The sequence below is a fragment of the Cavia porcellus genome, unplaced genomic scaffold (genome assembly GCF_034190915.1).
Source record: "Cavia porcellus strain 051 isolate PalLab524CR breed Dunkin Hartley unplaced genomic scaffold, mCavPor4.1 scaffold_15, whole genome shotgun sequence".
Taxonomy (NCBI): domain Eukaryota; kingdom Metazoa; phylum Chordata; class Mammalia; order Rodentia; family Caviidae; genus Cavia; species Cavia porcellus.
Window position 1 is genome coordinate 33734337 of NW_026947498.1, and position 144179 is coordinate 33878515.

Here is a 144179-nt window from a genome sequence, read left to right on the forward strand (position 1 = left end):
TGAAAATGTGAAATTACTGCTTTTGTTTGTTTTTGTCTTATTGAAATAGGGTTTTATTATGCAGTTCAGGCTGGCCTTGGACTCTGTAGCCCAGGCTGTCCTCAAATTCACAATAATCCTCTTGCCTCAGCCTCCTAAGTGCTAGGATTACAGGCATGAACCACCAATGCCAACTAAAATGTGAAATTATTCAAAGTTGAAAATGACAGTTTCATTTGTGCTATCATCTTGCCCATTAAGCAAGAAGGCAAGACAAGGTTGAACTGAGATACCTCTCCCCATAAAGGAAAGGACATCAGCCTAGAAAAGGAGGTTGTATTCTAGTTTAGGAGAAAAAAAAAAAAAAACCCTTCTGTCATAATTGAAGAAAATTATATAAAATTAAAATGAGAGTAACAGTCTGTGGTTATTGGGTGATGAAGAAATCAGGTACAAAAGACACTTTTGAATGAAAAGGCAGTTCTTTCACTGTGATTTTAATAAAAGTACTAAGATTTTGAGACCTTCTTGTATATGGTATATGGTACAAGCAATTACTTCACTATATATGGTGAAATGACAACACTGAAGTTTACTGCAAGCCTGAAAGATGAGAGTAAATTAAATATACTTTCCTGCTTTATAAGTACTGAGCTTTTGTAATTTGAAAGTGGCTCTGAATCATTTTTCTCTGTGAAATGATCTTATCATCATCAGTTGTTATATGACCACATACTCCACACATGTGATGAACCACTGCGTCCATGTCTTTGGTGCTCAAGCTATTTTTTTAACCTTCAGAATTACCTGAAGTAGCCAGGTGTATAATCTGCTGGCAATCAATCCACATTTCTGAATGAAATGAGTTCCTGGGTCCTCATCTTATTGGTTTTATATTGTCCTCTATTGATTTTTACTTTGAGATATAAAGAAAATAAAATACATCCCTAGAAACCGTCTAGATTCCATTTTATTTTATGTCCACTTTAGCAATAATCTTTTATCTCCTTGAATTTGTACCCTTCTTTCATTCCTAATGGTTCAGTGGTTTAGGTAGCTCAAAAGAGATACATGTTAGTTTCCACTCCCAGTTTAACAAAGCAGTTTCATATTCTTTAATAAAACCATTCCTTCCTTTGAAACTGAGACCTTTAGCAAAATAATATTCTATCTTTTATAACAGTAAAAAAATTAAAGTGGAGTTTTTGTTGAAAAATCTCACAAAAACACACTGTGAACAAAATATGTGCCTATGGTATATATATAAAGCTCTGTGGAGAAACATGTAAATCTGTTAGTTGTTGATGGAACATCAAACTAGGGAAGTTACATAGCATGAGCTGTCTTTATGGTTTACAGCTTAAGCAGTACACAGATTTGAATACATCTTGACCATGGTTTCATCAATAAGGTCTGCCATATTCAAAAGGCTGGCAGAGAAACTGACAGCTCACCAAGACAATGAATCTGCACTACATTACATGTTTACTGGTTAGTGTAAAGTGCTAGAAAATAAATGCTTTCACTAACAAATGAGAAATATGTTGGTATTTCTGCTGGTCTCAGGTATGATTTACAGAGATTCTTGAAAATCACCTGGTTCTATATAACTTTGCAGGTAGAGTGCAGACATCATGTAAAGACCTTTTCTGTATGCGATACTTAGTCCAATTGAAGCAGCTACCAATGGTGAATAAAATGAGCATACAGGGCCATCATCAGGTTCACAGAATAGTGAGGTGTGTTATTTACTGTGCTAATCTGTTCTCTGTAGCTAAATATACACTCTGGATAATTATTAAGAATAGAGATTGTTTTAGGTTCTTTTCTCATTGCTAAGACAAAATACCTGACACCCAAAACTAGGAGAAGAAAAGTTTATTTGGCTCACAGTTTGTAGAGGTTTCAATTCATAGTCAGGTGTCTTCAAGGCAGGGTGGCATGGCAGAAGAGCTTCAAACATGAAAAAGAGTTTGTATTGGTTTGTTTCTAGATATTCTCACAAAGCTTCCTTCAGTTTTAGATGGGGCTTTTACAGAGGTAAATGAATTTAGAGTGTGTGATTGATTCAGGGTTCAATGCTAAGATTAAGGGTGGGTGACTTCTATATCAGTTCACTGATGGCATTGGCACAATCTTAATCCCGGTAGACTGGATACAATATAAGGCACAGAAAGAGGCTGGTCTCTCTTTTCTATTTTTTTCATTGTTTTTACTGTCTTACACCACCATGAACTGTTTTCCCTCTGCAGTGTGCCACCCTGGCCTGGAGTCAGTCAATTATGGACTGAAACCTTGACAAACTGTGTACTAAATAAACCTTGCCTCCTTGTCTCAGTAATGAGAGAAAAGTAACTAAGACACAGTTCATAGAAAGTAGAAAGTCAAGCAAAGGATGACCACAGTTCTTTCTATCCTTTATATTTTATCCAGATTAGTTGGGGTGGATAGAACTCACACCCTTAATGCTCATGCTCTTGATTCTAGAACTATACCATGAATCAATTCCAGCATCGCACATACTAGATTCAGCCATCTCTGAAAAAAGCCCCATCTAAACTGCATAAAGCTTTGGGGGGGGGGAATCAAGACACAAACCTTAACAGAGATTTATTTAGCTTGTGGTTCTGATGATTAGGAATTTGATGAGCACAGACAATACCTGGTAAGGGCCTTCTAGCTGTGTCAAAAAACTTCACTTGACTTTATTAGCACTATCATGGCCACCTTGATATCCTGAATGTGTTCCAAACATTTACATTTGTGGTCATTCAGAAGTGTGTGTCCCAGATCTGGTGAATAATGTAGAAAAGACACACTGCAAGAGTTTTATGAGCCTGCTTTTCCAGTGAACCGCACGTGGTAGCATCATTCACTGGATTGTTGTCATTTTTGTTACTGTTTTGTTGGTTGGATGATTTTGTTTTCTTTGAGACAAAGTCTCACTATATAGTTCAGGCTGGCCTTGAACTCACTATGTAGTCCAGGATGACCTCAAACTCACAGGGATACTCCTGACTGCTGGGATAACAGGCATGCATCACCACACCTGGCTCAAAACAGTCATGAAAGATGACTTCCAAAACTGCTTTAGAAAGTGAGAACAATGAGATGAGTAAATTCTAAGCAAAGCATATTTTGAGGGGGATTGGTACGTCCTCAAGTAACTTGCAAATAAAACACCAGACGTATCATACAAAATGATCAAATGGTAACAGAGTGTTTTACAATTAAATAGATAATGCTCCGATTGTTACTATTGTTCTCTCTCTGTCTCTCTCTCTGTCTCTCTCTCTGTCTCTCTCTGTCTCTCTCTCTCTCTCTCTCTCTCTCTCTCTCTCTCTCTCTCTCTCTTTCTCTCTCTTAGTACCAGAGATCAAACTCATGATCTCACTGCTGAGCTAAATCCCTTGCAAATACCACTGTCATAACATACACCATGAGTAAAATAAATCCAAGAACTCTTTGGTACTTAGTACCTGGCTATTGATCTGGCTGAAAATAAATGTTCACTCTGTCCTTTTCTATAACAATCTCTGTGTCTTTTACAGTAATACATGTTTTTAAATGAAAGCACACACACCATGTTTTGCAATCCTCCTTTGTAGATGTGCTGCCTTCTAGGTTTTGTGTTTAAAAGCTATGTGTTATGGAGTAACATGATTGTGATTCTGTAACTGCATGGATGGCAATACCAGAAAAAGGAAGACACACAGGGAAGGCAAATAGACCTCTACAATGTATAGCTATTTCTATAAAAACAGATTTTGCTCAGCAAGAGTTTCTTCTCATTCTGGTAGATACATTTGATTATTTTTAGCAACTTTACTTTCACATTAGAAAAAAATAATTCCTATATATCTTGAGGAGGTTTATTTTCATGGCCAGAACCTGAATTTTCTTGAATTTATTTCCTATTTACTCCTTAAAACATAGTTACTTCCTAATCACTGAAGGTATTGTTATTTCACCTGATTTAATTAGTATTAATTTGTAGGCTAATAAAGTGTTTTGTAGAATGTTCTGACCATGATCCTGAGGACTCCGGTGTGACCATCAAGAAAGTTCAAATGGCCCTAAGACATACCTTTTATAACATACTTATCCTCACAATACTGACATCCCTAACAAGAATATGTGAACTTTTCATGTCAATCTTTTCTAATTATCACAGAAAATGAGGGAGCATTTATTTTTACCCAGGTCAATAATCATGAATTAAGTGCCAAAAACTCCTAGAATTTATTTTATTCAGGATGTATGCCAAGAGCAGCAGTAATATTTGAAGAAATACCTATTTAATTTTAAGACAGTCCACAGACATTTGATCACTACTCATTATCCATTTGGTGGTCTCCCACCCCCAGGTTAGTTGTAGATGACCTAGCAATTGTTATTCTATATCCTTTAATGTTTTGGAAGGGAAGCAGATATTTACAGGTGTCCCTAGATTGAAGTTTTGCTTTTGATCTACTATGTAGGCAAATATGATGTTCTAAGGGATAATTTTTAATCTTTCTTAACATGATGGATAATCATGGATATTCAAAGGTACTTATCATGGGAGAATAATCAAAGATTGGATCTATGGGTCCAATAGGCCCACTTGGAGATAGACTTATATTTAGAACAAAAATAAGCCAACAATTTAATCTCCTGTAAATCATTATTTTATTTAAAGACCTCTAAGGAATTGGTATCAAATGAGAATCCATATCTGGAATTTTCCTTTTCTTTAGTGTGGTCCCAAGCAAAATCATAATATAATTCTTCAAGGTATATCTTGATTGCTTTTCTTTTGTTGCTGGGACAAAATATCTGACATCCAAAATTAGGAAAGGAAAGGTTTATTTAGCTCACTGTTTGTGGAGTTTTCAGTCCATAATCAGCTAGCTCCAAGGCAGGGAGATGTGGCACTGGGACAACACTTTAAGGCAGCAGCCAGAGCTAAAAGGGCTAAAAGGAACATGTCTCTTCTCCTTTCTTATACTGTACACAGGCCACTCCGGGCAGGTGTAGCACTCACAAAATCTCTGTGCCTCCTTTTACACAGTATGAGAATATTTACAAAAGATCCTGGTTCCTGATGAGTCTCTCAGTTAAAACTTCTAAACTCAAGTTGCCACAATTTATCAACCATAACAATTCATCCCTTATCAACTAGGCAACCAGACATATTCCTTTAATCCAACCTCTAAATACAAAGGTATGCTTATTCTTTTTTTTTTTTTTTTTTTTTTTTTTTTGTATTTTTACCGGTACCAGGGATTGAACTCACGACCACAGGCTTGCAAGGCAGGCGCTTATGCCGCTGAGCTAAATCCCCAACCCCGGTATGCTTATTCTTAACATTTTGCAACTTGAAAATTATGACACAGTTTATTAATTCTTAAGAACCAGCATTAAGTCTATCAACACTGTATTACATTATAAATGTAACTTTCTCTCCCTGAGTCCCCAAAGAATAGTAGGTATCTCTATACAAAAGGCATTTGGTCCATCTGCAAGAGTTGCCAAAGTCCTAACAGATTCAACAGTGTTGAGTTTAAGTCCCAAGTCTCCCCTGAGATGCAAGACAAAACTTAGCTGCAAGCTCCTATACAAATGAAAGTGGAGTTAAACACTTCCAACATGCAATGGCATAAGGTAAACATGTTCATTCTGAAAGTTACAAACAGGGAGATACAGAGGATTTGGACCAAAACAAGTCCAAATCCAGCAGGGCAAATGTGAAGCTCTATAGTTGTTGAGGCAAATTGTGAACTCCAAAGCACTTGTATGGTTCCACCCATATGGCACTTCTAGTGGTTACAGATCCCATGACTTTTCCTTTAGGCTGGCTTTGCTCTCTCCTTGCAGCTTTTCTTTGATTATCCATGCTCCTGACTTTTCCAAACTGCTGGGGTCTCCACTGCATCTTTGGCTTCATAATCACCGTGTCACACACTGCTCTCCTAGGGATACAATCCTGGCCTCCCAGGCCTTCTGAAATCAGGGTGGAATCTGCCTTAACTTCAGAACTCTTACATTCTAAACCTAACATCAGCACCACGTGGATGATGCTAAGGTGTACTGCTAGCTGGAGCAGTAGCCAGATTTTCTTCTCTCTTGGCTGTAGGGGGTTGATTCCCTGAACTGCTGGGCATTATGGACCTGATTATGAGGTACAAGTTTTTTATGCACCCACCATTCTAGATCCTCTTGGAGCCTCTGCCACCATTTTGGAGTGTGGTGCTCTGTGGCTTTCTCCTCCAAATAAAGCCTTTCACAGTTGCAGTTTTGGAGCTACAAAGCATGGGGACCCTCTGCTTTCCATGATGCCCGCAGGTGTCTTTTTCATTTCTCTGTCCCTTCTCAGTAATTGAGGTCTCAGCTCTATCTTAACAGTCCACAACTTCCTTAGAGCTTCCTTTTTGGTCAAACTCACAACATTGTAAATCATTCTATTGTCTCTTTGCTCTTGATTCACAACATAAATCTAGCAAAACTCCCCCAACAATAGACACGCCACCACCTCAACATTAGATTGCCTTGAAATTTCTTCTGTCAGAATAATTAGTTGGCTGCCCTTAATCTTACTCCCAGGAAGTCTCTGGACATGAGCAAAATGTAAACAAACTTTCTGCCAAGGCATAACATTCATTATCTGGAGTCCAACAACCAATGCAGTCCTTCTTCCCAGAAGAAACCTCCAAACCCGGTCTTTACTGGTTTTCTGGTCTTCTAAGCTCTGAACAGAATCTCCCATACAAAGCAGCCTAAATTGTTCCAGGGCTACTCCTTCAGACAACGTCTCCAAACCTTTCTAAACTCTTCCCACAAACCATTCCCAAAGGCTTTCTAACCACGTGGTCAGGTATAGTCACAGCAACAACTCCACTCTTCTGGTACCAAATTGTGTCTTGGTTATTTTTCTGTTGTTACTGAGACAAAATACTCAACACCAAAAATTAGGAAAGGAAAGGTATATTTAGTTCACTGTTTGTGGAGGTTTCAGTCCATAATCAGCTGGCTCCAAGGCAGGGTGGAATGGCACTAGAGCAACACTTCAAGACAGCAGCCAGAGCAAGAAAGGAGGAAAAAGACTCCTCCCTTCCCTTATGTTTACCCCTCCCCATCGAGGGCAGCTGTAGTACTCCCAAAATCTCTTTGCCTTCTTGCATCCAAAGAGGATATTTACAAAATAAGGGTCCTGGATCCCTGCTGAGTCTCAGTTAAACTTCTAAACTTCTCAAGTTGATACAATGTATCAACAAATAACATTGTCTAGGATTTACTCTTTCTTTAGTACAGTTCCAAGCAAAATCATAATATAATTCTTCAGGGTATTATGGGAGGAAGATTTGTAGTCTGGACACACGATGGTGTCACAGGTCCTTTTGTGAGAAGACTTGCTCTCCTCTCCAAATTGGTTAGGAATATGTGTTATGTTGGTTAGAGGATTTTTTGTGAGAGCTCATGTCTTCAGGTGGCAATGATTTGAATACTCTTTAGGTCAATGTATTTCCTGCATATAAATCAGTTGGTATTTCATAAAATTTAATTTTTTCTTCCTAAGACCCAGTAATCAATTGTTTCTGGCCCTTTATATCTTAATCCACTATGCTTTTACAGCCTGCTATCGAAATTGAACCATTCTGATGTGTGAAGTTTCAACAGTACCACCTGGCCCCCTCCATTCTGGAGTCCTTCAGTTCTGATTAAAATCACGTAGACCACCTTTGCATGCAACTCCTACCAGTGTCTCCAACTCGCTAGTGAACACCAAGTCAGTAAGACTGATGCTAGTTCCCTCATCAAGTATTTCTCAATGCCCCAGGGATGGGAGTGTTTCTGTTAGTTCCAGGGAACACTGTCAGATGAAGAAAAAGCACAGTAATTTTCTTCTAACATTACAAAATTTATGTCTATTAGATTCCTTCTTCAAATAATTACAAGAAAGTTTTGCTGTCTTGACCTCATTAAACACAGCCTTTGTGGATAGAATTCATGTTTTTGTCAGCCGACCAAACAAGTAGGTAGAACCATACAGCAAATTACGTTGTACATTAAGTCCTGCATCCAACAGATACATCAACCTAATTTTTACTGCATCTCCTTAGCCTAGTATACCAGGATCCATTCGTGTATGTGATCTGAAGATTCCAAAGGATAAATATGAACCAGTTATTGTAGTGTCTGTGGTATATATGCTACCTACTCCCAGGATAAACAGTGTTTATCTATTGGTTTTCATGGAATATTAATATGGTTTTGGATAAAGAGGCAGTGGAGTATTGTATGGGTAGAAAAAAATGGGGGATTATTTTAATCAGAAACAAATTTTGATATTTGATTAGCAAATTCCTTTCATGATGAGGTTTTCTATTTTTATCTGATATCAAGATATATATCTGTCTTCACTGCTTTCACATTAACATAACATTAAATAGAGCACAATTTTGGCTAAGTTATCTGAATGTGACCTACTTGCTTCCAGAAATCTTTAGTGCTGAACTTTACTGATGCCTGCCCAGTGTCTATAATGGATTTAAAAACATGCTGTGGCGACGTTCTCTGGTTACTAGCTGTGATTTGAGATAACAATTAAAAGCCTTTAGTTTACTTTTTTTTTCCTGAAGCCTTTCAGTGCTGTCTCAACTGTCTACAACTTCTATGAGTTAGAAATCGTATGACTGCTATAACAGTAGATTAGGTTCCTATAGCCTTGAAAATAGAGGCATTTGTGATGCTACTGTGTACCACAGATTATTAAAATTTCTCTTTCTGCCTGCAAGCAAGTCATTCCTACCATCATGCTTTAGATGTAAAGACATCTATGCCACAATCCTTTCTTGAGGCTTTACTCCTGGGGTAATTTATATAGGCAAATTTATCTTTCACTTTGAAACCATAAATACAACTTATTTTGAATTTTTGAAAGGGCAAGGTCAATGCAGGAGATGGATTACACATTGACAGAAGAGCTAATGAGATGATGGGGAAACTAGAGATTAACAACACAAGGATTCCACTACCAGCCATGGGATGCAGATGAGGAGAAGCAGTATTAAGGGAGCCTGGAAGCCAGGTTACCTTGCAGTAGTTAGGAATGGGACAGGAGCTAAGCTCACAGAGGAGTCAACCTATGCAGGACTCTGATGCTTCTAGAGATAACGACAGAAGCTAAGTGTAAGCAAAGAATCCTAGCTTTTTTATATTCCTTGCACTTTCACTCTCTCTGTCCAGCCAGTGCCAGGAATCAGTCCTTCTGTGACACAGCCTGGAACACTAGGAGGTCCAGCCGGTGTTCAAACAGCCCCTCAAGCTACAGAGAAGTGAACATAGCTGCCTTCTCCAGAAGACTCCTCCTTCTCCTCAGTGTAGAGTACTTTGGTCTCACTACTCAAGCACCCTGGTGGAGGATATCGGGCTGGAGATACTCTCTATACGTGATGAAGCAAGCTATCAGTGGAAATGAAAATGGATGAAGTATGCCTTTGGACACATGACAGGGACAAAGTACTTGAGGAGAAGTAGACATTACTTAAGAGAAATAAAATATGGTTAATATTCCAACATTATTGATGTAAGAGAATGTGAGAGATTCAAACTTATGGAACAGTCTGCCCAAGGCAATTGAGGGCATTTTTAGAGCACAGTGACCACATCCATTTACCACCAGATCCAGCTCACCAGATGGCATCAGGAGCAGAAGTAAATGTTTTAGAACTGTTGGATGCATTGTTTTTCATGATGAAAGTGTGAATGATTGTAAGTCATTACATATAATTTGGACACAAAGAATTTAAGTAGTTAGCAAGTGCTAAAAAAGAAACCTCAAACTAATAGTTTCTCAGTGGAAGCTACACAAACAAATGTGGATTGTGACAATTAAGCTGGATACATCATAAGGAAAAATCAAAAGTTTTGTAATAGGGGAAGAGGTAAAGAGTAGCGGATGAGGTGAATAACCTGTTAGGCCCTTACAGATGCATCTGTGACTTTGTCTACTTTGTTGCATATAATTAGTAATAGGAATGCTATAAATGGTTCCCCATTTCTATTTTCCAACATTGAGTAATTTGAACCAGCATGTGGGATACATGGAATGAACAAAACATCTAAATTACACACAGGTTTGAGTATTGGCTAGCTGAAGGATAAACTGAGTTAAAAATACAAGCTCCAGGATGTCAGATCCCTAAGGAAATCATGTTGTGCTTCATTTTTAGCTATTTTTCTCTCTTTTTCAAATTACATAAATACCAATGGCATTTATTGCAAAGTGATTCTTTGGAATTTTTGTTTTGTTCCACTCTGCACAACATTATCATTATTGAATTTTTATAGTGTGCTCTACCATAAACATCTAAAGAAGTTGTCAAATAATCTTTTCCAATTAAGTTATTCTTTCCAAGTTATTCTAGCTCCAGGAAAATATTAATTATGATGTTTAAATATGAGATGGTACTATATTTAAAGAAAATTGATGTATGATCGCAGAACTTTTACAAGTAGACATAGCAATTCTCCAATATTGTTGTCCCTATTTTATAGATTAGGAAACACAAGGAAATGCAGTAATTTTTTCCAGAAGCACACAGAATACTAGTAACACAATTAAGTTGAGAATGCGTTTATTTTTCAAGTAGTCTAGAGTATATTCTTTTAGGAATGCTTCACTGTTTAGTAAGACCTCATCACTTTCAGCTTGTGCTAATAGGTTTGGTTCACTATCATACATACCTGCAAACACCAAGCCGCTTTATTTTTAAAAAGAAAACGAAACTTCTTTACCCCTTGGCTAACTTTTTCCTGTCCTTAGCTTCATGTTATTTACACATAAATTCTTCAGTTCAGAATCATCTTATGAGCTGTTTTTTCCTGGTTTAACTACATAAAATTCCTTCCAGTACTTTTGAGTTTTCTCTTTTGCCTCCTTTTAACCTGAAGCCTCTCTAAATTTTACTAGTTTCATACTTACTTTGTTATCTATGACTGTTCAGTTTAATGTAGTAATGCAACAGAGGAACCAGAAATTAAAAATGTAAAATCAGAAACCAATGCTCATGTAAGTAGAATTTCCTTTTTCACCACAAGGGACATATTTTAGTGGTAGTGTACAGGCAGATTCTCCAGGAGGCTAAAAGGGCCAAAGCTTCAAGCCTCAACCTCTCAAGTGCACATATACCTTCCAAGGCCTTGGAGCCTTGTCATAAGGTGTAGACTCAAGTTCACACGTTTTTGTCATTCCTTAAAAATGAGCTGTTTAACCGCCATCATATAAGAGTTGTCTCTCACTTCTATCTCTTTTCCATAACACATTCCTCTCATTAAATGACATAGATAAAACTTAAGAAAGAGAGACAGCGTTGTGCTGATGGATACATGGAGTTTGCCTGTGTGTGTGTGTGTGTGTGTGTGTGTGTGTGTGTGTATGTGTGTTTGTATTATTCTTAAGTGCATCATTCATGACTAAATATCACATCATAGTGTGTGAGTGGAATTTACGAATAAGTCACTCTTCTGTTTCTGTTTCAAAAGTCCTTGAGATTGTACAACCATATGAACACATCCCATTAGTATTCTATCAACAAACATAATAGGATGATGAAAAGGTAACAAGTTAGAAATGTGCAGAGAATTAAAACTAGTTGTTGGAAGAGTAACTCGATATATCATATATGAGTCTTGAGCAGAAAATTCATAAAAATCTGTATTTTTCCAAATTTTGTCTTCTGTGAAATTAGCTTTTCAAAATTTATCAGTTATGATTTCATATACTAAATATTCACTTTCACACACTATTTAGCACTCATATTGTATTTGTTTCCTTAAAAGGTCACCTTCTCAACTTTTGTAATTTTCCAAAATTAACCCTCAGAGGCTTTCAGACACACAGAGCAGAGCTTACTGCAGCAGCCAAGGATTAGCGGGAAGGGACTGGAAAGGCCCATTAGGATAAAATAAGTGGAAGTTCTAGGACATACAATTAGAAGATCAGCCTTACCTATGCTGAATTCTGTCAATATGTAAAAGGGGGTAGTGTGGAGCCAGGACACATGGACAAGTTCAGAAGACTTTCAGCCCCAGAATCCAGCAGAAATCAAGGCACAGTGGTACCATCAGAGTAATATTTCCATAAAAAGTTGTATGTATAAGATTCATGATTCTTTATGCATGCTGGCTGATAGGCAGGTGGCTTCAAGTCGCACATGTATCTTACCAAAATTTCCAAAAGGGAAAAATTAAACACTCGTATGATTTGTAATGTTACCTCATGAGTTAAAATCACTACTGTGTTTTACTTGCATTGATATTGATAGAGCATACAACTGCCTGTGGAAAGATTAAGTGGAGAGAAAAAATTGTTACACACATGCTAGGGATAGGGAGATTACTTCTGTTCTAATTTCATGGCATTTGGAAAAAGAAGAAAATGAAAATTATCTTTCTCTTTCATAAATTTATATTAATCTGATTTAAAGAGCAAACATTGACAATTTTCAAATTAATCAATGTCATGGCTTCATATTTTAAATGATCTGTTATTTAGTGCAGAATGAGAGTTTGTTTGCAGTATAAGCAATTTAAAAGCCATTAAAAGCCAGGCTTCTGGTTACCCAAAATAAAACCTTTGTAGCTTTGCTTGACTTCTATCTTATATGTGAATATGAGCAAACAGAAAGCATTAAAAATTAATTAATAGATGGAAAACCATACGGTACAATGGAAAAGATATGACCTTACAATTTATGCAGACTTAGTATTCAATCCTGATTTCCTTTAGGCAGTCATTTAAAATGTCTGCATCTCATATCTATAATAACAAATAAGGGAACTCAATTTGGAAATTTCTGCTCAGGACTCTATGATACGACTTTTCTGAACTTCTGTGTTTCTCTGCTTAATGAATTGGGGCTAAAGTAGGTGATATATAAAATCCTATGCCCCCTAGGAAGCCTATGATGTCTAGTATTGAACAGGCATTTATAAATTGTCCCATTCAATCTACATTTCTATCCTATAATACAGGCATTGCCATTGCAGTTTCTTTTCTTTATTTTGATGAGAAAATGTACCCTTATTCATGTCAAACAACAGGGAAGTAGAGCAAAAGATTTAACCAACTTTTCTTGCAGCCCTGTAGTTTTTGAAAGAGAAGCCCCTAGTTAATATAATCATATTTAAATGATTTATTCCATTGCATCTAGTTACACTTAGCATGTGCAAAATGAAAATATTTCAAAATATTTTCTTCAATTATAAAAAGTAAAATCAGGATTGAAATAAATTTTTGTTATGTTATTAATAAACAAGGCAAAAACTCATCACTTAACTAGATTAGAGACTGACAGCTTCAGATGAAGAATAAAATGTCAACACAACACAAGTTCCAGCCCATTTTCTTCCAGCCCATTTTCTGTATTTTAATGAGTCTTGGGTTAACCGTGGTAAAAAATAATCATAAGCCTTCAGACCAGAAGAATATGTTAAAAGAATCAATCCTGCAGCTCCAAATCGGAAATAATGCCTACAATTTCAATCTGTCCTAACATTGAAATAAAAAGGCCATCATTCTTTCTGAATATCTCAGTACCTTACCCTTTCCGGGCATTTGTACTTCCTCCTACGGAGTTATTTCATTTATTCTAGCCTGCTAAGACATTATTAGCCTTTACTCACAGCAAATATATTCGTGTATGACACCAGCAAGAACTTTGGGACGCTGTGGTTCTCTTGAGATTCTTGTTCAGCTAAAGTTAGTTTTGAACCTGACTCTGTCACTTGTGGTTGAGTATAATTAGCAAGCAGTTAATTAATGACTTCCTTGATTACCCAAATGAGATTAATTAAAAGAGAAGCAATAGTATTTACTCAGTGAAAAATGAATTACATCTCTTTTAATTCTTTTAACTCTACGAAGTAGCTTTTAGTTCCTTCATTTTACAGATGATCACAGTTAGATTTAAAGAAGTTAAACTGTCCAAGAAAGTATAGTATCGCTAAAACTCAAGTCTACATCTTGCTATTACTAACACTTTACTGAATAAGACTATACACAAGCTGCCACTTGTGAAAATTACTTGCAATAAATTCATGTAATGCTCAGGGTATACAGTGGACTTCAGTGTTATTTTTCACCTCTGTGCTAACATAGTAATATTTGTTTTTCCCATTTAGATTTTCTATTTCATTTGATTTTCACAGGCAGGAAAGTTTCTTTCATTTGATGGAATGAAAGAAATATGGACTAAATTATATCAGCAGATACCACTGGATGTGTTCCTAGGATCTGGACTTCTGTGCTTTGCATTTGTCACCTTTTCTGCTCCAAACTCTCAACCTGTCAAAAATTCTTTAAGAGGAGACTTTGATTTTTAATTTCTCTTCAGTCCCCCTTCTGGGTTCTGATGAGGAATGCATTAGACTTATTTTTATAAATAGATGAGTGTCTTTATGTTATAGATCCTGATAAGAACCTTAAGTGTTTATTCTGTGATCCCTGCGATCATGATGGGTGGAAGGCCACTCACAACAGGACTTTCTTGCCTTTCACAGTGACAAACCTTAATGGAATCTGGCCTGCAGCATGCTGGGGCTGTATGAGACTGGTGTCAAAGCAAGTCCAAGCAAGTTCCCTGAAGTGTAGTCTTTACAGCATTGGGTAACTCAGAAACATTCCTCCAAGACACCACCCACCTTTTCCAGAGGGAATCTAACGAAATGATTCTCTTCTAATGGCATAGTGGGGGGGCGGTGTTAAGTTCAGACTCTCAGAGAAAATTATGAAAGAGTGAGTGGGTGGAGACAAGTGAAAGGGAATGAAAAGAGATGGAAAAATAAATCTATCACTGCCACCAAAATATTCTGCTCAACATGCGAGAGTACACCCTACAGCTGTTAGCACTGTTCAACATATTTTGCATATTTACATATAACAAGTATTTCCAAACAGCCTTGTGTTTATTTAAAGTCCCCCACAGAGATGTCTGTTAAAGCTAAAACTGTTACTGTAGAAAGCTGTTTTCTTGAAGTTTGCTAAATTGTTTGTAAAATTTCCTCTCTCTCTCCCTCTCCCTCTCCCTCTGCTCTCCCTCTGTCTCTGTCGCTGTCTCTGTCTGTATCTCTCTCTCTCTCTCTCTCTGTCTCTCTCTCTCTCTCTCTCTCTCTCTCTCTCTCTGTGGGTGTGTTTGTGGGTGTATTTGTCTGTGTGTGTGATGTAGGCTGAGCAGAAGAGCTATTGTTATGAAGTACACTACAGAAAAATCTGGACTAATTCTGCTTTCCAGGCAGCATTCAAAACCTATGTTCTAAGACAAGGAACGCCTTGTTAGATGAAGCTAACTTTAAAAAAAAAAAAAAATGGTTCAACAAAAAAGAGAAACAGAGAATATCACCTAGTGGCTAATACTGAAGTTTAAAAAAAATGGGATTTTTTTCTCTTTGGCACTGGGAATCAAACTCATGACTTTGCACTTGCCATGTAGACGATTATGCCACTGAGCTAAATCCCTGGCCCTCAAAATGGGGTTTTCATAATTGCTATTAACTCTAAGCTTCAAGTTAGAAGCACTTTGCCCCAACTTTATTGAGACATAATTGGCAAATGAAAGTTGCATATATTCATTGTATATGAGATAATTAACATGACACATACACATTAGGTAATGATTTTTGTAATCAACTGAATTAATACCTTCATCACCAAAAGTATTTGCTTATGAGAACAATGATAATAGTGGATAGATTTCTCATGTAACCACTTTGTTTGAAACTATAAAATTCCACAAAATCACACATAGTTGATAAGACTATAGAACTATTAAGAGAAGGGATATGATACTTTAATACTGTATTTTCCTTTTAGCAAGATCCAAAAGAAAGGGAAAAGTAACGTGCTTAAAGAGGAATAGATTTTGTATATTTTGGCAAGATACTTCCAAAACTTTGTCGTTATATTGGCTGTCTGCAAGCACTCTCTTACACAAGTGCAAACCAAAGGTCAATGCCACTGTTCTTCATTCAACTATAGCCAAACTTGGTATGGAAAGTACAATTGTGCTTGAGAGTATCTCCAATAAATTATTTTCCAATAAAAATCAGTTTATTTATTGATTGACAGCATTGCATAGGATGGAAATCTACTAAACACTAAATCCATCAATAAATGTTTGCTTTCTGTAAGTTTTTTTTACTGGTTAAGTTAGAGCAGCTGGAATGCTTCAATCTAGACAGAAGTAGTAATGCTTTACCATGACAATGTGGTCATTTCTTGCTATTTAGTCAAATATGTATGGGCAGGTCAAATGAAATGTTTGGGGATTTACAGCATCACAGGATGTACATGTGTTCCACAAAAAGGAAGCAAACAATTAGATGGTAGTTGGTTGTCCCCAGAGAAAACGCACTTCAGCCTGGAAGATTGTGCACTACATGACCTGCTCTGCACCCTACTGAGTGCCTGGCTTGTGAAAGTACCACATAATCCCCCTGGATTCCAACCCATCTTAATAACTATGTGATGCATTTGAAGTAACAAGACTTTCATTCATTCACAGATAAGTGAATAAAGATGAACTCCCACACCAATGCCCATGCAAATATTGTCTTTCTAGTTACAAATACTAAATCCTATATATAATGCTGATAAGAATCATTAAAGTTGATTAATAAGCTTAATGAGTAGAATAACGTTCCCCTATTGATTTTCATGGCAATGCTTAGAACCAGTAAACATTATGTTTTACATGGAAATGGGAAGTTTGCAGATAAGTAATTGAGGATTATGACCTAATGAGATTATCCTGAATTATATACTCGGTGTAATCACAAGGGGCCTTCGGTTTGGAAGGAAAAAGCAGGAGAGGGTGAGAGTGATGCTATGTGAAAAGGACTTGATGCAATTAATGGCTTTGATGATGAAACAAAAGGCCATGACGGGAGGACTCCACTGGATCAGAAGGAAACAGATTTTCCCTGGGAACATCCAGACAGAATGCAGCCTACACTTTACCAGGGATCGAACTCACAACCTCTCACTTATACTGCTGAGCTAAATCCGCAGCCCCCAGCCTACACTTTATAGCCCAGAAAAACAAAACTTCTTTAAATGTCTGACCTCCCAGAATGGTAAAATTAGCTTGTGTTATTTTAAGCAATTATATTTCTAGTATTTTTTTTTGCAGCAGCCATAAAGAAATCTCATATAATAATCTAGTATAAATATGACAGACGGATAAGATGGCTATGGCAAATCATTTCACCTGTCATGCTGGAGGGTATCCTTATTTAAATACTGATTTCTCACTTTTATATTTTAATATTACAGGTTCATTTAATAAGAAAAGAAAGGGCTCATGTAGGACATACATCTATCCTCTTTCAAAATACAAGCTCCTGGAATACTTTTCTGGGGAACTTCTTCAATGTCAATGAATTGCATAAAAGTTTTTGTTTTTGTTTTTTTAGGTAGTACTTACTATAGCAAGATCTGTGTCAATGAATATAAAAACCATACATCTTTTCAAAAAGGTCAAGTGATCATCTTTTAGGCACTATATTAACAACTTCTCTGTGATGGTAAATTGCTATAATCCCTACACTCTGTCAGTCTGAGGCAAGAGAATCACAAGCTGGGGGTCAGATTCGGGTAATGTAATGGCTAAAGATCTCCTTCCTGCCTCAAAATAAGGAAAAGGCTGTGAATATAGCTCAGCATGAGGACACTGGCTTCAAACACACACACATACACACACACACACACACACACACACACACACAGAGGCACACAAACTCAAGATACTTGTTATTTTGTAATTGATAAACCATTTCACTTGCTATTACATTATAAATATTTGTCACATAGTCCCCCTGCACTATAAAATGACTCCAAAAATTAACTTCATGATTTAAAAATCTTAGATAAACTTCTGAAAGATACTGCTACATTCTTAATGAGAAAATGAAAATATTTTATTTTATTCTCAAGAAATTCAGACAAAATCAAAATGCTACATTAAATATACACATTAATTCACATTATTTATTGAACAATTGAAGATGGTGACATTTGCTTTTATTACAAAGTGGTCCATCAGTTTGTGCCATCAGCACATAGTGGAGTCCTGCATTTAAAGAGTAAATAAGAGTTAAAGTCTCTACCCCAACTCCACAAAAAATGATTTTATAGTTATCTTATAAAACCAAAATTTTTATGAATGATATATATTTTTGTTAATTAAAATGGCAGTATAACTAAGATTAATTTCCCATTTCATAAATGTACAATAAGGTAACATAATTGTTTGCAAAACAAATTAATATCAAATTACATTATATTCCAGTGGTGTATGATGTTTCTGTGGTTGATTTTCAGTTTACTGGATCATGCGTCAAATGTGAAGTTTATTATCCTGTGTATTTTTTCCTTATGAAAGCATTGTACTTTATTTAGTTGTATAAAAAGCATACTGAATCCAATGTTTTCCTTAAAATATATGCTTTAAAATGATACAAATACTTGAAACCTTTCCTTATATATCCAGAAGAAAACATATGGAATAGTATTGCTAAATTAGATAGAATATGCAAAATTTTACATATTCTAAGCAATTAAATCAAGTGTGTAAATATTCATTTAACTTTTGTTCTGGTCACAGCATAGCAAAACATTTACATCACTTTCAGTATAAAGAGACACTAAAAAGATCACATTTAATGCTTATAACAAAAACTAATTAAAGAATTATGTAGTCTAAAAGAAATATTCTTAAGTCCAAATTTAATAGTCCAGAAATAAAAAGCTAATTAACGATGAACTTCCCTTCCCTAGAAGCTACCCTTCTTTATTTACCCATTGGGATTCATAAATTATCTTAACTATAGTAGAATTTCCTGGGATTGAATAAAGAGATTTTGATAAAATTTTTGTATCAAATTAAATTGACTGAAATGAGAAAAATATGTTAGTTCGATGCATTACTTGAAACCATAAAATATCTTTTAAGCAAATGAAAAAGCACAATGACAATAAGAAAGCCAAGATATTTTTACAACAGTGACGATCTCAACAGTTTGGAAATTCCCAGAAAGCATTAATAAGAAAAAAAAAAAATCCTAATGCAAAACTGGAACGTGTGTTCTGTGACCAACCAAGTTTGCTAAGTGATTAACATTTTGCAGCTATTAAGACAGAGGTTTCCTTGCATGATTCATGCATGACTCGAACACCAGCTATCATTTTTTACAGTTTACATACAGTTTTTGAACTAAAACCATAACCCAATATATTTAAAACCATTTTAATAGTAGTTTAATGCTTTGATAATAGATTTTGAAAATTCTTTAGCTTTTAAATATTTTTAGAGAATAAACTATAAATTTTCTCTCAAGGCTTACATTTCCTAAAAGATTTATCTTTTATCCTGCAGGGAAGGAAAAACAAAATGAAATTTTAAAAACAATCCTAGTGCCCTGGGTCCCGTACATTAAAATTGGAGACCGCTTTGATGTTTAGTTCCATAGATTCTGCAGTGCATCAGGTGGGAAGCTGATCCATCAGGATTCTAACTGCTATCAATACGCCTTTGTAACTGCAAGGCACGTGAATGCTTTCCATCTTCAATAACTGACACAGTGTCAACATCTGCTTCCAATAAAGTTGTTTCTTTATTCTCAAGCACAGTAAATCTGCTGACTGAGATTGGTTCCCCCCTCTTTTCATGCAAAAGATTTTCCACCCTATTTTGCAACTTTTCCTCCAAAGAAAGTTAGAGAAAAAAGATAACTTCAAAAGATATACTTTTACTTCAGGTGCCAAGGTATATATTACCAGATCCATAAACTTTGGCCATTTAATGACACTGGATACTTGAATTGAGAGACAGTATGCTTGAATTGAGAGACAGTAATACACATGTCTCTGGATGAATATATTTCTAACTGAAATATGTAAGAAAACTCTAAGTTGGGCTTACACATTCACAAAAAGATAATTTTCCTTCAAGAATGGCATAAAAGGTCAGAATAAATAAATTTAGAGCTGAACTCTCTCATCTAGTATGAGAATAATGTCTCTGGGATAATTTCTCACCATAAAACATTTGTGTATCTCTTTGATTGTTGCAGAAATGGGTATGGAAAAATGAAGAGAATGGGACATTCAGCAGCTCAAATGTAAAGATGTGTTCAACTCTCTCTCTCTCTCTTTCTCTCTCTCTCTCTCTCTCTCTCTCTCTCACACACACACACACACACACACACACACACACACACACGCACACACACACACACGTGATTTCTCAAATTCTTCAGCCTGTCTCTTAGGCATTATTATCCCATTTTACCCAAGAGGTAAATTCATGAAGTCTCAAATTGCACATTAAAATGTAGCTAATCCAGAATTCAGAGAAAGATTTCCATTCTCTTCACATCAATTTATTTTGTCTCCCTATAGATTTCCTAGTCAAATGTCGAGCACAAACACTCCACTTTGTAACTTCTTATTCTACTGTTCCTGTTGGGTTAATTCAGCAAACACTACTTGGAACACTCAATAAAGAACAGAATATAGTCTCTTAAAATGTAGTTTCTGATTTGCACTTTAAATTAGAAATACAGCATTAACCCAGATAGTAAACTCAAAAACTGATTCTGTCATATTCTTCAAGTTTTAGACTAGAAACGGACAGATGTTATTTGTGTAATATCCAGTAGTTTTTAGGGGCATCTTTCATGCTAGTGCCTAAACTTTTGTTGTTGTTGTTAAATGTTTCAAAGGTAAAAAAAAATCTGTTCCTCAATTATGTGCTACACATTGGTTATCAGCTTGTAAATCTGATAGTTTAGCCTAGTTTTCATTATGAAATACAAGTAACCTTAAAAAGAAAGAGAAAAGAAAAAAATTACCAGAGAAGGTAAAGAGAGTTTGGCTTTCTTAAAAAAACATACTGATTTTTAAAAAGTATTGATGCTTCTTGCAAATTAACAATGAAAGATCAACCATCCTGTTAAGGTTCTAGTTTGTTAACATTTACGTTGTTCTTTAGTTCCTGACAGCTGATTGCTGAAAGCATGAAATTTACTGTTAATGCACAGATCAGATCCTTAAAAGCTTAAGTGAGGTTTAATTTATAAAACAATCAATGGTTAAGTGGCATTAAATGAAGTTAGAAAGGTAAGCAGAAGCCTTCAGCAAAGCAATTTGGAAATTTCCAAGTTCAGCAGTATATCATTGATGTTGAAAGACTAGATCCAGAGGTTTATACAATTTCAAATATAAAGTAAATTCATATTATTAGACTAAATTACAACTCATGCTCTTTTGTGGCTCTGACAGTGCTGGTAATGTGGTAACAGGAATGACAGACAATCATAAAGCAATATACTTCATCTTTAATACTTAAAGTTTGATCCATATCTGGGCTTGATCTCAAAGCTCACTTACTAATCCTTCCTGTGTACAAAAGAACTCAGATTCTTCACTTCTCTGAGCACCCTAGAAGCAGGAAATATTTTGTTCATATGGACGAGGAAGAACAGAGAACAAAACCTAAATAAAGGCTGAAGCCACTACTGGTCACCTCTGTCTCTTTCAGTCCAGTTTGATGGAGAATAAGGAAAGAAGCTAAAAGTTAATATATTCTCTTCTCAACTGAGAAAACCCAATTGAACATTTGAATGGAGTATGACAGTGTTTTACCAGAAATTGCAATAAAAAAGTTAATAGATTCCAAGGGAAATGGAAGCCAATAATACCCAGTAAGATATTTTATGGGAATTATTGAATACTTGTTTTCAAATACTCAGGATAACTCTGGACAAAAATACATTTTATAAATTCATTAAATTCTGTTCTCCATTTATTTGGGAAAATTACCAAAAATTTATATTAAGTCAAATAATACAAAAATGTATGTGTTAAGTAAGTTACCCTTAGAAATTAAAGACTGTTGGTAAGTAAAAGATACCTTAAGTTTGAACCCCACGTTGTTAAATAATGTACATATTTTGTTTAAGAAATTCTAGTTAAGAAGAATCACAGAATAGACTGACAAAAATACAAGAGAAGATAGGGCTATAACTTGCAAGATGCAGCAAAAAAAAATAATGTATAAGATACAGCCAAGTAGAATACTTGAAAACTACCTGTGAACACTCTGCCTACTCATGTTGCTTGTTCATGTCTAATATTCTTGCCTATGAAGTGCACAATTAAAATTATAAAGCAGCATTTCACAGAACATTCTACTTTATGAGTGTGAAGAAAAAGGAGAGAAATTTGAGAAACTCACTTTATTCAAATCAAACAGCTATATTACACTAACTTTTTACATGACACATGCAGGTGAAAGAAGCAATGTATCTTATCAGTAAAGTCTTTAAACTATCAATTTAAACAACTTCATTTAAATCCTAAGGCTGTGTCAAGTTGAATCCTAAACTGTTAAGTTTTATCCCAACTTCAGTACTTGTGGTAGAAGTTTAAATGCCAGTACAAATTTTATTTTGACCTAAAATATGTTAAAGGATTAAAACAAGTAACACTAGATTTATAGCGAAACAGTGGAAGAAATAAAACTCCTTGCAAAATACTATGTTTAAAAAGTTACATGTACCATATATTATTTTTCATTTTACAATGATGAATGGCATTATCAGAAACAGCCTGGGCTTTGTTATGAGTCTAGTACCTTTCCAGATATTATTCCCTCAAATTCTACAGGAAAAGAAATCACTTTAAAAAGAAAAAAACCTTAACCTTGAAAGTTTTATAAGTGAATAATTACAAACGAGTAGAGTAAGCCACTGGCACTCACAGGTAGCATTATTAAACACATTTGTTTTTAAGTACAGTAGTTATATATAAACTCTGGTTCCATTTATCAAAGTTGGATGGACTAAAAAGAGAATTATGACACTCTAGGTAAATTTTAATCTCATTAAAGTTAATGCAAACTTTCACTGCAGCCTCCAAGTACTCGTTGGGAGAATCAAAGTAAAGAGATATTCTTTAGTGTGGCCCTTAAAATTTTCCCTTTCCAAGCTATCTATGTAAGTCAAAGCTAAGTAAGTGGTATTAATGGAAAAAACAACACTGAACTGATTCGCTATGGTATAGATAGCTACTTTCATAGAAAAGAGAAAATATCACACATTTGAGGTAACCTAGAAAGCACAGACATGAGCATATCACAGACCATTTAAAGATAAGCATTTTTAAACATGTTGCCAGTGCTTTTCTGAGAGCAAGTTCTTTAAACAGAACTCAACAATTTTCACAATATTAAAAAAAGTACATCCCTCAAAAATAGCCCATCAATGCTAAACCAAACTTTCTGTATTTCTACAAAAATAGATGCACATAGAGCTACAAAATTTTATTCCTGAAAGAATGAGCATTTCCATTTGTGGTTCATCTTTTCCTGACACGATGGCTGGTTCCAAAATAAAAATATAAAAATGTAAAAGGAAATAAAAATTAACCCATGTACTGGTAAAGCCAAAACATAAAAAAGAAAGTCATAGGTTGACAAAGGCTCAGATGAGGGGAAAAACCAACAAAATGCTTTTCTTCAATGACCAGGACCCACTTTGCTTTCTCCAGAAAAGTTCCAAAACCAGAGTCAACTGCCTGACATGTCCTCTTCATCTATGTCATGCGTGTCTCTTTTGCAGACTGGCAAATCCTAACAGCAAATGTTCCCTGTGGGTCCTTGGATTTAGGCTGCAACTTGACGTGCTAACACTGTTTCAGTACCATGGAGACTCCTTGCTCTTGTCGTGATGCTGTAGACCTAGAAAGGTGATAACAGGGAAAATGAAGAACATGAGTACAAATAGCACACAGAAATGTGTACAGCCTGCACTGGACATGGAAAAGACAACCCAAGCAACAGTGAGAAATGACCTACAATAGTTTCTAAGCAAACAAATGTGATTTTTAAAAGCCAACCAATGTATTAGTGAGAAAATCTATACTAGTAGAGTATGGCTTGACAGAAAAAAATTTATTATAATGTTTTATTTCTTGGAGTTTGAATAATAAAAATGATGTAATAAAATAAATGAAAACATTGATTTATAGCTTCCAAAGGACTTAACATTAGAAAAAGGACTTAGCCAGTCTTTGAGGCCTTTAGGCAGTGTTTTAATTAATATTTCAAATAATAGAGACTTCAATGAATGATGTCAACCATCATAAAGGTACTGTAAGTCAAAACATTACAAAAACATTTGTTGTTTTCTTAAAACATATTCCACAATTGGAATACAATAAATTCTGGAGACTGGTTAGACATAGTTAAAAGCAGAGCCCAGTATTGTCAGTAAGAGAGCTGATTCACAGCTGATAGCACAAACCTTTATTTCATTTACTAATTTATCTATTTTAACTCCCTCTTCCAGAGAAGATTTAGAATGACTCATATAAATCCACACTACACAGTAAGAAAATAAAATTGAAGTAAATTTTAAAATGGTGTTATGAAGATATGTGAACATCGATTAATTCCAATTCAGATCTAAATTTGAGAAGTTTATCAAGGAGTAAATTTAGGAAGCAGGACTCTAGTCTGAATCTAACACAGTCAATTATTAGTTTCTTAGTTGGGCAATTAGTGTACTGCCTGCAGTTCACACCTACATGGAGCCATTTCAGTTTTTTCTTCAAAGCTTTATTGAAATGTAACTGACAAGCACAACTGTGTATATTTAAAGAATGTAATGAGATGCTCTGATAGCCAGATTATAAAATACCACAATCATATTTACACATCCATCACCTGTTTTAATTTCCTTATTTTTATGTCTGAAGTACACAGTTAAGAAACATGAAGATACTCAATATGCTTAAGTCATTTACTTAAGCCAAATACTAAAATACAAAGTGAAATCTTTTAAGCGACAGTGGGTGTAAATGAGGTAGGATTGCCACTGTATGGGTGCACGGCTCTCAGGATGTCTTCTTAACCTTTCCTCTAAAAATGTTGTAAGTTTGGTCTGGAGATCAGAAGTTAAATAATTAAATGACCTATATAGTTTTAAATTTTTATTACTACTAAAATAAGATTTTTTTTGTCCCACAACTTGTCAAATAAATTTACCAAATCGTAAATTGTATCATTACAGAAACAGATATGATTAGTTGGGTCTTGCAAAATGACTGCAGACATTAATACAGCACACAAAGCAGTGTAAATGGCCAGGACGAATGAGGAGATCCAGAAGCACCTCCCAGCATTGATGTCCTAAGGACAGGCATTTCCCAAATGCCACAAAAATGGCCCTGCCTTAATTTTTTTTCTCTCTCAAGTGTACTGGTACAATATTATCTTTCTTTCTTTCTTCTTTTGTTTTGTTTTATTTGGGAACTTTTTGGAGGTTAAGAGTGTTTTACTGGAAAGAAGAAGAGTAAGTTTCCAGGAGGGGCTCTGAGTGGGTGGCCCTAGTATTATGTTTAGATGCAGAATCAACTCTTTTTCAATTTTGAAAGAAAAAGGGAGGATAAAAGAGAAGAGGGGAAGAAGAAGGAATCAGCAGATCTGGGTTGTATCAAGTCACTCTAGATTTACTTCACTTATTTTCAAATGATTTTGTGGTTAGAATAATTTGCAACCTGCCATAGTCTCTGTAGGGTGCCTCTTATAATCTAAACCACCTTTACTGACAATCTGCTGACTACATAAATATTTTTTTCATTTTTAAAATGTCTCATCTTCTGCATGATTCAGTATTTCCACACTTGAAGACTGCATCAATCCATAGAATGTCAGCACTGCAAGTCATGAATATTGTTGCAATCATCAAGTGGCTGGAGTGTCTTTTCTTCTTTTAAAATAGATGCAATCTGTACTTTGCTTTGCAATGATATACGACTCCTTAACAGTCAGCTTTGCCTTTTTCTATATCTTAAGTATTGCATTAAGAGAGCTCCAAATTTCTCATCCAGAATGACAAAAGCCTTTCTCTTATAAATTCATCTACTCATTTTTTGTCTATGTCAAGCATTACTGTCGGTGTAAACCTTAGAAAATCAATTTATCTATGGCCTGAAAGCTATTGAATGTCTCCTGCATCCCTGAGGGTTAGCTTTTATTAGTAATGGGGCATAAGTCAAGTCTTTTCTTTAATTACTGGGCATCGTCTCTATACATTCTAAAGTGAGCATAAATAGTGTGCAAAGAAGGAACAACCACAGACAAAACATTCTACTGCAACAGAAAAGCAGGACTACAACCTTTCTTGTTAAGATTATTTGTAAAGGTAATTCAGGAAATGTAAAGAGTCAACCAGTGCATTTAGTTTTCCCCGTGATCCTTAGGTGGGCTACATATAGATGCTTTCTGCAAATTTCTTTTCTAATAGAATCCAGTCTACTGCAAGTGTTACTCCCATTTAGGCTTTCTAATTTTAGCTTCTCGTTTTTCTAACTCCAACTCATTATAATACTGAGACTTTCCCACTAGCTGTCTAAAATCACCTATGTTTACTTTCTTTATGTTAGTAATTGTATTTTGGTTTTATTGTTTAGTCTGTGACATTTTCTACAGAAAAGAAGATAAACATCACAGAAATGACTGTGACACTTTCTTTCTTAACTGTCTGAATATGCCAGAAACTGTGTTATGTGTTTTATATAAAATCTTCACTTAGTGTTCCCAAACATCGAAGAAAAAATATTTCCAAATGAGAATACTGAAATTGAGAGACATTAGCCAACTATTAAGCAGGAGAGGTCAGGAGTCAACCACAACATATGCTTACCTCTATGGTCTACGTTGGCTATAGGCTGTGGTGCTGGTCCTTATATCACAACAAATCCTCTCTCAAAATCAATTCAAGGAAGCATAAACAGATTTTTATTATTCTTTTTACATTAGAGACAGAGAACTGATATCACAATTAACATTACAGTTTTAGTGATTTCTTACCAACTGTCTGACATTTTTTCTATGATACAATAAATGACTACACAAGTTTGCTATATTGTAGATGAGGCCCGAATCATACTAACTGATTTTTAATGCATATCTTTAATATAACCAGCCCCATCAGACTTTCTCAGCATCATGTTTAAAACAGAGGCTGGTCATGAGATGTTTATCAGAAACCAACCAAGGAACAGTCATGAAAATGTTGGCTTCAGAGTTTGAGTTTCATATTCAGTTATGAGAAAAGTCCGAGAGAAAAACGAAAACTCATAGACAACTTTGTTCACATCAATTCCAACATCAATGCCACATGATCACAAACAGAAAAAAAAAAAAAAAAAAAAAAAACCAACTCCAGACCCAAGAAAAGAAACAAGATAACAACTAGGAAAAAGAAAAGTCTTAGTCAAGGAATAATTTCTTTTCAAAACTAGATCAAGCTGACAGTTTTAACCTGAGAGGCTGCTAAACAAAGGCATAAACCAGCTTAGAAACAACAGAAATTTACTATCCCAAATCAGAAGGCTGTGAACTCGTACCATCGAGCTGCCAGCAGAATGCGTCTAGTGAGGGTTCGCACTTTGCTCCAAAAGAGAACGCTTTCTCAGAGTATCCTCATAAACTGGACGAAATCAGGGATTTCTCTTAGACCTCTATATAAATAAGAACACTAATTCCACTGCTGCGGGCTCTGTCCTGTTATCTAACCTTCTCCAGTGACTCCACTTTCTAATGCCACTATCTTAAGAGAGAGGCTTTCAACATATGAATTGCCGGGCTGTGAGAGGGGAGTACATACTTCCAAATCACAGCACTGACAACTATGCATCATTACTGGAAATCATGTTCTTGGTCATAGGAAAATCATACTCTGTTGAGATTTTAGGAAGCAGCAGCTATGTGGATTCTCCTCTTGCAAAAGGCTGTGGAAGCAGGGAAATACAATAGCAACAAGGTGCATCTAGACTTTCTCTCTTCCTAGCTTTGCCCAACTCCTAGGTGTTTTGTAAAGAGTTGGCACTGAGAGGTGGACCTGCCGGTATGGGCCATAGCTAAGTCAGCCACTCCACAGCAGAAGCATTCCCACAGAAGAGTATCTTTCACTGGGAAGTTGAACTCAGGCCAGATTTAAAGATACAACACTACACAGAGAATGCACAGAGAAACAGATGTGGGAAGGAGGTCCACTTGAAAATAGGATCAGAAATGAAATGACAGCACTACGAAATATCCACCTATTCACTGCCAAGTTTGGTGACAGAAATAGTATTTTAGAAATATAACGGCACCCTCAATGAGAGTATAAGGGAGAATTTGAGAAGGAATTTCACCACTAAATCTGCCAGGAGTGGGGTAGCATTGAGTTGGTAATTTCAATAACCAGGATAAATATGGTGAAGTTTTTCTATTGCATTATTTCTATTATTATTTAAAAACAACACATTAGGTAACAAAAAGTTACATTTGACACAGCTAAGTTTTAGGGACGATATGATGGCCTCAGTGACATCCTGCTTGAAAAAATGTGTTTTACTTCTAACAAATCTTAGTCATTTGACAAACACCATGGACCATAGTTCTTTAAGTTGAATATGCTTCCAATTATTTTTATTGCTGGAGATAAAAGAGGTAACCACAAAATGGGAAACATACTGTTGATAAAAAGAGAAGAGAAATAGGAACATAAAATCTGGAAGTGTGGGCAGAATATTTTATGATCTAAAAGTAAAGGAAACATTTAAATAAATAAACTTTTCATTTCACAGATTTAAATCTCTAGAAATCATTTAAGAATGCTTTATACTACATTGATAAGCTGTTAGCTTATTAAAAATTAACATTATGCTTCACCCATGCTTTAATAAAGTCAACTTAGTAAAAACAAATATAAGCTACTTTGTTTGATACTGTGCTAAAAATATTAAACTTGACCAACTCTTTGATAGTTAATATCAACACACAAATGTTCACAAAGACCTATAAGAGAAAGTTATACTATTTTCTATTACTTTATGAAACTACCATTGTAAATGGTCATACAGCTTCATTTGAAGCAATTGGCTTAAATACAAGTTAGAAATTTCTAAATCAGGTCTATGTAAACACAGTGTGTTACTACTGATCACTTAGGGGTAAAATATACAAGTAAGAGCTAGTCATTTTTAAAAGTGCAATTTCAGTTTAGGTGACTTTTAAACCAGATAATATTCAACCATCATAGAGAGCTTCATTTATTATTTTTAATACAAATTTTGTTGAATATCAAAACATCATTGAACTCTTATTTAAAAAGCTACATAGTCTTTGGCAAATAAAAGTTCTACATCATATATCCCATCATCAGACAATTTGCTGAACATATTTGAGGTCTATGTTCATACATGACTGTTTATACTGTCCTGCACCTTATTTCAGCAGCAGTATTATTTTGGAAAACTATTACTATTATCTTGAAAAACTATTTCATTTCAGTATGAACAGCTTGAGTGTGTCTTTTTTAGAAGGCTTCCCAACACTTATTCTTCAACATCCCATGACCTAGTTTCTATAAATGTGCATAATTTTCAGACACACGTATACAGGGGTGGCTATTTTAATAATTATAGATAAGTCTTGGAAAAAGTGTGTGACTATTGAATTTATATATTTAAATTAACTGTTTCTGTTTGCATTTCTTTAATTGCTGGTGAAGAGAGGCACTGGGTGATTATGTCATTCCTTTTTCTGTACTCAACTTTGGTCAATTTTTCTGCACTTTAAAAAGTAATTTCCTCATTGATTTTTAAGTATTTCTAGGCATACTAAGTATACATATATTTTTATATACTAGAAGAACTTGGTGATTTACCTTCAAATTTAATACACAAATAAGGGAAAATAATTTTTTTTTAAATCATCACAAATAAGATGCTTTCTTAAACGAGGGTAAAGACCTAATGCATGCATGCATGTATGTATGTATGTACGTGTGTATGTATGTATGTATTTGGCATCAGAGATCGAATTCATGACCTCATACTTTCCAGGCAGCCACTGTGCCACTGAGCCCAATGGCCCAAATGTATTTATTATGACACTTAAATTATAATTAATTATTTCAACCCTCACTAAAATAATGATAAAAGAAACCTAGTTATGGCAGCCTAACAACTTTAAGCAGAAGGAGATTTTTTCAACATATAGAAATATTTTGCTGTGGCACATCTAAAATGCATTTAAAACTCCACATTATAGAAGTGTGGGAAGCAATGTGCTGAAAACTGCCTAAACTTGTCAAAATGTCATTAATCTCATAATCAAAAGAGGAGCAGAAACGTAAAGCCCATTGAACCTGATGGTATTAGCAGATCATAATTTATTATGTTGTAAGAAGCACAGCACCTGCACACCTGAGGCAAACACTGCAGGTGACGAGCCCTACATCACCCAGGTGTTTCCCGCTGTCCTTGTCTCACCAGGCCCGGACAGCAAGCCACCTCAGCCACCTCAGTCTGTCTGCTTCTTAGAACCTTCCTCCCTCCAAAACCACTATCTCTGCTTTGGACCTCTAGTCTTTGCCTTTAGCAACATTCGCCTCCTCAGATGGAGCACTTTAAAATGGTCAGCTGGAAGGTAAACTGGTAAACACTTGATGCATCTTGATGCAGAATTGCAAAAGTGAACCAGTCATTTTAAATGCTAAATTTATGGGCAAATACAAATCACAGAATCAGGTAGTTTTAGATCATAGTGACAATTTATCAAGATCAAAATTTAAACAAACTGCATTGTGATTGCCATCTCTTGGGTGATTGCAGAATCTGGGGCTCATAAGATGCAGGGTGGAATTCTGACACTGCTTACCAAATGACAATCTCGATCTCCAGAACAGATTTAAAGAAACTCTAAAGACAGAGAAAAAGAGTAAAGGAAGAAAGCAATAGACAAGAGTGAAATGGAATACTCCCTGTAATTGCTTCTACAGACTTTCCCCAGAACAGAGGAGCAAGAAAAAAAATTGGATCACTTTTTGTAACTGAAACCACAAGTTATAATACTCTCAAGAGGCCTTAACTATCCAGACATCTGCTGAATAACAAATGCAGCCAAACATGCATCTTTAAAGAGGTTTCTAGGTTATCCAGTGACAGCTTTACAATTGAGAAAATAGATAATCCAACCAAAGGAAGAGCTAGTGGAGAGCCATGATTTACTTACAGAAACATAATTAGAACATAAGAGGAACACAACATTCACAAGAAATGTGGCACCTGGAAGTATAAATCATTTAAGGAATCTAAAATTTTAAAAACCTACTTCACATCTCTTCACCAAAGCAAAATAGATGAGAAACATTCTGTAAGAAGGAGATACACTGCGCCTATATCAAATCTTGTATTGATGTTGGGAAATTTTCTCTTTTATATGACATGAACACTACCTTGCTGTCTGGTATTTTCCAGAAGACTGTCAAGCCTAACAGACAAATGGAGTTTCAGTGATTAAGAAGATGCTAAGAATCACCTGATACAGCACAAGCAAAGCTTGCATGAAAATAAGCATTCAACACACGCCCGTGGTCACAAAATGAAGTTAAATCTCTAGTTTATCGTGCTGCATCCAAAAGAAAACCAGCATAGTTCCCCTCTCATCAGTTCTTTGGAAGAATTTTTTTTTTGTCATCCTTTAGCCAGGAATTCAGAACATGTTGGCCACAGACAACTGCGTGGAAACCTTATAATGTTGATAAATAGAACAATAAGTGAAAAGTTAGGCAAGCTGAAAAGTGAATAAAGAGTATCTGTAAGTTCCTCAGGTCATAAAAAAAAAATGCTTATACATAAACTTTGTAGCCTAATTGAAAGCTGATGCAAGGCTGTCTGGGAACACATTTTGCAACAGCTTTCTTCATTCAAGTTGTTTTAAATATTGCCCTACATAACATACGAGAAGAAGCACAGCATTTATGAAAAGACTGTATTATGATACAGTGCCTAAACCCTGAAACATGCTTGGTGTGGGTCTCCATTAAGGGTCACCCCAGGATTGCCTGAGAGTTTCTATAGCTTCCCTCCCTAGAAACCCATCAGTGTCTTGTAGGAAACTATACTATATTTGAAATAGTACTCAACTTTCAACCAAAGCTACTGGATGGCAATGCCTAGAAAAATCAAGAAGTCTCTAAATATAAATGGTAAGAAAGAAATGCCCATTACACTGATTTGATGTACATCTTGTGTACATGTGATGAAAGATCACACTACAGACCCAAAATATGCACTGTGTGATCAAAAAGCTTTAGTAAAAAAAAAAAATGGCATTGTTCATCATTGTAGTTATTGAGAAAACACTGAAGAAAGCATTACATGCTGGTCAATTTTATAAAAAATTCATGTAATAATGAGTTTTGAAACTCATTTTTAAAATTAACATTAAAATGGAAAATAGGTGAATAAAATTTCACAAGGTTTAGGGATTATTACATAGTTTCAGAGTTATTTTGAGTCGAATTCATTGCATAATTTTCTTGCTATTCATATGTAGTATTCTTTGGATTTATATTTACATAAGACATATTTATGTATTCTTGGTACATAAGCATAGTAGGATGGAGTCTATTTTTTAAAACTCTCACATACTATGTTGCAGTGCTATTGAAAAAGAAAGCTATATTAAAAAATCCTGAAGATGTAAGTACTAATAATCCCCCAAGTCTTACCACACATATATATGTATATATATACACAGTTTTTCATTTTTTATCCTATCTCTTCAATTGTATGCCCAGCTAACATAAAAACCACAATTTTAATTAAATAGCCAATGCCAGTAAATGCCACTATTTCGAAACTTGAATCCAGCAAATTTCATAGCCAATTTTCAAGGATAGAAACAAACCGTTAAACACATTCAAAGGTTGCTTATATATTATTCATGGTACTTTCCATCTCTGGTATGAAGTGAATTGTTTAAAATGCATCATATTTATTAAGGAACATGAAATTTCCATTTTGTATCACTTCTCACCACCTAGAAAACAACTGCATATAATGGCTTATTGGATTCCCGTAGCTGGATCATATCTAGAAGTATTATCTCCATTTATAGTTCAGAGTAAAGGAGAAATTAAGAGAGTATGGGAAGCGATCCCCATAATACAGCTAATAAATGATAATAAGCTCTTAGAATCTACTTTTGGTCCTCAATTTTTACAATACATATCGCTGGGTAAACATTTCTATATATCTGAAAAAATTAAAACTCCCTACATTGACCAACATTTTTAGGATTCCCTAGAAGAATGGGGAGAAGAGTTACTAACAAAATAGTCTCTCACTTTTCTCATTCTCCTTGTTTATCTCCATTTTGAGAACATCTTTATAGCTCAGTAAGTAATAGAGTGCTTGCTCAGTGTGCATGTAGCCCTGGGTTTGATTTGCAACACCACAAACAATAATGATAAAGTTAGTTCTTTTTCTCTCTTTCTATATACATATGTAATACATATTATATATATCACTGTACTATAGGTATATACTATAGATATATGTATATATGTCACTGCACTATACGTACTATATGTAGTTTACATATATAGTCATAGTATTATATATACTTATATGCATATATAGCTATGTATATATAGTTATAGTATTATATATATATATATATATATATATACACACACACATATAGTTTTTCTAAACTTCTTCCTTTTCCTTCTTTTCTCCTCGAACTCCTGTTAATGGTCCCAATACCTGCAGCTCCAATAGGAATTACAATTTGACTAGTTACATGTATATGTACACAACACGAAGACACAATTTTTTGGTGTCATCTTTGTTTTAAGGAGATACACATGTTTTCCTGCATCTTTTTTCTAGCCAGCTGTACCACATGGAACATTATTCAGTCAAAGATTCCTTTTGATCACAATCACTCAATTCTAGTCTTCTCTTTACCAACATTACTCATCAAACGTTTGTACATACACATCATCATATGCTGTCACATGCATTTATGTGAATCACAGGGACTTAGAGGGGCAAGGATGCTAGATCAAAATTTATGAGCATTTTTAATGTTAGTTCATTTTCCATGCTACTATTCTAAATTTCTGATCAGCCAATATATGGTTAATAGCATTTTCTGTTAATCAAGATGTTTTTAACAAGAATTCAAATTTACACATGGATGAGCATTTGTATCATTATGTAAATGCAGCCTAAAACATGCATAACCTGCTCAGGGGACTCCTGACCTTGCCCACCAAGCAGAAGGAAGATCTGTGAGGCAAATTCTCATGCTCTGGGTATCATGACATTCCGGCACCCTCCTATGGAGAAAGGCCCAGAGGAGAGCAAGTGCAGAATGTCCACATGCTCTGCAAAGGCAGGGAATTTCATTAAGGTCCTGCAGAATTCAGCCCTGGATACTTGAAACTGACAGCAGCACTCTGGAATTCATTTCTCTCCTCTGATTCACCATGAGTTACTTTTCATGCAAATCTCAATATCTGGCTGGGATCTCCTGGCACAAGCAGTCATCTCAAAGATGGTTTCTATTACCCTTCCTGTCACGAAATTGTCATTCTGGACATGTGCCCTATGGAACTAGCGCATTCAAGAGTGCATAAATATTTTAGTGTATTTTTGATGGTTTTTACACTCAGTGGAAAAATAAGTTCATAATATATACCAAAGGGAAGGAAAAAAGTTTTGTAGGAAGTAGAAGCAATTGGTCGCTGACTACTAGAATCATAATTGTTACCAAATCATAATAAACTATATGATAATAAAAACATCCAAATAAAATAGCTCTTTAGTTATAAACTTTCTGCCTAGCATTTTTCAGTCTGCAACTATCCCCTTGTGACTTTTTAATTACCTTAATTGGGATATTAGCCTTAATTTAATATGCAAAATTCTATATATCTTCATTGAACATAACTGCCACTGAAAATGTCATACAGTCCAAGAGCTGGCTTCTATTTAGAAATGTCATTTAATCTTTCTATCTACTGAGATCAAATATTTAGAAATAAGCTCCTATGACTTTTGTACTTCTAGTACCTTCAAAAGTCTCCTAATTATTTATAGAAATTACAAACACTGCAAAAAGGAAAGTTTCACTGAATACTGAAGTTTTCAGAATTCAGTTGTTTAATCTAGGCTCCAAGCAAAAAGATAAAGTGGAAAAGAGGGAAAATACTTTTAATAAAGCATCTACAAAAAAAAAAACCCACTAAAATATTTTTAACTTTGATGCCATCTCTTCTTGAATGGGAAAAAATTTCTCAGTTCCTTGATATTTTAATACTAATAATAGCATTTGTTAATGATTATTATGGCTCCCTGATAATTTCTCTCTGCATTTACAAAAGAAGCATTATGATGTCAATAAATATTTAAACATTTTAGGTTGTTTACTGTTGGTTTTCTTTAGTTCTTTTTGTAAATGTAGACATGATGAAACAAATTAGATTTTAAAAGTTATTGGAATGAAAAATCTATAAATACCACTATAAAATTTAAAATTAATAATTTTTAAAACTGCTTAATAAGGTTATTCTGAGAACTTATCTCAATCACAACCTTTTTGTTCTCATATGTGTCATCACAAAACTCATAAGCACGGATCTGAGAGTGATCCACACATGGTAAATTTATAGGCCATAAGGAAAAATCAAATAACACCTTGCTGATTATTTCTCTTTCTGGAGATAAACTGCCATTTACTACTGTCATGCATTAGCTACTTTAATTCTGATTTTTTTAAAAAAAATTATTGTGTTTAGGGGCTGGGGATTTAGCTCAGCGGCATAAGCGCCTGCCTTGAAGCACGCAGTCGTGCGTTCGATCCCTGGTGCCGATAAAAACGAAAAAGACAAAATAAATTATTGTGTTTAATAAAACAAAGGTACAGAGATTTCTAATGAAGGATTTCATTACAAAGCAACTTTAATTTATTGATCTTAACTAATGAAGGAATTTTGCCTATTTCTAAGTCAACGTTATAAAGCAATTTCTTTCTTTTGTTGCTGATTATCGGTACAGATGGCCTCATACATGCTAAGCACACACACCTGACCTAACTCCACCTCAACTTCACTAAGTAACAATTTTAAGCAGTGATAATTGCACCCTAAATCCCACTAGACTATAAGTTGCATCGTTTGTCAGTAAGGTTCCTTTCACAGAACTTTCAGATCACCAAATTTATACAAACCACAATCTTCCTTTTAAATTTTCTTTACTGAATAAAAGTTCATCAAACCGTATTGATTCCCTTATTATTATTTTACCAGTCACACAATGTCCATGAACGGGGCCAAAGAAATAGCTCAGTAGCAAGACACCTGCCTGGCAAAAGTAAGGTCCTGAGTTCAAGTCCCAAATTAAAAAAAAAAAAAAAAATGACCAAAAAAGCCCATGAAGAAAGTTGAAGAGATTTGTGTACTTCTAAATTCATCAGTAGTAACTGATCTCCCTATGTAATATCAAAATACAGAGCCTTAAAGAATTTTTCCGAGGTTTCTTAATAGGGTAATTCTACTCACAGATTGCAATGCTAGTCCCACTGACAAAAAGTCTCTTGATAAATAAATCAGTTTATGCCTGATAAGGTACAAGAAACATAGGCTTCTGTAATGAATGGAATATTTCACAACCTGTACTTTAAAAGTAATTTGTAAATCCAGTAGATAGTATAGTCGTTTTTTTTTTCTGTCTGACAAAAACCAAAGCCCTGAAAGACACAATCTTGATTTGACTTGATATCTAAAAATACCATTTTTAGTGAAAGACATGCCAGATGTTCAGTATACATATCATCATAGTTTGGAACAGCATCATGATTCCCCGCAAAACTACTATTAGGTAGCTATTTATCCAACTTTATAGCTAATAATCTTAAGAGGTATCTTTTCGAGAAGCCAAAATAAATTAATGTGTCTTTATTCCTTTTTAGCTCTAGATTTCATGAACTTGTGATATAGTACTGGCGGTGTTTTAAGTTTTAATCTTAGATTATCTAATGCATCTTCACAAAATAATATCTCAACTTTATGCTATTTATATGTATTTTACATTGCACCATTGTGACATTCCTCAAAGTAAAAAACAAAAAGCGTAAAACACTTGTAGTTAAAATAACATGAGGTCTTCTAAGAAAAATAAATCTGTTATCTTCATATGAATACAATCTCAAGCCATGAGCAGCTTGTGTTTATAGAGAAAAAGTCAATTCACAAATCATGACTCCATTTACTTTTGTTAAAATACAGTGAATGAAGTGGAAATTAAAAATAAAGTCAACTTTCTCAGTTAAAAAGGCCTCATTAACAAATCTTTACTGAAAAATTAATGCAAACTGGGAAATTTCAAAACTGTATGTCTTACTAGGCAAATTATTAAATTTAAATGAATGACAGCATTTCATTCAAATGAAATTCAAGTGAAAGATGAGAATACTAGACCAAAAAGTACTTAATATCTTCACTAGGAAACCTAAGAATAAGAAAAGTCACACTCTTGAATTTATATGCATGTCTAATAATATATTATACACAACTGCAAATACTTTCACATTTCAGTCTCCTGACACAAAAGGGTCAGTTGACACCCTGAGGTTGCCTGTACCTCCAGGTATCTTCCATTTTTATCTTCATCCCCATCTACCCTTCTTAACCTAGATGTATTTATTGTCAGTTAATGTAAGTTAAAAGCTACTCTAAAGTTGAAAACTATGGCTTTATTATGAAGAAAAAATTAAGACAAATGACCCAAAAACTATTCTATGCAAAGTTAAAATTTTTAAGAACAAAATTTACCCATAAGTAAACCAGAGTGGAAAATTTTCCTAATAGACACCATTTAACTTGTTTATTTAATGACAAATGTGTAAACATTTTTTCAATGATGTAGGGAGTGGTAATCCTTAAGAGAGATATAAAATAAGCAACGTGAATACATTCATTTAGCTACAGAACTTTTCTTCTCAATTGGTACCACATTCTGGTATTGTTGGTCCAGTGAAACTTACAGAATTCCAGTTCTGAGATTGTTAAAGGAAAAGAAAAAGACATAATACGACATGTGTGGTAAGAAGTTCTTGATAACAATGTTGCTTTCCAACGGAGGGACGATGCAGATGGCTTCTGATACCAGCAACATACTGATGCTTCCAAGGTACCTGGATTTAAGACCTGCTCCTCAGAGGGGGAGCATACATTGAATATAAATCATGCAGGACAGAGAAGCAGTGTGAGGACAAGGTTGAAGGAAGTAAGGACCCCGAGGGCAACTGTGAAGTGTCCAGCTGGACTGTGAGGCTTCCTTTATATTTTGTGCCCCAGGATATGACTACTCCCACTATAGCTCAGACTTTCGCAACTAAGAACCCTATTATTTTATAATTGATTTCAGTAGTTTAGAAATTAAATTAATTGCACGTCCATTAAATGTCTTTGTTTGGAAAAAAAGTTTCAGAAATAGAAAATTATAAAATACAAAATTAATGTATACATTAATTGAGGTTCTCTCAACCACACAATTTTGCCACAAGATATATACTCAAGAGAACCGCTCATACAATAGCTTGTACGTGACTGTAAATGGCATTTTTGTTTAAACAGTAGAAACAAACCAAATGTCCAACGACTGAATGAATAAGAAAAAAAAAAAAACTATCTACACAATAAAGTTCACACTCCTCAAAAAGGAACATACTTCTCATCCATTCTGTAGTCTCAATGAAACCTGAAAACATCATGCTAAGTGAAAGGAGACACAAAAGCCAATATATGACATGACTTTTTTATAATAAAATGGCTAGAATAGAAAAATTTCCAGAGAAAGAAACCAAATCAATGGTTGTCAGGGCAGGAGGACAGTGGTGGCAAAGATAAGAAATGAACTCTTATACATAAAGGAGTTCTTATTTAATTGATGGAATGGTCTGAAATTAGATAAAACCCTTTTGTCAGTAAGCATCATCATGTTGAACGTTCTAGATTTCTTGATCTCTTTAATTTTTCTGAACTGCTGTTAACCAGTGAGACATGAACTCCTCTGTGGAGTCTAATGTCACCTTGACCCTTACTCTTTCACTCACTTTATCTTTTCAAGATTGAGTCCTCACAGGAAAACTTCTACTCCTTTACAAGTCCCTGGGAGAGCAGAAGAGGAAGTAATACGATTTTGGTCTTGCCCCACAGTGAATACTGTGTGGGCCTCTTCCCTTTGCAACTGAGATATTTATTCTCCTCATCCTTGAGAGCCGAGAACTTTCTAAAGAGTATTTTCTCTTTGGGACTAGCGAGTACCATGTTGCCATTCTTAGAAAAGTGGCGTGAACCAGCAGACTCAGTTGCAAGCTGAAATGGATAAAGAACGGTGATGCTCAACACTGGAAATCTCAGTTGAATAGAGTTGACCAAGGAAAGAATGTTCCACTCCTGTCAGGGCAACCCAACATGATGCTGAGCATTTACTACTCTGGAGAAGCCCCTGTTGTGAAAATAGCACTAGGAGTAAAGATCTTCCACATTGTGAAAAAATTAAAAGAAAAGTTTCTTAACTTTGTGGAAAGAATGTTCTAGAATGTCACAAAATGTTACAGGGAAAGAAAGTGAGGTTGGAGGTGTAGATGGGTAACAAGGGGATGAAGATGCCAAGGATGTAATCTCTGACTTGATTTGTTATTACTGCTGCTTTTTTTTTTTTTCAGAGTGACGCCTATGATTTCATGAACTCAGAACCATTAATACCATCAACATTATTCATCTGGTCAAAAAAAAAAAAGGTCAAATATTTCATACCATGACCTTCACAACCAGTGAATTCTAGAGTAAAGGAATTCTTTGTGTAGAAATATTTCCCTTACCAGATTTCTCTAAATCTATTGTATTTGAATTTTATCTTTTTAAGTCTTAAGTTATTTAAATCAGAGGTGAGGAAGATGATAGGATGGGGAAAAAGAAGGCAAAGGAAACATAAAGAAAAATAGAAAAGCTATTTCTCTAAACTTAGCTTTATAATTCTACTTTAATAAAGCAAAGACTGGACACAACATTAAGGTCTTCATTCCAGAAGAAAGTCTGCTTAGTAAGTCATAAATAAGGCCTAACAACAAGGAAAAATTATTAAAGCATACAACTTCTGAACTCTGCTGGGCACTGCACATGGTATAGTGCATAGACATGCAAGATTTAGAGAATATATTCAAATCTTTGAATATATTCAAATCTTTGAAATCGTAAGGTGCAGATTCCAGTTCAAAAGAACAAATTTAAGAGCCTAAAAGATGGGAGAAAAGTTCTGAGATCTTTCTCGGGCTGTACTTCACGATCTAGTCATACCAGTTTCCTCAGGAATGCAAGAATGATTGTAAAATGGTCAGGTTCTATAAACACACTATTCAAGCTTAACATTACATATAAGACAAAAAATTCGAAAGAATTTCAAAAAATATTCCATCCTTTTTATATTTTTCTTAAATCTTCTTTTTCATGTAAAAGAAAAAAAAAATCTTTCGGCTCACCTGTATCAAATCCCACACTTGGTACTATGTCCACTGTTCCATGAAAGGCTCCAGCCCACGCTGAGGTAGCAGTGGTGACTGCAGATGGATCTGTCTTCACGATGTCACACTGGGGAGCAGAAATCCTGGCCGCGCGCATGGGTGGCATCAGCAGTGGCCCATAGGATGGATCCAAGGCAGAGCCAGCAGCAGGGTGGTGGTGGTGACGGTGATGGTGATGATGGTGGCGGTGGTGCATGTGGGTATGCGGGTGGTGGTGCCGCATGTATACATCATGCACGTGGCTGTAGGACGGGCTCACCTGAGATGCCAAAGGATAGTGCCAGGACTCAGACACGGGAGGGGGAGGTGGTGGGCCAGTCTGATGCAGCCCATGTCCTGACCAAGGGCTAGGGTCTGCTGCAGTAAATGTACCAGGGGGTGCAGTGACTTGGAAGTCAGGATGAACTCCCCCTAAACAAGGTGCAGGTGGGGGCTGGTAAGAGCTGGTCCAAAAGGAAGTTGGAAAATTACTCCGCTGGCTTGAGAGAGCTGAGCTGTCTGAGAAGACAGAAAACACATTATTTTTATAAGATTCAGTTCTGGGATAGACCTGCCTTCACTTGTCTAATCATGTTTTACAAACAAGCAAATTAATATGCACTCTTTCCCCACTCAGGGGTGGAATGATAGTAGGTTAGCCTCTGGGCTATCATAAGACCTCAGCAAGGACTCAGAGTGCTGAATTAGTGCCCCCAACGCTTGTCATTTGCTTGTTTAGCTTTTGTTAGTCTGCGTAGAGTTTGCAGTTTGGACAATGGCAATTCAGTTTTCTTTTGGGACTCTTGCTGGGTAAGTATCAACAGAGGTCGCAGTTACAAACACTTCTCTGGTAAAGAAAATTTTTGGCATAGATGAAGCAGGTGTAGATTAGAAATTATCAGTTTATCAGTCTTCTAATATGAGTACAATTTTCATTCAAACCGCAAACTTCAATGCCAAGGTAGCAAATGGAAGTAAGATCAAATTTAATTATGCCCACCAACTTTTTCCCCATAGAGATCTGGGAGTCTCCAGACTGATAATAATATTTATACACTAATGAAAGTAACTAAATGAATTTAGTTCCACCTTAAATGACAGCTTCTCATGAATGATTTATAAGGTCTTCACTTCAGCCTTGTGAAGTACAGTGGTACCTCAGTTCACAAACTTGATTCTTTCCATGATTCCAGTTGCAAACTGAGTTGAAGGAGAACTGAATTAAATTTGTATCATCCTACAAAACAGCTAGACTATAACTGAAACCCAAAAATCTGTAATTAATTAAAGAGTCTGTCAAGATCTTAACTGGCAGAGACTTCAGTAGAGATAATGAAGTTGAGGAAGTTATTGTATAACAGGGAAATATAAAAGAATTGTGGGGGGCTGGGGATTTAGCTCATCAGCATAACCGCCTGCTTTGCAAGCAGGCAGTCGTGAGTTTGATCCCTGGTATCAATAAAAAGGAAAAAAAAAAAAAAGAGAGAGAGAGAGAAGAATTGTGTAATTGTATATGGAAGAGGGAACCCTAATTCTGCATCAATTAAATGCGTTTACTCAAAACAACATATTTATGGATGACCTACCATGTGCCAAAAAGAGGGGTTAAGGATTAGTGATCAGTATCCAAAGAGAAGCATACAAGTAAAAATAAAATGCTTTAAAACAGTTAGTGTTCTCAGAACAGAAAACACAGAGAAAGCACACTGAATCAACCTAAGAAAGTGATAACTCCATCAAAGCTAAAATGTTCAGAAGAAGCTACTTTTGTGAAGACATAAAACAGAATTTTAGAAAAAAACAAACAGTGTGAAAAAGATTATATATGACACATGCATGCATGGACACAGCATCAGTAGCAGCAGCAGCATTTGAATAAAATGTGTTCAGTAGGTAGCAGCTGGCAAAAAGGAACAAAATTACAAGACTATAGAAATTTGAAGGACCCAGAAGAGTGTGGCTGCATAGCATACCAAATGAAGGGTTTAATTCTGAGAGAAATGACAATGGGTTTGAAATGCTTATTTTAGGAAGTTACCTATTCAGATCAGTATTTGGAAAGATCATTTGCTTAGAGCCGATTGCTGAAATACTGTATAACTCAACAAGCCCTTCACTAGCTCCTCAGATGTCTCACGCCACCTCAATTTATGACTCCATGTGGGTATATCTGTTGATCTATCTCTAGCTTACGTTATTCTACAAAAATAAAGCATTTTTGAATTTTTTTACTTAAAATTATCTCTAGTGCAATAGTTCTATCATTCTGCACAATGTACTATGGATTATATATATATATATATATATATATATACATATATAAAATATAGTTGCTAAAATATTAATTAGTAATGTATAATAAGCCTACTTTTCATACTGGATTCAATATAAAAAAGAACTTTGCGGGGCTGGGGATTTAGCTCAGCGGAATAAGCACCTGCCTTGCAAGCAGGCAGTCGTGAGTTCGGTCCCCGGTACCGATAAAAATGAAAAAGACAAAAAAAAAAAAAAAGAACTTTGCTAGAGTTTCCCTTTGAATGAAGAATATACATATTTAAAAATACTCAATACATAGGATTCATGGCTAAGACAGCTTTGGTTTCACTTCATAAATTTCCAGGCAACACAGTTTTTTGTTGTTGTTGTTGCTTGTCTCAGGACAAGGTTAAATAACTTGAATCAACCACTACATATATCATGAGGTTAACATAATTAGTCTATCACTGGGTGTTCACATATTTCTTTGTTTTTATCACTAAACCCTGCCAATGACAGCACAAGCCCTTCCGTTCTCTCTTCTCTGGGCCCCAGCAAAGCATCAGTCTCCCCATCCACACTGAGAACATGCAGTTGGCCACGGCCTCACAGCCAAGCATCTCCCTAACAGAAATACCATGGCTCTCAAACCCTTCAGGGAACCTGGAAAATTATGTTCTTCAAGGGATGAAGATGAAAATGCTCACTCCTGAAATCCTCTCATATTCTAACGGGCCTTGTAGTTTAATGATTTTACTTTTATTGTAATTAATCAGAAGATAGCACTTAATATCAAACTTATTAGCATGGTGGCAAACAGGTCTTAGTAAATGATTACCCCTCATTGGCACATGAAAAATGGTAGCAATAAACAAAGGAAAACTGTTTATCTTATTGAAGGAAATTCAATTCGCTGAAATGACAGCATCTGTAGAGTACTTTTGTCATGCACATAAAGCCACCAATGTTTAAAGCTTAAAAAGAAGAGTTTATAGAGGACCTTAAAATTACATAGTGTGGCTTGGCCACCACTATTCTGTCCCGTCACTATTATGACTCCCATTTGGGGCAGAAAATCCTTCATTCTGTTCGCAACTTCCATCTCTGAGTACAGCCAGAATCTTGTTGTGAAAATTATTGAACACCCACCCACAGATATATGTTAGAAACACAGTACCTCTTATTAAAATTCTCAATCAAAATGTAAAGTACAGAGTATATAACATTTCTCTGGATGCTTCATTTGGTTTCTTATTTATATGCTTAGGCATCTATAAAATGAATCAGCATCCAAACATGAATAATGAACAAAAAGTATTATCATTTTAGGAAGTACTGAATTGTGATCAGTGAACCCATTAGCATTGAAAGTAGAAATATATTTTTTAAAATGCACTCCCTAAAGATTAGACAAAGGTTTAAAATCTTACAGGGAAAAATAAAATTTAAAAAACTTAGTATTTTCTTAGTCTGTATATGTCTTCTGAGATTAATGTAAAGTTTGCAAGATTTGTGCAGTCCTTTTGAAAAACACCACTGGATTTTACAAATAAAACAATACTGAATGGAAAATATGCCTGTAAAGAAATCTATTTTTACAGAATCACTATTTGGTATCCAGCTCTTTTAAAGAAAAAAAAATCTTGACACAAATAGATGATATTCTTTGTTTCATGCTGTACAGTCAGTGTGCTTTTACACGCAAATACACTCTTTTCATTGGATCACACTGCTTATGAGCAATCACAGCCATATTTGTTGGATAAAACCGCATATAAAAACTGTAGGACCTATTTTTATGCTAGATTTCTTTTCAGTTTAGTGGAGACAATTCTGAACTGCAACACAGAAACACTTTACAGTGACTTTGGATTCAATATTATTCAACAGTTGGGCAGTATTAACCCAAATTTGGATGATATTCACACAGAAGTCTAACACCTACTATAATTTGGTTCCATTTCCAAGTGTATTAAATAATATCACACAAACACATGCAAACACACACATACTTTATTTTAAACAAAAAAATACTAAAATCAATGTATTTTCCAATACAATCTACACTGAGTGTACTAAGTAACCTCACTGTCTTATGTAAATCAGCAATGTTTCTTAGATAAATGTAGTTTAACATAGAATATCGATTTTTTTTCAATTCCATATGAGTTGAGACACTTTTCTATTATACCTAAATGTTTCCTTTAAAAAAAGGAAAGGTGAAAATTTTAAGAAAAATTCAAGTTTAATTAAAGAGTCAGAAAGAAAAGAAAACTTTCATAGCTATTTTTAAGAAAAAAGAAAATGGGAAAAAAACAGGACAATGTAGATTATCTTATGTTGTCTTAATCCCCAGGAAACACATTCTTATAATAAATACTGAAGAAAAATACTAACTTTAAAAGGTAAAGTTTTATTACCCTTAGCTAAACAAAGAAAAACTATTGAATTCATATCCAAAGGGTTTGTACAGTAGAAATCTTGTGCTGCTCCATTTCAAAACCAACTACTGATTCAGAGGTAAAATGTTATGTTTTCCAACATTTTTTTTTTTTTAGGGATTACATATTACTTTTATGTTCAAATATTGCCCTCTCATTCTATTGATTGTAGAGTTCCTCAAATGGGACTCATGACTCTACAATGGGAATTTTAAAGAATAAAAGAATAGCAGATGCTCCTACTCCTTGAAGGCATCAGGATGAGATAAATCAGGTATCCCCCACACAGGTTTGTCCTAAACTTTTTGTAAACAAAAATCTCTGGGCATCCTGGATACTACACTCAGCTCCTTAATCCCAATCAGCCAGCCCAGGAGTCAGACTTCCCTCTTTTTTTCTCCTTTTGGCTGTTTAAATTCAATTTTCATTTTGAGAGGTCTTTCTTATGAGAACCTATGAGACTGAGCTGTGCTAAGAGACCTTCTGTAGAGAAAACAACCAATAGACATCTGCTGTAGAAATACAAAGAAAAACAGCAGGAACAGGAAGATCAGCACAGTGTTTGAGTCTGTGATCTTCTTTAGGTGGTCCGATGTCATCACTGCTCTTTTGAGTGGCCTAAGTACTACAGTTTTCTGCATAGATGCGCATGCGCGCGCGCGCGCGCGCGCGCGCGCGCGTGTGTGTGTGTGTGTGTGTGCGCGCGCACGCGCACACACACACACACACACACACACACACACACAATTTACCTTCTTGAAAAATCAGTGCATAGACATACTTGAAGATGACATCCTATTTGAATGGGCATAAAGTGATAATCAGATTCATTAAGTTTTTATAACTGAAGAAACCCTATTCAGTCCCTAGTAGAATCTTTAGTGGAATTAGAGGTAACTAATGAGATGACATACCCAATAAAATGTGAATACTCCTAGTCATTATTTGCCTACCAGCTGTAAAACACCTAAAAAGAACTTCCATAGCTCTAGCAGTCTCACTTTGAAAGTTTCACCATAATTCCATTGTTAACTAACACATTATCTTTAAAACTTCACTATGGAAGTATATTCTGCAATCAAATATAATTTGGCTTTAAATTTAGTTGTAGGACTAAACCGTATCAGTAGCACTGTATAACTTCATGTTATAAAGTAGATCTTTTAAAACAGCTGTTCAGCAGCTTTTTCATATAGTATAATTGCCACTGTTGTTAACATGATCAGTGACCTTTAACTTCTACTGTATGCAAGACATTGAGTTTCATGCAAGAAACATAAACTTCCAGGAAACAATGTTTGTGCATAAAGACTTAATATTGGTTTTCTGTGTGCCATATGAGTGGAAACTCACTGAAGGAGAAAGAAAGGGTATCTGAATGTCACTAAACTCCTTGATTGAAGCCATGTGTGTAATTATCCACACATGTTACTGTAAAATCTTTACAACAATCCTAGGAGATAAGAATTGATAAACACATCAATAAATACTTCACCAGTACAGCTGAGACAGTTGATTTCAACAACATTTTATGTTATTAATCTGAGATCACAAGCAACCTGAAAGTAATAAGGACTAAATTTGAATCCAGAATGAAGAGGCTCCAATATTACAATTTCCAATCCTATGCAGCTTTTAATTTTTACTAACTCTTTTTACTAGATATGTAAATCACATTTTATTGTAACACCTTTTTAATTTTCTACATCTTTTTTTTTTTGTCTTTTTCCTTTTTATCAGTACCGGGGATCGAACTCACGACCGCCTGCGTGCAAGGTAGGTGCTTATGACGCTGAGCTAAATCCCCAGCCCCAATTTTCTACATCTTTAATTGCATTTTTGTTTCTCTTGTGAATCTTATCCTTTTTTGTATTTACTTAATACTCACCCACAAGTAGAATTAACAATAGCAAAATTCTGTTCACAAATGAAAAGTAAATAATGTATTTGAAATAACAGAACCTTAATAAAAGATTTTAGTAATCACCATTCAATTTCTTAGTTTTTAAAAAAGAAAATTTTAAACAAGGTTTATATTCAACTTCTTATCAAGATATTTCCTATTAAGAAATTATTTTCTAATCCTGGATACTGAAACAAAACTGGCTTGCTTAATTCAGTCATATAATTATTCAATTTTATTTAGTATGGAATTGCCACATAGAAATGTTTTGACCATCAAGGAAAATTACTCAAGACACTACATGTATATATGGGGTTTTTTGATCATTCTCAGGTCCACATTCAGCAAATTTGTAATATCTGTTTCCTCTCTGTAGAATTATTTTCCCTACGTAGTCACAAGACAAATGCTCTTATTTCCGTAAGGTTTCTATTCAATTATGTTTTTTTTTTTTTCAGAAAGAACTTTCACACTATCCTTAGTAAAGCATTCATTACATGTCCAAATATCTGTATTACCTGTCTCTACCACAGTCAGTATCTCTAGCAATGTCAGCTCTGTTAATAAGGAACTTTTAGGTACCCCATTTGCTGATAAGGTCAAAGTACACTGAATGTGTTCAGCATAAGAAACCTTGATAAATAAATATTTGTTTCAGCCAATGTTCTGCTCCATTGATCTTCAGGCCTGTTTATTTATTTATATTCGTTTATTGCCAGTACCATGCTATAGTATAATTTTAAGTCAGGGATTATGATGCTCCTGCTTTGCCTTTTTTGCCCAAAACTGTTTTTGCTATTTGAGTTCTCTTCTGGTTCCAAATGAATTTTAGAAATGTTTTCTTTAGTTCTGTGAGATATGCTAATGATATTTCGACTGGGATTGCATTAAATCTGTATAAGAATTTTGGAGATATGGCCATTTTCAGCATGTTGGTTCTTCATATCAATAAGCATGGGATAATTTCCTATTTTCTGATATCCTCTTTGATCTCTTTTTTTCAGAGCACTGAAATTTTTGTGCATAGGTTTTTGATTTCTTTGTTAGATAGATTCATAAGTATCTCATTTTTTGGATGCTATTTTGAAAGACGTAGTTACTCTAATTTCTGTCTCACTGAGTTTGTTGCTTGTGGACAGGAATGCTATTCATTTTTGAGCTTTGCTTTTTTTATCCAGCACATTACTGAATTTGGTAATTAAACTTAAAGTCTTTTGGTAGACTTGGGGTTTTCTCTGGAAAATACCATGTCATCTACAAATAATGATAATGTAACTTTTTCTTTTGCTATTTGTATTTATTTTATTTCTTTTTCTTGTCTAATTGCTCTGGCTAATGTTACTAGAACTATGGAGTAGAAGTAGTGTCTTATTGAGGACTTTTTCACCTACATTCATTAGGGGAAATAAGTTCAAACTCACTCAGCCATCTTACCACTGACAAAGGGTGCAAACTAGTCCACTAGCAAAAGATAGCCTCTTCAATAAATGGGGACTAAAACACCAGTGTTCTACATATCAAAGACTAAAACTAGACCAATGTCTACTACCACGTGCCAAACTAAAGTCAAAATGGATCAAATATACAAATATTAAAACAAAAACACTAAATCTGCCCAAACTGAGAATAGGAAGAACCCTTGTAGACATAGGTGTAGGCAAAGATTTCAAAACAAAACCCAAATTGCACATGAAAGAATTAACAACTGGGATCTTATATTACTGAAAAAATTTTGTACGGCAGAAGAAATAACCAACAGAGTTTAAAGACAACCCAAAAAATGGGAAAAAATTTAACAAGTTGTCCTTCAGATAAACGATTTATATTCAGAACACATAAAGAACAGAAAAAAAATCAGACCTTCAAATTTAAAGGCTGACTCTGAAAAAGAGTATCTGTGATGAATACATATTTCTTAGAGGAAGAAACACAGAAGCAAATAAATACATGAAAAATGTTCAACATCACTGGTCATTTGAGAAATGCAAATTAAAACAATACCAAGATTCCATCTCACTCCAGAAAGAATGGTTATCCTCAAAATATCAATCAATAACTAATGCTAGTGGGGCTGTGGAGAAAGGCAACCCCTCTCTGCTGTTGGTGGGACTGTAGACTGGGTCAGCCTCTGTGGAAATGTGTGAAGATTTCCCAAATGGAGGTCCCACTTGAGCCAGCCGTTCCCCTTCTGGGTATCCTTTTGGAAGAATTAAAAACATCACACCATACCAATACATACACACCCATGTTTATAAAGGCACAGTTTGTACTAGCTAACTCTTGGAAACTACTCAAATGCCCATCAATCCAAAAAATGGGTGAAAAAGATTTTTTTGTTTGTTTGCTTGTTTGTTTTTAAATAATGAAGAAGTACTTGTCCATAAAGAAAGATAAACTTGAGACATTTCTAATTAAATAGATGCACCTTGAGACCATTCTCTTACGAGAAACACATTAGACACATATGTGGAAACATCACATTGCCTCCATGGTGTGAGAAACTTAAAGAGTAAATAAGATCCAAAATATGAGACAGATATTGTGAAATAGGAAGAAATAACTCAAAATGAAATAGGAAGTAGTGAAAGAAAAGAGGAAAAGGAAGGAAAGAAAAAGAAAAAAGTAGAAAAGGATAAAATGGAAACAAAGGAGAAGGGATAGAAGGGAAGGGAGGAGATGGAGAAAAAACAGGGATCAAAATATACCATGTACAAGTACAAATTGATGAATAAGATCTTTATATATCTAAATTTTAAAAACCAACAAATGAAACAAGAGAGAATTCTCAAGATCAGATTTAAGAATGTGCCAAGAAAATTCTAGTAACAAACATTACTAATATTCACCCTTTCTCTCTGACTAGGATTTTACTGTAATTTCTTCAAGTAATGCAAATTACATAGAAAATGTTGGCTGGTATAGTTTTGGACATACACTCCCATTTAAATGTTCTGGCAGTGACACTAGAGAAAATCACTCTAGGCAATTTTGGGCCCTACTTTCTGTTTTCTAGGTTCAATGATCACTAAGTCACATACACCAATATGCTGGAAGAATTAAATATTGAGTTTTGTATTCTGATGGACCTGGTCATCCTGATGAGATTTATTATTGATATATTTGTTTATTAAAAACTGATTCTTTCCTATGTTCATCCTCTACACATTATTAAGACTAGGTAGCATGCACTATTAGACAGGATAGCCATCGATTCTAAATACATCTAGACTTTCAAGTACAGTACTGTCTTAGATTTTTTAAGAAGTCCACAGTATTTACTAATCATACAGCAGTATGTCTGCTAACTCACTTCTATCAAATACTCTTATTTGAACTTGAATTTGTATTTCACTGTCCCCTTATAAGGGGACTATAGTTACTACTTAGCTAAGTGTTGTTTACATCTACTAGAAAAGGGAAAAAGGAAAGGAAAAAAGAAATAAAGGGAAAGAATGAAAGGAAGAAAAGAAAAAAGGAAGAAAAATAGGGTGGAAAGAGAAGAAAAGAAAGAGAACGGAGGAGGAAGGGAGTGAGGAAGGAAGAAGACCAGGTGGAAATGAAGCCTGAAACCTCAGATCACACCGCATCATGCCGGGCCAGTAGTTAGACCAGGACATTCCAGGGAGCGTGCTGGCCCCCAGGGGCTCTCCTGACCTACTGCAATGAGCCTTTCCAGGCATTTGATAACCTGTAGTTTACCACGCCTTCCTCTGGATATTAGGCTTCAGTACTTCGCAGACAAGGAGGTTGCAATACACCTTTAACATCACTAGAGTTACAATTGGATCACTTAAGCCTGCATTTGAGTTACTGAAGGGTTAGTTAAACAGAATGACTCCAGCAGAAAGCTTCTGACAGAATAGGTCTGGAAGAAGACCCAAGAATTTGCAGTTCTAACAGACTCCCGTGTAATGACACATTCTTGATCAGAAAACAACACTCTGAAAATTATTATACTATTTCCTTCTTATCACCAGGTAAGCTGAAACACATTTCTTTGACGCTATCATAGAAACATTGTATCGTTTTTTTTCTCTAGCCTTGTAACTACCATAAGTAAGATGTTACCCTTTGAATTTTGTGACCAGAAATCAGATTCAAACAAATCTCTGCATTCTTCATACAAAAAGCAATGAAGAAGATGATGCTTAATTCACAACTTTTACTTGATCAAGGTAAAACACCAGTTTAAAGCTTAAAGGTCCTGCTGGCAATGCCTAGGTTATACACTATGAAAGACTCCACAACAAACCAGCAGAGAAAACCATCAGAGAACACAGAAGGCTTTCAGAGTCCACAATTCAGGGTCAGGCACAGATATTAGCTATGTCACCACATAACACCTAGTGGAATGAGCAAAAGCTAAGTTTTGAGACGCTGACTTTGGCTTGCTTATTATTTAGAGATCCAAATTGGGCCGCTGGGGCTTTAGGAATGGCGCTCTGCAGCTCGATCTGGCCACCGTGAACTCAGGCCTGTTGCGTCACCACTTCTCCTGTGGAATTTAAGGGGTGTGACTGCATCCTTTCCAATTCTGCATTCCACATGCGACAAAACTGATCCAGCTGTTTGTCTGAAAGAAATTCTTTGCTGTCCTTAAAAATTAAAAAGCAAGTGGATATCCGTCTTCCAGGGGCACGTCTCCAGCTGGAACCTGGTACAGGCAGTTGCGAAACAGAGACAGGCCCTGGAGATCATCTGCTTTTGAATTCTTACCTCGCCATAGGGGGGTTAGCCCCATCTTGCTTTTTGAAATGGCAGATTCTGGATGGAAGGTGCTGGCTTGGCCCAAAGCTCTTGAGAAGTGTTCATCCACTACTGACCCAATGTCTCCCTGGAAATAAGTGAAAATGACACAGCGAGAGTTAAGGTACTCCATCTCGGCAGGCTGGTCTTTCTCCTCCTCCTCCTCCTCCTCCTCCTCCTCCTCCTCCTCCTCCTCCTCCTCCTCTTGTTTGCTGGGAAGGGTGACTTCCAGAGAGTCCTGCATCTTGCTGTATACCGCTAACTTCTTCTGGGATAGAATAAACAAAACACAGTATCAAAGATAGTTGTTTAAAAAAAAAAGCATTAACTAGTTAACTTTTCACTCTACAAAAAAAGAATCTAAATATTAACATATGTTTGCAAACTGATTCTTCTTCATCTGTTTTTCTCCATCATTTCCCTCCCCAACCAGTTGTTTCCTTCTCACACTGAAAAAAAAAGTCAGTTATTCCAAATTTAGCAGACAAAAACATCCATCCATTATCAAATTATGTATTTGCAAAGTGTCACAAAGAATTCAATTTGAGGTTTTTCGGTTACTGTTTCAAAACCAGCTACATTAAAATAATGACTTTACGAAAAAGGATAGCGGTAGAACACTTTTAGTTTTTCTTCACATTTTTCATTCACTTGTAAAAATTTAATACACGGCAACATTTGAGTTTAGGATGGGCAAGAACAGAACATAGCAAACCTAACCGTCTGGGGGCAGGGTGGAGAAGAAAAGAGCTTTTCTCAAATGCAATAAATCAAAATAAAAACAGGAATGTAGCATCTTATAAAAAGACTTGGCAGATGTGCTGAACTCATTTCTCAAAAATCAAACTAAAATGACAAAATAAGTCTGTGTGAAGATCCATTTTGCATGGAACATATTTTTCAGATGTTTCACTTACCACCATTATCATAGACAACAAAAACATTTCATTCAGGCTTACTGAAAATAATATCAAATACTAGTAAGAACTAACTTTTCAAATAATAAAATGAGAAAATGATAACCTAAAATCTATTTTAAATATATGATCATGGGTGTAATATTATATAGTCTGTAAGCTATTCTTTTAACTTTATTTATCTCACCTAATCTGTACAATTCCAAAAGATGGTTATTACTCCTAACTATGTATTAAAGAAAAAGACATCTAGACCTAGAGAAGAGAAGTAACTTGCCAAAGGTCACAGGGCACATAAGTAATGGAATGAGAATTCATAATAAAACGTATAGGTGTAATGTGTTTGTATGTTTGTGTGTACATATATAGATAGATAGATAGATAGATAGATAGATAGATATGTATTTTGAGAGAACAGAGAAAGGATACATAGTGTGGGGGAAAATCATTAAAAATGTTGTAATCTGTACTGCTTTTCTGCCTGACAAGGTGATAATTAATTATTATTTTCTTAGTCATGTGTTCTAATATTTCCAAATATTTTCACTGAACATAAAATACTTGTATTATCAAAAACTGATTATGAATTATACACAAGAATGCCAAAGCTTACAAATGCATTATTTTAGTGACCAAAAAAAGTGTCTATACCATATATTTTTCTGAAAACTACAATCCTTTCTCATACAATTTTTCAAGAAAAGAAAAAAAACACTCGAAAATAAGTGTAAACAGAAAAAAATCATTCCAAAATACTCAGTAGTTTTGCAAATGTTTTCAAAACACATGAAACAGATTCTGTTTTCAACATAATTACTATATTCAAAGTCAATATTGTAAATTATAAATGTATCATTTTATAAATGGACACCGTCACCCATGAATGAGTACGTTGTTCATTCATATGTGGGATGGGTGCTGAATATATGAAATGGGCCCTGAAATGTTCAGGTATGTTAGGGGGTACAAATTACCATGATGGGCTGTTATTTATAAATACATGTCACATTTTATTTAGAATGTTGATTCGTTTATCACTTGATGAAGAGATAAATCACTCCTTATAAATGAATATGCCTTGCTGATAAATAGGTGATTATGAAAGCCTAATTATATTTCTTATGTCTTTTTTCACAGAGGTGAACATTTCTATATTTTGATATATTTAAATAGCAAAAACACCGTAACAACACAGTTTATGTGTAAAATGAGACTAAAACTAAATGACCTCTAAAGCTACTACTAGTTTTAAATTACACTGTAAAAATTAAACAAATACTATGATTTACTGCTCAAATCATGGTGCTGTTTCCCGGTGTGGTGTGGATTTATGCAAAGCATATACTGTTGTAGCATATGCAAATACTGTCTCTTGAATATTCTGGCATATTTTCTATGGAAAGGAAATTAAAATTGAACTGCAGGGTAGCTTACTCTCTACAAGTGTTCATTATTATCTATAAAACTGATTTCTTTTTCCTGTTAATGTCCATCTCAGCATTAATTTGTCAGGCAGGCTTTGCATATAATTGTTTCATTTGTTTAGCTGTAGTATTTATTCTTTAAATAAGAGCCTTAATTGTGCGAATTACACAGATAAAGGCAAGGATATATTTTACCCTCAATTAATTGCAATTAATTCTTAGATAAAATAAAATTAAGTTAATTTGTACAAGATTTGAAAATTGGAAATTGTAATACAAATATAAAATTGTTTTGTGATAAATAATACCCATTGTAAAAGACCTTAAATTTTAATTGATAACTGAATTTAAGCTACAGATTATAAATCTATGTATGGTAACTAGTATCTAATTCTGTGAACTTTTGCTACTAAATTTTCAAATGATACCATTTGATATAAACAAGTTTATCTTTAGAATTAATACTTTTCAGTATAAAATGAGAAAAAGATAAGCAAAACTTGCCATTGTATTAAAATGTCATTAGTCTAGTATTTAAAAATCATTCTTCTGTCAATACATACACTGATATTCTTTAAATTCCATACATGTAATAATCTCTACTCAAATAAATATGCATGCCACAAAGTTCCCTTTTGATATTATAAAGAACCATGGTTCTATAGGAAAGGGAACCTATGCTATATCTACCATGAGGCAGGACACTGGGATATTTATTTCCTTGTGTGCTTTTTTCAGATAAAGTTGAACTAATTTTCACATGTAATTGTGAAAAAATTTAAAAATTAACATTTTTAATACACAAGCATATGTAGACAATAATAATCAACACTGCTAGTTAAAATAAGAATTTCAAAGTACATAAATAGCCCAATAACTAACTAAAATGCTAAATTTGATTTTGCATAAATGTTTGAACTTTAAGTATGACTCTGAACAAGACAAGAACCCAAAAAGATAACAATGGACTTGGTCTGACACTGACAACATCTTAACTTTTATCTATGGAGTCCTGAGCCTCTGCTTTCGGGTACAAGTGCTTCAGTGAATATCAATAAATTCCTCACTTCTTAAAATAAACTTATCACAACTGGTCATGTTTACTTTTCTCATATTCTACATTCACTTTTTATATAATTGTTGGAATGAAATATCCCTGGTGTTGCGTTCTTCTCTGGAAATATCATATATTGTTCAAAATACAGAGATTAAGCCAGTCATAGGGGCACAATCCTGTAATCCCAGCACTCAGGAGACTGAGGCAGGAGGATTGTTACAAATTCAAGATCAGCCTGGACTACAAAGTGAGCCCAAGGCCAGCCTGAACTTCATAATGAGATACTATCTCAAAAAGAAAAAGAAAAATCAAGATCAAATCTCAAATCATCAGCACCTAGATTTGTGGAATCAAAATCAAAATACAATTTAGTGCATATTTTTCTCAAAATGTACAATCACTCCTTAAATATCCAAATCTCATAAATATTCATGCTTTTTTTTCTCCCAAGACCCTAAAGAATTGTTAACAAAACTAAAGAAATCATTAAAAGACATTTCATAGACTACCAGTTGTCTTAATATATATTTATGCTTCATTTTCACTGCTTAATAATGATAAATTTTCCCCAGGAAATACGGCTTTGGAGTTGGGTGACACAATGAATGGGTTAAGAGCTACAAGGTTAAGCTAATGCACAAAAGTGCAAAGTAAAAGAGTAAAACAGAGTTGGCATAAGCAGATCCAACCACTGCAGACCACCTCAAAGCCTGCCACTAGGCAGGAGAGAAACAAACGTGAGATGGAATGTGCAGGAGAAAGGATTGGTCTGACAGGAGAAAGACTTCCATGTCAGGAGCCAAATACCACGAACTCTCCGAGGATTAAGCCTGTAAAATGCCAAATGATTACTGTGCATGTGTGGAAACTTTTTTTCTAAGGAAACAAAAGTATTTTAATGAATCACTGAAGTCATTGGATATTTAGAAACAGCTATTTAAAAAATATTTATGAGTTATCTTCTTTAAATGCAGTAATTCTTTTTTTGTCCAAACACAAGGATGGAACCCACAGAAAGAATCATCATTCTAGGGAAAGTGTTTTAAGATCATAAAGTCCACAAAACCATCTCATTCATTTCTGAGTATATTTTTCTTAATTTACTTGTATAGTGAATTTTTAAAAATATCTCAGAGACAGTTGAAATTTTAATTCTTATCCTATTTGGAAGTATCTGGATCAGGATGAATTGTGTTAGCTTAGAGGAAATAGAGCAGAGATCTTTTGCATATTTTATTTCATTTAGTTCCCACACACAAATATTCTGACAGAATAATCATTTTCAACTTATATATGCAAAAAATAGTTTGCTTTACCAGGATCACCTCACCAATAAGTGGTAGAGGAGAGATTAGAACTTCTTTCAGACAACAAGGCTCATGTCAAGAAAATAGTCTACAGAACATGAGTCTATATAAGATAATTACTTGGTTAAATAAACACAGACACTCCCACAGTCAGCATGGATCACACAATAAGGGATAACTGAAAGTTGTTTATATATTAAAATATTAGAGGAAAAAAGCATATCAGAGATACAGCTATTAAGTACTGCCGTGTTCTTAAGATATATGTATATCTTGATGAAACAGAACTCTGTATCTAAAAAATGTACTGCCCTCTGACAATCAGACACATAATATATTTGGCTGTAATTTTTCTAGAAATTTTATTCTTCAAATGTGAGCAAAATTGGGTTGTGAGAAACAGTCACACTTCAGATACTATTGATTTTTATTTGCTTGCTTTTTCAAATTTTTTAATAACAGTAATATTATTTAAAAATAATATTACTTAATATGATAAACTGCTTTTGAGAACACTACCTACAAAGTCTGGTCATTATCAAAAATCTAGCCTACTCCTCCAAAGATGAAAATTTTCCAGTTTTTATGATGTTTGAAAAAAAATGTGCCACGGGCTTAAAAGCAATTTCAAAATTTGCATTCCCAAAATGTTTTAAGCAATGATCACATCATTAGGGTATGTGTTCTTTCTCAAACCAACTACTTTGAATGAAACAACAGTTTCCAATGTACAAATCTCTGCTATGTTTGCACAATGCTGTGAATAGAATTAGGGTGCAACATTTTAAAGAGTTATTCATTATACACGCACTCATTCAAAGGTCAATTAATTCTTATTTTGTGTCAAGAATCGTGCAAAGATTTGGAGGCACAAAGATAAAACATATAGCTAGCTCCTAAACTGAACTGCTTATAGTTGGAAAAGCATTCATACAGCCAGAAGCAAAGAGAACCTCATGTTTTATCTATGTGGTGAGTTGTGTTATATCTCCAAGTACTTAAATAAGTATGAAGTCAACACTAGGTAAGCTACAAGTTGTTCTCTGGTTTCTTAAAGCCCAGATCATAAGAGCTAAAGAAGTGAAATGATTGAGAGTATTTGACTAAAACTAGCTCTACGAATCTGAACAAGTCACTAAACATTATGGTCCTTTGTTTTTTCTTCTGAAAATGAGGAATTTTGATGAGATTGTCTCATACAGTCTTGTCCAATTCTGTATCTTAATAAGCAGCATGTTGGTGCTTTACACAAGTTCACACTTAATGGTCTTTCTTACTTTGGCCACCTCTTTAGATTTTGTAGGACACTTGCCAAAAAGAATCTATGGAGCATTGAAGACTAATTCATTTCCAGCCATGGTTCATCTAACCAAATCCTTGGGTTATCTATCTTCATATAAATAAGAAATCTTTAGAATGTCCCTTCTTCACCCTCAAAGACAAATGATTTGCCATACTAAAATGATACAATTTTAAGAAAAAAAAAGACACCTGTTGAGTTTACATCATTTTCCTCTTATATTAATATTAGGAGGCAAGTGAAACATAGTTCAAACCACCCTTGTATATTACTAACATAATCTGGTATTCACTGAACTATCTATAAATACGGCATTTATGAGTTGTCGTAGAAACAGCTGTTTGAGTCTAACGGTTCAAGGCACTCTTGGGGTCTTCTTAAATGAGTAGCCCGAAGCAGAAAACCAGCTGCTAACTATAGAGGTACATTTTGAACAGCTCAGAGCAGAGCTGTGCCCAAAATTATTCCATTTGTTGTCTCTGCCAGAGCCTGAAATTAAACTATTGGAGAGTCTTTGTTTCTAGAATGAAATTTTTTTTCTGGAGATAATGTCTTAAATTATTATATGTTACTAAATGTGTTTCATTTTGAGGTCTTTTTAACAACTGGAAACAGAACCTATAGAAATGAGATCTAAGCTAAGCACCATATTTAAAAATTAGAGTCATCTAACTGACAATTTTGCTTTAGGATATACCATAGGCATCACATGCATGATTGTCTTATTCTCACTGAAAATTCTCTTTGACCAGATAGAAGCAAGAATATATGTACTTTCCAACAGGATCAGCGAGGTGTCTCTTCCATAGCAGTCCACAGACCCTACTTTTCTTGACTGAGAAGAGCACAGCTGCCCTTTCAAACGCCCTCACTTTCATTGGCTGGGTCTATGTCCCCGATATTTCAAAAATTTTGTGAGATGTGAGAGTTTTACCAAATGCCAGGCAAAGCAAGACTTCCTTGCATTTAGTCCAAGTTCCCTTCACTTAAATTCTTAGGGTCACCACGTCATGGTATTTGGTTCTCAGTAAGCATTCCCTCATGTTGCAAACTTTTATGGATTTCAATTCTTCCCCTTCCATCATTAGTGTAATCTTCATTCTGGAAAACTTCCAGTGCCAATAATTCAACTATTTTTAAGTTTATTTTTTCCTTTATTTTTTAATTTTTCTAGCTGATAAATTATTTCAAACATAAAGCTGTGGGGTTGATTAAGCTTCTAAGTCTCTACAATCAAATAAATTTATGTAGTGTAGAATTGTAGGGACTGCTTTTTCTCTAAGAAGGCCAGTATGAACTCTTTTAAATCCACTTACATCCTTGCTTATAGGTATAAGAAAATTAATCTTCCTTAAATGATTTGATTGTGTATTGAAACAATTTAGGTTATATCTATATTCCTTCCTCTTATGAGCCTAGTTACTTGAAGATACCAAAGAAATATGAGGCACTTAAAAACTAATCATTAATACCACTTTTGTATTTTATTTTAAATAAATACATGTTCATTTGCTAAATGGTTATCCTGTTTCACCAACAAGGAATGTAGCATGGACAGCAAAACTCATTAGCACAATACAAATGCTTTCAGGAGGTCTCTGGAATGCCTACATTTAAAAAATACACTACCCAGGACTTGGAAAGAATCTCAAACTCTAAGGCCAAAGAATCTATCGCATATTAATCTTCTTTATCAAAAAGTTTGATTGTGGCACTAAAGACAAAAATAAGCCTATTGTGTGATAGCAAAGGGGAAAAAGCGTCTTGGGAAGCGTCACTGAAGGGCGAAAGGATGCTGTGACGCTCAGCAGGGAGGGAGAGATCTGGCAGTCACCAATCAGTCCTGAAATCCTTAGGTAGGCATTTCAACCTTATAAACATACATTTTTCTCCTTTGTAAAAGGAAGTGTTGAAGTGTGTTTATTTCAGGGTTTTGCCACGACAAACCAGAAACTCAGAGCAGTTTTATGACTTAACCAAGGTGACAGAGTCCAGAGAAAGTGTTAGAAAAACTTCTTAAACTTATAACTGGAGTTTTGCCTCCCAAGGGAACTCAGTTCTTTTAAGTAAAAGCATGCATACAGATTCAACCAGCTGCTACCCTGGAAAGGACAGTAAATATGCTCTAACTCGCACAAAGCCTAATGTGCTATTGTTCCAAACTTCTATACATAATTAGAAATTTGGTGGCTATTCTTTATTTTCATCAACCATTTAGGAGCCATATAATTCTCACAACTTCACTGTGTATCTTCTTAAGGTTAACATTATGAATATGGGGGGAGGTTTGGAACAAAAGACTATTTAAAATGAGAAGTCTACTGGGTATGAAGGGAATCTGTGATTTGATATTACCCTCAATTTTTCCTGACACATATTTCTAAATTTTCTGCCGGCTCTTCCCATCACTGCTAGAATAGAAATGCATTCCTTTCTGCACACGTTCTGCAGTGTCATCAGCCCCCAAAGCATGCTCTCAGAGACTGGGTCAAGAGGTCTCCTGAGAGGATGGATGAGGCTATGAAGGCATGGAGGGCACAGGGAAGAGGCTGCTTTGCATTGCTCAGGAATTTTTGGCTCCTTAAAGCATAGTACAATGAAGGCACAGCCATACCACTTCTAGAGTTGACATAAGAGACAATAAAATCCACTCTTCAGGTATTTACAGATTATGTTGATTCATTTAGTATACTGTATGCCTAACACACTATAGTGTAGCCTATATTTTAAGAATTCACCAAGCTACAGCATATTGTATATGCAATAAAAACCTAAACCTAAAAAGCTAAACCTAAAATTTAAGCCTTTAAGGAATAATTTCTATCATTTCAAAAAGATTGTCTAGTTATATCATTATACATAGGGATCTTAGTTCTACATTTGCAATTATCATTATAGATCATTTTGATATATTAATTTGCAAGGATTTCCTTGGTGTATTAATTAGCATACTTTGGTATACTAGTATACTAATTTGGTATAGTAATAAGGGTTTTAGTTTGGAAATATAATTCAGGGTTAGAGTGTTTGCTGAGCATACATGAGGTGCTATGTCCAAGCCCTAGCACACAAATGAAATAACATAAAATATACAAGTCCGCCAGATTTAAGGAAACATCAGTTCCAATATACATTATACAGCTGAATACAAAAGTTATACAAAACATCAATGATTTCTTTCCTTGCATTTCATAAATAACCATTAAGGTTTCTTAATTATTGTCACATTTTTTTTTCTGAATAATTCAGTTTTTCAAATGTAGTAGGAACTGTAGCCCTTAATTTTATCTTCCAGGCAAGATGCTATTAGGGTCACTTCCCATGTAGGGAGAAAACAATCTTCTTGGATAATAATGATAAAACCTTATGGAATGCAACAACAACCAAAATATGTATTCTCAGATGACTGTATTAGGGCCAAGTCAATATTAGTCCCACTTCACCCACACACCACATAGTCTAAAAATGTTGTCAGCCTGATAAGAATTTCCTGATTTACTCTTTTCTCCAATAGAAAATATAGGTCATCAAAATAAACTCTTGACAGTAAAAGAACAGAATAGCCATACTGTCCACAATGTCAAATCTCTCTTCTACTAGCCAGTTAACTGTAAGATGGTTTTCCACTTGATCAAAAAGAAAAAGAAAAATCAAAAAAATCTGGAACAAGCCATGTTAATAAAAGGATTATGAAAAGTCCCAAGTACACCTCTCAACTAAATTCTTATGGTCGACTCAATCAAACATCTCTTAAGCAATATCTACAGAATCTCAAAATGTAGCAGAAGTTGCTCATTGTGGAATTCATCAGTACAGACCATTCAAATATTCTTTTTAAGTAAAAAGGTAATTCTACATTTAGTTGATAGTTTTAGCAAAAGAACAGAATTTTGGGGCTGAGACTCAAGGATGTTGTAAAAATCAAGATTAAGGTATTTGGTGTCATGAAAACCAACTTTTACCATTGGTGATACAACATTTTTCCAAGTTTTATATTCTGGCTTATTAAAAATATTATAATATTGAGCCCCACCATAGATTCATATTTTAATGGAATTAATTTTACAACTCCTAAAAGTAAAATAAAAACCTTGCTTGTAACCACTCCTACCGGTTGATTAGGTTTTTTGCAAGGGAGGTATCTTTCTGTATATTTAGTAAAGTGTGAGTTTCTGTTCATCCACTTTCCAACTGATAAGTGAAGGCCTCCGAGATCTCAGAGATGAAGGAAAACATCCTGCATGCAGGACTGAAAAGTAATAGTATCAGTGGCCTATTGGGTGCACTTGCCTGACTTGAACCTGCATGGTTTTCTCCATTACAGGTATTTTGCATATGCCAGACAAAACAGTTCAATCAGCATGTTTTCACATGTCATCCTTGACCACAAGTTGCAAAATATGTGCTGTCCTCCTCTTCTCAAAAAGCAATGAATATTAAAGTAAATAAGTAAATAGTAACAGAAAAGTGTGGCTCTTTCCTCTTTTACCCTAACTAGTCTTGGTTTGGTTGGCACTGTTTAGCTGCTGAATCTGGTGTGCACACCACTGCAGATCAAATGAATGTCACAGCCCCTAAGTTTTAAACAGAAAGTTATGATTTCTTTCCAAAGAGTACCACTGTAGATGGAAGGGACACAGTGAAATAAGAAACAATGATAGAAATTCTGGGGAGGGTAATTTCTTAACTGTATCTAGTTGCACTTTTAAGTCTCATGAACCTAACCCACCCAATGCAATCCCCATACTCCGAAGAGGACCCTATTTCTGTCTAGTGTGTTACCAAGCACACACATATTTTGGTGTAATGCTAACTAATCCTTGATGCACTTTCTGCTGTGTTGAGAGGGTAATATCCAAGAGCAAGGAGTACCACGTTCCCCAGAGCTCTACTCCCTCTTCCGAACTAACTGTATTTTCTCTTAGTTCCCAGACACTTTTTTTCTAAACCAGGAATGGAATCCCAGTCACTTTTTATGAACAACATTTACAGTTTCTTGTCATGGTCCCCAGAGTTCAGAAATTCAAGGTAACCTCTAGGCTGGGAAACAGGAGGTCAACAGAGTCTGTGTTTAGATTGAATTAGAAAATAAATGACGAACCCTGTCATCCCTATCCTCTAAACACACAGTTAAAGAGGGAGAAATTACAGCGAAGTTTAAAAAAAAAAAATTCAATACATGTTCCATTAGACCAATATTCCACTTTTAAAAGTCCCAGAAAGGTCATTCGTGAGCTCATTGATCAGGCAGCCTCTGCTACCTGTTCATACTCAATTCAGAAAACCCCGAAACATTCCATCTTCCTACAGAAACAAAATGATTTGCTTTAAAGGAAGTTTACTCACATAGTCCTAAGTCAGAGGCCCCTGGAGAGCTTCAGAGAGCTGAGTCCTCAGAGGCAGCCGAGTGTGTCTAGGGGGCAGCCTCTGAGCTCAGGTGACAGCAGCTCACTGAAGCTCCCGCCAGGTGAAGCCTGTCTGAGTCCCCTCCAGTCACCGAAGGCGGCGAGCCTTCCCGCAGCGCAGCGGCTCCTCCTCGCCCCCGCCGCTCCCTGCTCAAGGGCGCTCGCGCAGGTCCCAGAGCATCCCGCGCCTCCGTCCCGTCCTGCCACCGCGTCGCCGCAGCCCAGACCGATACTCTCGGTGCCCCTCGCCTCCGCCCCCGGCGGGCTGCCCGGTCGGTGACTCACCTGCTGGCCAGGTTGGGGCGCCGGGTGATAGCAGGCAGTGGGGCAGGTTGCAGCTGCCGCGGGGTTGGGCAGATACTGGGGCGCTCCATACGGCTGGGGGTGATGCATCACCTCCGCACAACTCATGGCAGCAGGGCCAGCGGCAGCCCCCGAGTCGCCGCCGCCGCCGCTCTCCGCGCTGGCGCGAGGGACCCCCCCGCCGCCGCCTCGGCCGCCGCCCGTGCCGCGGCTCCAGCTGCTACTGCGGCGAAGGCGGGTCCTCGGCCGCCGCGGGCTCCGCGCGGGGCGCGAGCTCGGGAGGGGGCGGCACTCAGCGGCGGCCCATGCGCGGGCACCCTCATCTTCAGCCCCGCGGCTGCCCCTCGTCCGCGCTCACATGGCAGCCCGGCACGGTGGCGGCGCCCGGCTCCGCGAGGGGAAGCGCCCAGCGCCGCTGCAGCTCGGCCGGAGGCGGAGGGCGGCCTCGGGAGCCAGGCGGGACCCGGGTTTGCGGGGACACCGTGCACGCCCCGGGTTCGGCCCGCCGCCCGAGCTCGCGGCTGGGCCGGACGGGCTGGAGGGGACCGGAGCCCGGACGCCGCCGGTGGGAGGGGGCGCTGCGCTCCGGGCTCAGCCGCCGGCTCCGCAGAGTTGCTGCAACTCGTGGCGGCGGGCGGGTCGCCCAGCAGGGGGACCCTGGGGAGGGCAGGCTGGGATTGGAGCGAAGTTTGCAGCCCTCTCCGCCTCCCGGCTCGGGGTGGTGGTGGTGGGAGGGGAATGGTATGCGGGAGGCTCCGCGCCCTGGAGCCCTGGCCTTCCCAGTCCGTCTCTGTCACCTGGCCACAGGGCGTGGACGTCCCACCCAGCTCCCAGGGGCTTTCGCGGGGACCTCAGCCCCGAACCAGACAGGGCCCAGGATTCAGCGGCAAAAGGGAGCAAGCGCGAAATAAAGGTTTTTGAGTCCTACATTTAAAAAAAGCAGTATGCAAAAGAAAGTTAACATTGTTAGAAGTGCGCACGTGCCAAGAACGCAACGTGTTTTTTCTACAAGTTAACTCCGATTTAATTTACACCTGCATAGCAGGGCATTCTTATGGGATACTTTTTTTGGCTTTTATAAACCTCCAGATTTCCATAGAAAACTAAATAATAATAATAATAATAATAATAATAATAATAATTGATCAAAAGAGTACTGATTGGCAAGTGGCCTATGATTTTCAAAATTAAAAGCAAATATTTGTAGGAAAATAGTCATATTCCAGTAAAATCAATAGAAAATAATACCTTATAAATGAGCAAAACCTCTGCTCTGACATCTACCTTTTTATGACACACGACAGTGTCTTATTTTCACAGGCTATCTTTTCTCAGTGAAAAAGTCAGTATCGGTATCAAATACATAAATGTAGACATGGTCGGAAACTTACCCTGTGCGCACACACAGACACACACACACATGAAAGTTTGTATCTTGGATTCCTCATCCTCAGTGCGACTGTATTGGGAAACAGCCTGTTAAGAGATTGAAAGCATAAGATATAATGGAATAGGAATAATGGAGTAGGAGCCATGTCCTGTAAGAGGTGCAGACCTCAGGCCCTGCGCAGGCACTATGAGAAGACTGCAGTGTATAAGACCCAAGAGGAGTCCCCCAAACCAACGCTCACTGCATCTGGATCTTGGATTTTTCACTTCTAGAACTGTGAAAAATAATTTTTGTTGTTTAAGCCAACCAGTCTGTAGCATTTGGTTGTGCCAGTCCCAGCTGAATACTATGGATGTGTGTTTCTAATACATAGTTGACCTTTTATATAAGTATGTAACTACAGCAACACATAAAGGTACATCCAGATACTCACAAACACATACAAATCTACACACAGATACTCGCATACCTACACACACACAGACTATAATAATTAGACAGGAACATTTTGCTACCCCATAACAACTTCTATTTTACTCACTGATTGTAGCATCTGCTAAACATTAGAGATGTACTTGTTATGGGTTTATACTGCTTGAACTTTATGCTCTTGTAGTAGAGTATTACTATCTGTAAGATGTATAAGAATTTACTTTAAATGTTTATTAGTGTCTTTGTCCAAATTGGCGTTCCTCGGCAAGACCCCTTCCTATGTTACAGACTCATCTACCTGACTTCTTTCTAAATAGCTCCACATAGATGTCCCATAGGACATCTATGCTATGCTATGTTGTCACAGCATTAATTTTCACCCATCCAGACCTGATTCTCCTCTCATTGTTTACCCAGGTACTGACATCCTCGCCACTCACTGCCTCAGGTAGAAATCTCTTCCTTCTCATCAGACTGCACACAGATTGTTCGGAGTCCAACTGATTCCAAGTTTTATATTTCTACTGTCTCCTTATTTTCTTATCTCTGTTGCTTTCTTAATTTTCTCAGCATTTCTCACCAGCACCCCTGCAAGAAACTCCCTTCTGATAGTCAGACCCTAGATCGATCTATCTTTTGATGTGTTCTTTACCATTCACACTCCTATTTTTTAATGACAACCCAGTCAACGTAAATCCAAAAGAGTAATGGTGTTTTGTCCCTCTTTTTTAGTATATGTGCTGCTGAAGCAAGCCCTTGTTCCTCCTTTTTAAAAATTTCAAAGTAATGCCTCATAGTCCGAAGTTTCAACTCTATCAGTCTAGCTTTTGCCAGTGTCTGTGGCAAATTCCAGGATTTATGTAACCATTTGAATTGAGGTCCTCCCCTTTCTAAAAAGGATCTGTGATATCTCTACCATAATGTCTTTTTACAGATGTGTAGAACATTAACGGCTTTCTCATGTCACTCACTTACCAGCTCTTTTTTTCCCAAGGAATCATCTTTTAAAACATCTAGTGAAGACCTGCAAAACGCCCCTGCTCTCACCAGCTCCAGGGCTCCATGGATGCTGCTCTCGCCATAGTAACAATCAGTTAACTACCTGACCTGCAGCTGCCTGTGGACTTGTCTCTCCAGCATGACCATGGCTGCTTAAGAGGGACTGTGACTTCTACTTAAGAGTCTCAATCATATAATGCTTGATGTAGTGAATGTTCACTGAATAATGAAAGTGTAAAATGGAGAGAAAAAAGTCTTAGAAGAATTGATAAACTTGTGGGGGAGCATACAAAATCAGTGAGCAGTTACAACACTGAATATGGTTTCAAATTCTGTTTCAGGTTTTCTGTTATATAATACAATGTGAAAGTTTTGGTGATGAGGAAATAATCAGGGCCCTGAAGATAGTGACTAAATGAAGCCATGAAACTAGTTTTCTAGGATAAATTTGTGTCAAAACCAGGCCTCCTGTTAAAAACTTTTAATACTTGCAACTTTTTCTTCAAAAAACTTAATGTATCTTTTATTTGTACAGTGATAAATTCAATATGTCTCTCCACTAGATGGTTGTAAAATTAATTTCTATCTCATTATCCCATATTTAACACTGAAAAGGTTACAGTATATGTTTGTTAACTGAAAAACTGAAATCAGAACCACATTCAACAAATCTGCTCCCTCTCTCCAAATTCTATGTATTTTATATGCCCTAGTTTGTGGCAAATATTTATTGTATGACTGCAATATAGTACGTGGGTATAAAATAAGCATAGACACTAAATCTGTGCATGCTTGTCAAAATATTCACCAATGAAACACTTTTTTGGAGAATTCATTTTGTTTCTATATATTATTGGTGCAAATGAGATTTAAAATAATTGAAAAAAAACAGGAAATAACTGTCTGCATGCAGTTAAAGCAGCAGTTTTAATTGGCTAATGAAATTAGATTGATTCCTGCTGAGAGCTGAATTGAAGTTCTGGTAGTAAAGGAAATGCCCTGACTTACTTAAAATGTTCCAGGTATATGTTTTCAATATAAAAGCAAAAACAATAAAATAAAACAAAATAAACAAAAACAAAGATTCATCTAATTTTAAGACATCTTGTCTCATGGAGAAACAAAGACATGACCTGACTCAAGTCCAAGGGACTAGCAACAGAACTAAAATCAAAGCCCAAACCTTCTATATTTCGGGGGGATGGCTTTCTTTGTTTTGCTTTTTATTCAGTTTTTGCACCATCACCCACATTAAAGATATCTGAATAACACAAATGCACACTTACATGCATATATACATGTTACATGTATGTACATATTCATGCATACTCAGTGATGCAAACATATGCATGAATATTTAAAGAAAAGTTTTATTCTCGGTTATCCTTGGTCATCTTTGTAGTAGGGGGAAGTGCTGCTACTTCTTGCGTTTACAATAATGAATCACTCAGATCAGAGAATGCAGCCTGATCACTGGGATACTTTTGCATCATTATTATGCACAGGTGTCACACTTATAACACAGGGAAAAAAACAGAAACTGAACAGAACTTGATTATCCATATAATTTAATGTGCCTCAAACCAAGTTTACCTTGTTGTAATGTCTCCTCTTTGGCATTCCTCATGCACTTCTGACTGAGTCTAGATATGGAACACAAACCTATCTCTCTGATGCCTAGTCTCCTACTTTATTCTATCCCAGTAACTGAAATGCTAATAAAATTCACAAATTATATTAAATGTTCCTAATGTCTACCCTGTTAAAAGTTTATTGTTACTACATGTTATACCTCATCCACCAAATACTCAGAATCTTCTCAAATTTTCCAGCTGGAATTTGTTGAGGTGAATTCACAAAATTACTATTTGGAGGAGTAATTTGAAGTGAATTTTCCCAATATCTCTTGAATAAGGTAAAAATTAGAATATAGGCACTGTCCCTCAAAGTGTCCATACTGTAGTCCACTGAATCTATGAACATATTCTTAGCAGAATGGAGTCAAGAGCATAGATACATTTAAAACTGTTAATGAGTGGACTTTAAAATGGAAAGATAATTCTAATTATATAAATGGGCTCAGCGTAATTACAAGGATCTTTAAAAGGAGGAGGTAGGAAACAGAAGTTGCAGTAGCAGTAAGAAAATAATACAGTAATTCATGAGGTAGAAGTTATTAAGAGGGAAAGAACTGCATGAGAAAACTGCCTTTCCCCAAAAATTTTCTATGAAGAGAAGCACAATGAAAAGAGATTTATGAGTGGAAATCCAAAGCTCAATGGCTTAAGACAGATTAATTGCTTAGATTTATGAGGGGGACTCCAATGGTACCAATGGAATAGAATTGAAAAAAAGAGATCTAAAGTCACATGAAAAACACTAAGACCATTTTATTCAGTTGTCTTTCATTTCACCTGCATTACAGGGTCCCTCTTAATGCCAGCCATTTAATTATTTCTCTAACGTACTCATTTCCAATTATCCCTTCCTGTCTTCATTATACCCAAATTCCTCAAATTCACTTAGCTTCACTTTCTCTCTTTCCAATCATTATCTTGCCATATGTCACAATCAAAAAGCAGTAAGTTTATAAGCATGTTGACAAATTCACAGTTCATTGTTTAAATCTCATGCTAATGGATACTTCATAAATTTTAGCACTATAGATTAATCAATATCTTCAATTTCTTTCTTCTTTTGATTTCTGTCCATGACATTCTCTGACTTAAACTCTTATTTTGCATTTTAGTTATTGGTACTAAGTTTTCTGTGCTGACACTTTTTCTATCTAATTTTAAAATTGAATTTCTTGTGCTTAGTCTTTTGTCATTTTATTTTATCCACTCATCCTAAGGGACCTCATCTGTTATGGTTTGTGTCTAGATGTCTCCCCAAATTCTCATGCACTCAGGGATTTTTCAGATGTGACTGAATCTACAGTGTGTGACTGACCCATAGTGCAGTGCTGGGATTAAGGGTGCCGGGATTAAGATGGGTCATTACTGGATCACTCCACTGATTGGATTGGCACTTCCATAATTCTGATAGATTGGATACAATATAAGGGACACTCCCCTTCTTATTGCTTTTGATGTCTTGATGCCATGAACTGTTGCCCTTCTGCTATATTCCACCCTACCTTGAGACCAACCAATTATGAACTGAAACCTCTACGAATTGTGAGCTAAATAAACCTTTCCCACTTTAACTTTGAGTATCAAGCTTTTTGTCTCAGCAATGAGAAAAATAAGCTAAAACATCATCCATCTTTAAATCACCTCCATGTGCAAATAACATAAATTAGCATCTAACTCATAATGTTCTTCAGAGTTCATGACTATAGAGCTCCATCCTACAGGAATGGTGGCACACACTTGTAATTCCAATACTCCAGAGGCTTAGACAGGAGAATCATTGTGATCCTAAGATACAAAATGAACTACATAGTGAGACTCTGTCCTAAAAACACAAAAGGTAAGTAAGTAAGTAAGTAAGTAAGTAAGTAAGTAAGTAAGTAAAGTAGATGGAACCATGTATAACTCAAACTACTATTTACTTGCATATTTTATATTTTATGTCAGATTATTATTGATAGTGTTCTCAACCTCTCATAATGAATTGAAGATACATGTAAATCAGCTGTAAATTCATTATAGATAATTTGATCACTGCCATTAAAAAGGCTAATCGTCCTTTCTTAGGATGATCACTTGATGAAGTTGATATGACATTTAAAGTATTTACTAATAGTAAAACTTAGATTGGTGAAATGTACATCTACTGTAGGAGTGTAAAAGGGAATTTAAACCAACTCAAAGAATGATAGATTAATTTCTTTTTCTTACTCATACACTATATTTTTAACTGATCTGAATGGTGAATATGGCATTTCATTATCAAGATTGCAAGATTTCATAGCTCTCCAACCTAGTATATATTCTAAAAGGTGTCAAAACACTTTTTACATTGCATATTTAAAAATCAACTGTAAGATGATAGCTATATAAATTAGCCTTAGTCATTCCATAATGTAGGAAATATACATACATACATATATATATATGTATGTATTACTATGTAGTATACCCCATAAGTATATATAACTATCATCTGTTAATAGAAAATAATTATTTTTTAAGTTTCAGGTTAGTCTAGCCAATATTTGGACATCATTTATCCATGTGCTGGTAAAATTATTTGTTAATAAAAACCAGTTACAAGTATATACATAACTGTGTAAAGGAGTCATCTTCCTCAATGCGGGTAATGAAAGTTCATTAGTTCAATGTGTACTTTGAGTTTCTTGTTTGTTTCTTTGCTAGTTCCCCTGGTAGTATTCACAGATCTAGTCTAATTCAACTACTGTTTGTCTGTCAGCCTCTGACAAGTGGAACGCTTTCACATGAAGTCTGGCCTTGGTAAAGTACTGTTATGTCCATAGAATAGTACAAAGCTAAGTGGGCCAGAAAGGATTAAACTCTTGACCTTGGCATCCTTAGTTCTGTGTTCTAACCACCAGGCTAACTAGCCACATACAAAGACCAATTGGACTAATGAATCACAGAAACCAGAAGGATTTGGTTTGCATCTATTTTTCACTTTAATACATTATTTTTATAATTTGATTTAATTTTATAATTATTTAATTTTATAATTTGATTTTAGAATAAATGAAGACAAAGGTCTATGTTGCTGTTATTTAGGAGACAAAAAGCAGAGAGGCAAAGCTAGCCCACACAAACTCCCAACAAGTACTAGGGGCAAAGTGGTATAGAGAGTTATGCTCTCACTTTGTGTAAGAGGTATCAGTGGAGAACTTTGGAAGAAAAATCACAATTAATATCAGTAATCTACGTTTTATAAAGGGAAAATGGCTTTGTATTTAAGAACATCTTTCTTGGATCACATTGAAGAACAATAACTTTTATGACAAAGAAAAAGAACACTGATTTTTCTGTTGTTTCTACATCCAGATTTACAGGTATGCTGATCCAGAAATGAGGTAGTAACTGAACTGTGTTCCAAATACACACTTCCATTTTATTGCATGGATAGTTCACTAGAGAAAATGTCTTGACATTTCTTTCTCTGTGCCTTTAGCTCCCCACAATATATTCAAACTCTGCTTCTGAAAGTCTATTATTAGTAGCACCTTCTTTAGGCAATGCATCTTGAAAATTGACTTCCTCTACACTATTTTTACTGGCATTGCTGGCTCCTTAATTTGCAAACTTGATTATAAGTAATTAACATTATTTCTCTTTATGATGATTTGGTCATTTCAGTTATGATAATTTCCTCTCTTATGGAAAGATAAATTTCATGAAGGAAAAGTCACAAATAATTTGGTAATTATTCATACCATTCATTAATGTTAATTTTCCCATTGCACACTTAGGAAACTGAGGTACCATGTGACTAAGTGATTTGCTCCTCATTATCGACCCAATCTATTTATACAATCAAGCTCTTAACCAGTGTTCGTACTAAGTATTAAAGGGAAGAGTAGAAGAGAGTTAATGTGTAATTAAGAAGCTCTAGAATCTTTTACATGTTCTAAAACCTACAGCCCAGTATCTATAATGTATTACCAGCTAAAATGAAAATATAATTTCTGAAGTCAAAGATATTCTGTAGTCTAGATACCAGTGGTCTTTACTAGAAGGACAAGGCCCTGCCAGCAGAGGTGAACCCATGGTACATATACTGTAGCCAGATGTCTGTTATTATTGAAAGCTCTAAAAGGTCTGCCATCACTGTCAGTCCATAGTATTCCAGAAACACCGTGTTCTTGGAATCTCAAGGAGAACAGGACACCAAAAGTAAACAAAACAAGATAAAAGAGTACTTGGACTACCTTAATACTTGCCCAGTTCTCTATTCAAATATAAATGTTGTTCTGTCTTAAAAGTCATTAAGCTGAAATAATGGCATGTCGGCTGCCAACTTTGTGGAATTAAGTCTCATAAATTCTGGAGGATCGAGTTGTTTGTTTATACTTTTCCTGGCAGCACATCATATTCTGTATGGATAATTATATATATATATATATATATATATATATATATATTCTTTTTAAACCTAAAAAATTAAATCCAGAGCATTCAATAAACAGGTCATAATATCATCAACTTCAGATATGCTAACCATATGAGGAACTTGATGTGAACAGATGGGAGAGATAAAGGAATCTGGGAACTATTCTTGGCCAACGTCAGAAATGATATTGAATATTAATTGTTAATTCAGTCTTAGGAAATGCACAAAAATTAGTCATTAACTAGAACACTGTTACTCAAAGTAGAATCTGTGGAATACACTCGGGATCCTGCCACACCTGCAGTATCTGAATCTGACTTTGATAAAAGTTTCCAGGTGATGTCTATGCACATCAAAAGTTGAGAAGTACTGAACTTTAGTGTGTCTTCATACCCAAACTGAAAATGTAATATCAAAGCACTTTAACTTATGTTCTAATAGCCATTTGATAAAAATAAACTAGCAATGATATTGCAGTTTAAATATTATAAAGCACTTTCCTGAGCACATACTTCAAATAATATGCTCATTTTGCCCATGAGAAATTCACAATATATACATAGTTTTACTTAGAAGTTTTCGTAGGATAAAATATATAAGGTGATCATTTAAGCCTCAGTCTCCTGAGCTAAATTTAATACTTTTTACTTTGGTGAGTAGATCATCTACAGTTGTTAGAATATTTTCAAACTGTATCCTAGAAATTCAAAATTGTTGACAGTCCTTATTAATCTAAGATCTTCCACTCTTCCTGGAGGCATAAAAGGCAGTTTTAACAAACTCAGTCACTTCCAGGTTCTTGACTTTCAGGGAGAGGGTAAAATTAATGACTTTGGACTAAACTATCAATTTCTGACTTTTCCCTTCTCCTACTGCCTGTTATTTTCTGGCTGGTGCACAGTGCACAGTTGGACCCTAGAAAGAGGAGAAAGCCACAGTTGCCTGAAAGTTCTTAGTTTTGATATCCTCCATCCCCAGACATGTCTTGGTGACATTCTTGGGTAGCAGCTACTTGTCAGCATGCCACAGAAAAAGCAGAACAAAACCTTTTCTATTTTCACATATCATTTATGATTGGCTTCTGTTACTTTATTCACTCTTCAAAATTGAACTCCAAGAGTCTGAATGGGAGAGAAGTGGACTGGACACAGAAACATCTCATAAGCTCTCCCTAGTGTGTACACCTCTAGATTCCTCTACAACTCTTCCCTACTTCTTATCACTTCAAAGCAAGTAAAACTCGATCTTCAAGTATTTTATTTGGTGTGGCTTTTATTTAACAGCCATGAATTTGATGTTTTCATTCTCTAGTTTCCATGGTTGCTGCTCTGTCTTGGAGCAACAACTTAGGTGCCTAAGTGGAGGAGAGGCAAGAGAGTAAAATAGAATGAAAATTTATATTACCTAGTACTTTAAAATATATTCTTTCCTGGTGTCCTGTAATTCTCATGAGATAAGATGAAGGCTAGAGGAATTGCACTCTACAGTTTAAATCATGGGAAATTTGGTGCAAGATACTCTGTGGCTGTAACAATACTCAAAATACTGGGCTGGGGAGTTAGCTCAGTGGCATAAGTACCTGCTTGGCAAGTGCAAGGTCATGAGTTCAATCCCTGGTACCAAAAAAAAAAATTATAACAATATTCAAAATAGTGAATTAACTTCTTAGTACCAGTCTTTACTTGTCATTGTGACAAACTAAAGGGGGCTCTGAGGAGAAAAAGTCAAAATGGTAGGGTGTCAGGGGATGTTAGTATGTGAGTCTTCACTATATGAATCATGATTATTTAAATAAAAAAGAGACTATAAGGGAACAAGTATTTAAGCATCTGTCATACGTGACAAAACAAGGAAACGTTTTGTATTGGTGTTTCCTGTAAGAGAAAAACAAGAATCAGACAATTTTTTTTAAAAATCAAACTTTAGTTCAAATAAGTATAGGAAGGGAGATAATGACATAATTTATTCCTGAATAGAGCAATGAAAAATGAGTTGTCTAACTCCTGATATTTTACTTGAAGAGAAAAGCCATGAGGAGCACAAACTTCCTGGGACATATCAAATGCTGATATAGGCGAGAAATCAAAGTTGTATTATGTGAAATTTCTTATTAACATTTCATAATTTAATGTTACTGATATCACCTCATGAACTCTCTTATCCTGGATCATTAGGAAAACTTTGTAAGGACAGATGTTCATCAATAGACTAGATGTCTTCTGCAGAAGTACCTTTTTAAATGGAAATTGCAAAATAATAAACAGAATACATTTGCTAAGTCACTGTATTTATGCTTTTCATACATTCTTTAAAATATATTAACTACAGACACAGTCCCCGAAGGTGTTTTGTATGCCAGTTACTTCTTTATACACTGTTAAAAAAATGTAGGCAAGACCAGCATTGTTTCTCAATAGTGGAAGGTAGTTTTGATTTTTGTTTGCTGCCAATTCTAATAGATTAATCTATTTTTCACTCCATAAATTAGCAAAATATTGCTTCCTCTACATCTTACCTTCTTTATTCACATAACAATATATATGTACATACATACACATTTCCATGCTTATACGGACATACTTTACATTCCTGATTATTTGCTATATGGTTGTCAGTAGTTACAAAGAATCTGAGACTGATATTGATGGACACCAGCAAAAGGGAAAGACTCCTATATCCAAAACAAATGGCAATTTATTATATTTAGCCATAGTAGGAGTCAAATATCAGCATCTGCAGAGTTTCAATTCTTACAAGGGGATGCAATAAGCAGTTGCAATGGGTTGTGTTACAAAAAAGGAATCTTGATTTTAGGAAATCTCTGTCTTTTAAAACGAACCATAAATAAGTCTGATTAAATACTATTCCAAAGAGATGTTACTTTTTTTTTAAAGGAACAACAAACAAACTTGTTCTTTGCCGTTGAGGGAGATACTACCTTTCAAGGTTGTTCTCTATACAAGCTTGAACGCTGCCTAAAAAGCTGAACAAAAGACTTCTGCTTGAAATGCAAGCAGAAATGCGAGGGATCCACAGAGAACCCACTTGCAACAACAATTTCAAGCTTCCATGACCCAGAGCCTATCATTTTCATCACCACCAACTCCGAGCACAGTGTCCAGTCCACAGTAAAGTGTGCTGGCACACACCAAGGTCTTGTCTCACGCCAGTACCTTTCAAGCACTGCATGTGTCAACTTATTTAAGTTTAATAGCTACTCTAAGAGAGTTACATTTTAGTGTTTCAGTTTTATATATGACATCTAAAATAGTTAACTCATTCACAATCATACAATTAATAATTGGTGGAACCTTAATATGCCCTTCTTAAGGAAATGAACTGAATGAGAAGAAATATCAATAATTATAACTTGAGAAGAATTTTTTGTGGTTATATATATCAAGCTGTGTACCAGGCTGCAATTACAATTTGAAAATAGTGCAGTTCTGCCTCAGACCTTTTATATTAATGAAAACATACTAAAGTTAGAGTTCAATGCATATTATTATGTCATTTCTTGATTTTTACAACTTCAGTGTACTTACAGATTCTATAAGAAAACCTGTACTGCAGTGTATCTAACTGATGCTTTACTGGTAGATTCAGTTCCCCTAACTTGGCCAAACTTCATGGTAAAAGATTAATTCTCTCTGAAAAATATGAGAATTTATTTCATATTTATTGTTCTTAGCAGTATGTTCATTGGCAGAGCATTAAAAACAAGTCAAATTTCTCTGTTTTATTAGCTGTGGAATAAATGCACAATGGAAAAACTAACTCATGACTAAAACAGAAAGAAGTCATTTCTGCACTATGGAGCCATCCCTGAATATAGACATGACTGTAGCTACAAAAATACACCCAGCCTTATGTCTTAAATTTTGTTTTTCAAAGAATGCAAGCTTTGTTTTTCTAATTTCTTTTCTCTCCACAGAATAATCTATTTTGCTAACTTTGTTAACATAAAGTGGCATGCATGTGAGTAGAAGGAGACTACAAAGTAATATTACTGCATATTAATAAAATTGTATATATAGAGAGATGAAAGAAGTTAGGTAAAGTTTAGAAAACTAAAATGCTATAAGCATACTCATAATTTCACACCAATTGTGGAACCATTATTACATTAATTTATATACTGTTTTTCAATATTTTCATTTTATCATTCTTAACAAATTCATGTAAAACATTTTTATTCAATGCCTGTATGTGCCAGAAACTGTACAAAGTTTGGGCATACAGCTGTGTGCAAGACAAACGGGATAAATAGCCCTGCCTGACATCGTGGAGAAGACATTTTAGGCAGTACACATCACAATGTAAATCTTACTTTGAAAATTTCTTATAATCATTTCTTAGGATACGATTTTTTGTTATGATTATTTTGGGTGACAAAATTGTTTTATCTGAGGAGCTAGTAATTTCAACTACTACTCTATGGCCTATGTTTGTTTTCATTTTTCTATTCTCTCCTTCCGTCCTTTCCTTCATTCTTTCCTTCCCAAATACCCCCACATTAATATCTGATACACAGAATTCTTCTTCTTGTATGCTCTTTCAGCTCACATTTCCTTTAGGTTTGAAAATGCTGCTTTTGCACATACTTTGGCTCTAGTTTTGAGTTAGGGGCACATTGCAGAGACTGAATGTTAACATGTAAACTTTCTCCCAGCATAATTATCCTTGAATAAATTGAGAGGTATGTGACATAAAGTGATTTTTAGAGAATTTTCTTTAATCATAACCGATCTTTGAATTTTCAGAGCTACTTTTCCATCATTGTTCTTTTTTAAAGATGAAATGGCTGCAGTACTCATATCTTGTAATATTATAATCATCCACAGCTTTATGAGAACAAAAAAGAAGTGAGGAGACCTAATAGGGCATATGAAGAAAGCCAGAGGCCATTGGAACCCATCATTATACCCATGCGCTGAATTCAGGCAAGTACATTCTCTGTCTGTCTGTCTGTCTATCTATCTATTTATCTATTTCTATATAGATAAATATCCTTATATGTTGATAGTTATATATTGGTATTTTATGTTCTATTTTGTATTTGTTTCATGTTATTGTTATGTATTCTGTATCTAAATGCAGATAAATCACTTTTTACATCTCTATCTACAAAGCATTAGCACTCATATACTTTCGTGTGTGTGTGTGTGTGTGTGTGTGTGTGTGTGTGTGTCTGTGTGTTATTTTTGTTTCATTAATATCATGCAATATCTACTATGGTTTTATCTGATCTAAAGAACTCTCTGTATGCATAAAAATATGTGTGATTGCCTGCACTGAGGAAGCAAGTTTGCATCTCATCAGTGCAGCTTTGTAGTCGTTTGAAGTTCATGAACAGGAATGGTTTTCCTATCCATCAGACTATTAATAACGAAGGGTAAAAAGCACTGGGGATAGGGCAGGTTCTCAAATGTAAGCACTAAAAGATCTTACAGTATAGTTATATGATTTTTTCAAATAAATAGGTGAAGACTAAAAATACGTGAAAGACTTGGCCAGCTCATAAAATAGTGTAACATTTTCACTTCAATATTCCTTCAAATGTATAGCTTACTGATTCCGCCCTTCAGTGAACATGTGAACATTTTATAGTGACCTTTGAAAAACTCTAAATTCTTTTGTCTTCCTATAGGGAATAAGCAGATGCTTTTTTTTAATTTTATTTTTTTCCTTTGCTTTCCTGGAATGTTGATACTCTTTTCTCAACTGCTTTATGGACATACTTTATGCAGATATAAACAGAAAGGGGAAAGAAGAGATAAAGCTATTTCAAAATGAAATAATTTAAAAGTAAATTTAGTGAGTAAAGCTTCCTTCTTTCATTTTTAACAATACATGGAGCTTCAATTTGTGTTTTTAATATGAAAGTTCTAGGAGGGGAAGAAAAAATATACAAGAAAATATCGAAGCAAAAAATAGAACTGCTTTTGTAAATAAGAAGGGAAGAGGGACTGAAGTAGGAGAGAGAAATGGGAAAAAGAAATAGCAAGTTATGCCTTGTACAGGTACAAATTCGCTGTGATGGATGCTATCACTGTGTATATCTAAAATGCACCAATACATGAAGAGAAAACAGTTTCTCTTGTCCTTCCTTGGAAAGTCTTTCAATCTCTCCTTTGAGGGTCATGCGTCCCAGGATAAAATAAAGCACCTCCTTACTGTGATGGAGATGAGTCAGGATTGCTCATTAGGTTCTTAGGACAGAATCCCTTCTATGTTTAAGGATGGGTAAATAATTATTAAATTTTTTAGTAGATTTAAGCTTCTTTCCAGCAGACTCATATACTTCTATCCAAGAGTTTGATCATCCTCAGAAAAACAGATAGGAAAATGAACCATGTATTTTTATATGAGGGGGAAAAATGATGCAACTGAAAATTTTGGGGGGAGCCATGAAGTTGAAATTAGTTAAAGGAGTGTTGAAACCAGAGGCAAATTACTGTAAGTGTGATCTGATAGTGGATCCAATTGTCAGATGACCCTCATTTCTGTGGCAATGAGGTGAAGACAAATGCCCAGAATTTGTGCTAGATGGAGATCCAATACCTGACAACTGGCCGGTCATGACATGATGGAAATTTAACCTTTTCCTATTGTCCATTTAAGTTTCAGATGACTAGAATAAGTTACCTGCTCAAGTCATTGTAATATTCTCTTGCAACATACCTGCATATTCCTGCTAGTGTCAATTTTTGTGTCACTCCTAAATCCATATATAGAAACCTGGTCACCAGTGGGGTTATCTTTGGGAGGTGATTATATCAAGAAGGTAGACCCCACACCCACCCCAACCCTTGTCTTAACTACTTTTTTCATTGCTGAGACAAAATACTCAACACTCAAATTTAAAAGAGGAAGAAATTATTTGGTTCAGATTGTACAAGTTTCACTTCATAGCTTGAAGGCCTGTTTGAAGGCAGAGTGTCACGGATAAGGATCGTCACAGTGGAGAGATAGTCCATGGCCAAGCAGGGCAGGAAGAAGGAAGGCATCAAGCTGCAAGCAACAAGCAAGGACAAGCCCCTCCTCTCCCTCCTCTATTCGCCTTCCCTCCTCTCTTCTATCCTTTTCTCTTTTCTTCCAAACTATTGCTTTCTCCATTATTATTTTCATTGGTTCTCACTGCAGTCATTCTCTGCAAAATTGTCTGCAACCCTCCCCTTTATCTCCACATAGTAATTGTACTGTAGTAGATGCTCATCTTGTGATGTTTAGTCTGCAGTGCCCTAGTTGAGACTATAAGCTTGCGAGGGTATGTATATATATATATATATATATATATATATATATATATTTTATATTTATATATATATATTTTATATTTATATATATATATATATATATATTTTTTTTTAAAGAAAATCGACACTCTTGGAACCTTCAGTAAGTGCTGACTACTTATAGGTAAACCTGAACATCATACCTTTCTTAGTAAGGTCCTTTCAGTTGGCTCTTAAATTCTTTCCTCTGCCTCTTCCACTATCATAAACATCTTCCATTACTCCTCTGTTCCAATTACTGTGTATGGATGTATTGTTTCGGGATATTATCATTTCAGAAACTGCAGCAGACACTCTCTTCGCCCTTATTTATTTCTATCATTTGAAAACCTCCAAGAGCTATCTTGTTTCTTTCTAAGAAATATTTTATAGTAATTTTTCTAAAAGTTGGCATTTTTTCAAGCCATTCTCCATAAAAGTCATCAATGATATCTATTCACTATATCTACCCGCCATACTCAAACAGTCTCATTGAGCAGTTAGAACAAACTCTAAAGCCCTGCGTGCCTTAGATAAGCCAGCCACCTGTTCCCTATCTGCTCTAATAGTCCAGTCCTTGGAGTCTTCATTTGGTTCTATTGACTACTGGTCTCCCTTCCACCACAGGCTCATTGTGTTTGCTACTCCTTCTGTCAACAATGCTATTATTTTGTCTCATCTTCTCAATTAGCTCCTTTACATCCTTCCATCTCTCAAAACCATTATTACTTCCTCAGACAACTCTTCCCTGTCAGCCCAAGTGCCACTATTCTATATATCTTCATAGTATCATTCTGTTTTCTACTTTACTTATCGTAATTATCATTTTACATTTATTTGTGAAAATAGTTCATTGCCAACCTGTTTGAGTTTCAGTATTGTAGACAGTATCTGGAAACAGTGTCTAGAATCTTACTGATCCTCAAAATGTATTTGTGGAATGTTGTTCAAAACTCTGTAGCTCTCTGCTATTTGTTTGTCATATATGCTCATAGTCTGTGTGAGGGCATTATTGTGAATACCTTAATTCATTTCACACTTTTCTAATAAAAGTATTTATTTTAGCACAATAATAGCCTGCTGTGCATCTCAGTGGCTGCACCTGAAAGATACAGGAAGCAATCTTTGTATTCACTCATTCGGTATGGTCAATGGCAAGGCACGTACACCTAACCAAGTATTAAATTGAGATTTTTACCTACTTATGCTACATGTAACATTTTTGTGTATGTATCTCTGAGCATCATGAGGGGTAAAATATACCCATTCCATTCTTCTGTTGTCCAAACTCCTAATTTACCATAATTGAATCAGGCGTGGATCACAGTACCTGTGTTTGGGGAAAACTGCGCATTCACCCATTTGGCAGATGAACAGCAGGGCATGTACAGGAGCTCCAAAACAGCAACAAGTGAGACATGAAATGTGCATCATTGAATTTCTTTGACTTAGATTTTTTAAAAGTTTTCATTTGGTTTTTCTTGTAGAAGTAGTCCAGTTCAGTACATCAGCACTTTAAAAGCCTGTTCACTGAAGCTTTTCCAGAGTTAAAAAAAAAAAAAAAAATCCTTCACAATATGGTATAAATATAAAATATGTGCCTTGCTAGATGCAAAAACATACCTTTTCCATTTAGAAATTCATCCTGAAAGTCAGCCACCAGGTCTTTATTTGTACAAAAATGAATGAAATGATACTGTGAACAGACGTTTTGTTCCCATTTCCCTAAGTGGAATGTGAAGTTCTCACAATTGATTTACCCGTTTCTGATTGATATTCTATTTGCTAACAGAGCACAGACCGACCAGCATAAGAATTATACGCAAGAACAAAGCACAAATTCCCAGTGAAATGTTGTAACTTTAAAACAGAGAACCGTGCAGCACAATCTTTGTAACATTGACCAGTTTTGTATATGGCAAAGAAAAACAAACTGGTATTGCTTTTGTCAATATTACACCACGATGGAAAACTTGACAGAGAAACCTCAACAAAACTGAAGTCTGAAATGGAAACTCTTTACAACAAAACCAAAGGCAGAGTAGATGCTGTTGATGAGTTATGGAGCAACTACAATATCACTCGAAACTCAAAGCATTGGCCAATAGTTGTGTTTCACTCAATCCCAAATATTTGTGACATGAATAATTTGATAGTTCACATGGAAAAAAAGAAATGAAAAATATCATGGAGTAATTTTCTTAGAAGATTTACAGGAGAGGGAGAACAGAATGTTTCTGGCCAGGGAACTATGCAAAAACCAATTTCGAAGCAGACTGGTGAGCACACAGTTAAACAGGAAGGTGCAACATCACAGAGACCTAATCTCACAACAGGAAAAAACAAAAACATGTCACCTGTGCCCTACAAAAAAAGAACAGGAAAACTAAATATACACACTACCACAATACGTGGTACTTGTGAATGGAACATACAGTTTTCACATGTGAACACTGTCTTGGTTGTGACAACTGAAACAAAAATTATTTCTTTGGCAGACTTATTTGCATTGTAGTTCATGTAGGTATTTATTTCTAATGTTATCTTTTCAATTTTGTAAGCAAGTGAAAAGCTGATATGAAAATGTTGATGTCTATTTGATCTGTTCTATGTCTATTCAAAGCACTCATTACATGTTTGGTGGTTTATTTTATTGATACTTCATTTTTGTGCTAAGTGTAGATTGCATAATATATTAAGAAGCTCCTGAAAAAAACATTAAGACCAGCAAGATGGTAAAGATATTCTACAAAAAAGACAGGAAAGCAAAGCACATGTGCTGTCAGTGTAAGTGATGTGTGTACATGGAACATGCGGTTGTTACGTGTGAAGGCTGCCTTAGGTGTGAGAGTTGAAGTAAAGATTATTTTTGTTGGACAGTTCTATTGAAACTTTTATTGAACTTCATATAGAAATTTATTTCTTCAGGTTTGTATGTTTGTTTTTTGGTAACAGAGATTGAACTCCCGACCTCATGCTTGCAAGGCAGGCACTTATGCCACTGAGCTAAATCCCTGGCCCAAAATTTATGTCTGACCTTATTTTTTAGACTCTGTAATCCCCCAAAAATGCTGATGTTGAAAATTTTAATCCTTTTTATAAATACTCAATAAATATTAAAAACTCAATTTTTATTTCTGATATTTTACTTGTTTTTGATATTTTCCCATTATATGCTCTCTTTTTCATATAATAAAGCTCACAAAATTAAAATTAATAATTCTTCAATAGAAATACATCTAAAGAATTGATGTGGGTTTTGTACATTCTTTAGTATTCTCCTTTAACACAATATTAAATGATGTTCCAATGGTTTACAATCTTTATTACTCTGCACGGCTAGTTTTCATTTGTGTCACCACCACACCAACAAACACATCTAGGCCTTCTAGAAAGTCCTATGATATTAGTCATTAAATATATGCTGTCTGTTATTGTCTTACACAGAAGGTTAATAGATACAGTGAACTGTACATATATCAATACTCAAAGACTTCAGAAATGATCTACCTACTATCTCCAGCACTATAATTAAGGTTTTCAGATAAAATTTCAGCCACTAATAATTTTTTAGTGTATGTTCCCAGGATAGCATAAGAGATACAAGATGTTAACATTTATCAAGGTATATTCGAAATTAAAGTTTAACTTTATTTTTTTATAAAATTCTTTATTTTATTTGTTCAATCTAGCAACCCTAACAATGGTTAATATTTCATTACTGTGAAATAATAATGATTGCTTTTCATTGAGTTGACTGTGAGTGACAGAAAGCACCAATTACTGTCTAATGGCTTTTTTTCATACCCTCAACCATTTGAATAGATCCTATAAAAATTCATTTTAGACTTATAGGACACACAGAACTTGCTAAAGAACTTGTAAAGAGTTATATAATTGTCATGCAGTAACTCTGATTCATATATCCAGTCTAAAAGAACTTAGTGCTGATACTCTGGTCACAAGAAAATAACACCTCACCCAACTATCTAGGCTACTATATGCACTCCAGGCAACTGAAGAGCCAACAGAGAGACTTTTGTCATTAAGTACTTTGAATATCTTTGAAATGAAGTAATCCGGGGATTTCAATATAAAACTCAGTGTCAGATTTGTAAAACTGCAAATGGATTTCTGACACTCCCCAGGGGATTTCAGCCACACTTATGACTCTGAATCAGCATGAATGAGCTATAGTTTTGTTATCCACATAGGTTACAATGTTGGGTCTAATGGCCCATGAGTTTAGAACTGTCTATGACATAGAAAAAATCTAAATAGAGGTTTCATTTCCTTGGACCAATGGAATAGATATCTCCCTGGTGACAAAAACAGCTCCAAGATTAAGTTTTCTTGGTGTTTTATGAAAATCTGCACTATACTTACCATTTAATTTCAATGGTGACTTTCAATTAATAGGCCACCAGGGCTTTCCACTATATCCTTGTAAATTCTAAGAGAATGAGTCCAACTAAAGGGGTTATTTTTTAAATTTCTTTTAAAATTAGCATTAATTCTAATTGTCCTCTCATTAAATTGAATTGGTACATGACTTAAAATAATTCCCAACTTCCATGTAAAAGGCAACTTGGATACAGTAATGGATTAAGTGATTTTTGTACAGCGTTTGAATATCAGTTTCAAAAACAGTGAGGGAGAAAGCCTAAGGTAGATTTTATGTCAAGAATTTGACCTTCAAGATGCAATTCATTTGATCCTGTCTTTACATTCAAGGAAAAATGTGACTCCAGATTTTATGCAAAGTAACCCTTAGTTCCTTCAACATTGTGTAACTTTCACCCAGAAGTGCATCTTTAATACAAATTTTGAATGGTTTATCCTGCACTGAGTTCATTGATGTTCTTTTTTGGTCTACTTGAGTTAGGTCCCTTATCTTTCTAACCTTCTTTGCATCAGTCCCTTAAGATTTTTTAGTCAGCACACACTAAATAAGCTGCCCCTTTCCTCCTTTATTGAAAGAACAATAGAGTCAACAGTGTAGACTCTTGGGTCAGACAAATTTGAATTCTAAGTCCAGCTCTATGACCTGTGTAATTTTTGACTGATAATTTAATTTAAAACCATTTTTTATCTCAATTTTTCATTTGAAAACTCAAAATGATAAAACCTCAATTTAAGGTCGTTATGAGTATCAAATTGAGAGCAGATGAAATAGAGAGTACATCAAAATGTTAACTAATCATTGCTATCATTATCATTTCCTTTAGAAAGCCGTGAAAAAATAACTTTATAAACATGAAAAAAGAAATAATGTTCTGGATTTTCCTGAATTCATTTCTGTTGAGTTATACTTTAATAATACACTTCAATTTTCATATTAATAAGTTATAGCGAATGTAGTTGGTCTTTGGCCTCCAAAAGATACCACAAAAAAAGATAGTAAACTTCATAGTATCAATGAAAAGCAGTAGCACATATTGTTTACCCATTTCTTATAACTTACTACTCTGGGACCCTAGATTTTCAGTAACTCAGAGTAAAATGCTTCAGTGACTTAAAAGAGAATCAGAACAAATATTTCCCATCTGCTAAAAATAGTATTGTTGGTTTTGCAAAGTAAATGGAAACTCAGAGTTTTCCACTTAAAAATAGAGACTGATAGGAAGAGTGGAGAATAGGAAAAAAATAATCAAGATATGTCATGTACAGGTACAAATTTCCTACAATAAATGTGACCATTCTGTATATCAAATGTAACTTGAAAATTAGTTACACACACACACACACACACACACACACACACACACACACATATATTCATTAGGTTTTTTTGATACTGGGACTTGAACTCAGGACCTTGAACTTGCCAGGCAGACACAGTGCTCCTGAGTTACATCCCTGGTCCCTGAAAATATATATTCTTTCTTCCATGTTAAATGTCATAACAAAGTCTTTACCACATTTTTGTGTATCTTCATCCTCATGAAATACAGCCTTCCGTGAACACTTCAGTACTTCAATAAAATTTCTAGCAAGTCAGGGGTAATTATTCAGATGAGAAGAATTTCAATCCTCCTTGCCTCTGCCCCTGCCCGTCTCTGTCTCCCATCAACTGTAAGATGTCTTTGATTCTCTGGACCCAAATATTTAACCATTTCTTTCTACTAGTACTGCAAGCATAATTCTTGTTTTTGTTTTTAATTTCATCATACTTAGACATCCATGTCTTTTCCATGTAAGGGAGATATGTGAAACATTTTATTTGCACACTAACTAGTTTAATGTATCTGCATCAAAATAAAAATAAGAGAGAGTGAGAGAGCTGCTTTCTTGGGGGAAAATCACCAAGATTTTTCTTGAAGACTGATATTGCAGCCAGATTTTTAAGTGCTAGTACTTTCTCATTAAATTGGGAGGACAAGGATGCGCATTTCATGGTTATACAACAGCTTTAACAAGTACACGAAAATTTGAAAAGGTATTGTGTACTCAAAAAAAAAAATGAAAATGAGATGGATTATTGGGAAGCATTAGTGGCATTTTTCTGTCATACAAAAGATTTTCGATTTTGTGATGCTTCTGTTGATGTTCCTACACCAATGCCCAAGTAGACAAATGACAAGTCAGATTTATATTTCAGAACATTTCTCTTTGTTGTCAGTGTGAGCTGAGATCTGAGGATGGGCCACCATGAAACACAAGGACTGCAGAAGTAACCTGGCTAAGAGACTATTTCATGCTCTATAATCAATGATTGCTATTATTACATGTAGAATACAGTTATTCCTAAGGTTAAATGACAGGGAAAATTAGTATCAAACATCCTACAGTATAGAATTATGACTTGATGCTTAAGATCAATGAAACATTTAAGTTTAACACCAACTTGACTATTAGAAGTCTATACAGTAAGAGTTTCTGAACAGAAAGACAGAAAATAATTCTCATAATCTGTAAAAATTTTGATGTTTCACTTATTGAAAAGCAGGTCCTTAGATTATATACAATTTTCTAAAACAGTGAACAAACATTAAATTGCTCAGACTTACGTATAATACTCTGTATTCTCTACAGAAGACTTCTTTATCTAATGCTGTAGTCACTGATTTGTTTCTTCACAAAGGCAGCTTGGGATCTCAAGTTGCTGAGCAATCTCTGTGCTGTAGATTTCTAAGTAACATGTTTGCATATGGTCACAATAGAGTTTGTTGTACTTTGTGACTTTTTGGCTATTGTAAAAAGGTCATTTTTGATGTGATTTGGTTTGGTTTGGTTTATTAAGGATGTACTGTTAGTAGTTTATTATCTAATTCATGACACTGCCAACCAAAAGAAAAATTTCAAGTCTGGAAAAAAGATAAAAACATGATCAGTACTTTTCTGAATATCAATCTCTATGAAGAATCAGAATCATTAAGACTAGTCTTCATAACAATATTTCTGCTCCTCTGATACTATTATGGATTAAGAACTGGTGCTCAAGTTAACGCCAGCTGGATTACATCAGCATGGCATTGAGCAAAGTTGTTCGACCTGAGGAAAGTTGCCAGGATAAATAGGTGAAGAAGGGAGGGTTGAGGCGTTGAGGTGTAGCATTGTGGGTTCTCCTACGAGTTGCTGTCTGAGCTGTTGGTTCTCCTGGAGAAGTTTGGGTCCTCACATCGAACATTCCCTCCTGGCTCTGGAGGAGAAGACGTGTGCTGCTTGGTCTCCAGGATGAACTTGTCATGTTGCTTCATGGCACATACTCGACTGTTCTTGTTATCCTCGGAGCTCAGGGCCTCCCTGTCGCTGAGGATGACTGTGGTGCCTTTCAGGATAGCCTTGGTCTTTGTTGTGAGTGTGACTTCTCGGCTCCAACGTAGAACCCTCATCCCACTAGCACAGTTCCTTTACCCTGCTGGCATAGACTTTCTAGCTTCCACTGCTGACCCTTGCATCTTCCCGGCATGGATCCCTAAAAGAGACTGGCGTGAGTACTTTTTGTGGGCTCTGGACCTCCAGTTGGACTTGTGGGCAGCATTGTCCTGAGCTCTGGATTTTTATCTGGACTCATGAAGGAGATTTCTGTGGGATCTAGGCTCTTGACTAAATATTCTATGTCTTTGGTGTTGCAGATAGATTTCCTGCATTTTCCTGTGTTAACTCCCAGTGACCATCATAAAAATATTATAAACTCCATGTCTTAATCCTAATTGTTCTCTGTGTACAACCCCTAACTAAAACAGATACTAATATTTTCTTTCATAGAAATCAATGTTACTTTCTCAACATGGGTTCTTAGTACCTACAAAAGGAAATGCAGAAGAAGCCTTCACCTAGAAATGCAAATTAGAACACTGAGATTGCATTTCACAACAGAAAGAATGACTATCATCAACAACAAAAAACTCCAATACAAATGCTTGTGAGGGAGTAGGGAAAAAAGAAAGCCTTCTCTATTGTTGATGAGAGTTTAGACTGGTGCAACCACTATGGAAATCAATGTGGAAAGTCCTCAAAAAGCTAGAATTAGAGATCCATTTGGCCCAGTTATTGCCTCTCTGGGTATTTTTCCAGAAGAATTAAAAATATCATACTACAGCAATATATGTGCACCCATGTTTACAGCAGCATCACTTGTAATAACTAATTCTTGGAAGCAACCCAAATATCTGTCAACCACAGAATGGATAAAAATCATCTGATGATTTTATACAATGGAGTACTATTCAACTATAAAGAAAAATAAACTCAAGAGTTTCATAGGTAAATGGACGCAACTAGAGACCACGCTCATAAGTGAAATAAATCAGACTCACATGTGTAAACATCATATTGTCTCCCCAGTGTAAAAAACTGAAATAGTAAATAAGATCCAGAATGTCAAATGGATATTGTGAAAGAGAAAGAAACTGCTCAAAAGGAAAGAACAACTAGGATGGAGGAAGGAGAAAAACAGGAAGAGGGATGTGTATATATATATATACACACACAAGATAGCTAAGATGATTGCGCTACTCATTCTATAGTTTATTGAAAGGAACAGTTAGTGCTCATATTGTTTGTTCAATTTTACATGCCTGTATCTTGGAATATGAAAAGCATTTTGAAGGTAACAATATGAAAGATAATAACCATTGCTAATTTCCTATCATCTTGTTTTGAAGTTCTGTATTGTTTTTATTGTTTTTAAAATTGTTTTCTTTAAAACGAAGCAAAGTTCTGCGGAATCCTTTAACCTGTCTGAGATATCAAGCCTGGCCTTCCATTGGCTATCAAGCAGGGCTGAAATTGTTGAGCAGCCTTCAAGGCACGTGGTAAGTGCATGGGTGACTTTCCTCTGTCGTGGGAATGTAGCAGAGCCTGAAATGCTCTGAGCACAATTTCAGTGGTGCCCACTCCCACTCTGCTGAATCCTGTTTGAGAAATTAATGTGGATTCTCTTGTTGAACTTCTGAATCATTTATTAATTCTTTTAGGCTTCGAAACACCCAGTCAATCTAGTCACAAAAGATGGGTGCAGCTCCACCTCGATGTCCCTAGCACAGGCAAATAACACAGAACACAGTCCCTGGAAAAGCCTTAGGAAGGAATGAGTCATTAATTTACATACTGCAGTTTTGAAATAATGCTGGGTTAGAAGTCACCAGACCCCGCCCTAGTAGTAAATCAGTGAATACATTCAAATTCCTTAGTAATTCCCTCATATCAGGGTTCTTTTTATTTTTAAGCCAACCAGATCCTCATTTCTACCTTATGACACATCTGTACTAAACTGTGTGAAGCTGCAGGAAAACACAGTTACTTCATGGGTCTCTTGTGCTCTCCCTCTGCTCACCTAAAGGCTCTTTTTCTCATACTTATTTTCCTGAATCTTTATATTTCCTCTAAATTCTGAAGTCAATTCTTACTTGCAAATTGCTTCAGTAAGTCAGAAACAAGTGCTACTGCTTCTCATGTTCATATCCTATCATTTTGGGGAGTTTTTTGTTGTTGTTGTTCTTGTTTTAGTTTATTTTTGTCTGTTTACTAGATAAATTGTCTTTAATATCCAACTCCCTATAAAAAATCTTAGTACCAGTACTTAAAAAATCCTAACCCAGAACTATTATAGAGTTCCATATCTATCAATCAATCAGTCAATCAATAGATATACTTTTTGCCAGTACCAGGGGAGGAAACTCAGAGCTGTTGACACAGTGTCTCAATAGATTGCTAAGGCTGGCCTTGAACTTGCAATCTTCTTGCCTCAGCCTCACTGAGTGTTGAGATTACAAGCTTATAATTATTGTGCCTGCCTTAATGTAAAATCTTTAGAATAAGAGAATTTTCAGTTATGAGTACTATTTTTAATTGATTTGCTATATGGTTTTGAGCAGGCTTCTGCTTTTTGCTAAAAATAAATACCTCTATCTTTACATGGGTATGAACTTGCAACATTCTTCCCACTGTAGTCACTAGAGCTATTCAAAACTATTCTGACCTCCCCTTACCAGGTCCGGATTAGGCAGGAGAATAACCTTGTTATGTGACAACTTGGGAAGGACTAGCCCCTTCCTGGGGTGAGACTGCAGTACCTGCTCCTTCTACCCCTTCTCTGGCTCATTTGTGAGGAATAGGAGGCATCAAGATGGAGCCATGAACCATGACGGTCTAAGCTGGACCAAGTCTGAGTGCAATGCTTTGGTTTGCCTTAGTTTGGGGGTTGTTTGTTACCACAGTATGGCACAACCATTCCTGACTAAGTTTTAATACTTCTATTGCATGATTCTATTTTATTGAAGAAAAGATTCATACTTCAGTGCAACTTTAATGCCAGGCCCTAAAGAATGGTTTCCAAAAATCGATTATATTAGTATGTTTCATATAAGGGTTATTTTAAAACTATCAACAACACTCAAAGCATAAATGTGCTTCTATTTAATGTTAGTAAGCAATTACAATAAAATAAAAAGACTTTAAAATTAGTTTTATAAAAACCATAAAGAGAAATGGAATAAAATAGGAACCATTTTCCTCTTCTGCATTTAATTTATATCCAGAAAAGTTGGTTCAGTTTCCATATTTTGGAAAACAGTATTGCACATGGACTCAATTTTACTAAAAATGTAGGGTTTGTGTATGTTATTTTCCAAGTCATTCTTTTTTCCATGAAATATGGATAATTTTTCCATTTTTGACTGTAATACATTTTCACAATTTAATGGGTTATATGGTAATGTTTTATAATTAACAAAATTTTGAAAATATATTTTTCAACATTGAAGCTATCATCAAAAGACAAATCTCAAAAAAATCCTAAAGGAAAGAAATTAAAAATATTCAAGCATCCATATGTTTCTGATTTTAGAGGTCACTCCCTGAAATAAAAGGAAGAATAAAAATATCACTTCGATTTTTTCAACTTTATTTAAAAATGTATAAATATCTAATGGATTTTTAATCTATTCAAATTTTATTTGAAAATAAAATATTTTAGGGAAAGATTTTTGGTTTATTAAGGAATTACATCTTTTATTACATCAGTTGTGAAACTATTTTTTTTCTGACTTAGACTCTATACAGCCAAGAATGAAATTAGTACATATTAGAATTTGACTGTCAGTACTTATAAAAGACTTACATACCTCAGTTTCTGACTTTGCTTCAGGCTTAAAGGATTCCTGTTTGTCATTTTAAAATCTGAATTACATTGTTCGTTCACAAAACACAGCTTAAGGTACCCAATACCATGGAATAGACTTGATCTAGTAAACTGAGTGCAAAATCCCAAAAAGTCAGCTAATCAGATGGGTATATTTGGAGAATCACTTATACTTGCCTTCTTGAAATCTCAAGGTCTGTGTTTACAAATGTAAATCCTGGTCATTATCTTCCTCGTACATGTATTATCAGAGATAAATGGGATATAGTATTTAATTTCAGAGCACACTTTGCATCTAGGCATTTTTCTCTTTTCCTTAGTGGTCTCAGTTTTTACTGCCTTACATAGAGGAAGGATTGCATAATGTGGGTTGCACCAATGATGGAATCAGAAGGACCAATGATAGACCAATAGCTAAATTCAGAAGCTTTCCCAATACCTAGCATATTGGATAAATTCTGTAAATGGTGACTATAATTGATGATATTTCATAATACATTTCTACTTTTCCCCTCAAAGTCACTCAAGATTTAAAGTTTTGACCCTTTTAGGACAATAATGTGAGCTGGACATGGTGGCATATCACTGTCATTCATTCTATCAGTCTAGGAGCCTGAAGCAAGAGGACTGTAACCTCAAGCCCAGCGTGGGCAACTTAGCAACTTACCTGGACTCTGTTTCTAAATAAGTAAAATAAAAATCAATCAATCAATCAATCCTAGGGATATAACTTAATGTGAAGGTTCTGAGTCAATCCCCAGTACCTCTGTCCTCAAAATGTATCAGTCAATCAATATACTTTTGATAGATTAAACCACAGTACCCTAAGATCCTGTATTACCATATAGAAAATCCCCATTTAATTCTCCTGGAAAGCTCCTAATTTCTTCAGTATTCTGTGTCAATGTTCAAATTTTGCAGTTATCTTCCCTTTCAGTTTTAAGTCACTCAAGAAATGTCCAATTAATGGGCTTTAATAAAAATATAAACATCTATGATAGTGTAGGTTGTAGAAGATTTTAGACAGGCATTTATCAGATTTCTTTTCACCCCGTAAGCCTTTTCCCTAAGCTCTCCCTCCCTGCTTGCACCACTGTGCACAGAGCAGTGAAGCATTTGGCTAGACACTGCTATGGGGAAAGCCTCAGTATTAAATGGTATTCACCCTTGTTTTTCACCTCATGGTGTTGGCCATTTCACTTGTGGACTATAAAGACCTAAGCACGGCACACCACACCCCTCCTAGAGGCGACCTCTTCTGTGGGCTGGGCTCCCTGGCTCACAAATTTTGCTCTTCCCTATAAAGTTCTGCAATGAGCCAAAAAGTAATGAGCAAAACTTTGAAATTCCTCCTGGGTAATGCTAAATGACAATAGCAGAGCAAAGGCAACTTTTGGGATGCAAGACAATCCAGAAACCTGTGCCTATACCACATTCCCTTGTAAGCCTCCAAAGATTAGTAAAACTATGATTAAATAGCTGGAAGAAAAGGGTAAAAGAATCAGGAAACAGATGCATTTGTTGTCACCACACGTATCTTCTCAAATCCACATTTGTATGCTATTATTTTATCTTTTCATGCCATTCCAGGAGTATTTGCCAGGGTGACAGTATCTGGGTATCTTTGTTTCACTATTAAATAAAGTAACTCCAGTTTCCTTTTAAAGTAGGGCTAAGTTCCAGCTGGGATGCATCAAGCTAATTTGAAACTAGTACTATCAAAGAACATTCACAATCATGTGAAGAAACACATTTCTTTCCTCTAAGTAAGTCAGGAAAAATCGACAATGTACTGGATAATTAATTTCAGGTAAGGAGAGTAAGCTTCAGTTTATTTTGGTCTGGAGTTTCTTTAGGTAAAAGTATATAAATGATTTTAACAGATCCATACTCTAAATTTTGCAACATTTATCATTCTCAGTTACTTGGCCCAAAAGTCTTAAAATATCTGCTCAGTCTGGAATCTTGCTGTCTGAATTGGAACAGCAGACGTTGTTATATGTAACATGTTTGCACAATCCACTTCTCAAAGATTCTACTAATAATTTTATTAATAGAATAAAGACTTTCATCTTTATATAAAATATTTCCTTTTGAAGGCTATCAAAATTTCACTATTGCCAGACATGGTGGTGCATGCCTGTAGTTCCAGCATTTGGAAGACTGAGGCAGGAGAATCTATCTCTGTGAGTTCAAGCCAGCCTGAATTAAATAGCTAGATCTTGTCTTAAAAAACACACAATTTTAAAGTATCTTTATGCTCTCTTGCATAGAGTATTTAGTGAATATTTGAAGAGTATGTTCCTGAATGACTAAAAGATTACACATTCTCCATCTGGAAATAGAATTTGATAATTTATACTTATTCATTTTCTGATTACTTTGTGAATAATTTTAGAGTGCGTGGATTTACACCTTTTCACTTTGACAATAGCAAATTTAGTGTCCATTTGCTAGTGTCAGCTCCATATTCCCAGGGAAACAGGTAACCTGATGGACTTGAAGGTGTTCTTTAGCAGAAATTAAATTTTCACGCATAATACAACATGGATGAACTTAGAAAATATTGCACTGTAAATGAAAGAAGTCAATTGTAAAAGACTGTTGTATGATTTCTTTCATACAAAATGTTCAGAAGAGGCTCATGTGAAGAGATACAAAGTAGCCTACAGGCTTCAAGTGGTTGGGGAAATTAGAAGAGATAAGGGACATAACTTTGGGCAGCTATAAAAATGTTCTAAAATGGGACTGTGGTAATGAATATATAACCGTGAATATATTAAAGTAACTGGTTTAAGCCCTTTTGGGGTTGAGAATGAAGTATCTCTCAGAAAAGCTATGAATAAAAAAGAGAAAAGAAGAAATTCACCTAGTGCAGAATTATAAAAAGTAAGAGCTACATACAATGAGGGCAAAAAAAGGAATTATTCTAAGGTCAACACAGCTAGATTCAGATTTGTTAACATGGAGTTTCCTTGACATTCACATCTCATTCTTTCCTTTGAGTGTTCAGCTGTGGTCCAGCTTCATGATGAGCGATTCCCCTCAAAAGAAAAGCAAAGAAAAAGTCACACCTTACAATTCCCTCCTGCTTTTCCTCCCACTTGGACCGTGAGTCCAGGATAGCCTGCGGCCTTACTCTGCCTCAGCAGCACCGTTTCCGTCTCCTGCACTGCTGCATTGCTTCCTAAGCAGTCTTTCTCAGGGCTTTCCTTACTTCTTGCTCTAGCCAGCAGCCCACTCACCAGCATCTCACCAGGATCTGGCCACACAGGCACTAAGATTCCACGCTTGCAACTTTCTGGATCACACATCTGGCTTTGGGCAAGTTAAGTGAGGAAGTTAGTAAAGAGTAAGAACCTTCCCAAGCCAACCTTTCAGCTAAAATGTTATGTTTCTAGGAGTAAGATCTTAGTCAAAAACTTGCCTTTTTTATCTAAATGCAGGCTTCATGTGGTTATTACAGTCCCCAGGACATTCTTCTTAAAAGGTATTCTTTAGCTGAATTTAAGATGTGTCTTAAACCTAAGCAGTTTGGAGAAGAGAGAAAATATGCTTTGCATATTTCCTGGTGGGTTTATGTCAAATGGAAGATCAAGAAGCTGACCTTTACTTCATAATCACTACCTGTTTTTTCTCCATGAATGTGAAAAACTGGCTGCCTCACAACCATAGAAAAGTTTCAAATTTGACTTTGGGTTTTTTCAGATATATAGCAAATGAATTTGTACAACTGTCAATTCTTAAGAATGGAATACTTTTCAGAGCATTTCAAAATAGGTAAGTAGATTCTGGGAAGGGGAGTTAGAAATAACATGGAATTGTGCCGTTTGTCAGATTAACAAACAAAAACAAGATAAATTCATTTATAAAGCACCCTATTTGATTGTAATACTAAGAGGAACAAAATAAGACAATAGATTGTTTTCACTTGTTTCTGAACAAGTAGATAGTATCTATATTGGAGGAATAAAAATCCTATAAAAATATAAGTGACAGGGTCAGGACTGAAGATCACTCAAAGACACCCAGAGCCCAAGCCTACCTCCATACAGACTAATGACTCAGAGGTAGATTCGGTTCATCTGTTTTACATAAAAACATCACAGCTATTCCAAATAGACAATATTTTAAATAATACTTAGCAAAATATCTAAGATTTAGCAGCTTTGTTAAATATGTTGTGTTGTATCTAGAAACATAAGTTTATGGGGAATTTGTTAAAGCAATGGCATCTATGTGTTATCAGTTATAAAACAAAAGGCCATGGAAACCATGATGTTTGTCTTTTGCCAAGAATTTCTCAACTAGACACTTACAGTTTATGACACCTGTCAAATGATACAGTGATTCATGACGTATCTTTTTAATCTTGACTTGAACATGAGGATTCTGAGACAAAATGCAGAATAAGCAAGTCATACTTATTTGATATTTTCCTCATGTTCAGTGAGACTATATTAGTACCAAAAGAATTTAATCTTGTAATGCTGCCCCAGTGTTAAGGCAGATTCAACAAATTAATTTTTGCTGAAAATCAATACTGTATAAAACAAGGAAAGAAAGAAAGAAAGAAAGAAAGAAAGAAGAAAGAAGAAAGAAAAAGAAAGAAAGAAGAAAGAAAAAGAAAGAAAGAAGAAGGAAAAAAGAAAAAAACCAAAGAATCTACTAATAATTTGGCAATGTTGAATTCATTTGGGTGAATAACAGAACAAACTCAACTTTTGCACTCGTTGCTGATTGAAATTTCTTGTGACCTAGACAAGGTCATAGAATTTAAGCAACATGGAATACCAAGTCTCACCATTACTATTGTTTTCATTTTTTCTGGCTTATTTCACATATTTTTAATTTTATTTCATTAGTATATGTTTGAATTAATGTTTGAATTCATTGTGGAGGGCTGAAAAAAAAGCCAAAGCCTCCCAAATGAATGCATCCCTGATTTTAGCCCAATAGGAACGATTCAGGTTCCTGCCTTACAAATCTGTAAGATAATAAATTTATTTCATTTTTAACTATTAAATTTTTGGCAGTTTTAAAAATAGTAGCAATAGAAAACTAAAAAATGTAATATTACATATTGCATCTCCAGTACCAAGATACTGGAGATGCATTTCTTGGATTTAATCCATATAGCTGTGTGACATCTATCAATTTAATTTTCTGTGTTTTGGTTTCTTCATTGGTAGGATGAAGATATAATAATCAATACTTTAAAGAATGAATCAAGTATTAAATTAGTGAATTTATGTACAACTCATAAGATGAGCATGGGACAGTGAACCTAAAACAGAAATGCTATTTGCTTTATTTTAAAGACAAGATATGTTAATGCATGCATTATTTTTTAAACTAAAACTTCAGTTTTATTGCAATGTTGGCATTTTGTGATAAATAAGTAGATTTTGGGTTGGAATTTGGACAATAGTATCTAACAGGTTCATCAATGCCCTAGAATAAAGAATTAACCGTATATGCATTATCCATCATTATACAAATTAGAGAAATTAGCCTGTCTCAGTTAATTGATAGTAGCTACCTTCTCAGTTGATGAGTACATACCAATTGCACCATTGGCAAGGTGTATGGATATATACTACCTTCTACTCTATAATCTTCCTGTTTTGTTGGGATGATTTATGGCCCATTTCCTATCACAAACCAAGACAAGTTTATTTTAAATTATTCTAAGGCAAGAATCAGATATCATTTTCAAGGTTCCAAAATTAAGTACTCAGAAGGTCAGGGCAATAAAAGGCAGACTGAGACAAATGTAAAGTCAGAGTCTCAGATGATGCCCAATCTGAGCAACACTGAAACTATCATATGTCTTTGCAGGATGTAAGTAAGAAGAAAGACAAGAGAGAAAAATTCCAAGCATGAGAATGACTAAAAATATGAAAAGTCTAAATAATTTTACCCACAGAAACTTTTTAGGTTGCATAATTTCTTTAGTCCAGAAATCTCTCCAGGATCCAGACACCTCCTTCCATAGTCAACTGGTTATCTTGACATATCTCCTCTCAATAGCCTTTATCTTTCTTAATTAATGATGCTAACATTCCGTGAAGAAAGCGGGAGCTATCATCAACCTCTCCTTCAAAGCCAAAGTCCATGAATTCTACTTGCTAAGTGAATCTCAATCTTCTCTCTATTCCTGCCCCTATGCTTTAATCCCAAACAATTTCTCATCAGCTGCCTAGCTGGTGTGTTTGCCTGCAGTGTCTCACTTCGCAAAGAAATGTACACACTCTGCTTTGCCCAAATCAACACTGTAAGATTTAGATTTACTTGTGTCATGCTTTTGCGTAAAACATTTTCATCAATTCTTGTCAGCTATAGGGTAAAACCGAAATTTCTTAGCTAACAGCATTGCAGCTGTGCCCCTTTCCAACCTTCTTGGCTGTTTGTTTACTCATTCTTAAGTGTTTGCACTCTGTAAATTGTTTCATGATCTGATCTTACCCAAATGCACCATTTTCTTTCATCATTTTGTAACACTGCATCTTCTCACCTTTATTCCGCATGCACCTTACCCATTTACGCACCCAGCACATTCTTGCTCAAATTTCAAATTTGTTCAAGTATCATCACCTTTACAAGGAGTATGACAATGTCCCTTAGGGCAAAGTGTTTGCAACCTGGTATTAATATCAGATACAGGGCCCAGAGATTTAGCTCAGTGACTTAACAGCCTGCCTGGCAAGTACAAGGTCATGAGTAACTATCATTAATACCAGATAGAAAACATGAGAAGAGTGTAAGAATACCAGATAGCAAACGTGATAAAAATGTAAGAGTATGGTGTTCAAGAAGCATAGTTTACTTTTTTGTGACACAAATTAACTTTATTTGAGCTCTAATTTTTTCAGTATAGCAGAAAAATTGTATTAGGTCAACTTAAACCCCCTCCTTTTCCTGAGACTGTGTTTAAATTGTAAGATAATTCAATAATTCCAAATCCTTATGAATAAGCAACCATATTTTTTATTCTCCTTGTGTGCATTGTTCTCTATACTTATTAATAAGACCACACAGCTTAGCAGTGAAATTCCTACACTTGTGACCTTTTCAAATGAGTTGATTATTTGTTGTTGAAATGATGATTCCTTGATATATCTGGGCCACAAACATTGCTGCAACGATGTCTGTGGTTTCTTGGCCAAAAGGTCAGCCTCCCAAGAGTCACACAATCTTCCCCTCTCTTTAATCCCCACACTCCTCTCAGACTCCGTGTTCTTAATATCATCTCCATCTTTCCAGTTTCAAGGGTTGGTGTGCAAAGTGATTTTGTTTTTATGAATTTTTTTTTCTGTATCTCAAAACTTTTTTTATTATTTAAAGAAAGACAAAACAAAATAGAAAATGGGCAGAAATAGTACATACTTTCAAAGAAAAGAAATAAACAGCAATAAATCACTAGTTGATGTATACATATTGTCCCCCCACAAATAGATGCCCAAGATACAAAAGTGGAACATATAAATGGGAAATCAACCAGGGAAACTGCAAACAGTTCTGTTCAACTATCCAACAAAAACTGAGTAATGGGGCTATCAATCCTGTACATTTAGACATGTATGCATTTATCCATTTTTTCATTTATACTGAGACCTAACAAAACTTATTAGATTAAAATCTTTCTGAACAAAGATAAATAATATTGCTGGATTTCACATCATAACACTCCAGAATAAGCACTGGATACTGCAGTGCCACTTTCTTTCCTTCAAAGTATTTTTTCATTTCATAATGTGTCAGTTCTCATAGATCAGTTCTCATAAACTATTTACAGGTTCTATGCAAGCATGAGTCTTAACATGTATTTCTATCATTTCTATATCAGATGGAGAAAAGGAACAAAGCAGGACAGAACTAAACATATTTCTATAGACACATAAAATTAAAAAGACATATAAAACTGCTGTATAAGGAGTTCTGCCATGGTCACTGTGCTGTTTTTGTTATCATCAACAGAACTGGCTATATCATCAGATAAAGTATAATTGAATATATCAGTACACAGTAGAATTAATAGAAATACAACTTTGTAGATAGTGTAGAGCTACAAAAACAGGTAGTAATCAAATCAGAATGGGTATCATAGTGAATCATTGTCATTTTCAATATAGTTGTCTGTACTCCTCAACTTGATACCAGCAACCTAACAGTTTTGAATAAAATCTGTCAATAATAAGCAGCAATCAAACAAGTCAGATTTAACTAAGATCAGTCATGATACAACAGTATAAGTCATACAGGGATCCTGACTGAGTTAATAGGAAATTAAAGATGACCACTGTGCTATGCCTTGATATCTTCGGGATAGCCGTCTGTGCTCTCAGATCCAGTGCTTGCATACAAACTAGGATGATGCAATAAGTTCCATCCAAGCAGGGTGGTGTGAGTAATAAGGGTTTTAATTTCGGATACACTATTAGCTATATTTTCTGCTTTTTTAAAAAGAGTATTCCTCCCATTTCACTCCCCCTGGATGAGCTGTGTATTTTTGGGTCTCCCCAACATTCGCGGTTTATATGGGGGGGGGGGTAACCTGCTATTTACCTAAGTGTTTCTGAACTTTCTCACTCCTGGGACTGTATTTCTAGTTATATTTCTTCATTTATTAAAGCCTGTCTGTTCAACCTATCCATAAATACTGGTCCAGTTACCCCTATTACTCTCTGGTTCCCTATCACATCGAGTTCTGTTTTCTCATATTTGATTTTGGTTCATATACCCTTCTTCAGGCTAATTATATTTCTTATAAGAGCCTCTCAGTGGACCCTACCTCTTGATCCACTCTGCCTGTGATTCTTTTTCCCTTAAATTAGTGTATCTAGGCCATCTATATTAGAAAATATATCCAGCCTTCTCTGCCTCATTTGTGCTTTTCTCTCTTTTTAGAATGTCCTGTAGTATTCTCTGTAGAGTTGGATTGGTGGTTGCGAGTTCCCCCAGTTCCTCTTTATCTTGGAAGCAACTTGTTTCTCCATTAATTTCTAGGGACAAATGTACAGGATATATCAATCTTGGCTGGAGGTTATTGTCTTTCAAGGCTTGGATTATTTCACAACATGCTCTTCCAGATTTGATGGTTTGTGCCGAGAAGTCTGTTGTAATTCTGATGGGTATTCCCTTGTAAGTGATTTGTTTGTTTTCTCTGACAGCTTTTAATATTCTGTTCTTATATGGATTTCTAGGTTCTTGATTATTGAAGAACCTGGGTGTAGTTCTGTTTTGATTGTAGGTGGCTGGACTTCTGTGTGCCTCATACATCTGAGCATCTTTTCCTTTTCCTATGTTTGGGAAGTTTTCCTTATTATTTCTGTGAATAGCCTTTTCAGTTCCTTTGTTTGTACCCCTGCTTCTTCATTCACATTCTTTATTCTTAAGTTATAGATCCTCTTGTCATCTTCTAGCCTTTGTATTGTTACTGCTTGTTTCCCTGTTATTTTTAAGAATTTTTTTTCCTTTCACATTCCCACATTACAAACTGTCCTCCAGTTCGGATAATCTATCCTTAGTTTCTTTCAAGCTGTTATGCCAGCTTTCAATAGAGTTTTTAGTTTCCTGGTAATCTCTTTAAACCTGCTTCATGTATTCTATGTTTTCTCTATTTTCTCCATCAAACAATTCACCCCCCCCCTTTTTTTTTGTTCTTCCATTCTACCATCTGTTTTTTCTTGGTAAGTGCTTAGCATTTCTTTAATATTCTATTTATATCTTGCTTTATTTGGTTCACTTTTGAACTCATCTATGGGGTCCCAAAGATATTGCTTTATGTCTATTGGTGCCATGCCTGATATTGCATGTTTTCTGTCCTCATTCTCCTTTACATTTACTTTTCCTGGATCAGTGTTCTCAGGATTAGGGACTGAGGACCCTTTCATGCTGCCTCCTCTTCTCATATTTTTTGTTTCTTTCATACAGATGTATATAGGAGGCCCAGTTTCTTTCTTTGTCTGTTTCAATTTCCTTCCTTATTTGAAAAACTTCATGTGCCTTGAGAGAGTGCTTCTTTTGCTACTGTCATTGCCTGTGGACATTTGATTTCAGTTTCTTCAGCCTTTTAATGCAGACTAATACTAGTGATTCTTCGGGAGCTTCCAGACCTTCAGTCTTGGGCTGGTACTGCATTCTTAATCCCTGTTGGTCTGCAGCAACCTCCAGCTTCTTGGACTGTGAGCTTCTACTGGATCCTCTGGCTGTCCAGAATGTAGATGGTCATCATGGACTCTCCTAGCTTTGATCCTATCAGTTTATCTAATAAATCCTCTTGTATAGTTATATCTACATATGTGCATAACTTACATATGTAAGTAGTTTTTCTATTGATTCTACTCCTCTGGTGAGCCATAGTCAAAAGAGGTATAGTTCCATGTATGTCTATCTAAATGCCTAGCTTCTTAGTTTGACTCTTGAAAGTTCCATGGAAAGAAATTTATTTATTACGGTTTGGGATTTGTGTGCATGTTTAATTATTACCCTGTTTTGTGCCATGTTAATGTAGGACTCTAACTTCTAAAATTTGTATAAAATTAACATGTGCAAATTAACTTGTTGTGAATTCACTGTTATTCAAACTGTTATATTTAGTAGTAAATAACTATTAAATGGACATTTTCTGGAAACATAGTAGATCTAGGAAGAAATAGTTAATGAGATAATTGAAGACATGTGATGTCCAAAAACAACTTGTACTTCACAATCTGATTTGCAAGTTGATATAAACTTAGTATTTTTGTATCTTACCTCTACTCTCAGCCTCATAACTCAGTTATGTGTGGAACAGAATGATATGTAAAGATACTGCCTAATCCTCTTCCTCTCTTCCATATACCTAGACTTTCCCTTCTCCCACTTAATATAGTCTTTGCTTTGTTCCTCATATCCAAGTGGAAAGCACCAGAAAACAAAAATTATAACCACAGTAATCATAAAGGCAATCAAAGCAATAGCAATTTTTAAAGAAAAAAATTATGAATTTATTATGGTTTTGGATTTCAGATACTTATGGCATTGAGCAAGTGATAAAGATTTGAGATACAAAAGGGCTCCAGAAAAGATGATGGATAGATAACAGCAGCCACAGAGGCTCTCTGAGATAGCCAACTTAGATTCCAAAAATAATACAGCATGAGAAGTCCCAGACAGAGGGAGATACACCCTGCCAACCCAGGAACAAACTAAGCTGAGAGAAGCCAATTAAAAATACAGTCCCTGTGCTACGATTGGAACAGCTAAAATCTCAGGGCTGCCACTTGAACTTGCGGCTTGAATACCCTGCTGCTGGATGGTATCACCCACATCAGGATGAGTCCTACCCCTCACAGTGTGCTGGCTTTCATTTCAATTGTGTCTGGAAACCCCCCCCCCCAGATACACCTAGAAAGTATATTTTACTATTCTGCTAGGCTTTTTTAAATCCAGTCAAATGCTGTCTTGGCATAAAAAAGCACATTGAATATATTGATACAGTCTTTTATTTTTAACTACATGGAGGAGTCTTAACCTGAAAGCAGCATCAATATTTAGACAGAATTACAAATCTAAAGATATGACTACAAGTAATATATAGATTTAGAATGAAATATTATTTTCATAGGAAATAGACTAAGATTATTATTATTCATAAATGTATATAAATATTTTCAAATGGGCAAAACTTATATTTAATGTACACAATAAAACATTTAGTTTTAAATTCAAAGTTTTAAATTGTTATTCCTAAATTTAAAGGCCAAGGGCGACTCTTTGGCCCACGCATAATAAAACCAAGAACACAACCTTGAAATAGACCCAAACAATTTGAGGGTTTAAATATCCTTGTTTTTCCAGCTGTGCATTTTTAAAAAGCCTACAAATATCTACCAGTTTACATTTTACAGATTTCAATGCAATGGGAAAAATTGTTTTTCATGACAGAAAACTACTTTTGGTAAATATAGATGTAAATGAAACCAGGAGGTACAAATCATAGTTTAGCTGAAGGGGAAATTTTATCTCCATATAAAATTCATTTTTTTCTCATCTGATTTAGACTTGAATGACTTCCAATTCCATTTGCCCCTTTTGTCTGTACTTAGTTATCCTTTTCCCTTAATCCACAGTTCAGGTACTGTGTCTATTCAGTGTTTTTTGAATGTTAAGTTAACTAACTGCAGTGCTTTTGGAAATAACACTCCCTTCCCTGGCTCACCACTTGTCTACTAAAAGGTATCCCATTCTGAAGAATGAAACACACTGCGGCTTCCATACAGTTTCCACACTGAGGAAACCATGTTTACCACCTTTTTTTAAATACAAGAATTCAAATCACCAACCCAGCAAATTTATTAATAGGTTCCATTTTATTCAAAAGCCAGGTTATCAAGAATTAAAACCAGTTGGATTATTCTTATAGCTTTCCTTCATAGGTTGCCTCTCTCCAGAGGGCAGAGAGATTTACATTTTCAGCAAAATGATGCAAAATTATTAATCTCTTCTGTACATTTCCTAGGCCTTTGGTCAGTTTAATTTCCAAAACTATGAATGCATGCCCTGGAAGGTATTAGGAACTCAATGAAATACATACTGGATTTAATTTTGCATAGAAGTTCGATTACTTTTTGATGCTTGATTATACAGAATAATGCTTCATTGTGATACCTACATAGATGCATATAACATACTTTGTTCATATCTTCTCCAAAGTTTACAAGACTAATATTTTAGAACAAACTTGAAAATTTCACAGTTGTAGGTTTGGCTTTATAAGACAGCTAAAATGAATGATGAGTAGTAATAGTTTTTATTTCTGAAGAAAATTTTAAAAAGAAACCATTTCATTTACACATTTTAAGTTATACGTTTCATATATATGTACAAAAATAAAGTAACAATTATTGTGTGATACAATATTTTGTCCACTAGATGGATCTCACTTTCGTATTTTTCCAACTAAGATGTCTGCTTTTCTATACTCATCCTAGTTGACCTCACATAGCTACCTTTTGGGGCTAAAAACAACATATAACAAATATTCTTCAAATTATCAAGGTCATGAATGACCAAAAGGTACACATTTTGAATATACACACACTCACAAACATGTACACAAAGAAGACTGAAGAACTGTTACAACAGCTGCCACCTAGCACAGGCTAAGAAGAAAAATAAATAAATAATAACAATTATTGTGGACATTGGAATTCAATCACAGCACAAAAATAGCACAATAATGGGCTGATTGGTGAAATATTATGTGTGTTTTAGTTAACAGGTCTTAAGTGTGATCCTTATGATTGAACCAAATTTTTTAAAGATTTATCTGTTAATGAAAATAGGAAGAGAAGCATGCAAAAATCCTGTAATTTTTGCAAGATTTCTCTAAATGTACAAGTATTTCAAACTAAAACTATTTTTAAGTCAATTTCATTGAGTTGAGGTGAATGACAAATGAGAAAAAAATAATATGCAGGGGTATAAAAATCTTTTCAATGAAAGCTATAGTGAAGGTGAAATAAATACAATGCTAAAATTAATTTTAATCTTGTAGAAGATTCATCTGTTAAGATTTAGTCATAAGATGAAACAAAAAACGACTATAACTGGTAACTTGGTTCATCAAAATGAATGAAATTAATTTTGAAAACTAAAAGAATATGGTTATGGTTTTCATAGTCCTTTCATCACTTACTATTTTTATTTTGAATTTTTCCTTTTTAAAAAAAATCATTAATCACGTAGAGCAGACATCTAGGATTTTTTTCCAGAAAACACTCATTAATTATATTTTAATAGTTAAATTGCTGAAACAATTCAACATTTTCAAGTCACATCATCTTTTGCTTTAAATTTTTCTGTTCATCCTAAATGGTTTTCCCAGTTCAGTTATTTATCTTAAAAATTTTCTTTATGTTCTTTTATTGCTTTAAATGCTGATTTTGATTAGATATTTACATTTTGAGCAGTCCACTGTTTTTATCAATTGTGCTCCTATCATAATTTCTCATCTATAAAATCATACTATGCTTTGAGTTTGCTAAAGTTATATATTTAATTATATATTTCTTACTTTACACTTCATTGATAAAATTTTCTAAATTTTTGAGGATTTGAAATTCTTGTATGAGATACAATAACTGGACATTTCAAAAGGAATATGAGTAAACTGCAAAGCTGTCAAAACTTAACAGGAGAGAGAAATATTCAAACTAGGCTGTAAGAGAATGAATAAAAGGATAACAAGATGTAAGAATTAAAGATAAAAATATGTTATCTTGACTATGGTAGGAAATACACAAATACCTACTGATAAAATCTGTATCTTACTTGCCTGTCACATATATCCATGTATGATGAGTGCAAATAAACGCAGAAATCTGAAGTAGACTGATGGATAGTGTTATTGACAGTATCTTGCTATCATTTTATACTATCAGTTTTGTAAATGTTATCATACGGGGAAATGAGCAAAATTTGCATGAGCTCTGCCATTATTTCTTACAATTTTGTGCAAATCTATAATTATCTCTATAAAAAAAGGTAAAGATAACCCCTGATCTGATGATGGGTGAAGTGGAGAGGGAGGAATCTAAAAATATTTGTCATTTTGTCATCAGAAAAGGAAATGCATTTTGTAGATCATACCTTCTCTTGGAACTACTCTTGGCTGTTTTTACAAACATGGTCCACATGCATTTAATAAACATAGTGGGATTCAATACAACTTTACTTGTAGACACTAAAGAATCTTTCATAAATCATAATGCGTGATGAAATATAAGACTTCTTTTTCTTTTTTTCAACAATTTAAAAATGTTGAATTATTTCTAGCTTACATAAAAGAATAAGAAGCAATGCAGAATTTGATACCAGGACTATGCGTGGCTGACTCTTTACAGTAGAGAGGCAGAATTGGAAACAATGAAACTGTTCTTAGCAAGGCTGTGGAAGCCAGATGGTCATTGTTTCAATATGGTTAGGAGGATTTGTGCTAGACACTTTCCAGTTGCTGAAACAAAATACCTCACATCTGCAAAAAGGAGGAGAGGCTCATTTTGACTTACAGTTTCATGGGATTCAGTGCACTCGGCCAGCTGTGAGGCAGAAATGGTATGACAGAATGTCAAGCTAAGGCCAGCTGTTCAAGACACTGTGTTCAGGAAGCAGAGGGCAAAGGGAGGAGCCGGAAAATAGAACACTTCTTTCCAGCTTGTGCCCATAGTGACTCAGGTCCAAGTAGATTCCACTTCCTATCAGCACATTCCATTATTAAGTTCAGTAGTGAATACATCCACCAGTGAGTACAGCACTCTCCCAAGATCCAGGCACCATTTAAACACACGAGACTTACTCAAATGAGAAATACCATTTCAGATCTACACAACAGCCACCTTTACAAATGGGTGATGAACTACAGCTGATGGTCCAAGACCATTTCTGATTTGAAGTTTTTGTGACTTTTTGTCTTGAAATGTAGGAATTTAAATGAGATTTTGTTAGTTTTTTCATGTCATAAAATATTGTCTGTTCTTTGAGTGTCCAGTCTTACCTATCCTTAATGGAAAGATATTTTCTTACATTCTGCTCTGTATCTCTTAGGTAACACTTCAGTAAATTTACCTACATTTTTTAGTAGAAAATACTATTTGTGAAGTATTTTGTCAAAAGAGACATCATAATTCAATAAATTTTAACTATTCTTGTCATTATTACTATTTTTCATGATTTTATTTTATTAGTTTGCATTACGTGAAGCTTACGTCCGTCTTTGAGAGTAGCTAAATACACACAATCAGTGTTTCCTTTCTTAATCACCTTCCCACCCATCTTCCTCCCTCCGCCTCTAAATCCTTTTTCCTCATTTTCATTCTTATTATTATCCTCAGCTCGTATTTATGAGCTGCAGTGTTTATGTTCATTAAGGTTATTAGATTTCAGTACATGGCACATGTTAATGCTTCTTACTTCCTCTTCCCCTTCTCCTACCACCTCAACCTCAATCTCTGGACTCTTTTCATATTCAAGAGAACTATCCTTTTCTTCAATCCATCTTTTATTGTGCTCTTTATACTTTGTATTACTCAAATGACAAATACCATATTGTGTTTAAGCTTGCGTATTTGATTTATTTCACTCAACATTATATTTTCCAGGTGATCCATTTTCACACAAATGTCTGAATTTTAAGCTTCTTATAGCTGACTAGTATTTCATTATGCACAGACAGCACGTTTTCGTTATTCATTTGTCTGTTGTTGGGCAAGGTGACAGCTTCCAGGGTTTGGATATGAATTACACTGCTATAAATATTAGTTTGTATAGATTCCTATATATAATGTCTTTAGTTCTTTAAGGGAAGATCCCTAGAAGGGATATAGCTGTGTCACATGGAATTTCTAATTTTAGATTTGAGAAAGCTCCTAACTTATTTCCTTTTTACTGTACTAGTTTACATTCCCATCAACAATGTAGGAGGTTTCTTTTCAGCACACTACACCAGCAACTCTTTTCTGCTTCTTCAAGATTGCCATTCTTTCTAGTATAGTATGGAATCTTAGTGTTTTAATTTGCATTTTTCTAATGGCCAGAGATATTGGACATTTTTTTCATCTTTGTTGGTCACTGGTACTAAAGACCTTAGAAATGTCTCATTTCACTTGCCCATTTCTTGATTGTGTATTTTATACTCATTGTTCTAATTTTTTGAGTTGTTTTTATATTCTGAATATTAGTACTCTGTCTGAGGAATACTTAGCATTTGTTTTTCCCATTCTAGAGGTTATCTCTTCACTTTGTTAATTGATCTCTTTGCTGTGTGGAAGACTTTTAATTTAATGAAATCCCAATTGTTAATTGTTGCTGTTATTTTGGGAGGTCCTGTTTAGAAAGTCCTTACTTATAACTCCAATTGTTTTATTTGTTTTAACAGTAGATTCAGTGTTTCTGCTTAAATGCTTAGATCTTTGATCCATTTTTATTTTAGTTTACCAGATGGTGGTGATATGGATTCAGCTTCAGTCTTCTACAAACAGATATCCAACTTTCCCAGTATCATTTGTTGATTAGGCTTTCAGTGTTCCAACACATGCTTTTGGTCCTGTTATCAAAGATCAAATAGATAAATGTGTCTGAGGATGTTTCTGTATCCTCTACTCTGTTCCATTCATCCACATCTCTGTTTCTGAGTCTTTTCCACTGTTGCTTTGTAGTCAGCATGAAGTCAGGTGTTGTGACGCTTCCTGCTTTGTTCTTTCCACCCAAGATTTCTTTTGCTCTTATGGCTCACTTCTGGTTGCCTATGAATTTTAGGAATGTTTTCTCCAGATCTGCAAAGAATGCCATTGATATATTAATTAGTATGGTGAAGTATTGCAATTTTGACCATATTGGTTCTCCTCATTCTGGAGCAGAGACTGTCTTTCCATTTTGGGATGCCCTCTTTAATCTCCTTTTCCAGAGTACTGTAGAAGTTTTTCACTTCCTTGTTAGATTTATTCTTAGGTATTTAAGTTTTTGACCCAACTGAGAATGGTATTGTCCTCATAATTTTTTTTTTCATTTGCTTCACTTTTGGTGTACCCAAATGCTACTGATTTTTGTGTCTTTGGTTTTGTATTTTGCCATATTACTGAAACTGTTAATTAATTCTAAGAGATTTTATTGGAATTCTGCAAGTCTTTTATGTAGAGGATCATATCATCAGCAAATATTGACAATTTCAGTTGTTACTTTTCTATATGTATTCCTAAATGTGTTTCTTTCTCTTGCTTGATTGTTTTGGCTAATATTTCAAGAACTATGTTGAATGGAAATGGTGATAATGGGCATCTTTGTCTAGTTCTTGTTTTATTCCTTAGTTTATAGTGAATGCTTTCAGATTTTCTCCATTTAATATGACATTGACTATTATTTTGTCATAAACACTTTTTATCAGATTCAAGCATGGTCCTTCTGTATTTATTTACTAGAAGGCTCTTATCATGAAGTGATGTTGGATTTTGTCAAAAGCTTTTCTGCGTCTATTGATATGACCTTATGGTTTTTGTCCTTGCTTCTATTTATGTGCTGTTGATTTACGTGTGTTGAACCATCCTTCCAACTCTGGGATGAAATCTACTTGATCTTGACGTATGATTTTTTTTTCCCGTTTTTCTGGTACCGGGGACCGAACTCAGGACCCCCTGCTTGCAAGGGAGGTGCTTAATGCCGCTGAGCTAAATCCCCAGCCCCTGACGTATGATGTTTTTAATGATGTGTTTCATTCTATTCATTATCTCTTTCTTATTGAGGATATTTATATCTAACTTCATGAAGGAAATTGACCTGCAGTTTTCTTTTCTTTAATTTTTTCAGTCAGGTCTTTATTTAATTTTGGGATCAGAATAATACTGGCTTTTATAAATGATTTTAGAAGCTCTTTGTCCCTTTCAATGTCATTGAAGAGCTTGAAGAGTATTGGTGATATAACATCCTTAACTTTTTAATTGATAGGAATGTTTTATTTTTACAAATTTTATACAAATATAATGTCTATCCATGCCAAAGAGAACAACAAGGAGAAGTTTAAAAGACCTCCATATGAATTAGTGCTATTGAGATATCAACGTGTGAAGGCAGAAATATTTGATTTAACACTTGGGAATATTTTTTTCTCTTCATTGTCATGTACCTGAACTTTGTCTAAATGAGTTTATCTTTTTATCTCAAAAATTTAGGGCCCTTATAAAGATAAACATAAAGTAGGTCCTGATTTAGGTGTGGAGACCTGAAGTCTCCTCACAAAAAATTGTGCACAATTTTGCAGGAAAATTTTGAAGGGAGGATAAAAAGAGATGACTTGAAGCTAAGCTTTGAATTTGATAATAAATTTAGCTCAGTTATAAAAATTGCATAATTTTAGATGCCTTATTAAGAGTACATATAAAGCAAAAGATGAAAGGCCTCCAGGCTTAAAAATATTGAATTTCTATAATTTCAGCATATGTCAAATAGGCAATGGAAATGAAGTGGAATATTACCAATGACACACACTTATCTCAGAATTTAATCTTTACCTTTTTCTTTTGATGGCTTCCTCAATTGTAGATTCCATTGAAAAGGTAATATTATGTAGTCACATGTCAACTTAGCATCCATAACTCTAACTGCTAATGGACAAATAATCCACTGAAATGTGTCCTGAGGGGGGAAAAACATATATATGAATTCTTGTAGTAAATGAATACTACCTTAGATATGAAATAGAAGCTCATTTCATGGGACTATTTTTCAGGAAGGCACCATTTGCTTCTGAAATCATTCAGAATGTTAAAATATAGGAAAGTGTGGATCATTGAAATAGTAAGACACATGCTCTCTGAGGCGGCTGTGGCTTGGTTTCTCTTGTCATTAAGCACACACATTGAAGCATGTAATTATGGCAGCATGCTGAGAATTGAACTGCTGCTACATGAGCATATGTCTTTTCCTAAATGCCCGCTAAGCAATTGCTGATCAACGAGCATATCTTTGTAGTCCATGCCATGTTTTTTAACTTAAGTCAGTCAGATGCAACTGAATGTTTTGGGTCTTGCCTGCATATGAATTTCATTCATGTACTTATGAAGAGTCATATTTTTATTTTGTTTAAAATAAGCACATCAAATCCATAGATGTTTTAGATTGCAAGCTATCCAAGTGCTTTGCATCTGTAGATGTCTACATCAGTAGAAACATTAGTGGTTTCATATGGGATATTATTGTAAGGTAGGTTTTAAATTCCTTTTTAAAACTAGAAAAAATGCACATTCAATTCTTAAAATTATAACAGAGTCAGTAGGATACAAAATGCATTAGTTTCAAATGTTATATTATTAGGTGCTTTCTTTAATCAAAAGAAATGGATGCAATTATACCTACTTAACTAGAAGTGTGCATAGCCTACAATATTGCTTTATTGAAGCAATCATTAATTGTTTTTAGGATGATATACATATGTATAAATATATACAAGTATGTACAAATGTATACATATGTATAAACATATATACATATAAGTATATATATATATATATATATATATATATATATATTTAATTACATTTTGAAAAGTTTGGGAATCACTGCCTTAAAAATATACAATGACTTTGTATTCCTGAAGTCTTCAAGTTTAAAGAAGTACCAGAAATTGTCTAGAGATTAAAAGAAAATCACTATCCTGCACCTGTATCTGACACACATACATAACATTCTTATAAGTAAACAGCACTGTATTTTAAAGATTCATTTGTATGAGTTTCTGTGTTGACAATAGACTGTTTTTGGCTTTGTGTGTGTACTGTATGAAGAGTAAACATACAATCACTACTACTAGGGATTGTACTCTATTGAGATTTAAAAAAAAAAGAAGTTCAACTAGTTGAAAAGTTTAGCATATCCTATAATTCTCCAATGACAGAGCTAGTAATATGGTAATACTATTTCCTTTCCCAGGATTTTCAGTAACAGATCTAAATTTTAGTACACAAAGTGCATTTCCATAGTCAAAAGGCAGTGATAGTTGTATTGTGTATTCTCTTCCTGCTGTAACTGTGGAAACATTCTATTTTACCCTTGCTAATACAATTGACTTTTCCTCAACATAATTTTTGACCCCATCTCTACCTGCCAAAAGCAATGACTCCTTAATTAACCTGTGTGTCTATTCAAAATCCATGTAAGATTGCTCCTTTTAAAACCAAATAATCTCATTTTTAACTGAACATTCCCTCAGTGGTACCTAACACATTTTAATGTTCTTTGATTAAAAACAATTGTGATTTATAGAGCGGAGGTAATAGCTCTGTTTAAGATCCTGTTATTAGCAACACAGCATGAGAGCTCTTAAGACAACAGCTTTTCAGCAGAGGATTTTATGCAGCAACTGTAACCTATTTCAATAGCTACAGCTCATCATCTTTTGAAGTGTTCAGAAAGTATTTTGTACTAACATCAAAACTGAACATTCACATATCTGAATAAGTTTCATGAAACCAAATACGTCTTTTAAAAATGGAATTGCACGTGTATTTATATTACCATGTTACAAAGAGAGATTCATTCATTTGGTTTCTTATTAAAATTGTTCCTGTGTCTCAATATTATACTTACTATGATTCTGTAAAAGCATTTTTACATACTCATTTATTGACTGTTTAATCCTAAAGCCTAAATATTTTTTAGAAAGTATTTCTCTTTTTACTTCTAAGCACTAAAATTCAGTGGTATTTTTGGAAAAATAAAGACTTGGAAAGAAAGCATCGTTTACCTTTTATCTACATTAGCTACATAGGGGCTGGGGATTTAGCTCAGCGGCATCTGCCTTGCAAGCAGAATGAGTTCAATCCCTGGTACCGATAAAGATGAAAAAGACAAAACAACAACAACAAAAAACCATTAGCTACATGGCAGGTAATTGAAAATATTATTTCATAAGTGAAAATTATTAAAGTGAATAATCGAATCTTGCCACATACCTATAGAAAGATTCAACTTTATATAGATATAACTAGGAACAATTTGTATGGAAATAACTTTTTTAGAAATAACTACGAACAATTTGAAGTCACCAGTATAATTCTGTACTGAATCAACACAGAGAGCTATTTTTTTGAGTATTTGTTCTTTATACCTACATCGATGAGCCATCAGAATTATTATGAGTAATGTTCTTATGAAACAAATATTCAGAGTTCACTTCTGCTGCTTATCTAGAGCATAAGAATGGACATTTGAAGACTATTAGAATATCTTCTCTGAATCATTTAATGTCATTTTATTGGTGAGGAAAGTTCATGTCAGAGAAGTGATTTGCCCAGCATCACACTAACGTTGTGGGTGTCGTGGGATGAGCTTGTGCCCCTTCCGTTACCTCATGCTGCTTTTGGTCTTCTACGCCAGTTTCTTCCTCTTAGCAGACATTTAATAAAGGTCCACAGTTATTTAGCCAATATTTATAATTGATAAAACTACATTTGTCCTTTCCTTCCTCCCAATCATCTGTAACTAAAAATAAATTGCCTACCCTTCAATGTTTTAGTCTAAATTGCAAAAAATCCGAGCAGTATATCTCTCGTTTTTCCAAGGTCCTTATATTTGTTATGCAATAAACTGGCAAAGCCTGAAGTGACAGTGTTTAATAAGGACCACACATCGATAGGCGACTCCTTGACTTCTCTGAGTCATCTGAAAGCACTGGATAAAACATTTCAAAGCATGCTTTACATAGAATAGGATAGCAGTCCTCTCAGACCCTGGAAAAGGTACAACACAGAAAGATAGCACTTAATGGGTGCTGATTTTTGTCTCAGTATTCTAGAATTTGTAGGTGAAACTATGGTAGAAAAATGAAAGAGAAAGGACTGAGAAGACTTCCCTCAGCCCAGAAACGCATGTGTTAGTTTTGTTTGTAATTGCAAAACTGTAAATTAATCTTAAGACCAACACTATTTGAATTGATATTCAGTGAAAGTGACTCAAGAGTTTCAGAAATATTACAACCACAAGGTTGCTAAGCATCCCTCTAATGTACACAGATGGAGACTAAACACTTTAACACAGGCACAGACTACTCAAACAAAGGATCTCAAATGATCCTGAAAGCAATGTGACCTGAATCATTGCAGATCCTAATGAGATGGTTTTGCCATTGTTGATTTACAAGTGAAAATATCACACAGTGGCCTTTCCCAATTCAATAGCAATTGCACTGAATTTTCCTCTAATTCTATCCATAAACAAGTTTTATTTTGTAGTGGTAGGATTATTATACACATAAAACTTAATTTAGGGTCAAAGTTGTTGCATGAAGGAGTGGCTTAATAAATAGATACTGCAACTTCAATAATGTTACATTGTTTTCTATTACAAAATTTCTTAAACTAAAAGTGTATGTGCTGTGTTGCATTCAGTAACATACAATAAAACAAATACTTCATTATCAAGATGTAAACAGAGCAAAAGCTTTTGATAAAAATGTGTAGAAATGTAGCTACTTGAAAACAGTTGGTTCAATAATTGTCTATCATGTCTGCATTTGTATAAGTGTAATATATTTGAAAGGCACAAAGGAAGCCATTTATCTTCAATTTCAACAGAAGAAAAGCTAACATATGAAAGATTCCGCTCTTTATTTTAAACTAAATATTATCTATGATACCTCGGTAGGTAAAGCATTGACTAATTATTATGAGAAATTTAGAAATATCTAAAGAGAGATTCATAAGACAAAAATTATATTAAAATAACTCTTAGAGTGCACCTTTCTTTCTTCCACTCCACTGAACTTGCATTAAAAATGCTTTCGTCAAGAATAATGTGCCTTCTTAGTGGTTCATATGAAAACAGTCTTTTTTCAAACTTTCAAAGACTCAATTTCTCTTTTTAGGGACTCTCTCTTTTCTTAGCTATAGAAATGCTAATCTTTTTATTTGTTTTCCTTTATTATCTATTTCACCATGTTTCTGTTTCTCCTCTATCCAAAGTTTAAATGTTAAGGGTTGTTCAAGATTTGCTTTTTCATTCTCTTGTCTTTTCAAGCAAATTCTCATTCTGGGTTAATTTCCAGTGTCTAAGGTCATTTAACAGTCTCCACTATCCCATTATACACACATTTTTCTTTGTATCTTTACTACTGGTAGATAGAAAATCTAGTTAAACTTAGTAAAAGAGAAAAGAGATTTTTCTTTACCTATAATGCATCAAACTTATAAAAGAAAAACATATTAATTTATTCTTCAAAGTAAAATAGTTTCTGTATCTAACGCCTTCTTATGGAGTAGACAATAAGAGTACATCATGAGGTCAGCAAAAATCATCACTCTGAGGACTGCAAACAAACTGGACCCTGGAGAAGAGGCTAGAGTTTAGACAGACCAAGTAGAATATGAATGCAGATTTAAAAAACAAAAAAGTAGAAAGCAGTTATATGTGAAAGAAAATGGAAAGATTGTTTTTATTTTAGCTTCTCAAGGTAATTGGCTGTTCATGTGCACAGTTCCAGGAGCTGAAGTAATCATGAATGAAGTACATCTTGCTTATTTACCTCCAACTTAGATTTTTCTTTGCATTTGAGAACCTTAAACAGCATAGTAGTTCAGTATGCAGCTCGGTATCTCCAGGTTATCTTCAGCTAAGGATGCTTGTGTGCTTTATTTTCTTGTTCTCCCTCTCATGTTATCGTATTGTTGTTCATATAAAAATCTAAAAACTACTCTTAACAACTCAATATTCCTTTCCTCTGTACCAACTCCATCTATTCTACTCCAGTTCTGTTATCAGTGTTCAAACCATAAGGATATCATCCTTGGCTGTTCCAATAGCTATGGATTTTTTTATTTTGCTTTGTGTATTTGTTTTGATTAGAGCTATACATGCCTGAATTCCAGATGGAATAGAGTCAAATTCTTCTAAGTTTTGTTCAAAGAGTATTCCATGTGCATACACACCGTATATTCATGTTTTCCCCTCTTTTCTCATCTCCATTTTAATCATTTTCAGTCCATTGCTAATCCTTTTGTGCTTCCATCTTGAGCTCTATACCATAAATACAGCTTATTCATACGTCATTCAAAATAGAGCATTAATTTCCTGCACATTTTATGTTCTTTGGAGGTGCCGATTATCTCATGTAGAAGTTTGCTTATTTTTCTATTACACTTTGCCAATTGTCTAACTCTGTCCTCCACTTGGCTGACATATCAAATAATCTTTCAATCTTTGCTTCTTGGATCCTCTTCCATATCCCATGGACTTGCTCTCTCTGACCACTGAGTGCTATGCCTAGTCTCCACTTCTCTATGAACTCTCTTGAGCATTCTTTTTTTTTCACCTTTATATTTCATTTAGTGTTTCCTGCATTCTGTGGCCTTCCATTCCCAGTGAAGGATTCTCTTGCTCATCACTTTGTTTAGTTGAGCACTTCCTTTAGCAGCCAGTTCAAGAACTGTGACTTGGAGATGAGAGTCTTTCTCTTTCTACTCTAGCAAGTTGCAACGTTTGACTATCATCATCTAGGTTAAAAATAATCTTTCTTCAGAGATGAAAGGCATTGCATCACTGCCTTTCAAATTTCCAGGGAAGCTGATAAAAAATGTTTCTCTATTTTGATTCCAGATTGTTTACTTATATGTTTTTTACTGACAAAAAGACAAGAATTTCAATATTTTTAATTAGTTTTACAACTTTATTTTTTGTTCAGACTTAACTGTTTCCATCAGCTCCTTGTACCTGTCTATGATATTTTGTTATACAGAGATTTCATGTTTACTTCTACAGGATACAAAAACTCCTTTTTCTTCTCCTGGGAGGGCCCTTGAGACTCCAACATATAAATAACTTGCAACCAAGTCACCTCTTCTTAGCCTGTCATCCTTTACACTACTTCAATGAGACCCAATTTTTGAGACAGAGAGAAACTCAAATTTGTGTTTGCTCAGTTCTTATCTTTACTGAGGGTTTAAGATTCAACTTTCCTCTTTTTGCTTAGTCAGTTTCTATTTGTTTACCACCTTCTGATATCTGAAATTTGCTATTTAATGTCTCCTGCCTTATTTCCTGTGGTTTTACTAGTTTATTTTTGGGATTAATACTAAAATTTAAGTTGAAAAACTTTTTAATCTTGGAATTATTAAAATATTTTCACACTAGTGTATTATAAATGATAGTATTTTCATACTAGAAAATGTATTTTGCAAAAAGTACCCATAACTCATAACGCATTTTTCTCAGCAAAGGGTCAGTATTTAACATTTTCACTGGTAGCATATTTGTTTTCTTTTACCTTTAGCTTCCATTTTATGGACTTTGAAACTGGCCAGGTGTAAGAACAAGAATAATGGTGGCCACATACACTTGTTACAGGAGGAGAAATTTTGATACAGCTATGCTACTAGAACATATCTAAATTCTTTGCCAGAAACACTGAAATTTTGAATTATGTTCCAAGTCATATTTTTCCAGTCCAGTGGGTATAGGCAACCCAAAAGGGCTGGATTGCAAAGGCTTCCAAAGATTCATTTCCTTGGAGATTTATAATGGGAGTTGATTTAAAATGAAGAGGCATTGCTCAAACATTCATCTTTCTTTCCTATTACTTTCTACAGATCTCATGTGCTTCTGGTATCTGATGCCAATGTAGGATATTTTGCAAGCAGATGTATGAATTCCACATATGAACCCACATATGAATTCTTCACTCAACTCAAAAGTCTTAAGAGGTAGAATCAGAGAGAGAGAGAGAGAGAGAGAGAGAGAGAGAGAGAGAGAGAGAGACAGAGCACTGAGAGGCCCAAACAGCATTTTGAATGTCAAGCAATAACCTGAACTGCATACCACAAGATGGTTACTGCAGTTCATCACTCATTAATCTCAAATTTAATATACATCATATGCTTTTATGTACATTATGACATTTTATTGGTATCTCAAATATTAGTGCTCTATATTGTTAAGAAGTCTATTGTCTATTGTTATAGGCATAGTTTGCACCATTCTACCCAAACATAAATTCATTGCATCGATAACTAACAATAAGAGTTTAGTAGGCATTGGTCTAAGTGCATTATATAGAAAATAAGTAGACAAAAATAGACAATACTTTAAACATAATCTCATTTAAACTTGTGCTAACTTGTATAAAGTAAGATTTATTTTACCCTCATTTTATGAAGGAGCCAACTGGGTTACCGAAAGCATAAACTATTTATCCAAAGCTGTGAAACTAAGTGGCAGACCTTCAGGTTAATACCAATTCTTCTTAATCCACAGGTATATTAGAAAATACTAATTACAATTTTATACTGCCATAATTTTTCCTTATTTAGTCTTCTGTCTAGCATTTTCTTATGATCCCCTTTTTCTTTTATCAGTAAAAACATTTCAATAACAATGTTTATGATTCATGTCATCTGCTTTTTTTATACAAAAACTCTTAAACACACCCACTCCCAAACCCTGACAAAACCCTCACCCACTTGTTTGAAACTTGTTCCTACATAAAATCAACAATTATATAACTAGTAGATATTAAAGATAAGCTTGCAAACTAATCATGAAACAGACACAGACAAAAAGACTGAATACAATAATATTTCATTTAAGCATTCATTTTCTTCTTAGCACTATTTTAATTTTAAATTCCTTATAAAATATGAGAATAACCCTGCTTCCCAATGATTTAATTAACATTTCTTCCCACAGGTAGTGAGATGAAGACTTTGTGATACATTAATCTTGTCAGTCTTTTTACTTTGTTCCACTTACACGCAATAACCATAATGAGAAATTATTAAGCCGGTGTTGAAAGATAATTTTAAGGGTTTAAATATGAACTGACTATATATTTACACAGACTGATCAAGTTTTAGAAACAAAAAAAAGGGTACAGAAACAATTATTGTAAGTTAAAGTTTTGTATTAACATCATACTAAAGAAAATTCTAGTTCTAGTTCCATTTCTATTTCTGATGTACAGTATGTACAAAGTCCATCTGGTAATTTGGATATCAATTCAGTTGTCATACAGGCTCATTCCTATGCAGAGACTTTAGTTCAGATCTTTACAAATCAAAAGAAATGACTAGTTAATAGAATGGCCTGTCTTCCAGAACTGATATCTAAGACCAAATGATTGTGACTTCCTTCACAAAATAAACCAAAATTAATGAGAGAATATTTTTTCACATAATACTCTAGAGCTGACATGATTCAGCAAAGGAATCAGTTAGTAACAAACTATATCCCCTCCATCCATTTCCAACCCTTTAGCACCTGTCTTTGGTGGGTTACTTAATTCTTACGCATTCAGATCAGAAACTCCAGATGAATACATACTATTTAAATCTCTCCTGCTCTTCTGGAAGTACATGGATAGACAAAGCTCCTCTGCTCTCCTCATTTCTGAATCACTTTTGAAATAGTTTTTAAGATGCTGTTGACAGCATCACCCTTGGCCACTACCTAATACATATCACAGTATTCTCAACTCTCAAATTTGGCTGCATATTGAAGTCACCTGGGGAGCTTTTAAACTATTGGTGCTGAGGTTCCAGCCTCTGCCATTCTGATTTATAGGTCTGGCCCAGAGCCTAAGCCCTGGGACTGTTTTGTGGCTCCTCAGGTGATTCTAATGAACAGCCTGTGTAGCGTTCCTTTGAGTTCTGAAAACGTGTGAAGGAATCCAGACCCTGGCTTTTTTAAAATGTGGTGTTCACTGTGCTGTATCTCTTTCTGCATCATTCCAGGTGTATTCTGAGCTAAAAGAAAGAGCATGCATTATTCATTTGGGCTGTGGAGAAACATTGTTATTTTAAAAGAACTTTCTAATCATTTCCATATTTGAGATATGGTATACTATTTTTAGGTAGAAAATATTTTTGTAAAAAAAAGTCATAGCTTCTTTCATTATGAAAAGCAAAGCATAAGACAGAATTTGAATGAAACAACATAGATAAACATAATTAGCTGCTTTGCATAACAAAGTTCAAATTTGTTCTTAGTGGTGTGGAAAGATTCTTTTATTGTAAAATAATTCTAACTTTGGACAGAACTCCAGCAGCAGGAAGTGTTCTGCGTGGGATTTTTTTGGCTTGTTTATTTTGCAATTTTGCTTTTTGTTGTTGCTATTGTTGCGATTGTTATGCTTTACTTTTCTTTTCCTTTTTTTCATTTTTGTTGCAGAAACGTGTCTAGAATGAAGAATGGATATAACAGAATACTGAAAAGGAACTGAGAGAAAATAATTTGCAAAGGCAGAGTGGGTAGCAGTAATCAGGATTTAGACTAACTTTAAAGAAAAACAAGGTTATTATTTTTAAATTCCAAGAGGCAGTGTATGAATAATCAATTTGGAAAATGATGTTTCCTATTCTAATTTTCCTAACTTCAAATCTTTTATGAAGCTTTATTACCTACTGTGAATAATAGCTCTCTCTCTCCTCTCTGACTTTAGGAGCAAAACCTACATGTACATTTTGAGGTGCAGTGGACCGGAAAGGCAGTGGGGATATGTGGAGGTGGCAGAGAGATGGCCAGAATGATAAAGGAGAAGCCAGCCAAAACCAAGAACTTGGCACAAGAGCCGACAAGTAACAAGCGAATCATATAAGCACAATTTCCAGGAATTACCAGAAGTATTTCGGAAGAATGTGGATTTCTGATATCTACAATGTGATTGAAATGCAGACTTGCTCATTGGTCAACTAAAGAAAAATCCACTTCTCTAAAATCCAAAGGTACAATCCAGAGTTACACAGTAGTATAACAATAAATAAGATCGAATTAAGACACAACACCTGCTTTGGTCCCAGCATTCCTTTTGGGGTGAGTACAACAAAAATTCCAAATGTTCAGCACTTTTGTTTTATACTAGTTAGTAAGAGTATACATAAACTCTTTATTAAAAAGCTCACAACTTAAGTGGACTCCCGATTTGTAAATTACCATGCTACTTGAAACTTGTGAGAAGTCTTGTGGAGTTTCAGTGTCTTAATCTAAATTACAGTATTTTTTTAGTGCTTTTGTATGAAGGAAATCCATTCAAAAGGACAAAGTAAACCATAAATTCTCCAACTAGTGAAATTAAAGAATGCAAATAGTTTCTAACTCTGTAAACAAGGTATATTTTACTGAGTTCCTGCATTTAGATTTTTTTTATTTAAAAACTTTAAAATATGATATTCTTAAATTCTCTTGTAGTGGACGCAGGAAATATTTTTGATGATAGGATAATTTCCTCCCCATTTTGGGGAGATGCTATTTTAAATAAAAAAAAAAACATAAAATTTGTATTCTAGTGGTTCCAAAAGAACATAAAATGCAAAATAAATATGGTACTAAAAAGAGTAGGCTGCCTTTGCAGTCGTCATTTTGGTATCTGATTAAAAATGCAGATATCTGGGTCACATTTGTAATAGGTCAAAAATAAAGAGATTTTTTTAAAAAGATACTCCTGGAGGAACCAGGTTTAGCAAACACTAGTCTACAGAAGAGATTTCGTTTTTTATTTATTTTTAATTTTAAAAAGATTAAAAGAGGACATAACAAAACAGTTCAGAACAGAATAATTTAAGCAACATAGTGCTTCACCACAAGACAACCTGACATAATAGTAGCTACCATAGTGTCTCTTTCTCTGAAATATTTCAGTATACCTTCATACACTATCATATCAAACCTAACAAAATAGTATAAACCACTCAAGAGAATGAAAGTATTACAGGGTATTCAGAGCCAACTAACAGAAAACAAACAACGGTTACTATATAAAAAAAATTTTGTTCATACTATCATATATAATAAAATCCAATAAGATACAATATGATAAAACTGATGGACACAGAAGAACAAAAGCATGGTAGAACTTCAAAACAAGATAATATTAAATCAGCACTAGCTATTATAATGTCTTGCTTTCTTCAAAATAGGTGTTCATACCATCACAGACAATAAAATCAAACAACCCAGAATAAAGCCATTCCAACTAATCAATGTAAATATTATGAGGCTTCAAAGAAATATAATGAGGAATCATGATTGCCATATAATTTTATGTATTCTTACCACTTCTTAAACTAGGGAGACTATTCAGTATTTACACATGTGAGTTTGACTTATTTCACTTGTGAGTATGGTCTCAAGCTGTGTCCATTTATTTATAAATATCTCAATGTGATCATTCTTTATAGCTGAGTAGTACTCCATTGTATGAAAATACAACTTTTTTTAGCCATTCCTCAATTAATGGACACAGGCTATTTCCAAGATCTGGCTATTACAAATTGTGCTGCTATAAATATGGGTATACATATATCGCTGTGTTATGATGTTTTCAGTTCTTCTAGGAATATGCCTAGAAGTGAAACAGTGGGGTCAAATGGGACTTCCAATCCTAGCTTTTAGAGAAGTCTCCAGACTGACCTCCACAATGGTTGCACCAGTCTACACTCCCACCAACAGTGCGGGAGAGTTCGTTTTTCCCCACAGCCTCTCCAGAATTCGTTGTTGGCAGTTTTCTTGATCCTGGCCATTCTTTCCGGAGTGAGATGGAATCTCAGTGTGGTTTTAATTTGCATTTCTCTAATGAGTAATGATGATGAACATTTTTTCATATATTTATTTGCCATTTGTATTTCTTCATCTGAGAAATGTGGATTCATCTCAGGTGCCCTTTTTTGGACTGGATCTTTGAACTTTGGGGGTTTGATTTTTTTTTTTTAATTCTTTATATGTTTTAGACAGAAGTCCTTTGTCTGACAGTTCACTGAGTTGTTTTGTTTTGTTTTGTTTTGTTTTCCCAGTTTGTGGGTTTTCTTTTCACTATGCTGGAGATTTCTTTTGATGTGCAGAAACTTGTTAATATGATGTGATCCCAGTTATTGATTTTGGAGAGTATTTCCCGTGCGGTTTGATTCCTGTTCATGAATTCTCTACCTGCCCCTTTGTCTTTAAGGTTTCTACCCAATTTGTCTTCCAATATATTTAGTGTTTCTGTTTTAATATTCAGATCCTTGATCCATTTAGATTTTAATTTAGTACATGGTGATAGGCACGGGTCTAGTTTTAGTTTTTGGCATATGGAGAGCCAGTTTTTCCAGCACCACTTATTAAACAGACTGTCGTTCTTCCAGTGAACATGTTTGGCCCCTTTATCAAAGATAAGATGGTTGAGTGTGTTTGTAGTTGTGGTTGTATCTTCTAATCTATTCCATTGATCTTCAGCTCTGTTTTTATTCCAGTACCATGTTGATTTTGGTGTAGCTTCAAGTCAGGGATTGTGATGCCTCCTGCCTTGCCTTTGCTGCTTAGAATTGTCTTTACTATTCTAGATCTCTGCTGGTTCTATACGAATTTGAGGAGTGATTTCTCTAGATCTATGAGGTATGTTTATGATATTTTTATTGAATCTGTATTTGGGAGAATGGCCATTTTCACAATATTTTTCTTCCTATCCATAAACAAGGGATATCCTTCCATTTTCTGAGATCCTCTTCAATTTCTTTTTTTAGGGTATTATATTTTTCCCTATATAGATCTTTCACCTCTTTCATGAGATTAATTCTTAAGTATTTCATTTTTTGGATGCTAGTGTGTAGGATGTGGCTTCTCTTATTTCTCTCTCAATGATTTTGTTGTTAGGGTCTAGGAACACTATTGATTTTTGAGTATTGATTTTATATCCAGCTATATTGCTGAATTTATTTATTATAGCTAAGAGACTTTCAATGGAGCTTTGGGGGTCTTCTGTGTAGAGTATCTTGTCACCTGCAAACAATGATAATTTAACTTCCTCTTTTCCTATATTTACCCCCTTTATTTCTCTCTCTTGTCTAATTGCTCTGGCTAGTATTTCCAGTATTATATTGAATACGAGTGGTGATAAGAGACGTCTTTGTCTTGTGCCTGATTTTAAGATAAAGGCCTTCATTTTTTGGCCATTTAGTATGATACTGGCTGTTGGTTTGTCATAGATGGCTTTTATCATATTGAGGTAAAGACCATCTATTCCAAATTTCTGTAAGGTTCTTATCATGAATAAATGTCGGACCTTATCAAAGGCTTTTTCTGCATCTAGAGAAATGATCATGTGATTTTTATTTGGCTTTATTGATATGGTGGATTACATTGATTTATTTACATATGTTGAACCATACCTGCATGCCTGGGATGAATCCCACTTGGTCATGGTGTATAATCTTCTTGATGATTTGCTGCATCCTGTTTGCCAATATTTTATTGAGGATTTTTGCATCTGTGTTCATTAGGGAGATTGGCCTGTAGTTCTCGTTTTTAGTTGGGTCATTCTCAGGTTTTGGTACTAGAGTAATATTTGCTTCCAGGAATGACTTAGGAAGGATTGCTTCCCTTTCAATTTCATTGAAGAGTTTGAGGAGTGTCAGCATTAGGTCTTCTTTGTATTTCTTGTAAAATTCCGCAGTGAATCCTTCTGGGCCTGGGCTCTTCTTTGTAGGTAAGGACTTAATTACATTTTAAATTTCATTAATAGAAATTGGGTTATTCAGCAGTTTTATATCTTCTTTGCCTAGCTTTGGTACTTCATATGTTTCTAGGAATCTGCATTTCTCCTGTGTTATCGAATCTATGCGAATAGAGGTTTTTAACATAGGTGTTGATGATCTTCTGTATTTCCACAGAGTCTGTAGTGATTTCACCCTTTTAATTCCTTATTGCATGAATTTGAGCTTTTTCTTCCCTTTTTTAAAATAAGGTTGGCTAGGGGCTTATCAATTTTATTTGTTCTTTCAAAAAACCAATTCTTTGATTCATTGATTCTTTGGATTGTTTTCTTAGTCTCTACTGCATTAATTTCTGCTCTGATTTTTATAATTTCCTCCCTTCTTTAGGCTTTGGGATTCACTTATTCTTCTTTTTCTAGATGTTTAGGTGTAACATCAGGTTATTTATTTGTATTCGTTCTGTTTTCCTAATGTGGTAACTCAGTGCAATAAATTTTCCTCTGAGGACTGCTTTCATTGCATCCCACAGATTTCTGTAAGTTGCATTTGCATTTTCGTTTGCTTATAGGGATTGTTTAATTTCTTCTTTAATTTCCCCTGTGATCCACTGATTGCTCAAGAGTGTGTTATTCATTTTCCATGTGTTTGTGGGATTTTTGCAGTTTCTTTTATCATTAATTTCTAGTTTCATGACGCTATGATCTGATAACATGCATGGGATAATTTCAACTCTTTTGCATTTATTTAAGTAAGTTCTGTGGGCTAGTATATGGTCTATTTTAGAGAGTGTCTCTTGTACTGCTGAGAAGGAGGTGTATTCTGATGCTGTTGGATGAAACACTCTATATATGTCTATTAAGTCCATTTGTTCATGGGTTCATTTGTTCAGTTCTGTTATTTCTTTGCTGATTGTCTGTCTGGTTGATCTATCCCTTAGTGTCAATGGTGTGTTAAGGTTTCCTGTTAAATTGTGTTATTGCTTATTTGATTTTTCATTTCTATTAATACTTGTTTTGTATACCTGGCTGCTCTGGAATTTCATGCATATATGTTTAAGATTGTTATCTCTTCCTCTTGAAGTTTTCCCCTAACCAGTATGTAGTGACTTTTTTTTATGTCTTTGGATCATTTTTGGCTTGACGGTCACATTGTCTACAAGCAGAATAGCTACCCCCACTTTTTTGGGTGTCCCTGTTGCATAAAGTATTGTTTTCCATCCTTTGACTTTCAATCTGTGAGTTTCCTTTTGGGTGAGATGGGTTTCTTGTAGACAACATATGGTTGGATGCTGTTTCTTGATATGTTCTGCCAGTCTCTATCTTTTAATTGGTGAATTAAGACCATTTATATTAATGGTTATAACTGTTATATATCGGTTTACTCTTGACATGTTATATTTCTGCTATTGTATCTTTATCTTTCCACTCTGTTTGTCTGCTTTGCTTAGTGTTTTTTTCCTAAGTGTATCTAAACTGTCTGTCAGTATTCTTTGCAGAGTTGGCTTGCTGACCATGAAATTATTCAGCTGTTCTTTGTCATGGAATTATCTTATTTATCCATTGATTCTGAAGGACAGTTTTGCAGGGTACATCAGTCTAGGTTGGAAATCATTTTCCTTTAATATTTGGAATACTTCACTCCATGCTTTTCTTGACTTTATTGTTTGTGCTGAGAAGTCTGCTGTGATTCTGATAGGTTTTCTTTATAGGTGATCTGTCTTTTCTCTCTGACAGCTTTTAATATTCTATTCTTTTGTTCGATTTTTGGATGGCCATTATTATGTGTCTAGGTGTAGTTTTATTTTGGTTATGGCTATTTGGAGTTCTATATGCTTCATTGATCTTGATATCAGCTTCCAATCTCATGTTTGGGAAATTTTCAGCTATTACCTCTCTATCTTTTTGACATCCTTTATATTGTCTGCATGTGTGTAGTCTGGCTGCAGAATTGGCTAATAGTGTTCTTTCGTAAACTGCCCTCCTGGCAATACTTAAAGGAACTTTGAGACATTACTCTGCATTACTGCATGGAGGAAAGAGAAGTATTCAAGTTTGAGGGAATTACTGGACACCGAATCTTAGCTGATACTACTGCTGAAGGACTCCAAATACCTCTCTGGTCCACTAGTCAGGAAGAGTATTTCCAGAAACTACATGATACTTGGCACACTTGCACCCAATTAGAACCAGATGATTGGTTAATCTGTCTTTTTAAAGTAAAAGTAACATTAACTTTTGCTCCCTCAGAAATGTAATACAGTTGTTTTAGCATTTTGATAGAGAGAAACAATGATGTATCCTTATATTTAATCCTATTCTACAAAATGCTCCTGTTTTCTATTTTGTCTTGGAATAGGAAAAATATCAGAGTATTGAAAGAAACAAATTTATATACTTATGTTTTTGTTTTGAAAATAAAGGCTATACAAAATAACAAATTTCTTTAAACTTAAGTAGGTGGTAACATAAATTACAGCTGCTGATTCAGGTGTAAACCTTTGCCTAGAGAAAATTAATATAACCATTTTTATTAAATGATCAGCTTTTGATATGTCAAATACCTATCCATCTGAATTGTAAGTATTAAGCCACTTTCACAGTAGTAAAATTTCATCATTTTATTTCAGGTGTGCAGTAAATCACTGATTACCTTTTATACTCTAATGTTTAGGATACTTGGTCATTGCAACATCCTGCAAGATGTTCTTCTGGCCCAGGATATTTGTTAATGATTCATAATCAGATGTGGTGGGCAGTAGCCTCAGATATCCTGAATTTAATGATGAGATATGTGTAAGTCTACGGGAAGAAGTATATTTTATAAAAATTTAAAGATCTGTGACTATCATGAGGCTCTGGGAGTTCTGTAGAAATGAAGAATGCCCAGAACCCCCTCAAAACTGAAAGAAAACTTGCTTTGTGTTGCATCTCTATGATACAGAAAGAGATAATATCTTCAGTGCCTTCAGATTTGCAAGGCAATGGATATTTCATGGAATATGCTACTCTGAATCATTTAATATGTAGTTTTGACACTGGATAGAGTAATGGCTCTCTGTAGACATCTGTCTTCAGGAATTTGTGAATATGTTACATTATTTGGCAAAATAAAGACAAATATTTGGGGAGATAGTTATGTTTATCACAAAATAAACAATAAGCTATAAATACATAAACCAAAATATCATGCTATTCTAGTGTTATAATTTTTATGTGTTCATGTGTCCATTGAAAGATAAGCTGTCTTTCAATTGTCTTGAATGATAAAAAATTAAAAAGGGACAATGACAGGAAGAATTGAATGCAGACATAAATTCTTAAAAACAGAATCTTTTCCACTGTTGTAATAGCGACAGATATGACTGGGAGAATATCAGAGAGGCAAAGTATGATTGGATTTGAAGATAGAGAAGCAATGAGTGATCACCTATTAGGGAATGTTGATAGTTTCTATTAACTGGAAAATGCAAAAAAGTAGATTGGTAACTAGAGAGTTCCCAAGAGAAAAGATGCAGCAGCTTTAACAATACATTTCATTTTAGCTCAGTAAGACCTATCTTGGTTTTCTGACTTATAAAACAATAAGATAATAATTTGTGGTGTTTTAACCCTTGCTAAATTTACAATAATATGTTACATAGAAACAGAATATATTACAGAGCCAAAGAAAGAAAAGTTTATAAAGCTGGTGCAGTGATAGTATAAGCTCTTTTTTTTTTTTTTTTTTTTTTTTTTTTGTCTTAGACCTTAAAACTAACAGATTCAACAGTTTCCTAAATGTCTTTTGCAGCCTGGAATGCTGATACACCCTCTGGGAATGACTGAAAGAAGAATGAGGCTGATTCGTAGTTTTTTTTGTTTGTTTGTTTGTTTTGGTTTTTTTTTAATTGCAACTAGGCCTTCCTTCCACAAATAACTTACATCATGAAATCAGCTACTGGGCATGCTCCAGGGCTCTAATAGAAACAAAATGCCTGACCTGGAATATTGTGTGCACATGTAACCTGGCCTGCCCATCTGTGAACCAGTTGTGAACCTGAAGCACCAAATCATAAAATTGGTTGTGCATAGCAATACTCCAGTCTGAAGCAGTGTTAAATCTTAGTGTCTGAGAGCACATATAAGTCTCATGTGTATTTGGTTCAAAATCATGTAACACCTGTTGTCCTCTCACAATTTTCCATCTCTTTCCATCTGATCCTTTTGTTAAGTCCCCAGGACAATTTACAGGTTGAAAAAAAATCTTCATTCAGACTTACCATTGCCTAGCCCAAACCCTAACGCAAAAGAAAGTCTTAATATTGGCACAGATCATATAATCAGTTTTGAGTGTAATGACTCAGCTTCCTTCCATAGTTCATGAAAATGACAAATGTTTAAAGTTATGCCCAGTCTCTGCAATATGATAGCTTCTTTAATGATCCATATGTGACCACACACCCTAATGTATTTCCAGTAGGCAATAGCAAAAATTAAGACTGCATTCCTCATATGGCTATATGGCTTAACAGACTGCCCAGCCACTGGGGGACATGATGATTACATAGGACTCATATTGTGGGAGGGGGTTTCTTGATCACTGTAATATAAGCTTACTCTGGATATGGGTATGCCTGCCTTTTTGACAACACTTCTTCTATCAACACTGTTCAATGTTTTATTCACGATTATGAAATTCCATTAAATATTGCTTCTGTCTGTGGATCTCATTATTCTGCAAAATAAATCAGGAAAATATGCTTCCTAAGTCTACCTGGAATCTTGTTATCCAGAGTAGTGTGCCCCATACAATTTCAAGATTGTTAAGACTCAGTTATAGGACCATTTGGGAGAACAGTTGTGAGTGTGTAGCACTGTTCTACAAAATGCAATATAACCTGTACAGATAAAGGAGAGGGTTTACTTAAAAAGTTGTCATCTCAAGACATTGTCACAGAAGTTCAAACCTCTTTCTTTCTTCACCAGAAAAATGAGACATTAATTTTCTTGGTGATCACTTTTGATTCTAATCTTAGGGCCTCTTTGTGCTTTGTCATTCTTCCCCAGTTCATCTATAGTAATAATTTTGCTCTGCCTTCCTAAAATTAGAAACACTCTATTTCTAACACATATGTATATTAGAATTAATTTTCATGCATGTATCTGCTATATATCTGATATACATATAATAGCTAGACACTTGTGAAACAGCAAAGTAGCAAGTTAGTGACGTGTATGATTTAAATACATCTGAAAGTGATTCACATTTATTGCTAAGGCAAAGTGAAAGACTATATTAATAATCAGTATAATAGGACAGGAAAACTCTCTCCTTTATCTGTACAGGTTATATTTTACCAAACGTAGCGCACACAAAAATGCATGTTAACAAAGATGAAAGGGGTTTCATTTGTGAACAAAGAAAATAATCTTAATTTTTGCTGTCATTGGTGATGATGGCACTTTTATTTTATACTGCAATAGAAATACACAAAGAAATCTTGTATTCATATAGGTCATTTTTTGTCTTAAATTTTTGTGTTATGAACACTCTGAATTCAAACCTGTGTTTCTATTTTGAAAACCAAGAATTTGACTTCTGTGGCTCTTCCAATGAGGATCTCCATAATAAAACATTTTAAATATATTTAAATTTTAATTGCCTTTGATATTGTCATATATAATATGTCATATACGATGATCATTTTTGCTTTATATATGAGCATATTTTAATGCCTTTAAATAAAAAAGACAAATTTTCATCTGTGAGCTACATAAGAAAATTAATAAAACTGTGCATTTCCTTTGTTTGGCTGTTTCTCTTATGCAAACACCTCCTAAGATTATATGTATGGTGCTGTGCCATGTTCTGGTGAGTCACTCACCTCACAGCGCTGTCTGAATGCCTTTCTGAAGAGGAATCTGTCGATCCCTATAACCATGTGCATAAGACCTTAGATGAAGAGCATTTTTTAGTACTTATAATAAATGAATAAATACCTACATGAATAAATAGTACAATGAACAAAAGACTCCCTAGCTGTTTAAATTTTCAGGTGATTTATATATTTGAATGTTTTACATGTAAATGTTATTGGCAATTAAGCATGCTTATTTTCCTTCTTTGTGTTCTTCAATCGCAAACATTATCTCATAGATAACATTATTTTGTGGCACTAACTGTAGATGAGGAGTGAAGAAGCAATTTTGCCAGCTAGTGTGATTAGTGGAGACATATAATTGTCTGCCTATTTACTTTGAAGCTTTCATTTAATGAAGTGGTTCTAACTAAAATTCTAATGGAGAGAAATCCTTAATTTCTTTTTAATATTTCCCTATGCCTGGGAATGTAATTTAAAATAAATTTGAATGTTGATTGCTAAATTATATTCTTTCCCATCAGCACATCAAATTGTTTCTCTGTTTATAGACAACAAAACAGATCACTTATGATGTTACACAAAATAAACAGACAATCATTAGAAGATAATCATAAGTTGTAGCAAAAAGCTAATTCTTATACAGTCAATGCAATGTTAATATTTACTTTCTCATCCAACGTTCCTAATATGTTTATTCAAAAAATTATCACTTATCATGTAGTTTCATCAATTATCATGTAGTTTCTGCAGTCTTATTTATAAAACTTAATTTTAAAAAATACTTACTATAAAATTAATAGCATTTTAACCATACAATGATACAATTGATATGTTAAAACTTTTTAAGTTATCTATTCAGCATCAAGCCAAGTTGAGAAAAGTCAATCCAGCAAATTCTCCTACTGAACTATTCCATTCATAAAACATTTGAAAAATACAAACCTACAAGCCTAATAGTTATGAGTTGTTAGAGATGACAGGAAGATGAGAGTGCATATGATAACAAAGATGTGATTATGAAGAAGTCGGTGGAGATTGACTATGTGGATTTTGATTGTGGCACTTATTACATGAATCTACAGTGATAATGAAACACACACATGCACACACACACACACACACATACACATGCATACATGCACATGCACACACTCACATTGCACGAATATTAATTCCCTGGCTTTGATATTTTGCTCCATTTATATTAAGATAAAACTGTTGAGAGAAAGTAGAGGAAAGAATATGAGATCCCTCTGTAAATTTATGTAAAGTCTTACAATCTAGAATTACTTTAATATTCTAACCTACAATTATTTTAAAATACAGTGCTCACAAGGTATCTTTTAGAGTAAGTACAGTACAGTAGCTAGATTCAGGGGCCTTAGACACAGATCATTCAGATTGGAATTCTGATTTTACTCACTATTCGCTGGTTTTGTCTCTTATCAGAGGCAAAACCTTGGAAAAAATCTCAGAAATTAGTGTATTGGTGTCCTTTCCTACCAAATATATAGAGAGATGTTCCCAACACCATACACAAATAATTTCAAACATTATCTGGCCTGTAAAATCTATTGAAGTATTTTCTATCTCCATAATCAACATTGTTATCATCATGATTGTGGATTCCATGACTCAGTAAATCACTGAGGAAGTATTTGCCTTAGAAAAATATCTTTTTAAAAAAAATTTTTTTTATACTTTATTTTGGTCCCAACCTAATTATTACTAGTGCCATCTTTCACTCTGAAATATATCCTGTCAAAATCATGAAGGAGATGGCCATATTAACGGCTTGTTTACTAATTTTTAAATGCATGTCACTCCTTTCCTGTACTCTAATCCATATTGCATAAATGAAAAAGCAAAACAGACAAAAAACTATATAAAAGAACAACAAAAATTTTAGTAACTCTTATAGCAGCCATGTCATTTTGGCATCTGTAACTGTCAAAAGTTCTTTATTGGTTAAGCCGAAGTCCCATTCCCTAAGACAAGCCATCAACCTCCCTGATCCGAATTTGTTCCCTGACAATATACACAAAAGGCTGGGACCTTTTCATGTTATACCTACCTTAAATGTCTTCCAAGATGAGTACACCCATATTTTAGTCCTGCCTTCTCCCTGCCTCCTTCCTCCTTCCTGCAATATTATAATTAGTTTAGGTTTAATACCTCTCACTCCTCTTCCACTTCTTTTCTTTTCCTTTTTTTTTTTTCCTGTACTGAAGATCAAACTCGCAAGGTCACGCCTGCCATGCAGGAGCTCGTGCCACTGGGCTATATTCCCGGCCTCCTCTTTTACTTCTATAAGCAAGTATCTTATATTTTCATTACTTTTCCTTTAGAGAATATAATTTTTCAATGCTTTTTTTAAAAACATGGCATTGGAGACAATGCTTACACAGATGTGTTCTAGGTGCTTATTGAGTAGAAGCTTATTTAAACTTTGGATATGTTTATTAAAGTATTTTAATATATTTGCTTCACCACCCAACATAATAGAGAGTGTAAGGGCCAGTGTAATGACTATTTGAACCTGGTTGCTATGAATTTCTTGATATGTTCTCAGATCCATGCTAGAATAATTTTCTTGATGTTAGCGCTTTGTTATATATTTATAAGTGCACACATAGTAAGTAATCATAATTTATTAAGTACAAGTTGATAATAAACTAATAAACAATATTCATACTAAAGTATTTAAATTATACTAAGATAAATAATTAACATACACATACCTATACCAACAATAAATTATCTTTATAAGTATATATTTGTGTATGTATGCATGAAAATACACTGAAGAACATAATCTCAAGTTGCATGTTTCATCACATTTATTTAAAAGTAGATGATAGATAAAATAGTACATACAACCGTAATTTGGGGAAAATAAATATGTTTACAAATAGAATGAGCCTAAGTTTGTATCCTAAGCATTAGAGAACTCAGTGCTCTTTTACCTGGTTATATTGATAAGAAAGAAAATTATCTTTTGGAACAACTTAATCTATCACTGAATAACCATGTATACTCTACTAATAATTCCTATAACCATCTTCTAGTCATGAAATATGCCAGTTTACTTCTTTGTGAGCAGCTGTTTACTACTATCATCTTACAATAGCCTGTACAGAGATATCTTGTCAATGCTTCATGTTAAGATATATCTAAGTGCAACATGAAAATGTCTGCACAGTTAAATAATCCCTGGTAAGATTTACTTTACAGAGACTCTTTACAGTGCCTGCAAAGGAATCCTGGCAAGAAAAAATTAACTTAGTTCCTTTGACTTCAAATGAATTGACATGATATACAATATATGAATTGATTATGATTAATAGAAACAGAAAAAGTATATGTGCGTATATAGAGAATAATTTCTTAACATATTTTATTAACCATTCACATGTAATTTTAGTGTAACCTTTTGAATTAACAGTGAAGCAGAATGGCATACAAGGATAATCAGGAGATTCAAAATAGAACTTTGAAACTGGGAGAAAGGGCCAGCAGGTCAGTTATCCAAAAGTTAAACATAAAGGTTCTGATTTTCATCTCTTTGTTTCTAGGCAAATAACCTAATATTTCTTAGACTTGGTTTCTCATTACAGTCATGAAGCTCAATAATTTAATGAATCAAATCGAAGGTTTCATGAACTGCAGATATATAACTGGAATAAACATTCATAGAATAAAGCTTCGAATTTTGAGTGTCATAAAATTGTGACAGGAAACACTGAAAAAAAGATTATGGAGCTGGGGATGTATAGTTCAGCCGCACAGCGCCTTCCTGGAAAGCCCAACGTCATGAGTTCAATGCTTGGTATACACAAAAAAAGAAGATTTACAAACAAAACATCAAGATGATAGAAGAATTCCATAAAAGACATATGGAAGAGATGGACTAGTGAAAGAACAATACATTCATTATCAAAAAGGGAAAGAATTTAATATGAATTGCCTACTCTGTCTCTACAGGGCATGTAAGAGACTCTTCAAGTTCTATACCTGATTTCACACTCCCAAGTAAACAATAAAGTGGTTGCTATTCCATACCTGAGGCAACTTAGATTCAGAAAGTCTAAGCCAGAAAAGGAAAAACTGCTGTGAACATACAAATCAAGTTTTTATCTTATGCTGCCTCCAAATTATTCAGAAATAGGTGGAAACCAAATTGTAAGTCATTAGGAAAGAAATGTTTGATGAAGAAACAAAGCCTGAAAAGAATTTGATTTAAACAAATAGACTAAAAGGAATAACAAATAATGCAGAATAAGAATGAGGGAAATAAGAAGCCAGGGGAGTGGGTGAATTTGGCAGGAATTAATTGGGTAATAGATTTTAGTTGACTTGTGATTAAACTGAAAAGCCAGCGGTTAATACAGAATATGAAAATTTTGTGGATTCATTTGTAAAGCTATATTTTAAGAGCTCACATAATGGTTTTTGTCTAAAGAAGATAAATAGAAGATATTGCTAATCAAGAGTTAGTATTTTCAAGACATCCCCAAGAAAATAAAAAGGAACATAAAAAATAGGTCATCTTAAAGCACTGATAGTTGACCACGAATTCCTGGTTGGGTAGAAGTCAAACACAAGTATGAAGTGGGAGGTCAGAGACACTAGAAGAAACATTCTTGTCCAAGAGATTTTTTTTAACAAATTATTTTCTCTTATTTTCACCTTTAGCTTCACAATGCTAAGTACCCATTGTTTAAACAACTTTTTCACATCTGTCACTAAAAGCAACAACAACAACAACACACACACACACACACACACACACACACACACACACACACACATTCCTCCCACATAAAATTTAGAATATAATAAATGCAATGTATTACACTAACTTATGAGTTAGCAAATCTTCACTTTTCATGCCAATCACCACCAACAACAACAACAAAACAACAAACAATGAACACACAAACAGTGGACAAAATCTGAGCTCTATTTTTGTTTTCACTAACAATTGAGGAAAGTGGACTCAAAAATTTTAAGGACTTTTGGTCTTTCCATATTCTATTAAAAATCATGAGGTTTTCTTTTATTATAAGACTTTGTTGTCTGTCTTCCTTACAATCCGTTAACAAATGTATAGAAGTAAATGTGTAATTGATTTTAAAAGTTTAATAGTTTGGTATTTTTTGATTAAAATACATTTATATAAATTAATTTAATATATTGCTGCTATTGGAATTGACCTTTAACATTTTTTCATCTGACGAAAAGAAAATGCCAAAAGTTCTCTTTGATACTTGTTCTTTCATTTTTCCCTCCATACTCCTCATTTGATAACCCATTCCCTTGTTTACAAAGCCATCTACAATGTATTCTTCTTTGAAGTACTGGAATTAACCATTCTAGTTGTCAAACGTAACAGATGTTTTTTTGTGTGATTAAGAGAATAGAACTGGTCTGGGATAGTTAGTATCAATTCCTGGCTCTTTATGAGCTGTGCAGTCTTGAGAAAAAAATTACTTTCTCTGGCCCTCAATTTTCTCATGTGAGAAATCAATATTATTTGTTTAGAAATACCTCCATTCCGCACCATTTTGGAAATTATACACATGCATGTAAATGTACCACATTAAAAATATTAGGAAAAAATATATATGTTAGACTAACAAACTCTACTATTTGGTGTTTTTGTCCTGAGAATGTTATAGTTCTCATAATACAGAACATCCTTGATAAATAGTATTTAAATTAGCAAATGGTTAATGATGACAACAGTGATAACAATCTAACATTTTCTGAAAGCACTGGCCCCAGTGTATCATGTTAAACACTTGAAATGAATTCTTATTTAACCCCCCAAAGCATTAAATAATATGTGCAGTGTATCCATTTTACTGTTCATACTGATGGATTTTAGAGTTGCATGTTTAGTAAATATCAAAAGAATGAAAATGTGAACCCCCATTGATTTCAAGTCTGAGTAAACAAATGATATAAAACAGATAGTTTTGTTCAAGTTAAGCCTACACTTGACAGGAAAAAAGATATCCCGGCACTTTAGCAAGGCCCTTGATCTAGGGATACACTCTGGGGGTAAGAAGTCTCTCTCCTACAATTGCAATCAGGCCCTGTGAAACCTACTGCACGTATAAGTGTGTAGGATTGATAACCATATTATTAAGTTTTTGTTGAACAGAACTGGTTGCAGTCTTGCTGTTTGAAATCTCTCTTTATATGCTCCACTTTTGTATCCTGAATAACTATTTGTAAGAGGACAATATGTAAATATCAACTAGTGATTTCTTACTGTTTATTCTTTCTTTGAAAGTATGGATTATTTCTACCCATTTTCTGTTTTGTTTAATCTTTCTTTAAATAAAATTTAAAAAGAAATCTTGAGAGCTACACTGGATAACTTTCAGAGCACACCACACCAGCGAATAAAAACAAAGCTTATTTCCTCAAGGCTGTGTGAATTAATCCCGGCTTAAATAAATAAGCAAACAATTAGATTGCATCCTCTTTTAAAAAAAAGTCTATTTTAAAACAAGTGAATATTTGTTTACATTTTTAAAAAATAATTACAAACCTTATATAGACATGATTTCTACTATTAAGTATGTTTTCTAGAGGGCCTTATCAGTTTTGTTGCTTTATATAATTATTCTGTCAATGACTTTAAAATTTAAAATTTTTTTCTATCATTTCAGTTGTAACACAAATCCTGTTCTAACTGCAGTGTCAGTCCACTGCAGCAGCATAAGGTTAGATTTGCTCCCAAAGTACCTAAGAAGATGTGGATGAGTTTGAACTCCTCCTGATTCAAAGGCAGCAAAACTTCTGTACTGAGGTCTCATAGACAATGTGCTTCTTCAGAACATGCCGCTTTCCTTTCTGGATGGACCAGTCTTTCCTTTCTCGCGTACAGTGATGCTCCTTGCCCTACTCAGGCAGGGTGATGCTCCTTGCGCTTCTGCAAGCAGATTGGCTGCACCTAGCAACAAAATGAGGAGGTGAGTGAAAAAGATCCTCCCATTACATATGGAAAGCATTCCTTTGGGCATGGTTAGCAACAAATCTTGTATTTCAGTTCTAATTAAACTCTGTCATCTTCTATGTCTGTAAGAATCCCAGAAATCTCATCAAATGGACTTTTTAAAATCCCTGTTCTTCCTAGACTGTTACTCCTTTAGAGCTTCATTAAGCTAACTCCCAATTCAGGATCCAGCTCTGTTTGCTGGAGAGCAGTAGATGGCCATGCCCACTTCCTGCTGTTTCCCCTGAAATTTCACTACTTCATATTTTTTGTGTATTTTTTTTACTGTGTTTGAGATTTTATATGTTATTTTGTAATTAAATCATTTCTTTTAAAAATACCTTTCCCCAGGAAATTGAAAGCCTCTCGTTCAATGCAAAAACAACATCTAGGTCATAAACCTGCCAATAAAATTAAGAGAAAGAGACATGCTGGAACCATTAGTTATATTTTTCTGAATTCCTTATAAAACTTCATTGAATCCTCTATATCAGCATTTACTATTTCAAAGTATATATTTATCTACTTAACAGTACAGAAAATGTTTTTAGACGATGTTCGAAGGTTCCGTATGTATCTTGAATGCTTTGGATTCAGAAGGTTGAGAGTAACCTCTGTAGAAAACGGTATCTCTCATTCACCTTTACTCTAAAGAGGAGAAAACAGAATTGATAGCTGAAATGAAAAGGTCACAATAATTCCTATACAGGTTAGCATTTAATAACCATCTCACCAGAGGGCTGAGAAGTCAGAGGCTAGAAAAAACTTCATCTCTAGGCTTTGCCTATTTCTCTGGTCTACTATATCTATGATGAAATAACTACTATTAAGCTATTGCTGAACTCATGGTTGGAAAAATGTTCACAACCAGTTTTACCTCCAAGGTATATTCGATTCCCATAAACCATCTGTTAAAAAGCTTTTTCTGGGTCCTGCATAAACTTCTTCCCAAAATACATTTAAGAATATTCAACACACATATCACACACACACACACACACACACACACACGCACACACACACACACACACACAGAGAGAGAGAGAGAGAGAGAGAGAGAATTTATTCCATTATAGTAGGGGAAATGCTGCTGCTAGGAAATGGAATAGCTAAATAAATATATGACATCCAGTTAAATTTGAATTATAGATAAAAACGTTTTCTTACAAATATATCACAAATAATGCATGGCATATATTTTTACTAAAAGATTATTCACTGCGAGATTTAAATTTCATTGATCACCTGTATTTTTATTCACCAAATCTAGCAATTTAGAAAGATCACAGAATGGAAGTTGGTTTAAGAGAAATGGAAAATTGAACAGGGTTGACAACCTGCAAATTTTACCAATTTGTGAGGATATCAAGCAGAAAATCTAGGTGGATTACAAATAAGAGAGCATATAGATCCCTGGAATCATTAGAGCACCAGGCAGGGATAGGGTACTCAGAACCCTAGGTTTATTATCATGGATTTCTAAAGGCCTATACATATTTTCCAGGAATAATCTGGCATTTCCTATGCTTGTCAAAATTTAAGGAAGGTCAAGAAGTACTCTTGTCTGTCTGTTGCTTGCCTCCTCCACTAAGGTTTGACCTGTTTGTCAGAAACTTGTATGGTTCCAGCCACATCAGCCTGGCAACACAGGAGAGCTCAGTTATGACCTCTGGGGCCATGATAGGTGATCTGATACTAGTGAGATATTACATTTTGCTGGACTGCACAGGAGACACTGAGGCAAGTGATGCAGCACTGACAGGGGACTATAGATAGGCACAACTGCCAATGGATTACTGTAGGAGATGGTGGCATTTTTCATTAAAGTAGTATTTTTTAAAAAAAAAATTAAAGCCCTGCTGGCTGGGTGGTACATGCCTGTAATCCCAACAGTCAGGAGACTGAAGCATGAAGATTGACATAAATTGGAGGGCAGCCTAAGCTACATAGTGAGTACATAGCCAGGATGCACTACATAGGAAGACCCTGGCTCTTAAATAAATAAATAGCCCTTCTCTGCAGGTAAGCACTAGGAACTGGTCATCAGAATCTTCCATCTTCTGAAGGAAAGGAAGCATGTCTCTGAGGTTCTCAGCCTCATAAAGAGGGATTTCTTAGCACTGACTCAACTTTAATGAACACCAGATTGAGAATAATTTAGCAGGAACACTAAAACTGGAGGCCACTAATTACAACTTGTGAATCTCCAACTCGATTTGAATTAAAAATAGAGGTGTAGAAAAAGACTTATCCAACTGAAATATGAATGCTTAGAGCACATTGGAATCATGAAAAACATAATACAAAAAACTCAGTGTTTGATGGCAAATGATTTATTCAAACACTGGAAGTTTCAAGAAACTATAAATAAATGAAGCATAACTTCAGACATTAGAAAATACTTTGAAGGACAATGCCAATCTTGAGGAAAGCATAAACTTATGACTTACACATACCCTCCCCGGTGGTCTAAGTTATTGCTAGATTACATATAATATCTAACACAATATAAACTCTATGTATTGTTTGAGGAATCATAATAAACAAAGAGAAAAAACAAGGAAAAGGGTCAAAAAGAAGTGAGAGTGATCCTTAAATGAAATGCAGCCTATAGAATTCTAAGGAGTTATGGAACAAGTACTCAACATTATATTGTTAGATTAGCACTTGCTAAAGTTAAGCAATCTAGTACTACTCTTCTGAAAGAAGACATCATGGCTAGTGTAAACTTGTAACCTCATAGCTGAAATGCATTACAAATTAGAAATCTCTTAGAAATGCTAAAGAAACAGATTGATGTGTTGACCACACTAACTATGGTAGCCTAACTAATGGTCCCCCAAAGATGTCCATATCCTGACCCCAGTAACATATAAACATAGTTCAAGGCAAAAAGAACTTTGTAGATATGATTAATTTAAACTGGGACTATGGATCAATGGTAGAGCTCTTGCCTGGCATGAACAAGACCCTGAGTTCAATACCCAGTATCACAAAAACACCAATAAAAATTTAAGGATTTTAGATTTTAATTACCCTAGATTATCTGTTGGTGAAAGTAACCACAGGGGTTCTTGTAAAAGGCAGACAAGAAAGAAATGATTCATTGGAAACAGGATTTGAAGTGATGTAGCAATGAACAGAATGGTATGAGTGCCTACTAAGGCCTAGGAAAAAGAAAGACTGGATTCTGCATCAGGTTCTGTAGAGAAAATACAATTAATAGGTTCCTTGATTTTACCCCAGTGACACTGATTTCAGACAGGATGACCAGCCTATAAGATCATGAATTTGTGATGCTGAAAACAGATAACTTTGTGGTAATTTGTTACAGCAGCCATCAGAAATAGACACACGTCTCCTGATGGGATCAGGTACTAACCATGATCTCTGCCTCTTCAAAGCTTTTCCCCTACTCAGCATCCCTCCCACGATGAGCTTCAGCCATGAAGTTTCCATCTTGGAGCCAGCTGACTATAGACTGAAATCATGGACCAAATGAACCTCTCCTCCTTTAAGCAGAGGGTGTTGTGTAGTCAGCCCCAGCAATCACAATGGTAAGTACTACAATAGTCATTTTCCTAATTATCAGAAAAAAAGTTCTGTAGTAATCAGAAAGCCATAGTCAGAAAGTAGAAGGAAAACTCATGAAAAAAAATTGTTTCCTTTCTCAACTGTGTCAAGGAGAGAAAATTCATTTTCATGGACTATTCAATTTACAGTGAATTTGCCACAAGTAAAAGAAAAAAAAAAGATAAAGGAAAATCATTTCAAAGCAATTGAAATGACCAACCATGCATGGAAAGAGATGGTTACCTATTAAATATAAGCCCAAAGCTCTCAGAAAAATTGGAAATAATCACTGACAAGTATCAATGTTGGTGTATTTCCCTTGAGAGAAACGCATGATAGTGGGTTAGGAATACTGATGATGGGGGGAACTTTGGTAAGTTAAGCCTGAAAAAATGGAAACGGGGAACTTTACAGAAAAAGTTTGCAGGTAAGAATTTACTATGAACATTGTGATAAGTATCTTTATGTTCCTGGTATTCCAAATTGGATGTTTGGCAGAGAGAAGGGCACCAGGGAATTCCCTTAAAGACCATATTCACATACCCTAAGGAAGAAGATATTGATACCGGATACTGCAGACACTGTGTGTCTAGTGACTGGTAAGGACCAGATGCCAGCCCCACCAACTTGGAAGCCCCAGAGGAGGATATGTGGCAGGTGTGACATCAGGGAAGGACAGAAAATATCACACCTGAGTTCCTGTTATTGGCATATGGCAAGCACATTCATCTGACTTAAGTTTCTCTGCTGAATGTGGAGTCTGTTCCTTAAGTAGTCTGCTAAAACAACATAGTCTGCATTTATTTTAATGAGTACATATTAGTTTTACAGGTTAATGGATTTAATTTTGTCAGATCTATAAATGCATGCAACGTACTTTGATTGTTTTCACTCTCCACCCAACCCTCCACTGCCTTTCTCTCCTCCCTCTTTTTTCCTCCTCTTCTCTAATAGTCTGCTTCAACTTTCATCTTAATTCTCCTTTTGTCTCTCTCTTGGATACCACATATGGCTTCTACTTTATTTTTTAGATAGTACAATAATTCATAGTATTTTTCTTGTTGTGACTTATGAAAATTCTTCTATGATCAAAAACAACAAATTTATTTTATTTCTAAAAGCAGAATTTTCTCTTGATTAGCTTCCCTGTCTTATTAAGCATCAATTCACTAAAATCGAGGGTGATAAATATTTGAAGTATATGTCATTGTTTGTTAGAAAATTAATTTCATAGAGAAGTTCCTTTGTTTCTATGAAACAGGGTTTTCTTCTGTGAAAGATAATGAATAATGTTTCAGCTGGTGATTTTAAAGTCTATAAAAGTGGTTGAGGGTTTGGCCCAGTCTCACATTTTGAGATTTCAAAATTTAAATTCCATTTGTGCACAAATACCAAGGGCAGAAATTTACTTTATGACACTAACAGGCTTCATAAAGAAATTCCAGTGTGAAAGAGATACTCAGCTCATGGCTCCTCTGTGCTTCTCAGGAAACCCGACTCACCCTGGACTGCAGCCCCACGGGAGCTCCACTCTGTGCTCCTCGGATGCTCTGGCCGCCTTTGCTTTCCACTGGCGCCCCCAGCACCACACGCTCCTCTTCTCTTAGTTCCCTCCTGTCCTTTGTCCTGAGGTGCTTTTCTCCTTAACCTTTGCTTATCCTCCCACTAAAATTAACTTCCACGGAAATTTCCAATTGAAACTAGCTCCTCTTGTTTCTCTTTCTTTATACCCTGTGATTCTCCAATTTCCTGGGCCAAGAGTTATGACACTTTGTGTTGCATAATTATGCATGTATTTCTTGAACGTGCATATCCATCCCACTACTCCAAGTAGTCAGGGATTAGATCTTTTCTGTTTGCTTGTGTGTTTACCATATCCAGTGTTACGAAAAGGCACAGAGAATGCTCGTAGCCTTTGGATAGGCCAGTTCTTCCCCTGCATGTGTGTTCCTCAGGTTTTGTACAGTAACAACGCCTAATGGGCAACCTCCAGCAGGTACTCACCTTAAGGTACTCACTGTAAGGATTTACTATCAGCTACAGATCTGTGGAACCTGCTTTTTCATGACTTTGGGTCTGTTCTCCCTGAGCAGTTCTGTTTATAGTCTGAGCCCAGGATTTTGAACAATGGATGAATAGGTATCTTTTTTTTTTTTTTTTTTTTTAATGAGGAATGTCTGGAGCACAATAGGACAGAGCTCTGCAAACTTTTTGAGAGGTCCTAGGGAATTGTTAGTGATTGAACTCCACTACCTCAGACATATTTGGCAAGTGCTTTAACACACTCCACGCTCCAAGAACACTTCTTAAAGTCTCAAGTTGAATTCTTACACCCATGTCCAGCTGCAACACACTGGTCACAGCAAGTCTGTGACCCAAGTCAGTGGAATGAGGTGAATTTTGTCCAGTTGGAAAACCCTAGATGTAGGTAATTTTTTGCTAGAAGGTTATGGGAAAAGACTTGTGCCATTACTTTGTGCCTAAAAAGCACACTTTAGTGTCTGGCAGACAATAAATATTAACTAAGTACTTTGTGAATAAACTGCACCTGGCAAACAATTCTCTAGAGTGATTTTTAACGATGTTTGGGAGTGGTACCAGTGTTAATATAATGGCTCTTTAACCTTCAACTGATATATACAATGCCTAGTTTAATTTTTTACAGTGCATTTTTCTTTCTCTTATGTGTGTTGAAAATTTTTTGAGAATACATTTATTCATGTTTTATTTACATTTTTCTTATTGTTTCCATTTTTAACAATCTGTGGTACTTTGACCACATAAGTAATGATATTATCAACATGTCTCAATTTTTTTAATAAATATTTTGGCAAGCACAATTATTCTACATTTTAAAATAACAACTTATGTTCTATAAGATGGATACATCACAATTTATTTTCTAGTCTTTTGCTGGCTAAATTGTTTTCATTTGTAAATAATACTGTGATGAAGATCTTTATAGATCATCAGGCTTTCACTTTTTTTTTTTAAATCCTAGAAAAAGCAGAAACAAGTCCGAATTTTTTTTTTAATTCCTGTCATCTTTTAACAAAACATTACTCAAGAATGTAGTACTACTTTTGACTTTCTTACCCACAAGAGGATTCAAGATATGCCTATAATCCTGAACCTAAATATTAACATTAGCAACGTTTTGGGGAATATGTCACTCATAGTAACGCTAAGAAGGGATAAAGGACAGGCTGCCTCTTAAGGAGTATTCTTTCTGAAAGGTTTTTGCCCCAGATGGGACACTATCTGATGAAGCTGGGAGGTGGAACCAAGGGCCTCTACCTTGAGGTCACAATTCCCATCCATAGGCAATTTCCCTGTGGTGCCAAATGAATACCAACGGGCTACCAGTGCATCACTAACGCCCCTTAGGCACCACCCCAAACCTAAGCTACATGTATGTCCCACACCACATGTCTGGCGGAGAGAATGCCAGTCTCAAGAGGGTCAGGGAGTCTCTGCCCACATTCTTAAAATAAAGGTCTCTTTTATTTCATACTTCTTTTCAGCTGCGCCAAACTC

The 144179-nt window shown here is 34.9% G+C and overlaps 1 protein-coding gene across 4 annotated transcripts; it reads right to left on the reverse strand.

Moving 5' to 3' along the window:
* Positions 1 to 22242: 22242 nt before the first annotated feature.
* Positions 22243 to 63720, reverse strand: Vgll3 (vestigial like family member 3). Of its 4 annotated transcripts, none has more exons than XM_063224761.1 (4): positions 63478 to 63720; positions 51753 to 52047; positions 40416 to 40955; positions 22243 to 23759 (listed from the first exon to the last, which is right to left on the reverse strand). In XM_063224761.1, the coding sequence occupies exons 1-4, from the start codon at positions 63601 to 63603 to the stop codon at positions 23716 to 23718; spliced, it is 1005 nt and encodes a 334-aa protein (XP_063080831.1). In that variant the 5' UTR covers positions 63604 to 63720; the 3' UTR covers positions 22243 to 23715. The 4 variants fall into 4 exon arrangements, with proteins under 4 accessions (XP_063080831.1, XP_063080830.1, XP_063080833.1 ...); XM_063224760.1 differs by having other exon boundaries at positions 51753 to 52050; positions 63478 to 63719; XM_063224763.1 differs by having other exon boundaries at positions 51753 to 51870; positions 63478 to 63718.
* Positions 63721 to 144179: the final 80459 nt, after the last annotated feature.

Excerpts from the sequence above, each read along its gene's own strand:
- Vgll3 (XM_063224760.1), bottom strand. The coding sequence starts at position 63,603 with ATGAGTTGTGCGGAGGTGATGCATCACCCCCAGCCGTATGGAGCGCCC. Across the intron at positions 52,051-63,477 it reads CGCCCCAACCTGGCCAGCAG|AAGAAGTTAGCGGTATACAG; the intron begins GTGAGTCACCGA and ends ATTCTATCCCAG. Across the intron at positions 40,956-51,752 it reads GCTAACCCCCCTATGGCGAG|ACAGCTCAGCTCTCTCAAGC; the intron begins GTAAGAATTCAA and ends CTGTCTTCTCAG.